This window comes from Rattus norvegicus, chromosome 8 (genome assembly GCF_021556685.1).
Source record: "Rattus norvegicus strain SHRSP/BbbUtx chromosome 8, alternate assembly SHRSP_T2T, whole genome shotgun sequence".
Lineage (NCBI taxonomy): Eukaryota > Metazoa > Chordata > Mammalia > Rodentia > Muridae > Rattus > Rattus norvegicus.
This window is the reverse complement of record NC_141541.1, coordinates 118648873-118791078: the sequence shown is the minus strand read 5'-3', so window position 1 is coordinate 118791078 and position 142206 is coordinate 118648873. Positions and strand designations below refer to the sequence as shown.

The following is a 142206-nucleotide window of genomic DNA, read 5'->3' as shown; positions in this document are numbered from 1 at the left end:
CTCCGAGAACAGTTCTCTGAGGGACCAGTCCGCCACCAGGTGGCAGGTCGATTCCACTGTGTCCCTTCCACCACGAATGTGGATTTGTTTTCTGCACCTCTGCTTTTCCTGTTCCTAGGCTCCTCGGACAACATAATCGCCATGGTGGAACGCCCTCTCCACCACCCGAGTGTGTGTCTGTTGGGCGAGTTTGTTACACAGCAAAGGAAGTGTAGTTGGGCAAGAGTTTGAGGGGAATACGGTTTATGTGGCTTATCAGAGTCAGATTTGAGGAGACTGGAACAACAACAACAACAAAGATGGAAATGAAGTGGTAAGGGGACATGCGTGAAAAAGTTAGTGCAGGGCATGCAGGTGACCAAGCTCAAGAGCTGTTAAGGCGCACACACTCCTGAGGTAATTCATTAGCTCACGAATCCGCTAATAGCAGAATAATTTTTTTTAAAGCTTAGGACGGCCTTGAAGTTGCTGTGTAGCCCAGGCTGGCCTCAAACTCATAATTTTTCACCCGCAGACTCCTAAGTGCCAGTGTTAGTTGTGTGCCACGGTGTCTGGCTTCAGTGAACCCGTTCTTGAGAGTGAAGCCCCAGTGAGCTCTTAAAGGAGCCTCCTCACCCTACCTCTGACTAGCTCATAAGGAACATCACAGTTCAGCAGGAGGCTTGGAGAAAACAAATGATAGTCCAACCATAGCAAAGCCCAGATATCAGTTCCCGGTTGGTGGCACTAAAGGGTCACGATGCCCAGGGGTGTGCTGGATGCCGCACATCAGTTTGTGTGGGGGAGGAAGAATGCCAGCTCGCGGCAGTTGCCAGTCTCTGATGTATCAATACTCCCCCGATGGCTGATTTCAGGCTACCAAGGAGCTCCCTGAAGTCAGATAAGATGTCTCTTGTCTGTTTGCAGAAGCTTGTGCTTCACCGAGGGCTCCAGAGCCTGTTCCTCATTCTCCAGTCTGGAGGGAAGCGGAGGACTTCCTGTGTTTCTGACAAGTGCGACCCGCTGGCTGGGCCGAGCAAACCGAATACCGTGTACAGGAGGGCTAGAGTGCGTCGTGGGAGGGGAAGGAAAATGAACCGTGGGGCTGGAGAGGTGGAGCATTGATTTGGAGCACTTGCGACCCTTCAGAGGATCAGGGTTGGGCTCTGTTCCTAGCTTGCACACAGAGGCTCAAAACTCCGTGACTCCACTTCCAGGGGTAAGATGCCCTCTTGTGGCCTCTACGGGTACTGCGTATATTTGGTGCATCTATGTAGAGGCTGGTAAAACATAAAAGTAAGTAAATGTTTTCTTAGAACCAATCAGTTCTATGGCTCATATCAGATGGATTTCTTTGCTTTCATCGGCCTCAGTCTCCGTGTGTCTTTGAAGAGTATGCCCTCTAGCGACGTTCTGAAGCACGACCTTGTGAGGTACCCCTCTTCCGGCCACACGATCCTTCATTGGCGTCCCCCTCCTCCGTATATTCAGAAGCGACATTTTTTTGAATCACTGTATTTTATTTCTCTTTTTGGCTTGGAATAGAAAGCTTGTGACTGCATCATGGCCTTGCAGGATAGAGCTGGACTCTCACAGCTCTCTCAGAGGTCCTAATGTCATATTTGTCAAACATGACCACTAGTCATCTGTTTGGGAGTATTGCACGAGGAAAAATGCTGTAGCAATGGCTTAAATAGTCCAGGCAAGGGTGCTGGGGATATTGAATCTTTTTCTTTCTTTCTTTCTTTCTTTTTTTTTTTTTTTTTTTTTTTTTTTGGTTCTTTTTTTCGGAGCTGGGGACCGAACCCAGGGCCTTGCGCTTCCTAGGTAAGCGCTCTACCACTGAGCTAAATCCCCAGCCCCTTGAATCTTTTTCTTAAACGACGCTTTACAAAAGACATTAAGAACCGGAAGCTCTGGGCTAGTTACCCAGTTAAGCTAAATGGACAACAGAATCCAAGTTTGATTCTCACTGTCCACGAGAACAATAAGGCTCTCAGCCCTTAGGCCACAAATTCAGGACATCTGGCCTCGTGACCATTTGATGGCTGAGCTGTGAGACAGCTACAGTCAATGCCACACATGTTCTCTCTGGCTCCTTTCTTCTCTCTCTCTCTCTCTCTCTCTCTCTCTCTCTGTGTGTGTGTGTGTGTGTGTGTGTGTGTGTGTGAGAGAGAGAGAGAGAGAGAGAGAGAGAGAGAGAGAGAGAGAGAGAGAGAGAGAGAGGATGGCCTTTGTCTTAGATTAGACTCTTAGATTTTGGCTCAGGATTATGGGTTCAAGCCCCAGGTTGGGCTCCAGATGTTGCCTGTGCCCTGGGTTGCCTGCTGCCAGACCCTACTTGTCCTTGGAGGTTGGAGATGAGGCGGCATGGAGTCAGTGGCACAGACTCCGGGAGCAGGTGAGGATGCCACAGCAAGGTCATTGAATGCCGCCGCAAGCTTGTTTGATAATCCGCTGTGGGCGTGCCCTTTCTACCCTCCACCCGCATCCCATTGGTCCCAAGTAAGTATCTCTTCCAAGCAGCAGTTCCCAATTGGCCGGCATTGTCTACGTCAGCAGTCTCTAGTCTAGATTTAGCCTCTCTTCTTCCACGCAGTATTGTTAGGGATTTGCTTCCATAGTTATCTATTCAGGAAAGACTTATTGAGAAGCTTCTGTGTCTGTGTTTGGCAGTAGCAAGCCACAAGCTCCTGTGTGCGTGTGTCCAAGTGTGCTCAGCATACACAGGGCACTGATCTGACCAAGTCAGCTTTATTTTATAGCTCAGACTCGCTCTGCCAAAACACAGCGACACGCCAGCCTCCGGGGAACAGATCTGTCTCAGAGAGACCCTGAGCCCAAGAACGATGCTTCTGAAATCTCAGGGTATTATCAACACAAACCAAACTCTGGCCCGTAAAACCCTCTCCCGGTTCTTTGCTTCAGAAAGGGAGGAGCCCCTTTATCCTCACAAGCATGTTCAACTGAACCCACGGTTTCCAACACAGCCATTCTCCACGAGGGGATGATATTAGCCCAGCAAGACATCTGGTTGTATCTGGTGATATTTTGGTTATCACAGCTGAGGGGTGGCAACTTTGTAGGTGAAGGCCAGGGGTAGAGTTCAACACGCTGCAGTATACAAGGCAATCTCTGGGACTTCGGGTCACGTTAAGAAAACACCTCAGGGGCTGGGGATTTAGCTCAGTGGTAGAGCGCTTACCTAGGAAGCGCAAGGCCCTGGGTTTGGTCCCCAGCTCCGAAAAAAAGAACAAAAAAAAAAATAAAAGAAAAAGAAAACACCTCAGCAAAACAACTTCAGTTCATGGTTTCAGAAGCCAGGGTGGGGATGTGAATAGGGTGGCTTACACCAGGGCAGCCAGAGAAAAAGCATCCCTGATTTGGTTGGTTTTCTGGTTTTTACCCTTTAATTCTATCAAGGACATGGTGCTGCCCACAGTGGGGGTGTCGCCCTCTTTGTTAACCCTCTTGAAATGCTCTCCAATGCGTGATTGGCTAATCCGCCAGGCACCTCTCTCTCTTAATCTTAATCTCTCTCTTTAATACTATACATAGTATTCAACCCAGGGTGTCTGTACAGCCATGACTGGGAACCCTGCTATAGTGACTTCAACTCACTATAGTCTCATGAAGGTGAACTGGTTCAGGTTTTTGCAGCTGACTCCAGACTCGAGGGATATTTCAGTTTCTTTATATGACCCCAGGGTACTTGAACTCCCCAAACACTATTTTCTTTTTCTTTCTTTCTTTTTTTTTTTCTTTTCTTTTTTTCGGAGCTGGGGACCGAACCCAGGGCCTTGCACTTGCTAGGCAAGCACTCTACCACTGAGCTAAATCCCCAACCCTTCTTTCTTTCTTTCTTTCCTTCTTTCTTTCTTTCTTTCTTTCTTTCTTTTTTTAAGATTTAATGTATACGTGTTCTGCCTGCATATATGCCTGCATGCCAGAAGAGGGCACCAGATCTCACAGAGATGGTTGTGAGCCACCATGTGGTTGCTGGGAATTGAACTCAGGACCTCTGGAAGAGCAGACAGTGCTCTTCACCTCTGAGCCATCTCTCCAGCCCACTATTTTCAACTATGTGTGTCAATCCTACGATATATGTCCACTGCCTCCTTCATGCCAACACGAACCCCACCAGGGGTCAGAATTTCCCTCCCTCAGGCCTTGTCAGTGGCATCAGTGGACCTGAAAGCCAAGCATCCTCTGTCCTCTAAGGGCTGACATGTCCTTACATCACTGCGGTACTAGTCCATTTCAGATTATTGTCTGAGGTGTGTGGTCTCTCCCAGGCCACAGAAATTACAGAGGATTTCATTGGGAATGGTTCATAGTGTTGATATAAAAAATTCGACTCTCAGCTCAAAGTGGATAAAAGCTAGTTTATTCTAGTGTCAAGTGTGAGTGACCGTGGCCTGGGAACACAGGCTCAGGCTCGGGTTTGTAGGACCAGAAGGTCGTGTGACTGGGAGGAGCCGTCCTGGAGCAAGAGTGAGGTTGAGACACGTCCAAATCCCTAGAACCTCATCCTGAGACAGGCAGGAGTGGAACTGCTTCCTCCCTGCTCTGGACCTGCATGTCCCAGCATACGCATAACCTTATGACTCCCACCTCTGTCCCCCTTGAGGCAGTCAGGTAGCCTGGTGGCCAGGTTACAGGTTAAGCCTCCCCTCTCTTTATAAGGACATGACCAGCAAGCACCTGGAATTCCTCTTCATGCAAATGAAGCATTCCCCAGCACCAGGGCACCAGCCAATGATATACACTCACCCCGAAAACCCCTACCCACTCCCCAAGGTTTATAGATCCCTTGTCATCTCCCCACCCCCCATCCTCCCACCTCCACCCCCTCCCACCCCCCAATAAAGAGAGCTGTTTCACTGAAAACTCTCTGGAGAAAGCTGTTTCTCCCGTATTCATGAAGACTGAGATCCTGCCTAATCCACCCACCCTGGCTAAGCGTTCTTCCCCCAGTCTAGCCTGCTGTGCCATGTGCTTAGCTACCCTGAAGGGAGAAGCAGGCCAGGAGTGGCACAGGTTAGCCCATCTAGTGGTTGGAATAGGAATGTCCCCCATAGGTTCAGGCACTTGAACACTCTGTCCCATTAGAGATGCTGTTCGGGGCGGTTTAGGAGATGCAGCCGTGCTGTGAGAAAGTCACCGGGAGCTGGCTTTGGGAGAAGACAGCCTTGACTTACTTCCACTTGCTCCTTCTGTTTCGTGTTTGTGGTTGAAGACGTGATCTCAACCTTCCTGCTCCCGATGCCACACCTGCTACGGCTCCCTGCCAATAACAGACTCATCTGCCTGGAACCATGAGCCAAAATAAACTCTTCCTTCTCGGAGCTGCCATGGACACCGTGTCTTATCATAGCAGCAGAACAGTAACTAATACGTCCCTAATTCCACATTCCACACGGGAGAGTCTCATGAAGGTTTTGGGTTTTGTTGTTGTTGTTGTTTTGGTTCAGTTTTTGGCTTTTTAAAATGTATACTGCTGTATATTATGTGTGTCATAAATGTCTGTGTGGGAGTGTTGGATACTGTGGAACCGGAGTTATAGACAGTTATGAGCTACTATGCAGAAGCTGGGACTTGAACCTGGGTCCTCTGGAAGAGCAGCCAGTGCTCTTAACCACTGAGCCACCTGTCTTAGTTAGGGTTTTACTGCTGTGAACAGACACCAATGCATGACCAAGGCAAGTCTTATAAGGACGACATTTAATTGGGGCTGGCTTACAGGTTCAGAGGCTCAGTCCATTATCATCAAGGCAGGAGCATGGCAGCACCCAGGCAGGCAGGGTGCAGGAGGAGCTGAGAGTTCCACATCTTCATCTGAAGGCTGCTAGTGGAAGACTGACATCCAGACAACTAGGATGAGGGTCTTAAAGCCCATGCCCACAGTGACACACCCACTCCAACATGGCCACACCTACTCCAACAGGGCCCCACTCCCTAATAGTGCCACTCCCTGAGCCAAGCATATACAAACCATCCCACCATCTTTCCAGTCCTCATGAAGTTTTTATAGTAACAGAACAAAAAAATCATAGATCAAGCGCTTTTAGGCATATTGGTGGATCACAGAAAGAGCAACAAAATCTTAGCTGTAGGCCTCAGGCGCTATCTGATGACTCCTAGCCTTTTGGTTGGCGAAAACAGTGGTTTTGTTAATACATTCCAAAGGCTTTTTCCTGTTGCTCACAGAATGTCAGGTTCTACCCTGAGATAGATAAAGAATGTCTATTTAGGGAGTTGGTTAGTCCAAGGTCAATTTCCATCAGGCTCTGGGCCTGCAGCGTTCTTAATTCTCCACAATTACTGAAGTTCCAACCAGTTAAATCCGTCTTACGGAATGTTTCCTTGAAGGTATAGCCCCTTTCTAGAAACTTCCATCCCCACAGGAAAACAGAGGTGTGTGAAGAAGGAAATAGTAAGTGATCTCTTTTTGTTTTTTGCCCTTCAAAGTATTGATTTGGGGGGATGGTTGTGCCCTTGCCATGGCACAAGTGTGGAGTCCGAGGACAACTTTCAGGAGTCCGTTCTCTCCTCCCGCCACCTGAGTCCTGGGATCAAACACCTTAATGGCAGACACCTGTACCCACTGGGCCTTGTCACTGGCCCTTAGCAGCCTCTTGAGAGGAAAGAGAGAAGGAAGCTGGGATTGGAGGCTGGGATGCAGAAGAGAGGTGACTTGGAGGACCTTGGGTGGGAAGAGGTCCTAACACCGTTTAGCACTGAATCTGGAGTCTGTGTTGTGACAGGCAGGGTAGAGACGGAGGTCAGGATGGAGGTGTGGGCAGTGCAGCTTCCAGAGCATAGTGGAAGTCTTGAGCCAGGGACCCTGAAGGAGAAGTTAATGGCTCTAAATGTGACGAGGGTGGAGGACGAATAACGATCAGGGCGTGGACTTAAGGAAAGCTGGGAGGCCAAGGCGGGGCTCCCAACCTCATGAAATGAAGAGCACCGATTTTAAGGTACAGGAAGAGGGCTTCAACTCTCAACACTGACTGAGTTAGGAGTCCTGAGAGACACCCAGGCGATACCAGGGAAGCCGGTGCTACAGGCAATTAATTCGACAGAGTAACTGAGTTTCGGTCTACACGTGGTAAGCGGGCACCGCGGCAGTGGAAAAAACGACGCAGACAGAACCTGGAGCCTGTAGGTAGGTAGCAAAAGAACAAGGAAAAAGTGTCTGGAGATAGAGCATAGTGGGTAAAGGGCTCGCCTTGCACACAGAAGAACCTGAGTTTGATCCCCAGAACCCAGTCGTGGTTTTGGCAATCGGTCCTGGGAAGGGAGAGATAGGCGATCCCTGGGGCTTACTGGCCGCCAGCCTAGCCCACTTGGCAAGCTCTAGGCCAATGAGAAACGGTGTCTCCAAAAGAAAATGGTGGGGGTTGGGGATTTAGCTCAGTGGCTTGCCTAGCAAGCACAAGGCCCCTGGGTTCGGTCCCCAGCTCAGAGAAAAAAAAAAGAAAAAGAAAATGATGATGGCTTGCAAAAATTGTCACCCAAGGTTGTCCTCTGGCCTCCATATGAATACTTGACGACAACACGCACGCACACACGCACGCACACACGCACGCACACATGCACGCGTACTTCATGGAGGGGAGATTCTAGGAGGAGTCAGAAGCGCCAGCAGCGTCAAGAGCTGCAGAGACGTGAAATAGGAATAAAAGTAGATGAAACAGGATGAAGTCCGAAAGGCTGAGCTCCGGCCCCTGCCTGGTTTGTCCTTCCTTGATCCTGGTGTGCAGATTTCCCTTCCTCCCCAAAAGCACTCTTTCAGTCCCCAGGTCCAGCGCTCCTCGAAAAGCCCAGGACTAGCCTTGTGGCTTAGAGGTCTTGGCTCACGGGGATGAGAGCCCTTTCCCAGCAGTCTTCCCAGAGGTTGTGTCTGAGTCATTTGAGACAAGATGGAGAACACAGGTTGTAGATTCTGGGCAGATAGGAGCTGGCTCAAATCGAGAAATCGAGTTCTTGGAGGTTGTTAGTCCTGGGACAGGAGAGGCAGTAATAGCCTCTGAGGAGCTTCAGGGCCTGACCCTGGAGGAGGCAGAAAAGAGGAATGCAAGGTCTTCACAGTGCCCAGCTTGGCTCACAAGGGCCTGAAAAGGATCCAACACAGCCAATCAGAGGAGCCCTTGTCCCTTGCCTTACATAATTAAATGGGTCACATTATATTGAAAGATCTCTCTCTCTCTCTCTCTCTCTCTCTCTCTCTCTCTCTCTCTCTCTCTGTGTGTGTGTGTGTGTGTGTGTGTGTGTGTGTGTGTGTGTGTGTTGCTGGGAATAGAATCTATGCATTCTAGACAAGTACTTTGTCACTAAACTATATTCCCAGCTCCTAAAGAAACTTTTTTGAATACTAATGCTTTTGTGTGTGCATGTCCCCTGTGGGCAGTTTTTACAGGCATGTCAGAGGAAGCTAGAGGTCAATCTTGGATGTAGTTCCTCAGGACACTTTCCACTCTACTTTTCCAGACAGGATCCCTCACTGACCCGGAACTTCTGTTTCAGCTGGCTGGACAGGGAGAACCTGGGTTCTATCAGCTTGTGCTACCAGCATGCCTGTATCTTTTTCACATGGGATCTGGGAACTGACTAAGCCATTTCCCCGACCCCTATATTGCTTTTGTTAACATCTTATTCATGCCAGATCTGGTTAATATTGGGTCTGGGCCTGGCCCACCCAACCCAACCCTGTGAAAACCAGAGAGTGACTAACTTCTGAGGGACAAAAAAGGGGAGATGGAGGAGTGGCACTGGGAGGGGCATCTCAGTTTCTCTCTGACCTTTCTCTACACACGGATGACAGCAGCCAGCCAAATGATCAGGGCCTCACAGGACATGTGACTTCCTCTTTTAATGGGCTCTCACCCTGGGTTGGGTTCCCTGGACTTACAACACACTGGGTTTGGAAATTTTCGTTTCCATTTCTTGTCACTTTGGGTAAACACAATTTTTAGAAAGTCTAGAGATCCTCAGGGTCACAGAGGATGCTGTGGTGCCTTCCCAGGTGCCCTCTTCAGGACCATTGTGCCTGCTGCCCTTAATCTGTCCTCCAGGCTGACATCTCCCAGGAGACAATGGAATTTCAGGAACCTGGACTGGTCACCAAAATCCAGGACAGCTTTCTGGAGCCACCCCAGTCCACACCTCATGTAGGACCAACTGAGGATTCAAGTGTTAGCACGTTGCAGCCACTGCTTCTTCCTGGTGCTGCCTTGTTCTATCCCCTACAGAGAGGTCTGCTGGAAGGCCTTGCGCAACAAGCTTTCTGTGCCTGCTTCTGCCCCTCAAGGCTCTGATCAGATAAGATCAAAGGAATCTGATCCAGAGGCTGACTCTTGATTTCAGTGTTCTTTTTCACGGAAAGTCAGCCCCACGTGGCAATAGACAAGAAAATGCCACAGCCCACCTCAACTTTCAATATTTTTCCTTATCTTGTCCCATCTCCAGGGCACAAAGAAATGACCCTGAAATTACAAATCATGACTATTTACTCTTCCAGTCTCCTGCTCAGTAATGGATAGATAACTAGGGAGGTAAGTGATAGTTACATAGATGGGTGATAGATAGATAGATAGATAGATAGATAGATAGATAGATAGATGATAGACAAATATGAGAAAATAGATATTTGAAAGGAGTACATTAAATTATGATATTCTTAAGAAACAAGTACCCATCTCTCATTATCAAGGCAGGCCGCTGACACCTCCAGCACTCCTCTCCCTAGCATCCTCCACCCTGTCTCAAGCTGAATACAATGTGTCAGTCAGAAAGCAGGGCAGCAACTTGAACAAGAGACATTGTATATAAAAGATTACGCTCAGAGGCTGACATGGAGCATCCAAAAAGGGGGATTGGAAGATGTCCAGGGTCCTTCTCTACGGATGGCTGTGCACTATATCCTTTGCTTTTTAAACCAAGTTAAGCCAGGAATGGTGGCACATGTCTTCAATCCCAGCACTGGCGGAGGCAGGCAGGACTGTGTGAGTTCAGGGCCAGCCTGGTTTATCTAGCAAGCAAGTTCCAGGTCAGACAGGGTTACACAGTGAGAGAACTTTATACATATGTCATATATTATATTAACTATATGTAATTATATATAAAATTAATATAGCATATAATCGTGCACATATGAGTAATATATTGTCAATTCTGTAAATAATTAATAATGAATCATTAATAAAATAACCAATATTTTATTAATTAAATCAAATAGTTAATTTTTATGGTTAGTTATTAATTATTGATTTATGTAATTAATTACATAGTTAATATTATTAATAACATATAATCAAAGTGTTTATACATAAATCTCATATTGATAAATAATTAATAAAATAAAAATAATAATACATTGATAATAATATAGGTGTATATGAGCATATAAATATATGTGTTATGTATAAATATGTAATGTATGTTATGTGTACAAACATATAATACATATTTGAATAGAAAGTGGCCTGTAAGGAGTGTCTCTGCATCTTTGGTGAGAGCACTGCTTCCTCTGAAGTAAGAACGTTGTAACAGGAAACATAATACAATGAGTGTTGTTTATGGGTCCTAGTCCTTTGCAGCTTCCCTGCCCATCCTCACCCAGGCTGTGTCTCACTGCAAATCTCCTAACACTTCTAGTCTTCCTCTCATTACTTTTCCCTGAAGACCCCCTTGGCTACCAACTTCCAATACAATGGACCTATTTTTGTTTTTATCTGTTGACTAGGAGCTCTCCGAAGATCAGGATTTTTGCCTCCTTTGTTCACTGGTTTTCTGTCCTGCATCTAGAGTGGGGATGAGCACATGCTAGGCACCATAGAAATGTTTGTTGAGTGAATGGGTGATCACATGAGAGTCAGTACATGTGATAGCATCTTAGACCGATAGCAGGGCTGAGTTACGGTGTTTAGGAGGAACTCGGACCTTCAACACTAAGGCTTGTGAGCCTCAAACCAGCTAGAGAAGGTGCTTTGCTGTCACAAGGACGAATGCTGTGGTTTCAGAAAAGGCCACCTCAAGACTCGTGTGCAAAAAAAGTCCTCAGTCTGGGTACTTTAAGAGGTAGTAGGGCCTTTAAAAGGTAGAAGTGGGGTGGCAGAAGGAAATGGGGTGGCTGGGAATTGTGCTTGAAGGAAATATTAGGATCCGAGTCCCTCCTCCCCTCCTTCCAGCTAACATTAGAGGAATAGCTTTCTCAGCCATGAGCTCCCACCACAATGCTCTGCCCTGTCACAATCCCAGAGGCAAAGGGGTGAGTGACCATGGACTGAAACTTTTGGAAGTCAAACTAAGCTTGTCCTCCTTTTTAAAGTTTATTGCCTCAAATACTGTGTCACACTGATGGAAAGTTGATAAGAGGATGCCCCTGCTCTGTGTCTTACAGATGACAAAGCTTCCCACAGGCCTTTGGGTCAGAGGTGTACTTTCTTCTTTCCCATAGCCTTAAAGAAAACAACGAACGCCGGTGACGATGTGAGAAAAGAGGAACCTTATACTCCTAGTGGGAATGTATGCTGTTATAGCCATGACAGAGTCAGTGTGACAATCGGGAGGTCACTCAGGGACAGGTCACTTGACCAATGTGCATGTGGTTCTAGGCTCAATCCCCAGTAGTGGCAAAAAGTTAAAATAAAAATGAACACCAGAGTAGAAGTTCCTCAAAAATGGACAAGCAACAACAAAACTAAAAATAGAACTACCATGTAACCCATTCCTGTGTAGATGATCAAGTGACTCTATGATGTCAGACTTCAGAGGCACTGTCGGCCATAAAGGAAAATTAAAACTATTACATTTGCAGGAAACTGAAACTGAAAATCATGATGTAAAGTGAACCAAGCCAAACCCAGAAGGACCCATTTGCATATTTTATATGTGGAATCTAGACCTAAGTGTGTACGCATGTGTGTATACTTGTCTGTATGCATGTGTGTGCATGTGTGCACGTGTGCACACACATGTGTGTGTGCCTGTGTATGCGCATGTGTATATGTGCATATGTGTGCACATGTATGAGCACATGTGTATGCATGCATATGTGCGCATGTGTGTATATGTATGTGCATGTGTGTGTCAGAGAAAGAGAGAGAAAGAGACTGAGAGGCTGATGAGATGAGAAAGGGGGCCAAGAGGGGAGGAAGAGATCTTAGGCAAAGAACAAGAGAAAAAAGTTATGATGGAAAACATGGGCCATGAAGGCAGAAGGAGAAAGAGTCTCGGAGTAGAAAGAGGACCGACAGGAAGGGACAGGGAAATAGGCAGAGCAGTGTTACTGGGGATGAATAAGAAAAGAATAGTGACACACATGCACGACTATGCCATAAAGAAACACGTTATCTTGTATGCCTATTTGAAAAAAGACATCCTATGGCCTGAATGTGGACAGGCAGAAGGTTGGGAATCAAACCAAAATAGGGCAATCCTGCGAGTGAAGGCCACACCGATAGAGAAGCTGGAGTGATCTTGAATTTACACACCAGTCCTTTCCCTGGAGAGATTTTAATTTGCCATCACTGTGTGACACAAAGCATACAGGGCACATAGGCGGCCTACTATCGCCTCCACTCCTTACCATCTAATGAGCTGCGCGAATGCTCGTGAATCTGCCCCCTGTCTAGGACTGAACTATGAGCTACTTAGCTTACTCATACATAGGCCAGGTGTCATGGTGTGGCTCCGGGATATCTAGCTGCAGAAGGTAGATCTCAGGAAGGCGACATCTCAGAGGACCCTGGACGATAGCCCTGTCCACAGGTAGACAGAGCATCCAAGGGCCTGGAGGTTCCCACTGAATCACAGATGCTCCCCACTAGGGGAGGAGAGACCTTATTGGGACGCTCCTCCGTTCTGGGTTCTCCCTGCGCCAACGTGCGTTTTCTGTCTTAGCTTCCAAGATGTTTGGAACTTAATGCTCAGTTGCTCATCTGGGCTCCTTTCTTTCTGTGCTTTTTTTTTTTTTTAATATATATTTTAATTTTTTTGGAGCTGGGGACCGAACCCAGGGCCTTGCGCTTCCTAGGCAAGCGCTCTACCACTGAGCTAAATCCCCAACCCCCCTTTCTGTGCTTTCTTACTGGTCTCCTCATTATCCATTTCTGTTTTTATATACCTATAACGTGTGTTGCTGATACTGCAAAGGACGTGCCTAAATCAGACATCGACTACTCCCCAGATTAGGTCATTCGTAGCTTCACAGAGTCGCTGACCTAAGGGCATTTCATACACGCCTTCCCCCCCAGTCCTTTGAAGTTCCTTTTCTTCTTGGGATACCCCTCTTTAAACGGCACCCTTCTCCTCCTGACCCCTCCCCACCAACCTTCCACCTGACCTTGTCCCACATATCCTCACTTAGGATTTTCCCCCTGGGGCTTCCCCTGAGCGGGGTCAGCTACATCAAGTGTCCCAGCATCAACTGCTTCCTTCCAGCTGCTTGCGACATTCTTTCCTTTCTGATGTAGGGAATGCCCACAGCAGTCTTGATTATGTTCAGCAACACTCCTTTTTCTGTCCCATTCAGTCCCCAACCTCCATCCCTACTGATACCACTTGCTTCCCCGGTCTCTGGTGAGTATGAACACTTTTGTGCTCGGGAAGCTGCTATCTACTCAGGGAACTTATGTCAGAAGCCAGGGGGTGGGGCTGTACGCCTCAGCTTCTGACATCACGCTCGTATTATCACTGGAAGCAGGCGTGAGTTAGTGTCCTTATCCGAGAAAGCCTGGAGGTCACCCGGCTAAGAGGTACAGAGAAATCAAACATGGGATACCGGGAGAGGGAGAGCCGAAAACAACTTCTCAGTTTCTCTGCGGCTGACAGAGGCTCCTGAGAGAGACTTTCAGAACTTGATTCCAGCTGGCCCTTGAAAGCTGTGCCTGGACGTGGGAGCCTCAGAGGGATAAACAGTGTCTTCTCTGGCTCCTCCGGGTCAAGACCAGGCTGTTCAGAAGGAAGTGGTGTTTTTCTGACCCCAGTGTTCCCACAGCCCCCTGGATGATAGATCATTGGGCTGCACCCTTCCCCACCCTCGGGAACCCAGTCAAATGGTTATCTTTATCTCGCCAGCTTGTCCGAGTGCTTGACCAGCGCAGTTTCACTTTTGCAAACATCTGTTTATATCCCCCGAGAGAAAAATATCAAGCCGCCTGCCTCGACCACGCTGTTTTAGGCAGTGAGCAAGGTAAGGAACCGTTTTTTTTGAATACTTGGGAAGTGGGCGGGCACCAACTTCTCTAGATTAAACCAGTGTCTGGTTGTTTTTAACTCTTTGATTTCTCAGATCCTGTCTCCCATTTAGCGTTTCATTTCAACCAAAGAACTTAAGTGATTTTAACGTCCCTGACTCCTCCTGTGCCAGGCAGCTTCTGCCACACTAGCAACTCGGTCCCTGGGTGCTCAACTAATAGCCTGAGTATAGCCGCCACTCTCGGGGTGTGGGGGCATATTTACTTTCAGTGTTTTGCTGTAGGATGGACGGGAAACATAACCTCTGGTTTCCCCACAGGGCAGCCTCCGATGGATAATTACACAGTGGCCCCAGAGGATGAGTATGATGTCCTCATAGAGGATGACCTGGACAACAGTGGGACAGACCAAGTTCCCACCCCCGAGTTCCTCTCCGCCCAGCAGGCGCTGCACTTCTGCTGCACTGTGTTTGCCGTGGGTCTCCTGGACAACACGTTGGCAGTATTTATCTTGGCGAAATACAGAGGACTCAGGAATCCGGGGAACATCTACTTTCTAAACCTCGCACTTTCAAATTTGTGTTTCCTGCTTCCCCTGCCATTCTGGGCACATACTGCCGCACATGGGGAAAGCCCGGGCAATGAGACTTGTAAAGTTCTTGTTGGACTCCACTCCATGGGCTTGTACAGCGAGACGCTTTGCAACATCCTCCTCCTTGTACAAGGATACAGGGTGTTTTCCCAAGGGCGACTGTCCTCCATCTTCACAACGGTGTCTGGTGGTATTGTTACGTGTGTCCTGGCATGGGCTGTGGCTGCCGCACTCTCTTTGCCCGAAGCTGTGTTTTACGAGCCTCGGATGGAAAGACAGAAACACAAGTGCGGCTTTGGCAAACCTCACTTCTTGACAATTGAAGCACCGATCTGGAAGTATGTTCTGACTTCAAAGATGAACATCTTGGTACTTGTTTTTCCTCTGCTGGTTTTTATATTCTGCTGCAGGCAAATGAGGACAGCGCAGAACTTCAGGGAGAGGCAGTGCGACCTCCGCAAGGCTGCTCTTGTCATAACGGGTGTGTTCCTTTTGATGTGGGCCCCCTACAATGTTGTGCTTTTCCTGTCTGCTCTCCAGGAACACTTGTCCCTGCAGGATGACAAGAGCAGCTACTACCTGGACGCAAGCACCCAGGTCACACAGCTCATTGCGACCACCCACTGCTGTGTCAACCCGCTCCTCTATTTGCTTCTCGACAAGGCCTTTAGGAGCTATCTCTGCAGCCTGTTCCCACGGTGTAATGATCTCCCATTTCAAAGTGGTAGGGACTCTCAGCAAGAGACGCCAAGGGAAGGTCACAGCAGGCCCATTGAACTGTACGGTACTTTGCCTCAAAGGCAGGATATATAAACACGGATCCTTGTCTCCTCCTCACATCGTTTTATGTAATTTTTATATGTTTGTATAAAAATAGAATATAAGAGGAAAGGGGGCTTGTTAATGAATATTTACTACTCTCTGGCGCAGGGCTGAGCTATTTATAAAGGTGAATTCCACTCTTCCTCTTTAGCGCTTGTCCACAGTGTCGTTGTGGGTGGGTCCCCTTCTGAAGCTCGGTAATTGTCCAAAGTCACAGAACTATAAAGTGGTAAAACGGATGTGCAAACCCAGAGGTCGCTGGCCCCAGAGGCCCTGAGTGCCAACCTCCCAGTAACTGTGAACCACAGTGATACAAGCCTCTAATCCCAGCACTCCAGAAGGCTGAGGCAGAAGGACTCTCACAAATGCAAGCATAACCTGGGCAACACAGCCAGACCATGTCCATTTTGTTTTGTTTTGTTTTGTTTTGTTTCTAGGCAGGGTTTCTTTGCATAGCCCTGGCTGTTCTGGAACTCTCTTTGTAGTCCACGCTGGCCTTGAACTCAGAGATGTGTCTGCCTCTGTCTCCGGAGTGCTGAGGTTAAAGTGTGCTTACTACTTAGTGATGCACATCTTAATTTCGGCGCAATTCAAGAGGTGGAAACAGAAAGATCAGAACTTCAAGGTCACCCTTGACTACATAGGGAGTTCTAGGCCAGCCTGGATTCATTAGACCCTGTCTCTAAAGGACAAGAGAGTCCCTAAACCCAATTTGACCGCATTCTAAGTTAGAAGCACACATTAGAATGGAAACAATTTCCCAGGCACATGCTCTGCAGGTCATGAGAAGAATGGGCTGTCCCGTAGCTGTGCAAACCAAAGGTGATGTGATTGGTCCTGTGGAACCCACTCGGCTCTCTTGACTGCACAACTATACTCAAGCTTTCTGGTTCTCCCAGCCCTCGAGTCCTCCAAGGTTTTAGCGTCTGTACCGTGAAGGCTCTGGTGTCTTAGGATATTTAACAAGAGCAGATGGTGAAAGTACGTTTAGAAATGTTGGAGTGAAGGAGCACTGTGACCTTTGAAACGTAACACATCCCTCAGGCCTCAAGCAAGAGCCTGTGACTACAAATAAGGTCCCACTTCCTTTTGAAGCAGAGGTACACTCGGAGGCTCCCAACCGCCAGTCAGCCGGAGGCCAGCTCTTTGCCCAGGGTTACAGGTCTCAGAGTATGGAGATCTATGCGTGTCTCCTCTTTCTGTGTTAGTGTTCAGAGCTGGACTCCACACTCTGTCGGAGCTGAGGGCTTGTGGCCACAGATCTTCTTTTGGAGCTGTAATGGGGCTACAGGCCTCAAAGTGAGTTGGAGGCAAGATGGGCAAGCAAAGAGTATAACTAGGGCATCCTTCCAGGGATCCTTCCCAGGACGAAGGATTCTCCATGGCATAGGTTAATGTCAGTCACCATCATAGCAGAAGGAAAAGAAATAAAGGCCAGGCAGCAAGGTGGCTCAGTGTGTAGAGAGGCCCTTGCTGTGTAAACCTGGTAAGCTCAGCTCAGTCCCTGGAACCCACGTGAAGGCAAGAGGAGAGAACTGGCTCTGAAAGTTGTCCTCTGTCTTCCACACATGTGCTTGTGCTTGTGTGCAAACGCACACACACAGGCACACTCATGCACATACATGCACCACTCATGTACACACACAAGCACACACGCACGCACACACATGCAAACACACATGTATGCACATTCGTGCACACACAAGCACACACATGCACACACATTCATGCACACACACAAGAACACACACACACACACACACATAGACACACATATACAATGAAAGGATGGTGGCATTTTAAATGTCTCCAAGAAAGTAAAATTGGAATTCCTGTACACTGCTGGTGGGAATATAAAAATGACACAACCAGTTTGGAAAGAGATTTATTTTCCTTTGTTTTTCGAGACAGGATTTCTCTGTGTAGCCCCGGCTGTCCTGGAACTCACTCTCTAGATCAGGGAGGCTGGCTTTGAACTCAGAGCTCCGCCTGTCTTTGCCTCCTGAGTGCTGGGATCAAAGGCATGCACAACCATCACCCTGAGATAGAAGTTTCTTAAAAAGTTAAATATATAGTCACCAGTCACCCCCTTATAAATGCTTACCCAAGAACACTGAAATTGGAAACATGGCTGTATACACTTTCCCACAGACTTTCACATGAGCTGTATCTATACATACAAGCTGTCCTCGATCCCCAGGTCCCTCAACAGATGGACGGAGAAAGAGCTGCAGACTGTGGAATCACACAGCTTCATGCATGAAGTCTTCAAAGACTGAGCAAAAGATGACTTCTGCTCAGTTATATATTTTAATTCCCAACGTGTTAATTGTTATTTTTATTTGGACAAATTTTTAGAAAGCACGATCTAATCCTTAGTGGCTGAAGCCATGGTTACTAAGGATGCTTAGCTAGGAGGCATGTGGGATTCACTGCAAAAGGCACGAGGGCAATGAGGAGTCTGGTGGATGTGTTCATTATTGGGGCATTATTGTTTTCACTAGCATTGCATTCTATCCTGCGTCAACTGTACTCCAATGTGGCTGATTTTAAAAGCCTCCGAGGCACTCCAATGTGTTAGTGCAGCCTGTCTCTGGGACAGCCTAGGGTCCTCTGCTGCTCAAGTTTCCATCACATACTCAAATAGAGTTTCCAAGCAGCACAAGGGAGGACCCCCCTGACTAAGGAGGAGAGCGGGGACAGAACTCTACAAGGAGCACAGTTGCAAGAGACAGAGACAGAGACAGAGACAGAGACAGAGAGACAAAGACTCAGGGAGAAAGTATCTTATATATATGCAAGAGCTTTGGGGAGATCAGGAATATAATCTCATCACAGATTAGGAAGTAGTTCTATATCCTCCATTCACTTCTGTTCTATGTCAGACAGAAGCTCAGAGGAAATCACATAATTCTCTCATATTTACTGATGAGGATGAACTCAAAGGAGGGTCTTGTCAAACTTCCGGGATGAAAATTCAGGAAGTGGGAGGACCCAGAAACTCTAATGGGAGCCGTAAGGAAGACGGGTGCTGAGATTCAAGAATGGGTGTGGTGTACTCAGAACTCAAGTCTACAAGGCCTTTCTTCTGCGTTGGACCAAGAGGACTGTTCCCCAAAAACACAAACAATACTTGAGGCCCAGTAAGATGGCTCAGATGATAAAGGTGACAACCACCAAGCTGGTGACCCTCCTTGAGTCCCTAGATCCAGAGTGGAAGGAGAAAGCCAACTCCAAGTTGTCCCCTGACTTCTATATTTGTGCTTCAGTACACAGAGTCATAAAAATGTAATAAAATTAAAAATAGCACTAGCTTTCCTATTTCCACAAATGCTATAATAAAAAAAAACCCTAACAAACAGAAAATGACTAGTATAGTTAAAAACATAGCGCTTCTCTTTTGCCAGTAGAAGAAACTTCTGGTTGGCTCTGTCTGTGAGGAAGGCTCGTCACTGTGGAATCCTGAGGTCGTTAAGGCAGAGACCTGGGCTAGCTGTCAGCCTTCACCCTTACCATGACAGCCATAGGAAGACAGATCTTCCTGTGTCCATCGTTCCAGCTCTCTAGGAAAGGGTGTGACCATCCCAGCAGGAATGAAGACCTGTGCCTCTATCCCTTTGGCTATCAGACTATTGAAACAATGACGGGAATTGGCATCTCCTCAGGGAGTTCTCGTGATAGAGAACTGGGAGCCGGACGGGCATCTTGTCCTCTGGGAAGAGATTTCACACAATTCCAAACACTTGTTAGACCACCTTGCAGGACAGACTGGCCTGGAGACAGCGATCCGTGTGGGACCACACCTTGGCTAGGACCTCTCGGTTAGACAGAGCCCTTACCCTCTATTTAAACCCGAACCTCATGCCAGGACCCAGTATAGACTCAGGTGGGGGTTGTCACTGTGTTACTCGATTTATGTGGATCAGAGCCTGAGCCCTGACAGACCCCTGACAAACCAGGCTTGGTCATCTGTCCTCAACAAGTCAATTAAACAAACAAGTAATGGGGGGAGGGGTGTTTAATGTGACCACATTGGTTGGAAAGAACAAAGAGAACCAATGTCCTTTGTCTTTGTGGGTTCTCATACGAGGGTTTGAGTTGAGCATGTTAAGGAGCAATCTGGGTTAGGATGTGGTTCTGCCATCACCATCGTCCTAGCTTGTCTCTACTGCGAGCCTGGATGTGGCTTGCTAGGGGTTGTCAGGACACACATTCTGAAGCTAACAACAGCTCCAGGTAACAAGGACACCTCTAAAGGCTGTGCAGCGGCCCCAGAGCCCTCTCACCTCTCTAAAAATGACACTGTGAAACATCTTATGAGTTATTTCAGCATAGCGGCATGCCTCGTGTGGGGTGAAGTAGAGAAGCGTAGGGAATGGTTTAGTAACCCAGGACTCCCCTTGGGTTTGCATGCCTACCTTTTAATAACACACATGGCAGCCTTGCTCCTTTGCCTGCACATGCTGTGCACACACGCCTCTCACTGAACAATTCACCCAACAACCTCAGACCTCACCATCATCAGGCCACACACACACCCCTCTCTGAATAATGGGGTATATTTCTCATCTCTATCAAACTCCGACAGTTTCTGTTCAAAAGTATTCCTCATACATCCTAATGTTGCTTAGATAGCTCCTGACTACCTGTCCAGGGATGGAATGGTCCACAGTGGGCTGGACCATCCTATATCAATTAGCAACCAAGAACATGCCCCTTACACCAGTCTGATGGAGACACTTCCCACTGAGCGCACCTCTTCCCAAGTACGTCTCCCTCTGCCCTTGATACTGTGTCTAAGTGGGCAAGCACTTGATTAAAATCAGATGCATTTTGGGAAGAGGCATGCACAGTAGAAAAATGATCATATGACTTAACCTGCCAGTCAAATCAGAGAACCACCCTCAAGATTCCCCTGGTCACCAAAGCCTTCCTTCTTTTAATCCAGTAAAAGGAAGTCCCAACAATAATCGGGGCCCTTGAGCACCTCCACTCGTGAGGCCCATGGATTCTTGTAGTGTATTCTGGTCTTTTCTATCCTTTTACTTTAAATGACGTTTCCTTGTGACTTTTGTAAATTTGTATCGGTTTTTAATTTCTGTTCTTTGGTTAAGAGGTCAAGAACCTGGAAACATTTTACCCTTACATTCACCATGGGTATCAGGGCATTCATAGGCACCGGGGCTTCCTACACAGCCAGCCCTGCCAGCAACGGGTCAGTTGGCTTGAAGTCTCGTTACTGTTAGTAGGCTCTTTCCTTTGAAGGAAGATGGGAAGGGCATGGCTTTCTCTCACAAAGTCTGGTTCACAACAGAGGAGATGCCTGATGGGCCACTCTTGGCTTTCTTCAGACCGCTCTGTGAACTGGAGGTAGAAGACGGGTGGGTCGTGGCGGGCTGAGAAAGGCTGGACTCTTCCAGGTTAATCTATGGAGGACAGTGATGTGTTTTCACACTGTGGCTCTGGGCTGGGTCTGCCTTGCCTTCCTTTTCCCCCTGCCTCCTGCTCCATAGAGGGTGGACGCTCACTGTATCTGGACAGCCGACTATTTTCCAATGTTGGCGTGCCACCAGGAAACAACGCCCTCGGCTCAACAAAGAGAACATGGAAGCAAAGGGGTTTCTGTTTTAGTTCTTGTTTTATTGTTTTACTGATGTGAAGATAACCTAATTAAGCTCTGAGAAATCCAACGTTTAAGATAAGGAGTGAGAGGTAAAATCGTAGACCGAGAAAACATTGTTTTGTTTAGGTTTTCTAAAGGCAAAGATCAGACATAAATGTCAAGAAGCCAGGAGAATGACTTTCCTCTTCTTTTTTTTTCCCTATCTTCCCCTGACTTAGCCAAGAGTCCCTGCATCCTATAATATTCAAGGGTCATTCCTATTTAATTGTCAAGAAATAGACCCATGGGTGCTCAGGACCTCTCTTAGGAGGACCATGATGGGGCTGGAGAGATGGCTCAGCGGTTAAGAGCACTGACTGCTCTTCCAGAGGTCCTGAGTTCAAATCCCAGCAACCATATGGTGGCTCACAACCATCTGTAATGAGATCTGGTGTGTCTGCAGACAGCTACAGTGTACTTATAATAAATAAATAAATAAATAAATAAATAAATAAATAAATAGGAGGACCATGATGCCCCCTGACTATCATCCCCACTGCCTTCCAGCTTTCCCCTCAGCTACCTTGCATTTAGGGATCCCTGTCCTCTTTCCACATACTTTCCCCCCAGGCAGACAACTTTCCTGGATCATTGTTACCAGAGGACAGGAATGCCAACCAAGGGTGGCCATCCTTACATCCTGGATACCACTATTAAGGCTCCATAGCCTGACTGGCATTATTAAAGGCAGTGGTGACTCCCCCTTTGATCACAGCACTTGGGAGGCAGAGGCAGGCAGATCTGTGAGTTTGAGGCCAGCCTGATCTACAGAGTGAGTTCCAGGACACCCAGAGCTATACAGAAAAACCCTGTCTTGAAAAATCTAAACTAAACCAAATCAAACAAACAAGTAGGAGGAAGAGGAGGGAGAGGAAAAGGAAGAGGAGGAGGAGAAGAGGAGGAAGAAAGGGAGGAAGAAAGGGAGGAAGAAGAAGAGGAGGAGGAAGAGGAGGAAGAAGAGGAGGAGGAAGAGGAGGAAGAGGAAGGAGAGGAGGAGGAAGAGGAGGAAGAAGAGGAGGAGGAAGAGGAGGAAGAGGAAGGAGAGGAGGAGGAGGAAGAAGAGGTAGAGGAGGAGGAGGAAGAGGAAGGAGAGGAGGAGGAAGAGGAGGAAGAAGAGGAGGAGGAGGAGGAAGAGGAAGGAGAGGAGGAGGAAGAGGAGGAAGAAGAGGAGGAGGAAGAGGAGGAAGAGGAAGGAGAGGAGGAGGAGGAAGAAGAGATAGAGGAGGAGGAGGAAGAGGAAGAAGAGGAGGAGGAAGAGGAGGAAGAGGAAGGAGAGGAGGAGGAGGAAGAAGAGGTAGAGGAGGAGGAGGAAGAGGAAGAAGAGGAGGAGGAAGAGGAGGAAGAGGAAGGAGAGGAGGAGGAAGAGGAAGAGGAGGGAGAGGAGGAGGAGGAGGAAGAGGAAGGAGAGGAGGAGGAAGAGGAAGAGGAGGGAGAGGAGGAGGAGGAGGAAGACTTCATAGCTGTCATGGTCAGAAACGGTCTCCACAGCTATACCTTCCTCGAGACGCTGTGCCCCTGGAGCCCATCTGTCATCTCCAAACATGTCCCTTGTCCAATTCAACAAGTCTCTCCCATACAGTCATTCACTGAGTCAGCGCTGTTTGGCTCTGAACTCTTGGCCTTACCTTTGTCAAGAAGCATGGTCTCTCAAGATGCTTTCCTAACAGACAGCAGTTCTGACAAACTTCCTGGCTCCGGATCATACAGACATGGCTTCTGGTATTTCCACCCACTGCTTCCTCTCCATTGAAACACTTTTAAGAATCTATTTCGGGGCATGGCACTCGAAGCCAGAAGTACTATCCCTTTCAGTGTAAGGAGCAGGGTGGTGTTCATGCCCGTAGCTGATGCCGTCGATTTGCTAATATCCTCTATGCAGGTGACTACTGAGATCAAGGGTATTGAATCCTCCTGGAGCTGGAGTTACATGTGGCTGTGAATTGTCCAACATAGGTACTAAGCCATGATTCCACTGTTACATTTTTAAATATATATGAGTATATACATATATAAATAAATGTGTATATACACATATATGTATATATGTACATACACATGTATGTATATATGTATATCTATATAACTATCCTATACACACATGTATACACATGCATACATATGTGTATACATGTAGTTATATAGATATACATACATGTGTGTATATATATACAAATATACATAAACATATATGTATTGGATTGGAAAGATGGCTTAGTGGTTAAGAGCACTTGAGACTCTTACAAAGGACTCAGGTTCAATTTCCAGAATCCACATGGTGCTTCATAACCATTCATAACTCCAGTTATACAGGATCTGACACAATCTTCTGGCCTCCAAGGGCATCATGGGTGTGCACGTGGTGTGCAGATATAAATTCATAAAAATACTCAGACGCATAACAATTTGTAAATAGTTTAAAATACTTAATTTTTTTCTGTATGTGTCTATTACATGTGTGTGCCTGCCTGTCTGTCTGCCTGTCTGTGGACGTGTGTAGGTGCCTGTGGAAGCCAGAGGTGTCAGATCCCCTGGAACTAAAGTTACAGATAGTGGGAGACAAATTTGGACCCTTTGGAAGAGCAGAAGACACTCTTAACAGCTGAGCCATCTCTCCAGCTCCTAGTTACTTTTCCTGTTGCTATGACCAAATACCTGAGAAAAAGCAACTTGGTGGAAGAAGGTCTTCATGTGGCTTATAGTTCCAGCCCATCATGGAGAAGTAGAAATGGCGCTGGCTGCTCCATGGTAGCAGCAGTGTGCAGCCAGGTTTCCGCCTCAACTCTTGGTAGACCAGAAACCAGAAAACAGACAGGAAGTGGAGTTGGGCTGTGTGGGACCGGGCTACAAAACCCCAGTGACCCACTTCCTCCAGCAAGATTCCACGTCCGGAAAACTCTACAACCTTCTAAAAGACTGCCGTGACCGGAACCACTTGTTTAAATATATGAACCTATCGGGGACATTTCTTATTCTAACCACAGCAGGGGCAGAGGAGAGCCTTGAAAGTCAAGTAACTGAAGGTTCCGCTACTGGTCCGGAAATGAAGGGGAAGACAGAGTCCTGCTGCACCGCTTCATTCACACTGTGGCGCGTGGCTTTATTTGGCACTGAAATAATGGGGATGAAATAGAAGCTGAGAGCTCTTGTCCGGCACCCCATTTCTCTTCCATTCCCCATGTGCTAAGTCTAGCGTGCCCCAAAGGAGGATTTCCAATTCATACCAGGTTAAGACCAGGGGGACAAATGGCAGAGCCACCACTGACCCCTGGTGGACACAGGCGCAAGAGGAACGAAGCTTTGGTTACTGGGGCTATATTATGTAGGGCTATATTATGTATATTATGTAGGAGCTATATTAAGCTCCAAAACAGCTTCTCAGGAGCAGACAGCACTCGATTCACTTCCACAAGGAAGAGCAATTTTGCTTCTGGATCATTTTTCTTCTTGTTATTTAGTTTTGTTGTTTAGTTTAGGTTTCTGGAGGGTTTTTTGGTTTGGTTTTGTTTTGTTTTGTTTTGTTTGAGACGGGGTTCTCACTATGTAGCTCTGGTTGTCCTGAAACTCACTCTGCAGACCAGGCTGGCCTTGAACTCACAGAGATCCTCCTGCCTCCGCCTCCCAAGCGCTGGGGTTAAAGGTGAATGCACCACCACACCCAGCTCGCTGATGGGTCTTCAGTTTCACTTTTAGTGCCTGGTTTTCTCAAGAAGGTCTGCGTTGTTGTTGTTGTTGTTGTTGTTTTACGTTTTACACATGCAAGCATTAAACTCTACCATCCAACGTTTCTCGTCAAACAGACTTCTCAGGTTAGCGAGAACATAGCAAATATAAATAAATAAATAAATAAATAAATAAATAAATAAATAAATAGTTTTGGTCCCAAAATTATTGGCCAGAAGATCTGCAGGTGGTCACAGAGCTGTCCATGTTTGTTAACAATGGTGACAATGGGCGAACACAGTGGAGCAGAATTACGTCATTGGAGCAAATGGATTGGGAAAAGAACTCAGTCGGGGAAGCGTCCACCTCTCGAGCATAAGGAACTGAGTTGGATCCCCAGAACTCGCATTTTAAAAGCCAGGCGCAGTGACACACACCTGCAATCCTACTCCTGGGGAAGCAGAAACAGGAGACTTGGGGCACACAGCCTAGCCAGCCTACCCAGCTTATTTGACAAGTCCCAGGCCACTGTAGAGACCCATTTCTTTTGTCAACTTGACACAAGCTAAAGTCACTTAGGAAGAGGGAACCTTAATTGAGAAAAGTGCCTCTGTCAGATGACCTGTAGGCTTGTCTGGAGGGCATTTCCTTGATTAATGATTGATCTATGAGAGGTCCCAACCCACTGTGGGCAGTGTGGCCTCTATGCAGGCAGTCCTGGGTACTATAGAAAAACAAGCTGAGTGGCTGGTGGTGGCATACACCGTTAATCCCAGCACTTGGGAAGCAGGAATTTGGGGGCTAGCCTGGTCAACAGGACAGCCAGGGCTACACAGAGAAACCTTGTCTTGAAAAGCCGAGTGGGGTGGGAGAGAAAGAGAGAGAGAGAGAGAGAGAGAGAGAGAGAGAGAGAGAGAGAGAGAGAGAGAGCGCACTGAGCAAGCTATGGGGAGCAAACTAGTTAGTAAGCTGTGCCTCTCTATGATCTCGGATTCCAGGTTTCTGACCTTTGCTTCCTTTAACAATGGGCTAGAGTAAGATGTAAATCCTTTCCTCCTCAAGTTGCCTTAGGTCATGGTGTTCATCACACAAGAATAGAAAGCAAACTAGGACACTGTCTGTTTTTAAAAATGGTGGCTATTGGAAGCAGAGGAATGGAGGGACCTGGGTGGCAAAGGGGAGGGGAAGGGAGAAAGGGGAACAGGATCAGGTATGGGCGAGGGAACAGGAGAGAAGTCCAGAGGGCCAGGAGAATGAATGGAAATGTACAGCCTCTGGGGGTGGGAGGTGGGGGGACCTGGGAGGTGAGAGACTCTCAGGACTCAATGGGGATGACCTTAGCCAAAATGCCCAACAATGGGGACAGGGAACTCGAAGAGTCCACTTCCAGTAGACAGAGTCCAAGCGGAAGAATGAGGTTACCACCCACAATCGAAATGTCTGATCCAGAATTGTTCCCATGTGAAAGAACTGCAGGGACAAAAATGGAGAAGAGACCGAAGGAAAGGCAGTCCAGTGACGGGCCCAACTTGGAATCTGTCTCATGGTGGGGCAGCCAGGCCTGACACTGTTACTGATGCTATGGTGTGCTTACAGACAGGAGCCCAGCATGGCCGGGAGCCCCCGAGAGGCCCTACCAGCAGCTGACTGAGGCAGATACAGATACTTTCAACCAACAAGCGGACTGAAGTCAGGAACCCCTATGGTTGAATTAGGGGAAAGATTGAAAGAGCTGAAGGGGAGGGAGACCCCATAGAAAGACCAGCAGTCTTTTTTTTTTTTTTTAGTTTTGTTTTGTTTTGTTTCTTTTTTTCGGAGCTGGGGACCAAACCCAGGGCCTTGCGTTTGCTAGGCAAGCGCTCTACCACTAAGCTAAATCCCCAACCCCAAGACCAGCAGTCTTAACTAACCCAGACCCCAGGGAGTTCTCAGAGAACCACCCAGTCAGCATATACTAGCTGGTCCAAACCCTCCCCCGTTCCACGCCACCCCCGCACATATATATAGCAGAGGTCAGCCTGGTGCACCTAATCCTCCAGAGACGTGAGGCCCCAAGAAGGGGTTATATGGAGGAGGAGAAGAAGGGGAGTCAAGGGGGAGGGGGAATGGGGTGAGAACTGGGGGGAGGACCAAGAGGGGGAGCAATGGCTGAAATGTAAATAAGTAAAATTAATTTTTTTAAAACAAAAAGGTAGATGGTGGCATTCCAGATATCCTCTGGCCCTCACACACATGTGCACACACACACACACACACACACACACACACACAGAAGCATTAGTGTGAGGAGTATACACAGTCTATACGCAACATGCTGAGGCATACATGTTCACCCATACACACACATGAGCCAGGACACACATATGCACTGTGATCTCTATGTGAAGAAACCAGATCCCCCAGGGAAAGAAACGTCCCTTGGTTTTCCCCAGATTCCAGGTCACTGGGCGTCACACCTGGAACTTCAGGATAAAGGAATGGCTGGACCTAGAAACTCCAGAAGAAAGTCCAAGTGTGCAAGCATGTGGTCAGACACAGGATTTCCGTGTAAACTTCAAGGAGCGATGAGTGACACTTCATGCGATGAGTGACACTTGATACGATGAGTGACACTTCATATGACATGAAAACCAACATTGCTTCATTTTATTTCTACATAAGTGACAGCAGGGAGTCCTGAGGACGGTCAGAAGGCCCCGGGACCATGGGTCCTGGCTGAGGCTTCCTGCGAAGACTCTGCTATTGCTCAGGAGTTTCGAAGGGCAAGAAAATTGTAGGCTTCCTGAGCTGTTGTGGAGCACAGAAAGCAGGTCATTCAGACACAGATTCTGTACACACACCCCCCACAAAGGAAAATCTATAAATCAAGGAGGTTTCAGAATCAGTTCCCAATCCCTAGTCCCACCATCCTAAGAGTCAGGGCTTGCCTCGTCCACCCACGAGTTTCCTACCGCCTCTTCTAGCAAACCCCTGCTCTGACCCGAGGGGCCCCTTGACTCTGCCTCTAAGTGAACAGGTTCACACCGCTCGAGTTCACAAGACGCTAGTCCTCTGGCTCCTGAAACGCCCACGAGGATAGCTAATCTATTTGCTTACCCTTCATCTGCAAATACCGGCTGAGCCCCTGCCTTGTGGGAGCCACTGTGCCATGAGCTGAGGGACATGGACAGACAGTTCTGTCCTCAGGCAAGGGCCTCTGTACCAGTACCGTCTGTCCACAGGTTCATCGATAGCCCTGGGTCACCCAGGGCGGACCACACCGGCAATAGCCTGGGAAGTCGCTCAATACAGATCATGGCTCCTCACCTTGGGTCGATGGGCCCAGGGAACCTGATAATCCTTTTGTGTAGGCTGTGGTATCCTGTAGATTGCTTGCTAACAACTCCAACCTCTATTGGCTGCTACCGGAAGCTTCTACTAAACTGTGGTCTTCAAAGATATTTCTAGGCGTTGTCCTAGGTTGAGAACGACTGACAAAGAGATTCTGGGCTTGTTCCTCCTCTACCTCTCAGAGTAGGGAATCACCAGATGTAGGGATTCAAGGGACCACAATTCATAGGCTATCAGTGCATGGGGAAGCTTGAGGATTACTTTAGAAAGCCTTTCAGATGTGTGTGTGTGTGTGTGTGTGTGTGTGTGTGTGTGTGTGTGTGTGTGTGTGTGTGTATGAATAACAGGTACTTAAATAGGGTTTCATGTACCTCAGGGTGGTTTCGATCTCCATATGTAGCCAAGGATGAATTGAACATCTGATCCTCCTCCTTCTATCCCTCAAGCTCTGGGATTACAGGTGTGCACCACTACACAGAGCTTATGCCATGCTAGAGGCTGAACCCAGGGCTTTGTGCATGTGAGGCAAATAATCCACTAACTGGGAGGCGTCGCCAGCCACTCTTCTGAGCAGTTCTCAAGAATTAAATTATTACCAACTCGATTTCCGACATTTGGACTTACTGTGTCCTGTGTGTGGACGCTTTGCCTGCGTGGATGTCTGAGGACCACATGCCGGCCTGGTGTCTACAGTGGCCAGAAGTGTCCGATCCCTTGGAGCTGGAGTTACAGACAGCTGTGAGCTGTCAGGTAGAAAGGTGCTCGGAACTGAACCAGTATTGACTGGAAGAGTAGTTGGCCTCTTACCCCCCTGTGCCATCTCTCCAGCTCTACAGTTTAAGGTTTTAAGAATTGGCGCTTCTCCATGCATTTTGGCCTCTGAACCCGGACCTTCTCCCATGTTGGTTCCTCAGTAATTACATCTAGAACCCACTCACTGATATTGGAGCACTGCCTCAGATGCGCGATCGCTACGACGTACTCCTTGCCTAGATATTCCTCCCATGTGATTTTGCTGGGGAGCTTGGCCAGACACTCAGTGTTGTCATTGAACAGAAGGTTTTTGGTTTCAGACCTGAACAGGCAAAACTCTTCTGGACACCTGCATCCATTTCTCCCAAACTGAACCTGTGCCAAGAGAGCCAACCATCTGTGAGTAGTCAGAGAAGAAGGGAGTGTGGGGACAAGAACGGTAAGGGTTTCTCCATTTTGGGTAACCAGCAGAGCTTAAAAAAAAAAAAAGCAGCAGTGTTCATTTCCCTGTCAGGGATGACCCTTCCCAGCCGTGCTCCCAGCACCGTGCTCCTCCCCAGCAGCCCACTGACTCCGGCGAGGGCCCAAGCCTCACACCACTTCTGACCTTGCCTCCTATGTCTTTCCTCCTACTAAATCTGGTACCACATCCTGTAGAACTTCTCGCTGGTGATTAGAGGTCAGTTGAGGATTTTTGAGCTCCTACCCTGAAAGTCGATCATCTAGAACATTCTAGCATTCCAGCTGTCCAGAAGGGCGATTTGAAAATTCCCGTGTTTCTATGAACTGGGCCACTGCAGGACATTCAGCCTCTCTCGGCTGCAGTCCCTTCTCCTTACTCAGGGTTGTTGGTCTCAAAAGCATACCCAGAGCCAGCATGCTACGAAAGGAAAAGAAAAACCAGAACAGGGAACACTAGCACGCAGTCATCCCTAAGTCCACGGATGTGCGGATCCCTACAAACACTATGACCAGCACAATGTTGATCCACATGAGGCAAGAAGGCAAGAAGGAAGTTTAGCTCAACACAACTCAGTTCAGTAGCCAGTGTTGGGTCAAACTTCAAAAACCTGACACTGGGAAGTCTGTTTGAGCACAGTACAATTTAGTGTGTGTGTGTGTGTGTGTGTGTGTGTGTGTGTGTGTGTGTGTGTGTGTGGTGGGGGAGGGGGAATGTTTCTTGGTGATAATTCAACCCTGTGTATACAACAAAGCTTAAGACACAATTACAAGAAAACTTGTAAAGTACAAGACATCTTCCATAAAGATGGCTCCTATAAATCCAGGGAAACAGTGAGAAGAGTCTCGGGAAGAATAATGTTATTCTGAGACAGACATATAGTCTGGGAGCCAGAGTGGCCTGGCTATTCAGATAGCACAGAAGTCACCAGGCTGTTAACCACATCAGTTCCCGACCCTCTTGGCAGAAACAGGTCATACATCTCCCCCTTGAAGAGACAGCACTGTGTGTTTAATAGTCCTGCTTCTCCTAGTGTTCGTCTGTGAACACAAGGACCTCGTGTCTCCTACTCATGGAACACCCCCTGGGTTTGCTGCTTCACAGCCTTTGTCCTGGGCATTGTTTCCCCTCACCGCTCTCTCTCTCTCTCTCTCTGTCTCTCTCTCTCTGAATTACGAGAGGGAGGAGAGATCAATCAGAATTGCCTCCCGACCACAACACAAAAGTCTGGGAGCAGAGAATCCAGGCAGAAGTCTAGCTGGTTCCAAGAAAGACTCACAGCACAGAGCAAATGCTATCCCCATCAGTCAAGCAGAGGGCTAGAGAGAAAAGTTTGAGTGGACGAAGCACCTCCTGCCACAGGAGCCAGTGCAGTGGAGAGCGGGGAAGATCACGCCGGGAGCCCCGGTGGTCCATACCTGTTGGTAAAGCAGCTCTTGCTGAACGAGTCTCGCCTTGTCCTTCCGAGCTACTACAGCATGGTTTGGGGCTACGGCTAGGTGGCAGTTCTTAGCCTCAGTCACAGGCTTCCGGGTGTCATCAAGGCACAACAGCTCGAAGTCGTCCAGCTTCAAGTTCTTAGCCCACTTGTCAGCATTCTTCCCTGGTGAAGGAAAGGTGCCATTAACCATAGCTAATCTGCCAGGTCAAGGTAGGACTGTTTTCAAAAAGCACATACGGGCTAGGATGATATCCAGGAGACAAAATGAAGCTTTATCCTTCACAAGTTATCCAGGCAACGAATATGCTGAGCATAGCCATAAAGGAGATTCTTATTCAATAAGAAGTTCATGCACGTGGCTGATTCTGACAATTATGATGCTACAATAAAGAAGCCAGCTACAAAGGGCCACAGGTGACGGTTTCGTTTGTGAGAACAGACAAAGCCGTGGAGACAGGAAGCACATGTTGAAGGAGCAAAGACAGTGGGCTGCCAGCAGATGTGAGGGCTTCTTTGCGTTATTCAAATGAGTGTTGTGGAGTCGGATTGCACCATTGGTGGCCGCACCATTCTCGATGCTAGAACCCACTCAACTGTGCACAGACAATGGGTGGATTCTGAAATAACCAAGTCGTGTCCCAGTCAAGCTGTTAAATGTTCTTTGAAGGGCTAAAGAGATGGCTCAGAGGTTAAGAGCTCTGACTGCTCTTCCAGAGGTCCTGAGTTCAATTCCCAGCAACCACATGGTGGCTCACAACCATCTGTAATGAGATTCGGCCTTCTTCTAGTCTATGGGTATACATGTGAGCATACATGCAGGCAGAACACTGCATGCCTACTAAATAAATAAATCTAAAATAAGTTCTTCTAAGTGTGTAGTGTGTGTGCATATGGTTGTAGTGTGTGTGTGTGTGCGGTGTATAGTGTGTGTTGTAGTGTGTGTAGTGTATAGTGTGTGTGTGTAGCATGTAAGTGTGTGTTGTATGTGTACATGCACGTATGTGCAGGCATGCTTGCCTGTGCAGTTATGTATGGAGGTCAGAGGTTGACACCTGAGTATATTCCCCAATCACTTCTTTGCTCATGTTTGAGACACAGTCTTCCATGGGTCTCAGAGGCCACTGACTAGAAGGCTCAGGATCCACCTGTCTCCATTCCTATCCTCCCTGGAGTTGGCGTTACAGACTCATGACTCTTCATCTGCCTTCTTAAATGGGTGCCGGGATCCAAGCTCATGTCTCAGTGCTTGTATAACACGTCCAACCAACTGATGTATCTTCCCACCCCTCCTCTATACAAAACAACCTCATCTATGCAATATATTTTCTAATAGTTTCAAAAAGAAAAAGAAGAAGCACATTGCGTATCCTTTATTCAAAATTTTTGGGACTAGGAATACTTCTGCTCTGGCCGTTGTTCAGATTGTTGAATGTTTGTATGTGGGGATGGCAATGCAAAAATAAAATATTCCGCTATGTTTCATACGCAAATTACAGATGTGGCCTGAAGGTCATATTGCCTAGTGTTTCCAAAGTGACTGCAGCCTGGCTCTGACTCATCAGGTGAGGTCAAGTGTGCAGGATTTCCTCACGTGTTACATACTATGTGGTGTTGAAAAACTTTCTAATCCGAGAGCATTTCCAAGCTCAGACTTTCACAATCTTTTCTGTCTCATTTCAGGACAACATGGAAAAAATGGGCAACTCCATGGGCTTATCAATATGTCTAGTTAATTCCAATACATGTAGGTATTAAAGTTAAATTTGACATCAGTCGACCCGACCCCTGAATATCACACAGGCTGCCGTAAGTTCCAAGTGTAAATGGGGCACACCTGAGTGTGCACACACAGGCTCCTCAGGCAAGCTTCTGCTTGACTCTCCTTCCTTGGGAAACACCTCACCACCCTCCTGGGTTTCCTCTACTTAATACAGAGCAGTTTGGCCTCAGAGGTCTCCTAACACACGCATGACCACCGAAGGACAACAGGCAGGCAGAAGGGAAAGGAGGAAGGGGCTGGAATGAAGTTTACTGAACAAAGCAGTAGGTTGCCTTCAGAGGCAGAGGCTTGGAGGCTGAGGAGACCTAATGGAGGAAGAGCAGCTTGAGCAGTAGCAAATGGCTGGGTTGGGCGCCTCATTTGTTTTCCCAATCTAGAGACCAGAAGAGGGAGGTTCTTATTCAAGTGTTGGCTGCCACATTACCTTCATAATCTACATGTTCCTGTGGAGTTTTACTCATTGACTCTCAAGGAGTTTCTGGAGCAAGGCTTCATATGGAGATGAAGAAAGGCCTCCATTTCCATCTTTCCAGAGGGGATCTTATCTGCATGCATTCAGTTATTATTACCGTCTGTTCTCGTTTCATCTGGTACAGACAGACAGTGAATTTCTTCATTCATGCACCTGCTACCAACTACGATGGGTGTGTGTGTGTGCGTGCGTGCCTGTGTGAATGTGCGTATGTATATGTGCATGCCTGTGTGAATGCATATGTGTGTATGTGGATGTATGTATCACATACATACTCATGTATATACTCATGTGCAGCAGCTCAGTGCTTGTGTGTATGTATGTTCATGGAAACGTGTATATATGGCTTGTGTGTATATGTGTGTATGTGTGTGTGTGTGTGTATATATATATACATGTGTGTGTGTGTGTGTGTGTGTGTGTGTGTGTATGAATTGCTTCAAAATCCCTGTGACACTACACATGTCCTTACACTGCCTGCAACAGCAGAGACTTGAGACTTTGCCAGCTGGAGTGGTTCACGCCTATAATTCCCAGAACTCCATTTCCCAAGGCAAGAAGACTTCCATGAGCTCTGGGCCCATGTGAGGTACATAGTGAGTTCAAGTTACAAAATGAGATTCTATCTCGATAGACAGGTAGATAGATAGACCGATGGACAGACAGACAGGTGGACAGACAGATAGACCTAAAAGACTTTGGAATTCTTTTAGTCAAAAGTTTGAAATAGTTATACTCTCTCTCCAAATATGAACCCAAAGACGAGGGAACGTTAAGGGTGCCAAACCCTGCTCTGAAGGAGGAAGGACTGTGTCCACATACCGTCTGTATTCTGCAAGACAGTGGCGTCCTTCAAAAACGCGACATTTCCTGCCTTCTCAGCCAGACACCTAAAATATTTACCAAAATAAATATGCCACAAGGGGAAAAACCATTAGAACTCTCATAAATATTTGTGACATGCATTCCAAAAACTAAAACTTAAAAGTAAACACACGAAAGTTGAAACCATTTCCAGGGATTTAAGATTGAACACGGCAGACTGCAAGCATCTGGGGTTTCCTCTCTCTCCTTCCAAAACCCCAGTGAGACGACACCATGAGATTTCCCTTGTTTAACCCATAAAGAGAAGATGATAAAGACCCCTCGGAATCCAGGAAGGCAATGGCCAAGCAGTAGGGGCCTAACTGAAGGAAGAAAATGTGACTTGAGGTGGGGGTGGGGGGTCGGGTAGCAGCTCAGACTGGAGTTGATGTGCAACCTCAGGACTTGAGAAAAACTCAGCAACTGGAAATATAAGGCATCACTGAGAGTGGCTGAAAACAGAGCTTACTCGAGTTGCCTCCAATCCCAGGCAGTAGCTCTCTCACCCCAACCATTTGGGAGATTGAACCCTAACATAGTACAGCATAGGGAAACAACCCCAGTAGAAGGCAGAAACACAACCCAGAAAACAGAAGGGGAGCTGGGTACAGCGGCCTATGCCAATGAGCCCAGTACTCTGGAAGCTAGGACAAGAGCATTGCTATGAGCATGAAGCAAGTCTGGGCTATAGAGTTAGACCTATGGCTACACTCCCCGCCCACCCCGCCCCCCATCCACAGAGAAGTAAACGGAAGTCTGTGATCTGGAAGATGAAGTCAATCCTTGTGCACCGCCCAGGCTGTCCACCCCCAAGAAGCGGGCAGTGAGACTCTTCATCAAGGGAATCTGATGACTCCAAGAAAATATCCAAAGACCCCGATGTTAGGTTGCACAGCCCCTAAGCCCTACAGCCCGGCCCAGCCCCTCAGTCTGGAAAACTGATGGAGAACTAAGAGTCAGCTGGGGCACCCACCCACCTCACTGTCAAATGGGCAAAGGCCATCGGGTACCGGAAGGGAGAGAACATGAAGTGATACCGAAAGAAATCGTGCTCCCAAGATTCAGAGACAATATAAGGGAGAGGATTTTTTTTCTTTTACAAGCTACACTTATTATCATTAAAGATGTGAAAGAAATGAGAAGCATTCATGAAGCAAGTAAAAGAAGGCCCCCAAAAGGAATAATCATAATACAAAGAAATGTTAGGAAATGTCAAGAGGAAAAAAGAATAGAGGCTAGAGAGGAGGCTTGATGGTTAGAGCACCGCTGCTCATCCAGAGCAGCCAGGTTCTAGCACTGCCATGGAGGCTCTCAACAATCCATCACTCCGGTTCCAGAGGATCTGACTCCCTCTTCTTGGCTCTGAGGGCACCAGGCATGTAGGTGTCATGCAAGCAAAACACATATAAAATAAATAAATACATTTTTTTAAAAAAAAGAAAATAAAAATGGTCCTCACCATAAAAATGCTTTAAAAACGACACAGGATTAAAAGATTGAACCAATTGAACCAAGCAAATGTTACAGAAACTAGAAGTGAAAATGTGACTAATGGGTTCTAGGAACTCAGATCGTGACCCGCAAGAGTCTGGGGTTTAAAAGACGAGAGCATAGAAAGTGTCAACAAAATAGTATGAGTAGTTTCCTTAATGTGTGCACGCCTGGTGCCTGCTGAGGCCAGAAGAATGCTTGTGAGCCACCATGTGGATGCTGAGAACCAAGCCCGGGTCCTCTGTAAGAGTTGCCAGGGCTCTTCGCTGCGGGGCCGTCTCTCCATTCCTGGAAGGGAGAGCTCTCAATGAGTCTGGGAACTAAGGAGAGCAGAGGAACGCATGGAATAAGATGAGCTGTGGAGGAAAGAAACAAGTGACAGAGTGCAGGAGAGCATAGTGTCACGTGTCCATTTGGAGACACCATGGTGGAAGCCAGCATATCGTATTCGAGCCTGAATAGGTTTTAGATAAAAATGTAAGAGAAAAGCAAGACTCCTGGCTCCAGCTGGCGACCATTTTGTTATATAGACCCCAGTCTGGATTCTAGACATAACCGAGCAGAAGACAAAGCTTTTAGTGACTATGAAAACAAAGATGCAGATATCTCCAGGGAGAGAATAACGTGCCGCAAGTCTGGGGAAAACAGATCCCAGGATTCCCCTGGGTTCTTATCAAACTTACCTAGTTAAAGATTAAATCTTACCCATTAAAGAGTAAAGGTTTTCTATTTGTGAATCCTTAAGGACATGTTTTGTACACTTAAAAAAAATCAATGTTTACAAACCATTCAGAAATAGAGCAAAAAAAAAAAATTCATTGTTTCACAGGAGCAAAATTACTGAGTTTGTATCTAAAAGTCCAAAGTCCCGTTTGATTATTGTCATCTGAGGATCTGTGGCAACATCTGGTGTTAAAGGAAGAATGGAGGAAGGAGCCTCCGAGTCGGCCTCACACCCTACATAGTGCCAGGAGAAACGGTACCCAAATGTGAGCTGCACAGCCATCGTGACCCAGGCAGCGCTGAAAAGGGGCGGAATCTGAAAGCTAACTTTTTGTTGGTCTTGTCCATGTTACTGTTGGGAAATAACACTGTAATATAGCTTTCTCTTTGTCACTTCTTTTTTTTTTTAAGACCTATGTGTCTCTCTCTCTCTGTGTGTGTGTGTGTGTGTGTGTGTGTGTGTGTGTGTGTGTGTGTGTGTGTGTACATATGTGCACATGTGGGTACTCTGGATGAAAAAGGAAGACACAGGAGCCCTGGAGCAGGGATCCTGAAAGCTGAACTCAGTTCTGTTTGAAATGGCAAGCACTCCGCTGCTGAACCATCTCTCCAGCCCCTTTAAGGCCAAAATCAAGGAGAAAACTAAAAAAACGTGAGATATAATGGTGATCTGAGTGAGGAAGAAGGAAGGGTGGTGCTCACTAGAATTCTCTGAAAGTCACTGAAACACTCTCTCTCTACCTGTTGGCTTTGAGGGTGATAAGTCCCGTGACCCCGAGGCCCTGCCCTCCAACCTACACTCTCTGGGGTGTTGGGAATACAGGATGCTCTTGTCTCTGCTGCCCCTTTGATTCTTGACTCTTCTATGACACCACCCCACCCCAACCACAGTGCCACTTGTTGAGAATAAGGGCTGAGGCCCTGTGCTGGTGGCACTGTGCTCCAGACTCACCTGAAAGCCCCGACGTAGCCTTGGTACCTCTCTTGGCTGTTGGGGTTACACTTATCCTTACCGTTCTCGTCACCAATACACAGGGCACAGAGATTGGAATAGAGGAAAGACCCAGGGGCGCAGCTTTTGTTAAAGAATTCCTCTGGACAGAGGAAGAAGGTAAGTTAGTGCTTAGGAACACAGTCAACACAAAGTCTTTACCCAGTAGATGGCATAGAGTGATGTCAGCTCAGTATGTAGACATCACAGGTAGGACACTTGTCACCCCAGAATGGCATTCCACCACCAACCAAAGACCCACCAGAAATCAGAAAGGCCTTGGACCCTAGGGATGGACAGGATATCCGGCTAGTACCCAGGAGGGCTGCACCTGTGTAGGTGGGCCTCTTGCTCCTCAATCTGACTTCTTTCTATTTTTTTTAAAATCAGAAATAGAAACCCAGGCTTCCCAATAGGAAGAAGGTGCCTGATGGCTGTTATGTCCCTGTAGCTGGTACATGCATGGTACTAGGTACGTATACTGATAATGTCCAGGAGTGCGGAGTGCCTACTCTCTGGAAACATTCTTAAAGAGGTTTGTTTGTTGTTTTTTTTTTTTCTCTTTTTTCTTTTTTTCGGAGCTGGGGACCGAACCGAGGGCCTTGCGCTCGCTAGGCAAGCGCTCTACCACTGAGCTAAATCCCTAACCCCGGTTTTTTTTTTTTTAAGATTTAATTCATGTATGTGAGTACACTGTCACTGTCTTCAGACACCCCAGAAGAGGGCATCAGATCCCATTACAGATGGTTGCGAGCCACCATGTGGTTGCTGGGAATTGAGCTCAGGACCTCTGGAAGAGTAGTCAGTGTTCTTAACTGATGAGCCATCTCTCCAGCCCAGGTATCAGTTTTTTATACACATGAAAACATTTGAAAAATGCCTGTTTTATTGCACTCTTGCCTGTATTAGAAACCCAAGCTATCTTATCAGATTTACGATTACAAAAAAAAAAATTACATCTGATTGTTAATGATTCCGCTAGCTGCTAGCTCATAAGGTTGAGCGGATGATTTAATTAAATGATGTTGCGATCTGGGTTTCCATGGGGTGGGGTGGAATTGGGGACGTGTAGGAAGTGTTCTGTACGAAACATCCTGTGCAGTCATGGCTCCAGAAAGCCTAATTATTCTAAAATAGACCTACAAGCTACAACCAGTCAGCAAATCTCTTATCCCTCCCTTCCCTAAGGTTCTCAAGCACTCACTCCCAGAACCAGGATGGCCATCCCATGAGACCACCCCATCCATATGCTTACTAAATTGGCAGGAGTTGGTCTGGTTGACAAGCAGGCCCATGGGAATGTTCCAGCCCGCGGTCCTGTCCACAGCGGTGTGGCAGGATTTCTTCCCTCTCACAGTGCTCCAGGTGAAGCCAGTATCTTCTTTTCTGACTGCGGCTACAGCAAGGTACCCTTGTGCAACAGATGACAGAGAGACAACCTTAGCTTCCAGGTGCACATGGATTCTAGTACAATGTCTCCAACCCAGGCCAAAAAGACAACAGGGTTACATTATCGTGGATCATATTGTTAGGAAAAAGAAAGAAAGAAGGGAAGCAAGGAAGAAAAGAAGGAAGAAAGGGAGGAAGGGAGGGAGGAAGGAAGGGAGGAAAGAAGAGAAAGAGAAACCAACAAGTTGCTCTGTGTCAAGGGAAGACCAATCTGAATAGTTAAATAAAATAATATGAAAAATTAATCCTCCAAGCAGTTACAGGCCACTGTCCTCACAGCCACATAGTGATGCTGAGTTGGAAAGCTTTACCCAGGGGCAACAGACCCTGAACAATGAGATCAGCCTCAGCAATGCATAAATCACACACATGGGCAAGCGCTGTGATGGTCACTGCATAAGCTACATGGCTGCTGAGGTCATGCACCCAAGGAGCACCCAGAGCTGGGTGCCACCAGCCCTGCACAGTGCTGGAGTTAACATGGTTGCTGTCCTCTTGAAGTTATCTGGCACTCCAACTAAGGGCAAGTATCAAGGTTTCCAATGCCAGCTCCGACTCCAGAGAGCAGCTGAGGCTAGTGCAGAGCCCTGGGCTTGATGAAGCGAGAAGCCCTGGTTCAAAGCCAGGATCTGCACCAGGGTTGTACTAGTACGAGTGAGGTCTGAGGCACTGGGGCACTCTCTGGGCCACTGTTTCCTCGAATGTACAGAATGGGGAAAGCAACGTTTCTCTTTCCACATAACCCTGTGCCAAGAGAGACCATATGAAAGTCCCCGCCCAGCGTGAGGATCCATTCAAACACTAAATGCAATTATTTCTCCGTCAACCATTTGGATCTGTAACTGACAGTTTCCGGTCTCAACCTCTGTGTGGTTGGTGAGGTTTCTACTGCTTCTTTTTGAGGAGTGACTTATTTTTGCCCCTGACTTACCTTCTGCTGGTCTGTCCACACAATCAGAGCCATTGCTATTGGGGGATTCTGAAGGGATGAAGAGAAGCAAAACATCACAGACAACACGGATTTCCCGAGAGGCCACAAACTTTCAAACGCCCACGATAAGAGATCAAAGACTTGATCACCTCGGTCTAACAACACTGCAGAATTAAATAGACGTTTTCATTATAGACATGGACATGGATGGCCATAGCAGTGTTAGCCACAGTAACCACCAGGTGGAAATCGCCCAACTGCCCATCCACGCATGAGGGAGATGGTGAAGAACTGTGGCGGGGGCACACGATAGAATATTATGCAACCACCAGTCTGGGTAATCAAGAGCCACACATTTGCGTGAGTGACTATCACAAAGAGGATGCTGGGCAAGGCACACGAGACAGCAAATGCTCGACTCTTTTTCCATTAGCTTAAAAGAGAGACGAGGAGATCTGTGTCTCTGGAAGCCAAGAGAGTCACTGTCATTTGGGAGTATGGCGACAGCAAGGTACAGGGTGACTTCTGGGTGTCAGCACCTGCATGCTATCAGTGCATTCATGCTAGCAGCATATGCATGCTGTCAGTACATACCTGCTCTCGGCACATACATGCTATCAGTAGACACCTGCTCTCAGCACATACGTGTTAGCAGCACATGTGTGCTATTTGTAAAGTGTCACTGAGTTGTTTACTTACATGCTTTTCTGTGTTTTTTAATTATGTATGCATGTATGTATGTGTGTCTGTATGTATGATGTGGTAGGTGTACATAACCTGTTGTGTGCATTCAGGGAGGGCCTCACACAATTTGTGGGAGTTGTTTCTTTCCACCATGTGGGTCCTAGGCACCCGACTTAGGTCATCAGGCTTGGCCGCTGATGTCACCCGTACCAGCTGAGTCATCTCACCATCCCCAAACTGATTTTATTTTTGCTTTAATCGAGAAGTAAACTGCCGTGATTTGTCGATCTGGGGGATGGGATGAAGTGGGTGTCATGGCCCCCTTCATTTGTCCCTTCATCTGATTCTCTCTCCATCTTCTCCAGGATCTAGTGAGTGGCATGACACCTCCCCACTCCCAAGTGAACCTCGTTTGACATAACCTAGGAAGGACATCAACTCCACTTACTCTGGATCTCTGCCAAAACTGGAACTAAACCACACTTGCCCGCAGAGTAGATATAGCCTCCATCCAAGTTCATGGCATCAGCATCTCCCATCTGCAAAGAAAGAGTCAGTGGTTACCCACACCGTAGAAAGCGGCTGTCCTCAGAGCTCTCAGGGATGGCCTCAAGACACATGCCATTTAAACGTGACACCCCCCAAGGAAATATGGTGTGGACTCTCAGTCCTCCACCAGTCTCCTTGTCTTTGTCATCCACACACCTGAGACACTAACTCTGTCTTCAGAAGAGAGCTCTCCCTGTACCAAGCACTCCCGACGCTCCTTTCTGGACCGGCCTCATCCACGGAAGACATGGTGAGAAAAACTGCTCTCTGCTTGCTTCTGCTTCTTAGCAGGACACTCGAAGTGGTACCCAGAGGTTGGATGTCAGATTGACCCATGAGAATGAACAAGCCACACCCCAGTACAGAAACATGAATTTATCGGGACCGCGGGCTCTTTTTGCCCAGTCAGCATTGTTTTACAACGGTGTTAAAAATGACTAGAGAGGACTAGAGACTTGATTCAGCAGCTTCGAGCTCCCAGTGCTCTTCCAGAGAACCTGGGTCTAGTTCTAGCACTAACATGGCAGCCCCAACTGTCTCTAATTCTACTTCCAGGGGAATCCGACATCCTCTTTTGGCATCTACATGCATGTGGCTCCCATACGCACTCAGACAGTCACACATACACATAAAATAAAATAAGCATTTAAAACTGTTTCCCAAGAGTAAGCAAGCATCGATGTGGGGAAACAGCCATGATATACTACGTATTTGAACAAGGGATCAAAAGTATCTAGCCCGTACAATCCGGAATTGCTCTGGGCTGCACGGACCGAGAAACCTGGTATGGGGAATTTCAAAACTCTCATTGTAAATATTTCTATGTGAAGTTTCATGCAGGGGTGTGTGTGTGTGTGAGAGAGGGGGGGGAGGGAAAGAGACAACTGTTCCATATTTTCCAAATTAACCTAATAACCCTAAATTGTTCTTTTACTGAAAGGGGCAGAATTTCCACAACAGATTGTTTTTCAAACCTAGAAGGCTGCCCCTTCATGCAACACATGCACATGAGTGGTCCCAAGCCCTTTTGGGTGTGTTCATTCTTTGCAGCGGTCTCTTGGGTGACCAACCCCACTGTAAGCCGATGCCCTCTAAGAAGCCCACTGCCCACGGCATGTGTGATGCTGGCTCCCTACCGTGATAGAGAAGATGCACTGCTCCGTGGTGGTGCATGAGATGCAGGTAATCTTGCCAACACTCACTCTGCTCCACTGGTCACACTTGAGCTTCTCCTCACTGCCCACGGCACACCACGTGATCCGGGCCCTTAAGGCCATCACATTCTCCTTGCCTGTGTGGGAGGACAATGGTGAGGAACACTCAGGCGCTGCCTCATTTCCACCTCTGCCCTCCTTGGGGATCAAGTTCCTGTCCAGATCTTCTGAGACAGAAGAATCTGTGTGAGACCTTCCTTTCCTCACATCACAGCCTCCAAACCGACTTGGGCTGGAGTGAAGAGTTTCTGTTTCTTCTTCTGTTCTTTCAGAGGGCTTCCCTGGCTTCCAGTCCATCCATCAGTCCTCAGTGTAGCGACGTGCCTAATGTTCTGTCCCTCAGAATAAAAGCTCCACGGTATGGAAACTGGTGTATACCCCAAAGGCTGGCTTAGAGGACCTTAACTCAGCCCTGACCATCCACCCATAAGGCCCACAGTCACCAGCAGGTACCACAGTACAGCCTCCTGGTTCACTCAGACTTCCTCTCTAAGTCCTCACTGGATAAACATAGCCAAGTGTATTCAGTCCATTATAATCTCTCCAGACAAGTTCGAATCCCAGCACAGAAGGGGTGCTTCACCTAGCCTCAGGAGTAATGTCCCCAGAGTCTGCTTTTCTTGGTGCAGGATTCTTTTTCTCACTTAATAAGAGGCCTTGGGATCCTGACAGACACAGAGGAATACGGAAGCGCATTAATCCAGTATCTGGGACTTTGGGACTTTCCTTTTTTTTTTTGGAGACATTTTTCATAAAGGTCCTGACTTGATTGACAGAGACACTTGTATGTGTGTCAGTCCTACTAGTGTTGGAGAGACCATCCCAGAATGGAGCTTACCCACAGTTTACTGCCTGCTCAGTAACCTTAGGCTCCTGCCTGGAGTTCACTTACTTTCCTTCAAGCTCTTCAGGGCCATGATATAACTGAAGGTCAGGTAAAGCCAAACATTCACTGTAAAGGGAACCCTCACAAAGCCAATGACAGAGTCCTTGAACAGCAGGTCCTTCTGTCCCAGATAGGAGCCAAAGAGCTCGAATTTTGATGTTTTGTTTTTTCCAAACATTTCCTGTTTGAGGAAAAAAAAATAGAATTATGGTCACCAGCAGTAGGCAGAAAGGAACTGAAACCCAGTGTAGGAGCTGGGTACTTGGGATGTGGGGATAATTCAAATTAACAGTAGCCTCTGGTGATATCCAAGCTCCCAGGGATTCTGCTCATTTCAGAGACACAAGATCAACCATAACTTACTCATCAGAACTGTTTTGTCCCAAGGTCTTTGGGGAACCTAAGAATAACATCTTGTACCCTACCTCTGCTTCTGCTGGAGCCCAGGAGAGCCTGCTAAGGGCTGACACTTGAAGGTGGTTCCTATGTCTCTGCTATCCCAGGGAGAGTCAGGGCCCACAGTCCTTAAACTGTCAAACTCTCTCTACTGCTGAAGTTTGGGAAAGAGAGGCCCTGCCCACCCCTAAACCTAAGAAGGTGAGGGGGACTGTATGTGGGTATACCTGTGACAGGTGGAGAAGCTCCCAGATGGCACTGTCTTTTTCACTTCTGACATGGGCTACGACAGCACGTGAAGGGATTTGAGCCAGGTGGCACTCCTTGTACTCTGTCACCGGCTTCCAGGTGTTATCTGGGCAAAGCAGCTTGTACTGGTCCCATTCAGCTTCATTGGGTAACTCCTCTGGGAGGAAGGGGACCATGTAAAGGTGAGCTGACAAGATGAGCTGACCCTTGGTCCCAACTTTGAGCTGTGGCTCCCCTTCTCCCCAAGAGAATTCTGATCAACAGAACTGTTAAACTGAATCAAAAAGACTGAGTCGTTCCTAAGCACTCGGAAGAGTAAACACATGTATGTGGCAGAAAGGAGGGCAGCCATTCCTGGGTGTCCGTCATCAGACTGACAGAGAAGTTAAGTGTGGTAGACCTATTTCACAGACCATTCTGCTGTCAGAACCACAGAGTTGCCCGTGTATTAAAACCATGGATCACTCTCAGACCCTCAACGCTGAGTGAAAAACCTTGAGCTCGCACCTGCTTCTAGTGCTTAGTAAAAACCTGTGTGAACGTAGAATCCAGAGACACAAGCCGGCAAAGTCTATGTTTCGAAGGCGTGTGCACCTTGGCGAGCACAGGACAAGCTCCTGGGCGAGAGTGTCTACAAGGGGGAAGAGAAGGGATTGGGAGTGGGAGGTTTCAGAGTGTGAGGTCGGGGGACGGAGAAGTTGCTCAGTGGTTAGGAGCACTGGATTCTCTCCCAGATAAACCTGGGTTCAATTCCCAGTGCCCACATAGCAGCTCACAACCATCTGTAACTCCAGTCCTAAGGGATCTTGCCTCCTTGGGTACCAGGCATGCATGTGGTTCGAAGACATACAAAATACCCACGCACATAAAATCAAAATTAATCTTAGAGCAGTTTTGGTGTTTTGTTTTGTTTGTTTGTTTTGTTTTGTTTTTAAGAAAAACCTAAGAGAAGAGTTAGACCAAGTAGGCAACTTGATCAGGATGTAGCTGAAAACTGAGGAACCTGATGACCTGCACATCACAATTAGGATGACAGCCAATACAGACTGCCATGCCCATAGCTTCTCCCTTTCCCTTACCAAATATCGTGCTTTCTCTGATAAAAGCCACATCTCCAGCGTTGTCTCTCAGACACCTGCGAAATGAGAGGAACGCCATTAAAGGTGAGGCGTCCCCAGCCGCGTGGCTCTTTCTCTCCAGACGGAGTGTGCAAATGTTCCAGGGCCAGCGAAGAGGTAAGGGAAGTCACTCCACAGACGTGCCTGAGCTCCAGGAAAGGACTGGAGAGGAGGTGCTGAGCCTGGAGGAGGAAGTCACCCCCTCCTACTCTAGAGAGGCCTGAGTTGGACTAAATATCAAAGCCACAATGACTGCCCCACCCAGATGGGATGGAGACAGGGAGGAAGTTATCTGGATAACCCAAGAGACTAGGACAGCAAGGTCAGGTGTGAGGTGATCTGAAGGGGCTATAACCAGGTTAGCGTCCATCCAAGGCATATAGCGTTTGGGGCCTTGTTGGGCCTCTAGGGGCTGGAGAGGAGTATGCAGTAGAGAGGCCAACCACTTCTTAGGACTTGGATTCTCCATCTGCACATCAGTAGAACCAAATCTCCATCCCACACCCTGGCCTGAGGCTGGGCAACCTGCAACCATGGGCCACTGTGGTTAAGAGAATGGTATCACTCACCTGAAGGCACCTGCGTAGCCAGCGTATGGTTCCTGGGGGGAAAAGTCACATATGTGTTCTCCTTTCCCTGCACACAAGCTACACAACCTGGGAAATCTAGACTTGCTGATACCAGGAACACAGCTCTGTGAGAAGAACTTGGATACCGCTGTCAAACACAGAGAAGTAGGCCACAGGGTATGAGCCAGTCCCAGCCACTGAAGCCCTGTCTCCCAGCAGCAGCCCCTCCTACCCCGCCCCTCCCCCCCAGACCGAGAGCCCCTTCCTCCACCAGGGACAGAGATGAGTGGGCTTTGGAACTCAGATGTGCATCTTTGTCCAGAGAACGACTACTGGCGTCTCCCAGAGCTGTGGGTGTGATTTGATTAGCCTCCCTCTGCTCAACTTGGAATCCCATCCCAGAGTGGCTACAGCGAGACTAGAAACTCCCAACTGAGACCACTCAGGATACCCCCCCCGCCCCAAGTCATTTTTACCTTCCTCAAGGGATACAGATTTCTCATCCCAATTCAGGTATGGACGAAGTGCCCCTAAAGGGGCTATCCACCCTGCACTAGTGTCAAAGCCTGCATGGCAGGACTTCAAGCCTTGGAGTTGGTTCAGACGAATGTCACTGCTGTTCTTCACGACGGCCACCGCATAATAGTGAATCCGGGGCTCTGCGAAGGAACAGAGGGACTAGATAGGGCTTAACCAGGAGGAGAGGCAGAGGAAGAATCCGTTCTACCCAAACTGCTGTAGGAAGGAGGCCCAAGCACCAGGCGGATCTGTCTTCTTCCAGAGTCCAGAGACTCCGTTCCCCAGCGTGTGACACTGACAAAGATCTCCCCCCCCCCTTTTTTTTTTGGTTCATCTACTCCCACTTCACAGAACTCACTCCACAGCCACAACACAGTCTTGAGGTTTCAGAGTCCCCAGGGAGAACTCACTCTCTTTGGTTCCATAGACTTCGGCAGCTATCGGCTGCAGTTTGTAGGGAAAATAGAAATCGAATATGGCGCTGCCAGAAAGAGTCATGGCGTCGGCTCTCCTCATCTGAAAGAAAATGGGTCGGGCAGGGCTCAGGAGAAGAGATTTTGGGGCTTCAGGCTGAGCTAGCCCTTTCTATGTCCGTATATCCTACCTAGAAGATGACGGGCACAGGGTCAGGGGTCATTTGCTGTAAGCAGTAAACGCCCCACCCCCACCCTGCCAGGGCTTTAACTCCTGAAGTTGTGTGTAGCCCCTTCACATGCCTGTCCACTTCAATGACCTTTGGTCACACTGTCACCATCTTTTGTATTTAAAGCTGTTTGTCCCACATTCATTAGCCCCCACCTTGCCTCCACATATATTTTTAGTCCTGGAGATGTATGCGGTGTGTGTGCTCACACCCTGGGGGAGATGGATGTGTAGAAGCCTAGCATCTTTTTTTTTAATATTTATTTATTATGTATATGAGTACACTGTAGCTGTCTTCAGACACACCAGAAGAGGGCATCAGATTTCATTACAGATGGTTGTGAGCCACCATGTGGTTGCTGGGATTTGAACTCAGGACCTCTAGAAGAGCAGTCAGTGCTCTTAACCCCTGAGCCATCTCTCCCACCCCAGCCTAGCGTCCTCTTCCATCTCTCTTTAGCTTACATTTTGAGACAAAATTTTTTGCCAACCTGGAGCCTGTCCGTTTGTGTAGACCTCCAGTCTCTGCTTCCTAGACCCGAGGACACATGGGAAAACCACTGTCTCTAGCTTTTACATGGCTGCTGGAGGGCAAATAAGTATCCCTTTAACGTCTCGAGTCCCGTCCATCCCTATCAACAGTTGGGATACAGCATTCCCAGCTGTGCCAGGCTCATCCCCAGCTGTGCCAGGCTCACCCCCAGCTGTGCCAGGCTCACCCCCAGCTGTGCCAGGCTCACCCCCCAGCTGTGCCAGGCTCATCCCCAGCTGTGCCAGGCTCACCCCCAGCTGTGCCAGGCTCATCCCCAGCTGTGCCAGGCTCATCCCCAGCTGTGCCAGGCTCATCCCCAGCTGTGCCAGGCTCATTTCTCAAGGGTCTAGAGACATTACACGTCCATCAAATATGGCCTCGTAGGCTTTTAAAAAAAAATAGTTCCTATGAACAATTTGAAATAAGACCCCAGTTACCCACTAAGAGACCTCTCATTCGTCTTTCTTTCGATATCAAGAAACACCAGTTCCTGTGAGCTTTCCTTCCTTCAGGTTGGAGCACAGCTTACCATAATCTCCTGGATACAGTGAGGCATGAAGTACTTCCTGGCACATCTAAGCTTCGGGACACCCGCTTTGTTCAGCATCTCTTGCCACATGAAACATTTTTGTGCCTCATTTCTTGATATGGTGCACCATCGAACAACTGTATCTATCCTAGCTAGAAAGGGTCCTGGGAGAAAGAGAGAGCAGAGTCCAGCAGTGTCGGTGGGAAAGACCTCCTTGATGTCTGATGGCATTCTGTAAACTGCCCACAGTCACTGCCTTCCATCCCTCCATGTTACATGGTCATGTTCAGTTGCTGTGCTCTGGTTAGGCTAAGCTGCTGGACCACAGGGAACTCTCCTGGCCAAAGGGATGAGATTCAGACAAGTTAGAGGTGAAGGAGCCTCTAGGTTATTTTCCTTCTTATGACTAACAAGTTCCCTACCCACTCCACCCCTCAAAGACAATCCACTCCAAAGAGCATTTGTTGACCTCCATCAGCCTTGCCCTAGATGAACCTGGCAGGGAAGGAGGAAAGGGGCATGTGGCTCGTGTTTTATTTATATGCACGCCGGACCTCACTGCTGCAAACATGAAAAACTTCCTACATCGCTGAGACTGTAAAACGATGTAGCCGCTGTGGGAAACAGGTTGGCAATTGCACATAGAAATAAAAGCATAGATCTACATAAAGGTTTACTGCTAATATTCAGACCAGCATTGTTTAGATAGGAAAAAACTCAAAATGACAACAGCAACAAACCTAAGAAACCACTTAAACCATGAATAGGAAAGACTGAACAAAGTACAGTACATCCACACCATAGAATATTCTTCAACTATAAGATGTATCACGCATACACGTAACATAATTAGACAAGGAAAGCCAAGTCCAAGACAAAATAATTCCACTTTTTTTTTTTTTTGTCTCTATTTAGCCTTGGCTGTCCTGGAACTCACTATATAGACCAGGCTGACCTTGAACTCACAGAGATCTGCCTGCCTCCTCTGCCTCTGCCTCTGCCTCTGCCTCTGCCTCTGCCTCTGCCTCTGCCTCTGCCTCTGCCTCTGCCTCTGCCTCTGCCTCTGCCTCTGCCTCTGCCTCTGCCTCTGCCTCTGCCTCTGCCTCAGTGCTGGAATCAAAGTGTGAACTACAACACTTGACCAGAAAAGATAAATGTACAGATAGAAAGTCGGTGGTTCCATTGTGTGAGTTCTGGGACTAGACCTGGGGTCTTCAGTCTTGGTGGCAAGCACCTTTACTCACTGAGTTACCTCATCTGCCCTTCGGTGTGATTTTTGTCAACACCTCCCCAACCCCCCCCCACTCCCACCTCCCCGGCCATACGCTCCAGGTGCCCTGTAGCTTTATCAAATCAGGTGACTTTCCAGCTGAGTAGTCGTTGGCTTTAGAATTTGAACCTAGGCAGTTGGGCACCAGCACCACTGACCACTGAGCTAGCCTGCCTGTATAAGATGCCCAGGTTAGACGTGGGGTGCAGCAGCAGCAGTACTAAGAGAGGGTGTAGAGTCAGACTATGGAGGGTCCCCAGCTCTGATACAAAGAAGCCTTCTTTGGAGGCTGTGAAGCTGGAACTCACGGGAGAATGGTGGCAATGGGAGCACTGCCTAAAGAAGGAGCAGAATGGGCTGACAGCTAGTGACTAAGCAAAGGGGATGTGGCCGGAGACGAAATGAAGGAAAGGACGGTCTGTATGCAAGAGGGGATATGTGCTGGGAATGGGGAGGGGCAGAAAAAGAGTAAGCTCTGGAGGTGAAAGGAGCCCACAAAGAGGGGGCCCACATCTCAAGGCAAGGAATACACAAGCAAGGCAAGAGGCCAAGCTGGAAGGCTCCTTCCTACTCCTGGGTGGTGTGTAACCAGGGTGACCAAAAGACCAAGTGCTATGCCAAGATCTTCAATTCCCACCCTGCAAAAGGAGTGGTGAGTACAGAATGCACTCCCTCCTCAGTCCCTGTAGCACCTCCCTCCCTTCTCCGCTGGTGCTAAGGTGCTAAAGCCCTCAGCAGCCAGCAGTCCCTAAAAGGGGCAGGCATTCCCTCAGTAGCCTGGTGTTTCCCTGCGACTAGGACTGGGTACCACTGCAGCAGACAAGTACTCCCTGAAGCAGGTCTGTGTCTGCCATTTTTAAAACAAGGAAATCAAGGGTCAGAAGGGTAATGCAGGCACACAACCCTGGCAAAAGCTCGCATCTAAACTCAGGTGCACTGTGTGTCTTAAACAAACATCTCACCCTCTCTGGGCCCAAATCTTCCCTAAATAACAGAAGAACACATTTAGTGCCCAACTTCCCAGCAGGTGACATCCCCAGGCACTTGCACTCACCAAGGACCCCAAGAAACATCAAGACAGTGATGAACGGCCTCATGTCTGTGGTCGGTCTTCGGAGACCTAGGAGGCAAACCTGGCTTCTGCACCCTCCCTGGGGCCCTTTATGTGTGCTGGATGACCTCACGCGTCTGGCCCCACCCTGTTGCCCAGTAGGCCTGCCTTTCAACCCCATGGAGTCAGGTGTGCTAGTTCTTAGAGGCCAGGCTCCAGAAGCCAGGAAGGAAGAGACAGGGACTCCAGTACCTACCACCCAGGCTCTGGTGCTATAGGAGACCTAGTGATTTCCTTACTCTCCACCCAGCTTCTGCAGGATTGTTGACACAGTCCCCAGGTCTTGTCCTTTCTCTGTTTCCACTGCCTTCTAGAGGTGGGACATGGGGTAGGAGTCTTAATGTGTGGATTACCTTGACCTGTGACACTTAAGCCACACGCAGCCGGCAAACCCCCTTCCTCCTTGGCTAGACAGAGTGGTAGATTCAAGGGAAGAGGCAGCCGCTCTGTCCTGGCCACAGAGGAGACAGCTGCAGGGAGGGCAGAGTCAGTCTAGATTGCACACAGGATTCCTGTGGGGTCCACGCTCCCTTGGGATCCACAATACATACAGTCCCTGAAAATAATCTAGGGCTTCAGAAAGGAATGCCACACCGCGTTGGCCTGTGTCCCCCTCACTTGCTAATGAGGAAGAGGCCCTGACATTTGGTTTCTTTTCTTTCTTTTCTTCGTTCCCTCCTCCATCCTTTTCTCCCTCTGTGTGTCTATCTGTCTGTCTGTGTCTGTCTCTGACTGTGTCTGTATTTGTGTCTGTGTGTATGTGAGAGAGAGAGACAGACAGACAGAAAGATTTGCGTATGTCTGCCTGTTTGTGTCTGTGTTTGTCTCTGTGTGTGTGTGTGTGTGTGTGTGTGTGTGTGTGTGTGTGTGAGAGAGAGAGAGAGAGAGAGAGAGAGAGAGAGAGAGAGAGAGAGAAAGTGTGTGTTCATGTGTGGTATAGAGAGGAGAACTTTTTTAATGTGTGTCTTAAATGTCATATTATGCAGAAGCCATCTTTAATGATATATTTGTTTAAAATTATTTATATGTGTATGTTGAGGGGTGATGTCGGGGTATGTGCACATGAATGCAGGAACCCATGGAGGCCAGAGGTTCGGACACCCCATCACTGGAGCTGGAGTTGCAGGCAGTTATGAGCTTTGCAACACAGTGCAGGGAACTGAACTCTAGTCCTCTGCAGGAGCCGTGTGCACCCTTAACCACTGAGCCACCTCTCCAGCTCCCACAATGATGCCGTTCTTTATAATTCAAAAGCTAGACTACCGCTTCTGAGAACATAGCTCATAAATGTGTTCCCATGATGTGCAAGGGCTCAGAATCAAGGCGCTTCAGGCACAGCAGCATGTCGTACACCCACAAAAGCTATAAATGTGCCATTTGGGGTTTATGACCTCAAGTGTGTTGCCCATACTGACAGTGGGGCAGTTTGGGCCTTCAGAGAGAATATGATAACCCTATCAGCACAGACGTGAACTTAGCTCAAGAGTTCACACATGAAGCAGTGAGGTATTAGCCTGAAGGAACCCATGGCCACTGGAACCTTCTCTTGTGATTGCAGGCATGAATAATGCTTAAATCACTGGCAATAAGGAATATTTTTCTGGACCAGAAGGTACCCTAATAAGTCAGCACTGCCAAAGGACACTCAGCCCTAAGGAGCAGGCCCAGCCTGAGCCTGAGGGCTTTCATGCCTGGGGCTGAGTCTTAATGAGATCCAATCATGAGGTCAAATCAGGTTTCCTGCTTGCCTGCACAAAAGTGGTTTTGGTGACCAATTCGGGGTCTCTCATTTGGAAACAATGTATCACAACATCAAAAGCTGCTTTCATCCGTAATGGCAGGGAGTCATTTCAAAAGATTGTGAAGAGGTGTCTTTGTATCTGAACTGGCCTTGCCTTATTGTGATTATAAAAGAATTGAAAAGTATCGCAGCCCACATCTCCAAGAGCCAATTAGAGAAGGGGCGGCTTTAGAGGTGCACTGGTTGGTTTGTCAATCTGACACAAACCTAGACATCTCTGGGTAGAGAGAATATTAACTGAGAAAATGCCTTAGTGAGATTGGCCTGCAGGCAAGTCTATGGGGGCATTTCATTGGTTAATGATTAATGTGAATGGGTTTGTATTTAACACAACGCTTCTCAGGAGACAGTACTCGGTTAACATAAAAATGTCTCCTTTAACATTAGATCTCTTCTCTAGTTCACATATTAGGTACATTGAGTACATTTTTATTAAACTTCTGCTCCTCGGACACAAAAGTTTCAGTCTGGGGCTATTTAATGTGTAACTGCACTATTAACTTGGAAGATAAGACAGAAACCCAAGAAAAATATTGGGAGGTGCGTGCCCTCCCGGATTCCCTCGGTATGGCCGATAATCTGATGGTATTTCTGGGCTTGAGTACTTCTTCCTTCCTGTTGGAATTCTAATGGTGTGAAAGGTTACTTAGGCAAATTCAAGCCATCTTATTAACTCTTCTTCCTAAGCAGCAGATACAAATTATAAACTGCACTTTTCGATGCTCTATTTGTGGCAAGGGAAACATTTGTTCTCTCATTTAATAATGATCTCTTCCCGCTGTATGGGAGATAACTGGGGATGTAAATCCACTGTTGTACCTCTTTGCTGGCATGGGAGAGCCCAGGCCTCCCTTTAGCCTCAATAGGACAGTGGTAGTCAGGGTGTCCGGGTAAGGTCCGATCCAGACGGGACCTTCAAAGTTGATTTTATGCACACACCCCCAAGCAAGTTCAAATGCCTGTGTTGCCCAGAGACAGACATGAACAGTCGTGTCTCCAGTTTCTACTGATTCAAAAGGCACCACAAATACATTGAAGTCAGAACTGAGGCTGGGTTGAAACTGAAGACGCGCTGTCACCTTTTTTTAAGATTCCTTTATTTTTACTTTATGCATCTGGATGTTCACGCAGTTCACATGGAGGCCAGAGAGGGCGTCAGGTCCCTTGGACCTGGAGTTACAGTTGGTTGTGAGCCACTGTGTGGGTACTGGGAATCGAATTTAGGTCCTCTGGAAAAGCAGCCAGTTCTCTTCACCATTGAGCCTTCTCTTCGGTCCCTAATGCTGGGGCCTTGAGGCTGAGCTTTCTGAAGCAAAAGGTCTATGTTGAAGTCTACCTGATTGAGTCTTCCTTTCTGGAGCTCCAGGTGCTGAGGCAAAGAGATCACATGTGACACAGCCTGCTGAAAAGCAGCTTCTACAGGAAGTGTGATGTTCTCCCTCATTCTTCTCCCTGCTGCCTCCCTTGTCACCCCATCCCCTGTCTGTGCCTTCCCTCCTCCCCCATCCCCTGTCTGTGCCTTCCCTCCTCCCCTGCATCCCCTGTCTGTGCCTCCCTCCTCCCCTCTATCCCCTGTCTGTGCCTTCCCTCCTCCCCTCTATCCCCTGTCTGTGCCCTCCCTCCTCCCCTGCATCCCCTGTCTGTGCCTTCCCTCCTCCCCTGCATCCCCTGTCAGTGCCTCCCTCCTCCCCTCTATCCCCTGTCAGTGCCTCCCTCCTCCCCTCTATCCCCTGTCTGTGCCTTCCCTCCTCCCCTGCATCCCCTGTCAGTGCCTCCCTCCTTCACACAGCTCCTCTCCCTGCTTTCATGTCATGTGTTTATCTCTCTTTTGCTCTCCCTTAGGAGTTTTTCTTCCCTCTCACAGCTCCCTCTCTAGTTTCCTCTCTCTCTCTCTCTCTCTCTCTCTCTCTCTCTCTCTCTCTCACACACACACACACACACACACACAAACACAGGTTTGCACATGTGCACACACCACTACATGCATACATACCATACACACACATACCACACACACACCATTCATACACACATCACACATATACTCACATGTACATGCACATACCATACATGCACACAGAGACAAACCAGACACACATAGAGAGACACACGTGCACACCCAATGCATATATACCCCCCACATGTATATACATGCATCACACACACACACACATTACACATGTATACATGCATGCACAGAGAGACACATACACCACACACACACATACACATACACACAGAGACGCTGTTGTAAAAATATAAAAAATAAAAAATGCTGTCTTTTATCCCACTAGGTCCGGCACCGCAGTGCCCCAAGATATCTGCTGGATATTTTAATTCTCAGTCAGCAAAGCCTCTCACCTGCTTTGCTCCATCCCATATCACACTACTGAAGGCCTCTCTCTGAGCCTGGTAGCAATCTCTCTACCTATCTAGTACCCAAGGCAGGCTTCCATGCCAGAAACACACACCCCAACTCTGTGGTGGCCCAGACCAGCCACCCCACACTCTGTTACACTTAAATCTGCACAAGAAAGAACATACAACACAATACCTCTGATCCAATTGATAAGATATAATTACCCACCTAAACATACAGAGCCCTGTACACATCCATCCCTTAAAAACATTTGTTTTTTTTTTTAGACAGCCAAATCTTTTTTTATTGGGGGAATGGGTTTCTAGGGGGTAGGCCTGGGGCCCTCACTGCACGGCTTGTTCATTGCCACTGCCTCCAGAATCCTGTGGCTTCATCACATCTGGAAGCTCCAGAGGGCTGGAGAAGGGTTCCATACGCAGCGCTTCAAAGGTGTCATCTGCTCGAAAGGCCAGGCCCACTGTGGCTGGGGCCTGTGGCCTTGCTGTCTGACTGGTGATGCCACATTCGCCCAGAGTTTTTCCACCATCGAGGAGCTGGTCGTCCTTGTACAGCCGCTGCTCCTCTGGCGGCCGCTTGAGGATGCCCTTGACGATGTGCTTCAGTTCGAACACGGTGTTCGACTCCTTGGGGTCCGTAAAGATAGTGGTCTTGTGGCGCCGGATCATGAGAAACATGATCTGAGGACGGCAAGCCCGCGTCAGCGTTAGCCCGTGGCCCCCGGCGTGGCCCCGGAGCCCCCGCCACCCCCGGCCTCCCCTTAAAAACATTTGTAACAACCTGTAAATGCACAGAGCAGAATCTTAACATCAACTTCCATGGGGTACTGAGGTGCAGGACCTAGTGGGGGATAAAAGACAGCTTTTTTGTTTTTTATATTTTTACAACTCAGAGAGACATACACACATATACACAGACACCACACACTACACATGCAAACAGACCTACACCACATACACTTACATACAAACCTAAACACACACACACACACACACACACACACACACACACACACACACAGCATATACACAGCCATACAAACATCTACATACACCAGACACACAGAGAGACAGGCAGATACACACTGACACACACAGAGGGACAGACATAAACACCACAAATACAGACATATATACACAGAGAGACACATCCACACCACACACATGCACATACACACACATACAAGTGTATAAATTTAAACTTAGATATAGCACTAGAGAGGCTGATTAGTTTTGCTTAGCATAATGATTCCCGGTTCCATCCAGTTTCCTGCAAATGCTGTGGTCTCATTTTCCTTACAGCTGAGTAAAATCCCCGTGTGTGGACTGTATTTTCCTTTCTCTATTCACTTCTTGATGGAATCCCGGCCAATTTCATTTCCTGGCTATTATGAATGGTGCTGACAATTTTTAATTTTTTCTCAGGCAGAAGATATATTAGTAGAAGCAAAATGTGGGGAGGGGTAAGGTAAGCACAAAAGAATGGGCCTGGCTCGACCAGGATATTGGCTGGGTAAATCGGCCACACAGGGGGAACAGCAGGGTGGGTTGCTTAGTGACCTGACCACCAGTGCCTGACCACCGGCACTCAGTGATCTGACTAGATTTATGCTGTCTACTGAATTCAAGCAGAGCTGTAGGTACAGGCTACTTTGAACTAACCTAAGGCTATAACTTTTGTTCTAACATAAGGCTAGAATACAATTACTTTTTAGCCTGAAGGCTGCTTCCGCCATCTCGAGGATGCTCCCAACACCACGTGAGCACCTTTGTCATGTCTACTTAAATGATGGATGGGCAGTAGACTAGGCCCAAGGGAGAGCCTTTTGGGAAGGAAGGCGTCAGCTAGGTAGAGCTTGGAGGGTGGCCACAGCTGGCCCAGGGAAATGAGCCTGGAGCAGGGAAAATCCCAAAGCAGGAAAACACCAGAGCCCAAGACTCCTGCTTCTGCCGACCCCTAGGCACTGTCTGTGGCCAGGAGTGGAGTGGAAACGTTATGTTTAGAGACTGGGGGACTCTGGACCTCTTTCTGGACTCTACCAGGACAAGGTTAGGTGGGCTCCTAACTGAGGAACCCAGAGTGGGCCAAGAAAAGCAAAGGGGCAAGGATTTCGTCCATGTGAAGACAAGGCTTCCCCAGTTCCTGACCTCTAGGCTGAGGATGGCTGGCTGTCGCTCTCACTAGTCTTCAGGCTGCTGCTCCCTCAAAGTTCCTAATCCCCTTCTACTTCTGCACCGAAGAGTCAGGAAGCCCTAGGGAAAAAATAACTAGAAAACCAGGGGTGAGGCTCAACGGCTGGATCTGAACCAAATGCACCCTTATCAACACCCTAGACCTGGGCCAGTCCCACTACTTGTCTAATCCTCAGGCACCCTATCATCGTGAGCTTTAACTGTCAGCTTGAGAAAAGAAGACATCTCAGTGAGGATTTACTTAGTGGGTTGGCCTGTGGCCAGGCAGGCCTGTGATACTTTTTACTTGACATGGGAAAGCCCCAGCTCACCATGGGTGGCACCATGCACTAAGCAGAAACCCTGGATGTGTACGAAGTAAACAAGCAAGGCTTCCTGACTTGCACCAAGGGGTGAGGGCATTCTTCAGCTAAGGACACCTTAGTCTGATAAGATGGCCAAGTCAGTAAAGTGCTTGCCTCGGAAGGGTGGAGACCTGAGTACAACCTCCAACTTCATGTGGAAAGAAGAAATAAATCTGGGCGTGGTGGCATGTTTATAGTCACAGCACTGGGGAGATGGGACAGGAAGGCTCACTGGCTGGCCAGCCTAGCCTACTTGGCAAGCTCCAGGCCAGTGAAAGATAAAGACGCTATCTCCAGAAATAAAGTGGAAGTGCCTGAGAAGCCACACCTGAGGCCGAGCTCTACCGTCCATGAGCACGTTTACATACATGAACCTGCACACACATGAACACACACTTGCATTAGATGTGAGGAAGTCACTACCATGAGTCAGACCCTGTACCTGCCTTCAAGGGCAGCAGACAAGAAAGCATAAACTTTCTACCATAGGGTAGCAAGGTTATACTCTCACCACAGCCACAAAAGAGCCATGAGAGATGGCATCTCTAAGAAGAGCAATGAGGGAGTGTCTGCCTCCTACCCTCAGCTCTGACACCAGGGAGGAAACCTCCTATATTGTCCCACCAGGCATCTTCCAGCAACTTCACATTGGAACCAAGGGACTGAAAGGAAGATTATAGGTTTCAGGACACATGGGACCTTGTATGTAGATGGAATAACTTCTGTTTTTATTCTGAGGAACATGAGGACTGTTACAGGACTGAAGAATGGACAGGGGTGGGGTGGGGGTAGGGGATCCAAAGACAAAGGGAAACAGAGAGACAACTGTGGAAACATAGGCGATAATACAGGGAAAAAATGAAGCATCTTAAACTAGGACATGTCAGTGGAAAGCTGGAGAGACAAGCTGTACGCTAGACAGGTGTCTAATGCTGGACATTAGAAGGGAATGTGGGGCACAAAGGAATCAAGGATGACACCCAGGGTTTGGTTTGAGAAACGGAAAGGATGGAGTTGCACCAACTTAGATGAAGACTAGATTCCATAAGGCAGATTGAAGAAGAGGTCTACCAGAAGTCCCATTCCAGACACAGGCCGATAGACCTTGACACTATGGAAGCCAATGAGAAAAGGGGCTGGAGAGAAAACTCGGACAATACAATGCTTGCCATGTGAACACAGGCTAGATCCCCAGCACCAAGCATGCTGTAATCCCAACTCTGGGGAGAAATAGATAAAAGGATCCTCAAGGCTTAATGGAGGACAGAGCTAACCTTAGGTTCCATTGAGAGACTCTGCCTCAAAGAACAAGGTGGACAGTACCTGAGGAGTGACATTTGAGGTAGACTTTTGACCTCTATGTGTACACCACACACACACACACACACACACACACACACACACACACACACACACACACACAAATGTGTCTGTATAGGATGGATGGTCACAGACAGTCTGCATCATGTCCGTGGATTGTTCTCACATCAATTCTGACCTTTCTGACAACATCCACCATGCCTGTGGGAATAGCATGTGTGGCTGACTTCCCAATTAAGCCTTAAGCCCCACCTACTATAGCTCACCCCCTCTTCTGTGCATGGCCTCTTCCTTGCGTGCGGACTCAGAGCTGGGCTGGGGCTCTTCTCTCTGTAGGCCATATCTGGTGAAGAGCTTGCCTCTGGGGATTTCACAACCCAAGCTTGCAAGTGATTGTTTACATGAGAGGACATGGAGGAAACAGGACAATGGACACATTTATAAACATTAAAAGGATTTGTGCACCGGCTTTCTGTCACTGCTCTCGGGCCACTCTGCACCATCTATGGTGTCTACAGTGAACAAGGGACTAGGTGTGAACAACAAAGCCTGAAGCTGAGTTTTGACTGCCACTCTACCAAAAGTCCAGAGGCAGACATGGGTGAGGAAATTGATTTGTGCATGACAAGAAATGAGAAGAGAAAGAGAGGCTTCACGTCTATCCCTGCCTTGCCTAGGGCAGTGTTATAATTTATAGAAGAGAACATTGAAACAGAAGCCAGAATGTTAGCATCCTGGTAAAAATAAAGTATATCTAAAGGAGGCTTGTACTTCTTCCTTTGGCTGTCAGAGCACTGGAGAAACGAACTCCCAGAGTGTAGAATGGCCCCAATGATCCCATACTGGAAGAAGTTAGGCTGAAACCTGGTACCATCCAGAGAGAGACTTGCCTCTCAGCAGGAGGTTTTATGTAGTTCTGACAGCCTTTCAAACCGTCTTGTGTGAGAGGTCGGAACTGAGACAATGTTGGTGGGCCAGACCACACCTCAGCCAGGACGGCTCAGCAATGCATGCCTCTTGCCTTCTAACTGAATGGAATCAGGACTCTGAAGATGGATTTGAGAAGTGCAGTTCTCAACCTGACATAACCTAGAATCACCCGGGAAGAGTCTGGATGAGGGACTGTCTACAGTCCCTATATTGGATTGGCTTGTAGGCATGTCTCTGGATGGTCCTTGTCTCAATTAAGATAACTCATATGAGAATCCCAAGCCCACTATGGGGACATCATTCCCTAGGTAGTGAGTTCCAAACAGCAGAAGAGTACATTCATTGATCTGGGCATAAGCAAGCAAAAGAACTGGCGTGTTTCTGTTTCCTTCTACTTTTGACTATGAATTACAACGATTTCCTCCACAACATTGGACGATGACCTGGAATTGTAAACCAAAGCAAACCCTTAAACTGCCTTTCACTGGAGTATTTTATCACAAAGACAAAACTGAAACTGCCACAGGGAATCGCTGGACTGTCTCTGCTCCTCGTTCTGATGTGGCCACACTAAATAAATCTCTATTTCCTGCTTTTCACCATTACAGTCTCGTTGGCGCATTGAGGAAGAGTGATTCAGACTTACTTCTCAGGGCTTCTCTGGTGGCCTTGGTTACAACTCTAGTAAAAAGGATGTGCATGTGTGTAGATGATCTGTGAGCCCACATTATCAGGACTGGGAAATAAGTCATCGGGCACACAGCCCAAGGGTTTCCTAGTTTCGCCAGGTTTGCTAATTCTTAGGATCTAAATACAGGCTGGGGTGGCTGATGGTCTGAGCAACGGGACTCATTTGCCAATGGCAGTGCCCATCTGTTGTTGGCTGGCTTCACCGTGCAGTCGTACGTACCCTGACAATACTACAGCTGTCCCTACCTCAGTATCTGATGCTCCTTTTCCCCGACACTGACCTTCAGGGTCATCTTAGTTCAGCACCATCCTGGAGATGGATAAAGGGTTCTCTATGACCTCTGTCTTCCTGGGACCTGCTAACGCGCTAGGGCTACATTGTAGCTCTGCAAGGATCGTGCTTATAGAATGTTTCGCTGATAACTGCCACCCTGTTGCCCAACTCTGCTGATTGTGAGATGGGATACAAAGTACAACTGAAGTGTTTTAAAATGTCACCGATGGCACACTGTGTTGATAACTCCTCAGTTGGCCCCATAAAAAGCTGAGCATATGGAACATGAGGAGACAAGGACAGACAGATCCCTAGGTCTTGTTTGCCTAACCAAGTAAGCCACAGGTCCGAGTGAGAAAAACAAGGTAGACACTCCTGAGGGACCACATTGAAGGTTGACTTCTGGCCTTCACACTTCACTGGTGCAGATATACACACATGAGCACGCATCAGAAATAAGATAAAACTTACCACTGGGGCTACTGATGTGGCCTCGTTGGTACAGTGCTTGCCTCCCATGTACAAAGCCCTGGTTTGATCCCCAGTGCTACACAAACTGGGTGTGTGCACGTGCCTGGAATCTCAGTACTCAAGAGGTAGAGGCAGGGGGATCATAAGTTCAAGGTTATCCTTAGTTATACAGTGAGTTTGAGACCTTTCAAGCTATATGAATCCTATCTCAGGGCTGGAAAGGTGGCTCCACGGTTAAGAGCACTGACTGCTCTCCCAGAAGTCCTGAGTTCAGTTCCCAGAAACCACATGGTGGCTCACAACCATCTGTAATGGGATCTGATGCCCTCTTCCGGTGTGTCTGAAGACAACAACAGTGTACTCCAATAAATTAAATAAATAAATCTTGAGAAAGAAAGAAAGAAAGAAAGAAAGGAACTTACCTCAAAAAAAAATAATAATGAAACAGACAGCCCTGTGTCATCAGTGAATTAGTAGGTTATCTGACCAGTGCTGAATCTTGAGATGCTGACAGAGCTGTGGCTCAAACTCCCAAAGTCTGAGGTGTTGTGATCCACTATTCCAGCCAGGGTTCCTTTGGAAATATGTGTCTGAGTGGTTGTATGTTTTCACTAAGAAAAACCTGCAGATCTTGACAGCGGGGAGTGATCGTAAACCTGAAGTGGCTTGCCTTGGGCCCTGCTGTGGCTGTCTCTGCCTCTCTCATCAGCTCTGCTCACGTCTAAAGGTCATCTTGCTGAGAACTTTCCGAACTGCCTTTGGTGGTTGAAGACGGAGGTCACAGAAGACCAAAGGGGTTGTGCTGCTGATTAAGATGACATCAAGAAGGCTCTGCCTCTCATTGAATGAGATCTGGCAAGGACAGAATGCGAATCTGCCATCCCGTCCGGGCCCTGCACCGTGTGTAACAGACAGTGCTATTGCCGATGTGCTCCCTGGTAATTCTCTGCTTTATGTAAGCAGACAGAGCATTTGAAACTCACTCCTCGGGTATACGGCCCAAGGCGGCTTCCCTCAAGGGTAGCTCTAGTCCTCCCACACACACACCATGATGAATGAGGCCTTAGCAGAACCATGAAAATCCCAGAGCCGCAAAGAGGCCTCTGAGCACCTGCTGAGAATAAGAACCCGCTGAGCTGCCTGGGAATTCTGTTGAAGCTCAGTGCACAGGCGAAGACTGGTCAAGGGACGCCTCGCTACACCAAGCGGGGAGCCACAAACCGTGGGTGGAGAACTTGAAGGCGCCCGACCAAATCAGATAAGGGGGCTGCACACAAGGGAGCTACAAGCAGGAAGCCTACTGAGAATTAGAGATGTCAAGAAAAGAGCTGCAGATACCAAGAAACCTGAAACAATAAGGAAATTTTTTTCTTTTTTTCTTTTTTTCAGAGCTGGGGACCGAACCCAAGGCCTTGCGCTTGCTAGGCAAGCGCTCTACCACTGAGCTAAATCCCCAACCCCACAATAAGGGAATTTATGGCAGCAGACAAGCCCCCTGCTGCCTGGACTATTGAAGTCTCTTCCATCCCATTGATAAACTAGGGACAGCCTGTTTGCATGAAAACCTCCAAAAAACACCGGGAGGGGGGGAAGGGTCAGGTACGATGTGATCAGTGGTAGGATCTTAATAAGACACTCATAATTTGATTTGATGTGACAGTTTTACTAGGATCGTTTTAGCTGACTGTGGTGGTATTTGCTTATAATGCAGCCGAGGCTGGGGCGGGACTTAGGGGTTCTAGGCTAGCCTGGGCTACATAGTGAGATCCTGTCTCAAAAATCAACAGCTGGGGGCTGGAGAGATGGCTCAGTGGTTAAGAGCACCGACTGCTCTTCCAGAGGTCCTGAGTTCAATTCCCAGCAACCACATGGTGGCTCACAACCATCCGTAATGGGATCTGATGTCCCCTTCTGGTGTGTCTGAAGACAGCTACAGTGTACTCATATACAAAATAAATAAATCTTTAAAAAAAAAATCAACAGCTGGGCATTTTGGCTGGGCAGTTTTAATCCCAGCACTTGGGAGGCAGATGCAGGCAGAGACATGTGAGTTCCAAACCAGCTTGGTCTTCAAAAGGAGTTCCAGGACAGCCAGGGCTGAAAAATCCTGTCTCAAACAAACAAACAAACAAACAAACAAAAAACCCAAACCAACCAACCAAGCAAACGAACTAATGAATGAAATAAAATAAAATACAACAAAAGTATTGATTAAATGTATTTTAAAATTCTTTTTGCTTTGTTTTGTTCTTTTCTTAGAGACAGGGTTTCTCTGAAGACCTCAAACTCAGAGATCCTCCTGCCTCTGGCTCTGGAGTGCTGGGATTAAAAGCACCACAACTAACTAAGCTAAAAAAAGTCGTATTTATGTTAGAGTAAGAGAAGAGAAATGAGGGCAGGGACGAACATCAGAGCACCACTCATCAGACACGTGAGATTTCCTGAGCGCCTTTTCTTCATTTCAGAATGTTACCGCTAAAGAAAAGACACACTTATAAAGCTAATCTCCGTTAATAAACCTAATCTCTGTTGTGGGTATTTGCTCGGTTGCTTTCTGAAATCTCACACTAGACAGTCAATGAAAAAAATTAAACCCACTCAACTTGTAGCACTTGCCAATTCCTGTGGTGTGAAAATTGCTAACCACCGACACAGGTGGCCACTGACCTGGAAACAGATAAACAACCGACCGCTGCCATTTTCCTACCCCACAGATACAATAGACTCAGGCAGCCTCAAGAGCCACAGGAACGCAAGCACAGGAAGGTCAAACTGGCCACAGGGCCTTTATCACCACCTCCCTGGGAAGGAGGGCAGGAAAATGATTGACGGAGGTGGGCGGAGTCGAGGGGGCGGGTAATGACGTTTTGTTTTGTTTAGGTCGGTGTTCCTTGACTTGGGGTATTATTACACGGCTATTGATCATTTTGTGGGAATTCATCTATCTGTAGGCATTTTAACTGTGTTGGTTTCAGGTGTGTATTACAGGTGGATATAAAACTCTGCTTGTAAAAGCCGGCAGAGGGAGGACTTAAGCGTTACGAACTGGCCTCCCCTTGTCCTCTGTAACCCATAAGGCTTTCGCTGTAGTGGGAACCAACTTCAATGCCAACCTTGCCAGTGGCTAAAGAGGGAAGGAATTCCAAGTAAAGGAATGGCGGGAGGGACCCAAGGGGTTGGTATTCAATGTCTGCGGTCCATCCATTGACCACAGGATACGAATCCCAGCTAGAGCTGAAAAGAGAGGAGGAAGCAAAGGAGGACCTAGGATGTTTGTGGGAAGCACCCTCTGAGCCTTGCCTATGAAGAACGCCGTTCTGAATACTCACTGGGCTAGACCCATTCTCTCTCAGCCTCTCCAGGAAGTCCTGTGACTATCCTCCAAATCTCACAGCTCATGAGGACAAGCCTGGAAGCAAAGTAAAACACCACCATCCCAACCTCTCCTCTCTCCACACCCCACCCTGAAGACCTGTATGTCTCTGCCAGGTAGGCAGTGCCAGGAAGAGCCCAGAATGTTCCACCACCCTCCCACCCTAGAACTCAGCCTTAGGATCTGGGGCCCCGAAATATTATCAGTGCAGTCAGTGGTCAAAATTAGCTGTGCTTGAAGAAACAAGAACATTGAAGTTCCCCAGCAGAGGGACACAGAAATGAAGAGAGCCAATCAAACACTCCTGGTGCCTGCTGAGGCCACCCACTCAGACATCACAGACTGCCTTCTCCACCACTGCCCTGGGCCTTTCCCTCAGGGGCTGACAACAGGTCACAGGATTCAGAAGCCCAGCCCCTGAGCGATGCCCTCTGCTTAGCGATCATTTCTCTTGGGTCTCTGGAGCCAGCAGCTCAGTGGCAAAGCCAGTCCCTCCGTGTTGACAGAAGAGTCTTCCTCCTTCCCAGAAGGAAGATTGATTGAGGTCTGGAACAGTCCAGAGTCCAAGCTGGAGTTCTGAGAATCAGGAAAGTTAGTAGTCAGAGCTCAGGGGACAGCCTGGCTACAAGGCTCTGAGGCATGTAGTTAGAATCAGGTCTCCTCGTTGGGGGCTGCTGAGATGTCTCCGTAAACGCGCGTGCCATGGAAGCACAAGAACCAGTGGAATCCCCTAGAACCCACTTTAAAAGCCAGATATGTAGCAAGCAAAAACCAAAGTGTCTGGCTCCTGAGGAATGACTCTCAGGATAGACTTCTAACTACCCTCAAGTACCCACACTTGTATGCACACACACGCACACATATGTGTGTGTGAGCACACACAAACCCCAGATACATACACTCTTACACACACACACACACACATACACCACACATACCACAAACACAGTACACACCCAATGAATGCACACAGTACACACACCATACACACATACACCACACATACATCACACACACACATACACACACCACCATACCACACACACACCACACACACATACCACACACACACACCACACCAAACATACATCACACACCACACACACACACACCACACACAATACCACACATCATACACACATACACACACCACACACACTACACACACACACACCACACCACACACACACACACACTCACCACATATACACACTGCGCACACACAGCACACACCACACATACACACCACACACACACAGCACACACTCACCACACATACACACAGCACACACCACATACCACATACACACCACACACATACCACACACACACACCAGACACCACACACACACAACCTGTTGACTGGACTCCAAGCCTTGTCCTCCTCAAGCTCAATATGCTTGTAGCTTAAGCCAACTGTGTGAGGTGTGAGTCACTGCTTAAAGAGTTTCCCGTAAAGGCCCTGGGTTCGGTCCCCAGCTCCGAAAAAAAACAAAAAAAACAAAAAAAAAAACCAAAAGAGTTCCCCGTAATGAAGGGGAGGGGGTGGGGCGGGTCAGGAGGCTCCCTGACCAGTGACAGAGAGCAAGGCCCATAGCAGGAGTGTAAAACCACATGACCCATCAAGGAAGATAGGCCATCCCTTAATACCACTGACAGGGCCACTGAAGTCACATGTCAAGGCTGGGGAGGAAATGGCAGGCAGAGGGTCTGGCATGGCCCCTAGGGAAAAAGACAGTTCTTCACACAGATAGGTAGTAGCAGCCCTAGAGGCTTCAAACCAACTCTCCCCTTGTCAAGATCCTGGAAAGAACACAGGAGAACCCAAAAGAGCCAGTGTCCCTGAGAACTTGCCTCAGACTCTTCTCAGGCCATCTTAAGAGGAGAAACCAGAGAGGGGAGACAAGGAACTCTGAACGAGCTCTGAAAGGAAAGGAGTGTCAGAATTTGGCTGCCCGCAGTGAGCTCACCCTGCCCCAGACCTAGAATCACAAATATCTGGGCTGAAAGACCCTGAGAAGACTTGATTATGTGGGTAACTTCTAAGTCAATAACCACAACTCCTTCAAAATCTGCCAGGAGTCCAGGAAGTCCAGCTCAGCCCCATGAGCAGGACCAAGGCGCCCTCTAGAGGCGTGAGCTTGTAACCTCCTTGTTCCCTGTTGTTCTTCCCACTGACAGCAACAAGTCTGGCTGTGTATCTACTAACTTCATTATGTCAGACCCAGCCGAGACTATTTCTCTCGGTTTAGCTTTCAGGAAAGCCAATTTCTCAGCCCTCAAACACCCGGTTTTGTTTTTGATTTTGTTTTTGTTACCGCCCCTGGACCCTGCCTCTTGAGGGCTGGAATTAAAAGTGTGTGCCATCACGCCCAGCCCCAAACACTCATGTTTAAAAAAAAAACTGTTTTTGGGGCTGGGGATTTAGCTCAGTGGTAGAGCGCTTACCTAGGAAGCACAAGGCCCTGGGTTCGGTCCCCAGCTCTGAAAAAAAGAACCAAAAAAAAAAAAAACTGTTTTGTTTAGTTTTGTTTTGGCATAGTTTTACAGATGTATGGTTCCCCCCACCCATCCCCCTCATCCAGGAACTCTAGGAATGACCATCCTGTTAGCAAGGTCTATTGGTTAAAACGGAACCAACCGAGGGCTGGACAGATGTCTCCGTGGTGGAGAAGTGCCATACGTTTAAGGTCCTATCAGAGTGTGCCTCCTACATAAGAGGTGTAACCTCTGTCACCGGGATGGCTTTTGTTTGCTTGTTTGCTTGTTTCATTATGAAGTTACTGTTTTTCCTTTTTTCTGTTCTTTATTCTTTTGTTTCTTTGTTTCTTTGCTTGCTTTCTTGCTTGCTTGTTTTGAGACAGAGTCTCTTTACACAGTCCTGGCTGTTGTGGAACTCACTAGGAAGTGAGTCTAGCCCACACAGAAGGAAAGAGATAGGGGCTAAACCAAGCCTTGCCTCCTAGAAGGGATACCAGATATGATCAGATGTGATATTTGAAATGCTGTTTTCTTTGTTTCCTCTCTCTCTGTCTCTCTCTCTGTCTCTGTGTGTGTGTGTGTGTGTGTGTGTGTGTGTGTCTGTGTGTGTGTGTGTGTGTGTGTGTGTGAGAGAGAGAGAGAGAGAGAGAGAGAGAGAGAGAGAGATGTATATACAAATGCATGCAGGTGCATGTGCAATGTGCGTACACAGAAGTTGACTTCTGGCTGCAGAGATGGCTCAGAGGTTAACAGCACTGTCTGCTCTTCCAGAGGTACTGAGTTCAATTCCCAGCAACCACATGGTGGCTCACACCATCTGTAATCAGATCTGATGCCCTCTTCTGGCCTGCAGGAATACATGCAGGCAGAAAGCTGTACGATGTATACATAATAAATAAATATTAAATAAAAAATTTTTAAAAAAAGAAGTTGACGTCCATCATCTTAATCTCTCCCTGTCTTATATTTTGAAACAGTCGGTCACTTTCTGAGCCTGGAGCTCATCCAGATTAAACTGACCAGCCAATTCGCTTCAGAAATCTGCCTGCTGGGTTTCCCCTGCCTTGGTGTTACAGATGGGTCCTACTTCATTTGGCTTTTTAAATTTTGTTTCAATTATTCATTTATTTTTATGTGTATAGGTGTTTTGCTGGCATGCATGTCTGTGTACCACACATGTGTCTAGTGCCCAGGAAGAGGGTGTCAGATCCCCTGGGACGAGAGTCACGGTCAGCTGTGAGCTACCACATGGGTGTTGGGAACTGAATCCAGGTTCCTCTGGAAGAGTAGCCTCTTAATCTCTGAGTCATCGCTCCAACCCCAGTTTTGCAAGAATGCTGGGAGCTGATCCCAAGTCTATATCTGAGCAGCTACCTCCCAGCTCCACCCCTCTACTCATTTATTCATTCTTTTGTATCTGTATGGGTTGGTGTATTTCTTTTATTCTTTAAGTTATAATCTAATAGTGTCTTCCTTAGGGTTTCTATTGCTGTGATGAAGCACCATGACCAAGAAACAAGTTGGAAAAAGTTTATTATCCTCACACCTCCACATCACTGTACAGCATTGAAGGAAATCGGGACAGGAACTCAAAACAGGACAGGAACCAGGAGGCAGGAGCTGATGCAGAGGCCATGGAGGGTCCTGCTCACTGGCTTGCTCCTCATGGCTTGTTCAGCCTCTTATAGAACCCAGGACCACCAGTCCAGGGATGCCCCACACACACACAATGGGCTGGGCCGTCCGCCATCAATCACTAATTAAGAGAATGCCCTACCGCTGGATCTTATGGAGGGCGGCATTTTCTGAATGGAGGTTCCCTCCTTTGAGATGACTCTAGCTTGTGTCAAGTTGACATAAGACTGTGATGTTATTTAATTGTACAGATCATTCCAGCTTCATTCAATAGAACTCCAGCAAGTTAGATCCTGGTCCCTTTGAGCTGTCTTATACTTTTGTATGGGTCTTGAACGCTTTTCTATTTTTTTGTTGTTGAAAACAGGGTTTCATTAATATAGCCCAGGCTGGCCTCAAACTTACAGCAAACTTGTAGCCTCTGCTCCCTGAGTGCTGGGATTACCTATGTACACACTATATCCAGAAGGTGGAGCTTCCCAAGGCTCCAAGCTCTTCTCTCCCCTAACCCAGCCCTAGAATCAGATACTTCTCAAAGGTGTCGTTCCTTTTGTAAGAGAACAGTGTTTAGAAACAAAGAAGCAACACTAAGTGCTTTTGTTGCTGAGGTGCTGTTATTTCTAGGACGCAACAGCAGGCAGAGAGAAGAAATGTGTGTGTGTATGTGTGTATGTATATGTGTGTATACATATACATATATATTACATTATAAATATATGCTGGGGGCTGGAGAGATGACTCAGCAGTTAAGAGTACTAACTGCTCTTCCAGAGGTCCTGAGTTCAATTCCTGGCAACCACATGGTGGCTCACAGCCATCTGTAATAGGATCTGATGCCCTCTTCTGGTGCGTCTGATGACAGCTACTGTGTACTCATCTATAAAATAAATAAATAAACCATATATCAATATTCTGTGCAATGGTAAGCCACATATGCTAAGTACAGTGTTCTCATGAGCTTATAATGAAAGACCCTCAGACAGAGGAGACTCTCGCTCCAGTCCTGAGGACACCCACCACCCCACGAACACACGGGACTCAGTCTTGATGTAAGAACAAGAGATTTACTTTGGGATACCAATGCACTGGGGCTCGACACGGTTCTCACGCAGGAGGGATGTGAAGAGCTTCGAACAACAGAAACGTACAGCTTAAATAGTCATTTAAGATTATACAGTTTCGGTTGGGGATTTGGCTCAGTGGTAGAGCGCTTGCCTAGCAAGCACAAGGCCCTGGGTTCGGTCCCCAGCTCCGAAAAAAAAGAAAAGAAAAACAAAACAAAACAAAACAAAAAAAGATTACACAGTTTCATTAGCTCAGCTATTTCGGTGCCAAGGATAACTAGGCAGATGTTTCTCGTCCTGGAATTCCTGGGACAGGGCGGTAACCATATCAACGCAGCTATTTCAGTACCAAGGACGTCTGACTTGATATATGTTTTCCCATCCTGGGGTTCCCAGGACAAGGACCAAGGATATCTGACTTGGCAGATGTTTCTCTCCTGGAGTTCCCAGGACAAGGCTATAGCTATGTCAGCACAGCTATGTCAGTACCAAGGACATCTAACTTGATATAGGTTTTTTTTTTTTTATCCTGGGGCACAATCTATAGTGGTCAGTCAGCTTCCCAGAGATGTTTCCTGTCTTGTAACTGCCCCGCAGTAAATATGTTCCATACCCTCTGTTCTTATGGTCCGGCAGCTTCCTAGAGAGTGGGTGGGATGTGCTTTCTGTACTTTCTGGTCTATTGTCTAACGTCTAGGGGCTAAGCAAGGGTCAGCTTAAAAGATTCTCATTCTTAAGAAATTGCTACACTGGTTGGGGATTTAGCTCAGTGGTAGAGCGCTTGCCTAGCAAACGCAAGGCCCTGGGTTTGGTCCCCAGCTCCGATAAAAAGAAAAAGAAAAAAAAAAGAAAAAAAGAAATGGCTACACTAATATCAAACGGGGATCTTTTAATAATGTTTCCTTTTTGTTTGATACTGTAGTTGGTATGATGTCATAGTATCACCGAGTACCTGTATCTATAACTCCATCACCTAGTTTCTTTATTTTTTTTTTTTTTTTTTGGTTCTTTTTTTCGGAGCTGGGGACCGAACCCAGGGCCTTGAGCTTCCTAGGTAAGCGCTCTACCACTGAGCTAAATCCCCAGCCCCTAGTTTCTTTATTTATGTGCATTTTGGTTGGTTTACTTTTGTTTTTTTTTTGTTTTTTTTTTTTTTTGGTTCTTTTTTTTCCGGAGCTGGGGTACTTTTGTTTTTTAAGGCAGGGTTTATCTGTGTAGCCCTGGCTGTCCTAGAACTAGTTCTGTAGAACAGGCTGGCCCCAAACTCACAGAGACCCACCTGTCTTTGTCTCCTAAGTGCTGGGATTAAGGGCATGAGCCACCACCACCAGGCAGTTTCCTTATATTTTAAAAGAAATTGGGAAACGGAGTCTGATAAGAGAAAACAGCTTTGCCTATAGATTAGACAAACTAGGAGAAAAGAAACTTCTAATTTTTCTCCACCTCTCCTAAACCAGTGTTAAATTCCACAGAAAAGATGAACCAAAAGCTAAGAACCTTGAGTACGTAGCTTGGCTGCTCAATAAGCATCAGAGAAACCAGCCTTTCTCTGAGCGGTCTGGTGGCACCAGGCTTTCTTAATCTTCCTGGCTGGGATTTCAGGGGGGATTTTTTTGTTCTGTGGAGTTTATTGTTTTAGTATACCTGTTCTAACAGCCTGATAGCCAATGGGATGGAGACACACATCTCCTGACAAGTTCTTCAGGTATCCATTGGTGAGGTGCACATGCTCCAAGCTCCCACCTACGCTTCTGTGAACAAGACTAATGCCATCAGGACACACACACACACACACACACACACACACACACACACAGACACACACACACGGGATGAAACTATACTAAATGTTCTTTGGGAACAGGATGGAATCTAATAAGAGTGGGACAAGGCCAAGAGAGGATAATCAAGGGTTGAATATGGTTGCAATGCATTATGTAAATATATGAAACTGTCACAAGAATATCCATTATGATGTTTAATTACAGACGCTATTAAAGACTTTTGAAATATTTGTTATTTACAATTTTATATATGTACACTCGGCATCATACTGACCACTCACAGCAGCGAGTTCACAGCTGAGGAGAGTGAAACAGTAACATCCCCCATGTATGAAAATACAGCGATATAAATACATTATTATGGATAATTAGCGGATAATAATTAAAGCATTCTTAAGGTTTTATTTTTATGTGTGTGAGTGTTTGCCTTGATGTATATCTGTACACCACATACATCCCTAGTGTCATTAGAGGTGAAATACAGCATACAACTTGTTAGGGTCCTAAAGAAACACTGGGAGAGGAACAGGAGCTCCTGCAGTTACCACCAATAAGAACCAGGAGAGGGCAGTGTTGGTGGTGGCCCTGGAGTTCCCTGGTTATCTTTTCAGCCTGCAGACTAGTGCTTCTTCCTAATGCCGCAATGCTGCGACCCTTTAATACAGGTCTTCATGATGTGGTGAGCCCCAACCATACATTTTTTTTCCTGTTGCTCGTTCATAATTGCGATTCTGCTAGTGTTCTGAATCATAACGTAAATATCTGTGTTTTCCAATGGTCTTGGAAGACCCGCTATGAAACAGTTGTTTGGTGCCCCCCCAAGGGGTTGTGATCCACAAGTTGAGAACCACTGCTGTAGATGGTGGAGCTGGTTTCCTGCTGCCCTCTCAACAAGGACTCAGAGACCTAAGCAGCTGTGGATTCTGCACTCTTTGATGACTTCCGGTGAGGTCCTCTTCTAAGCTTGACCAGCCCCTAAAGATTGTATACTGAGCTGTCCCATCTACTCTACACTTCCACGCGGCTCAGAGCTCCCCTGCATCTCAGGGCTACTGCCCGCCCAGCAACTCCACAGGCCATCAGAATGTCTGAACCAGTCTGCCTCTATACTTGCTGGTGGTCTAAACTCTTTCCAGGTTTGTCTGTCCTTGGGACCGTCAGCCTTACCAGCAAGCTGAGGCACACCCAACCTGAGAACAAAGATGATGATGATGACGGTCATAAATTACTGTGTTACTAGGTGATAAGTCTAGACACCTGAAGTCAGTGCTTTTTCAAGCACCAGCTAAGGGCCCTGGGTTTTTATAGATTAAAGCAAAAATAGGTCCGGGGAGATAGCTCAGTCAGTAACGTGTCTGCCTTGCAAGAAAGGCCGGGTATGACAATGCACTTATATCCCAGCAATGCAGAGGAAGAAACCGGAATTTCTGGGGCTTGGGTTGACTTCTGGCCTCTACTTATTTGTATACACCACACACACACACCACACAAGCACGCACACACACGCCCCAGGAGAACAAGGCGGGTTATCAGCAAACTGTTACGTTTTATAAAGCGGTATAATGCTTAGGAGGGAGTACCTTGGCGAGCCCCTCCCAAGGGGTCCCCCTGAGGAATCAGGCTATGCCACTGACCTAGTATAAAAGGATGGGGAAAAGAGGGGGTCAGGGACCTGGAAAGGAATAGAGATGCGGGGAGGGGGACGAAGAAGAACAGGAATAGAAAAAGAGAGGAAGAAAGGAAAAGAAGAGACCGGCCAGGAACACGTAGGGACAGAGGGAGAAGGAAAGAGAGAGAGACAGAAGAGAAGAGGAGGGGGACAGGAGATAAGGGGAGGGGAGGGGAGAAAAGAAAAGGAAAAGGAAAGGGAAAAGGAAAGGGAAAAGGGAAATGACTAGGGTTGCTCCTTTTACATGCCTGGCTCGCATTTGGCAAGTGGCTCTGCAAGCTGTTGCTAGGTAGCTGTCGGGCGGAGCCTAGTGGGATAGTCTGAAAGCCAACACAAACCAATTAAATTGGCCCTCCCTATCCTCCCTGCTCTCTTCCGGTCTCCCCACAACACTTCCGGCGGGCCGCCTCCCATGTTCTCATGGGATTTGTAGTTCAGCCCACTTCCTAGCCTATTGGCTGTGGTTGCTAGGCCTTACAGAAAAGTCACATTTAGTAAAGAAAACAAAGTCTGAACTAGTTAAATTCTCATTTCAAATAAGCAGCTGTTAGAATATGATACTTTTAATTCAAATAAAATGTAAATAAAACTGTTATCTCGCAATTCTACCCCAGACAGAGCCATGAAACTGACCCCTAGATCCCTTGCCCCACTACGGGTATCCCCTCTGTGAGCCAGCTTTACCAACACTCACTGTAAGATACACGATGTTTCCTGACCAGGGGTAGAAAAGGTTGTATTAGACCAAGAACTTTTAAAAAGTTTTTAATTATTTGTTTTTACGCATTTATAGCGGAATTGTGAAAAACAACCCAAAGGGTCTCCGGTAGGGCTAACACTCAGAGCATTAAAGGTCGCTGTTCATTTCCTACGGGTTTTCCAGTTTGGGGACTGTAGTAGTCGCGGGGGTCGGCAGCCTCTGAGCCGCTCCTGTGAAACCTTCTCGGGTACCTCTTCTGCTTCTGCCTCCAGTTAGCAGATGCTGTTCCACCTTGTCGGAAGAGCTAAGAATGTCCAGGCTCGGTCTGCCAGAACTGAAGTCTGGCAGTTTCACACTGGTTCGCGATTGTTGGTTACATAAGCCCTGACCCTGACTGCGAATTTTATCTGAGGCACATGGTGACCCATCAGCACAGTGAGCAGAGGCTGGGATTCACTCTTCAGGCTCTGCTTCATTCAGAGAGCTGGCAATCTGAGACAGGAAGGGGTCAGCATTCTCTGGACCTGCCGTCCCCGCGTCTCCAGCTAATAGACTTTATAGGGAATGGCAAACAAAAGCAGTTCTACAGTGTAGTCTTTATCCTCTGGTCATGGGGTCAACTGGCTCTGAGCTCTGAGGCTCTGATCTCATCTACTTGTGGTCCCCGCATGTCTCCCTGTGTGTCCAGCGGGGTTTACATACTCTCAAGGCCACTGAGCTTGGCCTTCCTCTTGAAGTGCTAAGTCAAAGGTTAACTTAGAACAAACAAATCGTTGGCAGACGTCCCTGCTGAGCCATCAGCGATGTTTATGGGCACATTCCTTTACGGTATGAAATACACATGTGTCCTTAAAGAATAGTATAGAAGAGGCCATTCCACTGCCCCTGTTACAACGAGACCACAAACTGAATGATGTAAGGCAATAAAAATGTATTCTCACAGTTCTGCAAGCCAGGCATCCAAAATTAAGCGGTCTGCAGTCTTTCTGTCCGTTCGGAGGCCCTAGGGAGAAACTTCTCTCGCTCTTCAGGTTCCAGGCATTCCTTTGCTTGTGACAATTTAACTCACTGCTTCTGTCTCTAAATGGCCTCCTCCTATGTTTCTGTGGCACACCCCCCTCCGCCTCCCTTTGTAAAGAAGCCTGCGGTTGAACTTTGGCCTAAAATAGGTCAAGAATCATCGCATAACACAGTTTTGCTTAGTATGCCTCTTCCCAGCTTTGAGTTGCTAGCTGAGGGCCTGCTCAACACCCAGTCGCGTCTATAGGTTCATCACACTGTGAACCACTGTGTATCTGCCCCTAACAGCCTCAAGCCTCAACACAAGACAATGAAGGGCAAATGAAATATATCTCCAATGTTCCACAACCCTCGAAAAATTTTCAATGAGCCTATCCGTGGGAAGTCTAGTGCTAAAAAGTCTAGTGCTGTAGAAACTCCAGTTTCCAAGGGGGTAACATCCATTGCTGTTAATTGGAGCAACTGTGGCTGACACTCATACTAGGAAAGGGTCCTTAGGCCCTCCAGTGAGGTTCTAGCCACTCCTTCCTCTGTTCCCTCTCAGATGTCCATAGTTCTTCCCCAACTATATGATCGAACCCTGAGCTGATAAGAGAGAACTTTGGACGTTGGTCTTGGGGGACACTGGTTAAGGCTTTAATAACATTCTAAACAAAAATGGGAGAGATTTTGTTCCACCACCAACTTAGCTCTACTGTATAGTGTAAGAGAGGAGGAGGCAAGCCACGAGGTGGGCAAAGGAAGGCCTCGTTGATTCTCTGGAGGCCCTAAATGTTGTCTTGAGCACAGAGTCGTTGTTCCTAAGGGGACTACCACGAGTGTCTAGCAATCCTCTGCTCGTGTTTCAGTCACCTGATCTATGATCTCTGGGTCATCCTTGTAACTAGACATCCACCCGTTTTCCCAGGAGAAGCTCATGCAAGCCTCGCTTTAAACCTTTCTTTAAAGCTGCCTTAGTTTACATCCAGTTGTTGACTTATCAACAGTGAGGCCACAGGCCACACTATAACTGGGAATGAAGCTCCCCTAACATTTGTACTTTCTAGATTAGAAACACAGTGGACGCCTTTCTCTTGGGAACACGTCAGCCATCAGTTCTAGGGACTGTGTTACACAGTGAGACCTCTAAGAAAGACCCCAAACATGGGAAGAGAATAGCACCATTGACCACAAATAGAAAACGCCTATTTGGGGTTGGGGATTTAGCTCAGTGGTAGAGCGCTTGCCTAGGAAGCGCAAGGCCCTGGGTTCGGTCCCCAGCTCCGAAAAAAAGAACCAAAAAAAAAAAAAAAAGAAAGAAAGAAAGAAAGAAAGAAAACGCCTATTTATCAAAAGGTAGAATAAGCAAGCAAAGGGGTTGTGTGGGACGGAGGGGGGGCGGGGAGACATCCTATAGTGAAAGGCTGAAAGGGAGGAGGGTCAAAAAGGAGAAACTGAACTACCTCCCCAAATGTAGTTAATTTATAACTGAGCAAATAACATTGAGAAACGAGGGCGGGAAGAAAAGACCATGGTCTGAGGCTGGCCATAATGCTGTTGTGGTAAGGGGGAGGAGGAGGTGAAGTCTGGGGAAACTTAGTTTCCAAACGTCACAGGAAGCCCCTCCCCTTGTTTCCTTCTTTTCTTCCAGGAGGAGCTTCCAGCTTGGGAAACAACCAGGGCAGTAGGCCAATGGCCATCTGGGTGATAGGAAGACCCACCCCATCTGTGGACGGAGTCTTGGGGTATATAGACTCTCAGAATCGTGTCTGCCTTTCATAGGACACTGCCCGTTCCAACTCTGCTCCTCTCTGCCTAGTTCCCCTTCCCCTTCCTCAGTTTGGGGTGATGGTGTGAACCAACCTTCTTGTGGAGGAAGGCAATGGGTCCCTGTCGGTCCTGAGCTAGCAGATTTCCACCCATTTAAGGAGACATCACCTAATCTCCCAGGCAAACACTGACTGCACCAACTTTGATTTCTGGTAAGTGGAGAATTTGGGCCTGAGACCTCTGTGACCAGGCTACAGTTGGTAGGCAGAGTGGAGGAGCTGGATCTACGGATCACCATCCTCCTGAGATACAAGGTGTGGCCGAGGGGCTTCCCAGAGTGTGGGGATCCCAGGGAAGCCCCTTTTGCCTCTAGCAGGAGCTCAGCAGCACGATAGATGGAGATTTCCAAATGTTAGAAGCAGGAAAGGCAAGTGTGCCTTCCAACCATTGCAGGGACTCTGCCAGAGGCAGCTCATCCCTGATTTGGATTCCAACACTTTCTCCCTCTCTAGTACATTGAGATATTAAAAACCAAAGCTTGGAGCTTTGTGATTTCTTGTGGCTGTCCACTGCTGCCCTCTGAACTTGGGAACAGACTCAATTGACCTTTGTCCCTCGTACAAAAGGATTTGAACTACATTCCCAATTCGTGTTTGGGATTGCTAGCCCAAAGACCATGGTCTGAGGCTGGCCATAACACTGTTGTGGTGAGGGAGAGGAGGAGGTGAAGTCTGGGGAAACTTTGTTTCCAAACGTCACAGGAAGCCCCTCCCCTTGCTTCCTTCTTTTCTGCCTTGCTGTCTGAGTGGACAATTCACCTCTTGCCACAGGTCTGTCTGGATCCAGAAGACCCTGCCCCAGCCTGGGCACAGCCCTGTAGCCATGACAGAAGACGACGTAGGACAATGGCAACATGTGTTCCAGGAGCTGATTCAAGAGGTGAAACCGTGGCACAAATGGACCTTCACACCAGACAAGGAGCTTCTTCCCGATGTTCTAAAGCCAGGATGGACGCAATACCAGCAAAAGGCCTTTGCCAGGTGAGGGAGGTATGATGGTACGCATGCCAGAATAGTCTTGCTTATTGCCAACTGGTCCCTCAGCTGTCCGGGCTTGCACGCTGAAGAGCTAGGGAAGAAATTCCAGCTTCACTAGGGACTGGGATTTTCCTAAGACAGCATCAGGGAGAGATTCTAGGAGCCCAGGTTGGAATGTGGAAAAGGGAGGAAAGAATGGGGCGGAGGGAGCTCATTTATTCAAGGGGACTTTCAGAGGCCACCCAACGTTTTACACTTTCTTTTCCAAAAGAGAAAGAGGGTGCCCCAAGTCCCAGGGGTAATGGGAGGAGGTCATAGAGGATAGAGTCTTGGGATCTGTCGTCCCCGATGCCATCTGTGAGGGGACTGGACCTTTCCCAGCCAAGAAATGTCTTGGGAGGCTCCAGAACAAAGCTTTAGTTGGCTTAGTTGAGAGCCTGGGACTCAGTTCTGCCACACAGCGAAGCTGGAGTGCTGGGACCAGGCCCTATCTGTGGGTGGCTGCTAGGGACTGCTCAGTCCCGTGTGCAAAGCCAAAACTGAGTGAGTGAGATGCACTCCCAGTCAGTGCACTCCATGGGGCTCAGAGCTTCTCATCATCTCTTCTCAGTTTATTCCCACATTTGCCCTAAGAGGGCAATCTAGAATAAAACACAGCAAAGAAGGCTAGGACTGGAGCTCAATGGTACCTTTACTTAGCATGCACAAGGTCCCAGGTTCTGTGCCTAGATCCAGCCTGGGAGCTAACTTATTCTGCCCAACTTCCCCCAACTTCTCATCTCAGACTGCAGATACCCCTGTCTCAAGCAAAGTTAGGATCGATTGCTAAGAAAAAAATAATCCCACGATTTTAGCTGAGCTAAAGGCTCACAAGGTCACTTAGGTAGAGGAAGAGAAATCTCATAGCCTTGGGAAGAGCTCACTGCTGCTCAAGTCTCATTGGCCAGCAGATCCCACAGCCCCAACATCACTGAATCGAGAGGGGGTTTGTGAATTACTTGATGAGCAATAAATGTCTACGCCACACTGCAGTGTTCTGGCTTTGCAGGATTCCTGTTCTAGATGGCACGGGCTTCTTCTAGCCTGTCTTCACTGTTTCCAACAGGTGTTTGTGCAAGTACCTTAGAAAAAGTGCTCCCTTTCCTGAGACAGGGTGTCATTCTGCACCTTGTCAGAGGCAAGCACTCAGAAGTAATGTAAAATTCCCTGGTGCATGTAAGAAAAAGGATGAATTGGGGGAGGGGGGACCCACAAAAGAAGAGAGAGCTGGAGGCCATGATCTCTGGGGATCCTGCAATCATGGAAGCCCCACCCCCCACACACACACCATCACCACACACATGCACATGCAAACAAAAGCAGGCAAGCTGTCTCTATAAGCTGGAGATTGAAACCCTCTCCTGTTCTGTTTGGTGACTTACCCAGCACCCGTTTATATCCACTTGTTGATTTTAGTACAGGGTCCTTGGGGGCTGTTGCATGTATAGCCTTGAATACATTTACCTCAATATCTGAAGAAACGATGGCTTTGGGCCCAGTGACCAGAATCCGAATCCGAATCCTAACTCTTTTTTTTTGGGGGGGGGTTCTTTTTTTCGGAGCTGGGGACTGAACCCAGGGCCTTGCGCTTCCTAGGCAAGCGCTCTACCACTGAGCTAAATCCCCAACCCCCCCCCCAATCCTAACTCTTAAGCTCCAAGTCCTGGGCATGGTGCATTTCAAGTGTGTGTTAATGTGCACACCAAGACTTAGAAAATGCCCTGGGTTCCTTCTGAGCCAGATGGTTTGTGATGTACTGTTTGCTCAGTAGGTTCCTGATGATGGTCCCAGGGCCTGTTGGTGGTACAGTGGAGATGAGAAAGAGGGGTTCGTTCACTTCTCTCACCACCCTTCTCCCTCTGGCACCTGCCCACAGCCCGGCTGACACTCTGGCCCTCTCCTCCGCAGGTTCCACTGTTCTTCCTGCTCTCGAAGTTGGGCCTCTGGCAGAGTCTTGATTATCTTCCACATGCGCTGGTGTGAGAAGAAGGCCAAGGGGCAGGTGAAGATGAGGGTGTTTGCTCAGAGATGTAATCAGTGCCCCGAGGCTCCATTTGCGGCTCCAGAGTTCACATGGGACAACATCTCGAGGATTTTGAACAACTTGCTCTTCCGAATTCTGAAGAAGTGTTATAAAGAAGGGTTTAAGCAGATGGGCGAGATCCCTTTGCTTGGGGACACCAGTCTCGAAGGACCACATGACAGTGGCAACTGTGAGGCCTGTCTGCTGGGCTTTTGTGCTCAGAATGACTTAGGCCAAGCCTCAAAACCACCAGCACCCCCATTATCTCCTACCTCCTCCAAATCCGCCAGGGAGCCTAAGGTCACTGCCGCCTGTCCCGACCTTCCCTGCTCACAGTCCTCCTCTAAAGTGGAGAAGCCCCAAGCATCGGACGTGAGCCCCCAAGCCAGTAACCCCTCCAAAGAGGACCCTAAGGTTAGCCGCACCTCAAAACCATCAACTAATCCAAGACTGACTATCAAACAGCTGTCAGAAGTAAGCTCGTCCGCCCTCGAATGTGTTATTCAAATGCCTTCTCCCATCAGCAGCAACAGAGCAGCAGATACAGCAAAGAACACCAGATCCAAGGCCCCAAAGGCATCCCTCTCATCCTCCTCCTATGTCCCACCCACTTCCTCATATGTCCCACCCACTTCCTCCACTTCCTCCTTGTATGTCCCACCTACTTCCTCATATGTCCCACTCACTTCCTCATATGTCCCACTCACTTCCTCCTCAAATGTCCCACCCTCTTCCTTTTTATATGCCCCACCCACTCCCTCATATGTCCCATCCACTTCCTCCTCACGGAGACCACCAGCAAACACCGCTTGCCAAGTAGAGAGAAGCGCCCCAATCCACCCAGAAAGCCAGTCTTCCTGCTGCAAAGCTTGCTGCGGGGGCTGCGGGGGCTGCTGTGGGGGCTGCGGGGGCTGCTGCGGGGCCTGCTGCGCAGGCTGTGGGGGCTGCTGCGAGTGCTTCTGTGAGGTGTTAGAAGGCTGCTGCGGGTGCTTCGGTAAAGTCTTCTTGGGCTGCGGCGAGTGCTTCTGTAAGGTCTTCTTGGGCTGCTGTAAATTCGGGTCAGAGAGTCCACAGTGTTGCCTGTTCTTTCTAATCTTGTTTTTGTTGCTGTGGTACTTATTATAAAATGCAATATACGAGCCTTGAAAAAAAAAGAACCCTGAGTGGGAAAACAAAAAGAATTGCAACATCCCAAAAGAGCCACACGTTGAGTAATCCCCTTTATGCGAAATGTCGATAAAATCAGTAGAATCCAGAGGTAGCTACCGGGGACTGGAGAAGGGGGAAAGTACAAAGCCACGGTTTAAGCAATGCGGCCTTTGTGGAGAGGTGATGGACATTTTTAGGAATTTGGTGGGAACAGTAGCAGCTTCTTAGCACTGTCAGTGCACTAAGCCGCTGAGCTTTCCCTCCTAAGATGGTGAGTTTCCCTAGGCTGGAGAGATGGCTCAGTGGTTAAGAGCACTGGGTGCTCCTCCAGAGGACCTGAGTTCAAGTCCCAGCAACTACACGGTGGCTCAGAGCACAATCTATCATGGCACCTGATGCCCTCTGCTGTCATCAGGCACATGAGCAAATAGAACGTTCAAATACACATCAATAAACAGTAAGCTTTTGAAAAAATAATTCGTTTTCTTTTCTTTGCTTTTTTCCCATAGGGCGGATTAGGCTAGGTTTGGGGTCTCACAATGTAAAGTTGGTCTGGAGGTCACTAGGTGATCTAGGCTAGCCCCATGCTCGCAGCAATCCTTCTGCCTTGGCCTCTCACGTGCTTGAATCTCAGATCTAAGCCACAATGTTCAGCACATAGTTAATTTTCTGATGCGACTTTTACCTAAATACATTTTTAAAAAAATGGTTTTAGGGGTTGGGGATTTAGCTCAGTGGTAGAGCGTTTGCCTAGGAAGCGCAAGGCCCTGGGTTCGGTCCCCAGCTCCGAAAAAAAAAGAACCAAAAAAAAAAAAAAAAGGTTTTGACCTATCAAAACAGAACGGAGTCTGAAGTGTGGAGAGGAGCCTTGAACCTGGGATCTCCTCAGCATGTTCTGCACAGACTTTCTGCTATCAGTCTGGTAAGGTTTGAGACAGGAATAGTAAACTGAACACCTAGGGTCTCAATGGTCCCCATGCAGCCACTGCGTGACGGGGACAAGAGAGGAGAGAGAGAGAGAGAGAGAGAGAGAGAGAGAGAGAGAGAGAGAGAGAGAGAGAGAGAGAGAGAGAGAGAGAGAGAGAGAAATTGATTTAAAAGTCCAGTTAGGGAGCTGGGGAGGTCTCAGCTGAAAATGCCACTCAGGTACAAGGACCGGAGTTGAGTAAAAAGGAAGGCGTGGTCATGTAGTCCCTCCTGCGCATGCGCACATGGAGGTGGAGTGGGGATTGAGGTTGGGTGGGGTGGGGTGGGGGGCTGAGACGGACAGATTACGGCAGTCACTGGCCAGTCAGTGTGGCCAGAACAATAATCTACAAGCTCAATGAGAGACACCGTGTCAATAGTAAGAATAGTAACAAACAAGGCGGTGAAGTAAGAAAGACACCCGGTGTCAACCATTGGAGCACACACACACACACACACACACACACACACACACACACACACACACACACGCACACAGCCAAGCACACATGGAACAAGGCTTTTACGCAAAGGCTGGTTTTATTAAAATAAAACTTACATAAATTATGAACAGTCCATTTGTGTGAAATTCTACACTTTCATCTTTTCATATTTAGTTTTCATATCTTGATATGAGGCATGTCCTTGAGTATGGAATAAAATCCAGCAGTCGGGGTTGGGGATTTAGCTCAGTGGTAGAGCGCTTGCCTAGGAAGCGCAAGGCCCTGGGTTCGATCCCCAGCTCCGAAAAAAAGAACCAAAAAAAAAAAAAAAAAAAAAAATCCAGCAGTCACTCAAGTAGGACTAGTCATCAATTTGAAACAGCGTTAAGTGTCGGGACAAAAGACGTTTCGCCCTTTAGCCTGCCTCTGGACACTTTGCTTTCCGTTGAAGTGACGCTCTGCTGAGACAATGATAAAAACGCTCGGGCCTCATTCGAACCGCGGCAGGCGAAAGGCGAAAATACCGAAACACCATTACTAATCTTTCCTCTTCCCACTTTCCGTGAGTGTGCGCGTGTGTGGTATTTTCGCATGTGTGTGGGGTGCACCTGGGTGTGTGTGTCCATGGAGAGGCCAGAGTTTGAATCATCCTCTGGCACCTTTCCACTTCAGTTACTGGGGAGGCATCTCCTATTCAAAACAAGAGCTTCCGGTAGGCTTGGCCAGCTAACCAGTTTGCACTGGGTTCTTAGATTTAAGTAGTAACACTTTTAACCTCTGAGCCATCTCCTAGCCTTGTTTTTTTTTGTTTTTTTTTTAATTATGTGTATGTGATAACCTTTTTAAATTATATGATTCTGAGAGCAAATCAGTTCTTCAGGTTAAAAAGAGTAAAAATTACCCCCTTATTTACTTACTTATTTACTTATTCATTTTTATTTATTTATTTATTTGGTTCTTTTTTTTCGGAGCTGGGGACCGAACCCAGGGCCTTGCGCTTCCTAGGCAAGCGCTCTGCCACTGAGCCAAATCCCCAACCCCATTCATTTATTTTATAACCACAGACATCGCCCTCCCACCCCAACCTGGCAGGTTAGGCCTTACTGTACAGTTCGGTAGCCACAAGTGACTCTTTAAGGAAGTTGCATTTAAAACTTAGTTTTCGGGGTTGGGGATTTAGCTCAGTGGTAGAGCGCTTGCCTAGCAAGCGCAAGGCCCTGGGTTCAGTCCCCAGCTCCGAAAAAAAGAAAAGAAAAATAAATAAAACTTAGTTTTCAAAGCTTGTCAGACACTACGTGTTCCATCTCTGGACATTATGGCACCTAACAACACAGGCACAGAACGTTTTCCCCATGTGAAGGCTGCGGCGGGCTGCACTGGACTACACCCAGAAGGAGTCCACTCACGTACAAACAGTCGATACATGTGTCTTTCCTTCTTCTCTTCAGAGCAACCAGCCACTTCCTGCTTGCTTTAGCCTGAGGCACTGGTATAAAAATAGAAGCTTTATAGAGTTCTTCCAGTGGTGTAAACGTGCTTCAAGAACACGGAGTCCCTGCCTTGGCCCGCGCAAATTAACATCCCAGGGGCTCCTGCCAACGCACAGGTGCGCTCCAGTGGGCAGAGCCCTCCTGTGATCCCCATGTGGAAGCCATCGGTGAGGTCTCCACACTGTCCCCAACACCTACAGGAACGAGTCCTGAAGGCACTCCTTGGCTCTTTGTTCTGAGGACCAGCAGGTGACTAGCCAGGACACTACAGAGCACAGTATTCGGATCCTCCCAGGCTCCCACTGTCTGAGCGGCTAGCGCCGGACGCCCTACGTATACCAACCTTTCTCTCCACCTTCAAGACCCAAGTTATACCTTCAGGTTCTCCTGGGAGTCAAAGTACAACTTAAAACATACTTGAACTCGGAGTGGGGAAGTAGCAACTTGTTTAGACTCAGGGAGCGCTTTTCTCAATAAAGACGAACAGTGTGCCGAACCCCTTTCAAGGGGGTAAATTCTCTATTTCATTCACAGCCCTCTAGCCCTGGACTCCTGAACACAGTGCATCCAATTTCAAAACCCGTTCCGTATGTCGTCACTTTTTAAGTAATGTGTTTCCTAAAATATTAAATACGCAGTATTTAAGACAAGTATGTGCATTAGCCTGTTAACATTGGTATAGAAGCAAATTTATCAATAAATTGAATGTTATTCTTCTTAACAGTGATGATGGTGGTTTCTATAGACTTTGCCCTCAAGCATGAGACGCAATTCCAATAAGAGGTAACGCATATGCAAAGATTCAGAGCTCGGGGCAGTAAGGCATTGTGGTCTTCCGGTGGAGCGAATCAAAGTTGAAGGCTAAATGACACTTTGGCGGTATAACTGGGAACAGCTTCTGTAACAAAGAAAAACATAAATATATACTTAAGATATTTATTTATTTACATTTTTCGTTTGTTTTTCAAAACAGGGTTTCTCTGTGTGGAGCTGGGCCAGGCTAGCCTCGAACTCACTGAAATCCACCTGCCTTTGCCTCCTGAGTGCTGGGATCAAAGGCGTGTGTGCTATCGTTTTTGGTTCACGGATAGCTACAAATTATTATTTTTTTTTTTGTCAGTTTGATTTATGTCATTTCGGATGGTTTTACCGAGTCCCCAACTCACCTCTTTCTTTAAGGTCTTCGATGTATGCTTTCATAAATTCCTTATCGAAGTGCTGGCGGTCCTGTTCGCTTTCTACTGTGTCGTCAGTGTCCTGACATCGGGTCTTGTCAATGGGATTGTCCAAAAGGCTTACAAATCTGTAGGAAAAGTACAGAAAGCACACGTGTTCACTGTGAACGTTCGACTGCGAAACCCCTCTTCTGTGTGCTGGAGAGACGCCTCCGCAGTCAAGAGCACTGGCTGCTCTGCCAGAGGACCTGGGTTTGAGTCCCAGCACCCACATGGTGGCTCACAACCACCATCTGGAACTCAGGTTTCCTGAGATCCAGTGCCCTCTTCTGATCAATGAGGGCACTAGGTATGCATGTAGTTATGCATGCAAGCATGCAGGAAAGCAAGACACACACATAAAATTAATACATCTTTTTCTTTTTTTAAATAGATGCATTTATTTAATGTATATGAGTACACTGTCGCTGTCTTCACACACTCCAGAAGAGGGCATTGGATACTATTACAGATGGTTGTGAGCCACCATGGAATTGCTGGGAATTGAACTCAGGTCTCTGGAAGAGCAGTCAGTGCTCTTAACCGCTGAGCCATCTCTCCAGCCCAATACATCTTCTTATAGAGTAAAATTACAGGAGGGAGAGACAGGTGGATCTCTGTGAGTTCAAGGCCAGCTTGGTCTACATGAGTTCCAGGATAGCAAGGCTAGGTAAAGAGCTGCCCCCTTTCACTCTATAGATGGATAGATAAATTACTTTCTTTCTTTTTTTTTGGTTCTTTTTTTCCGGAGCTGGGGACCGAACCCAGGGCCTTGCGCTTCCTAGGTAAGCACTCTACCACTGAGCTAAATCCCCAGCCCCGATAAATTACTTTCTTATGAGCATTTAAAGAGTATGAAGGTATTTTCCTTCCAAACAGTAGTTTCTTCAACTCATCCATTTATTCATCCTTCCTTTTCTCCACTGAGCAACACACAGCTCATCATTCTTTTTCTTTATAACCCATGCTCAGGGGTCGGGCATGTGGCTCAGTGGGCAGACTGCCTCCCTGGCGCGCGCACAGCCCTGGTTTTGATCGCTAGCATCCTATAAACTGCGCATGCCTGGACTCCCAATACTCGGGTGGTGGAAACAGGAGGGTGAGGAGTTCAAGGTCATGCTCCACTGCGTAGTGAGTCTGTGGCTGAGCCGCAGGAGAGACCCTGTCTAATAGAAATTAAGAGTCACGAGTCAGCCAATCGTAACTCCGTTTTTCCCCCTCCTCGTTTATAATGCACCATCCAAGAATTTTGGAGACGTATGGGAAGGTTCCCCAGGGCACGGTTTCCTGCCTTGTCGTCTTCGAGCCACTCTGGAGGGAGCAAGACTTCACCCCGAATTAGAGCCTGTATCACCTTTGCATGGATGGTTGTCTTTGTTTTGGGGTTCACTGAGGAAGTCAGAAAGATGAAGCAAACAGAAAGGATTCCTCTATCCAGGGCAACAGGGACACGACAAATGAGAGGTCTAGCCTTTGCTAGACACACATTATGTTGCCCAATGGCAAGTAGTATTTGTAGCTCCGTATATTTAATAATCGTATTCCTTGGGGCATTAGAAAAACGAACCCCTTCGAATTCCCATAGAAACTGGGGTAGGGTCAGACTCTGGGGGATTTGAGAATCATCTCTCCAGGCTGTAATCTAATCTACCGCCCTGGATGGAGCCAGAGACGATTGGCTCTTGCGCCTGTGGAGGGGTGCTGGCCCCGGGAGCCCTTCGGTTCTGTGTACTCACTTCAAAGGCGTGGAGGCATCGCAGAGGGCGGTCGGGAGCTCCACCAGGTCATCCCCACTGACAACCAGCAGGGTGAGCTTTTTGAGGTTGAGCATGGCTTGAGGAAGGTAGGTCAGCTTGTTTTTATACAGGAGGAAACCTTGTAGCTCTTCCAGCCTGTGGAGAAGCGAACGAAGGCTCAGGACGGACCCCACCTCCCCACTCCCTCCACCCCCGGAAACCTCAGCGCATTCCGCAGGGAACAGACGTGTGCAACCTGGACCTTACGCTTCACATTTACAGTTAGAACTATTTTTTTAATTATGCATGAAACTATGTAGATTTTACTTTTACCGACTTAATCGCCCACTGAAGACGGGGATTTAGCAAGTTACAGGAGAAGCCACACGGGGCCTAAAAATCAACATACACCTAAGTGTCTCCTACATTTCCCAGGGTTCCTGTGAGAATAAACAGAGCAGTCTGTTTCCTTTCATACAGTCTACTCTTTTTTAACGTTAAAGAAGAAAAAAGCCACAGAACAAAAGGGGATGAAAAAATAAGGTGATTTAAGTTTGTTTTCTTTTTTTTTTTATATATTTATTTATTATGTATACAGTGTTGTGCCTGCATGTCTGCCTGCAGGCCAGAAGAGGGCACCAGATCCCATTACAGATGGTTGTGAGCCACTATGTGGTTGCTGGGAATTGAACTCAGGACCTCTGGAAGAGCAGTCAGTGCTCTTAACCTCTGAGCCATCTCTCCAACCTTTAGGCTTGTTTTCTTTGCTTTCTAGTTCATTCTAGTCTGGAGATCCTACCTCCAGATTCTGTTTTGTTTTTATGTTTTTATTGTTTTTTTTTTTCATTTATTTACCCTGTCTTGTGTAATGCCAGAAATATCTCAAAGACTCCTCTGTCATTTCAAACACAAACAACTGCCACTTGGCCTCCCTAGCCCAGCAAGTGCCAGCATTCATTCCTCAGAGGGACCAAGAGTAGAGAGATGCTATCTGGAATGACAACAGGTCTAAGCCACCACCAGTCTGTAAGCCCTAACAGTCTATTTACACTTCCATAGCAAGAGTGTAAGCTCCAAGAGAACATGAGTTTTTTCTCATCCACTAGGCCCAGTCCTCTTTCCAGGCCTGAGATAAGAAGCCCTAAAAATATCAGTGGCACAAATGAATGAGTGAATGAGTGAATGAATGAATGAATCTATCTATCTTACATGTTTCAGTGCAATAATTACTATTTAAAGAACAGGTTATGGGCTGGAGAGGTGGCTCAGTGGTTAAGAGCACTGACTGCTCTTCCAGAGGTCCTGAGTTCAAATCCCAGCAACCACATGGTGGCTCACAACCATCTGTAACAGGATCCGATGCCCTCTTCTGGTTTGTCTGGTAAGCTACAGTGTACTTACATACATAAAATAAATAAATCTTTAAAAAAAAAAAACAGGTTACATTTTACGTTTTATTTCTATTTGTGTGTCGGCACAGGCTTAATAGTATCAGTGGCAGGAAAGAATGAATCAATCAATCAACCTTATATGTTTTTTAATTATGTGTTCACGAGTGTAGCTGCCCACGGAGGCCAGTGTGTTAGGTCCCTGGAACTGGAGGTGCAGGCAGTTGTGAACTTCCCAGTGTGGTGGGTGGGTGGGTGCGGGGAGCTGAATTCAGGTCCTCCAGCATAACAGTTAAATATTCTTTTTTTCTTGCCCTTTGTTTTATCATTGTTTTTTTTTAAGACCCGGTCTTTCTATGTAGTCCTGGCTGTCCTGGAACTTGAAATGTAGACCAGTGTGGTCTTGGACTCACAGAAATCCACCTGCCTCTGTCTCCAGAGCACTGGAACTGGCTCACTGGCTTCCTTAAAAGCCACACTGCCTCTCCAGCTCCTTCACTTTATCTCGCTTGTTTTCCCTCTAACTTGCACACACTTATGTGTATCCGACCGTGAGGTGGCCATCGGAGTGCAGCTGCCGGGGAAGGCAGATCCCTCAGAGCTGGAGTGGCAGGCAGGTGTGAGCCTCCGATGTGGATTCTGGAACTTGGGTTCTCTGCAAGGGTGCTCGGTCTTAACCACTGAGCCATCTGGCCAACCCTCTTACATTCTGAGGCAGGCAGGGCCTCTCACCGAATCTGGTGATAACCAATAGGCTAGACTGGTTGCCACAAGCTCCCAGGAGTTCCCTGTCTCTGCCCACAAGAGCACGAGGGTTACACTTGGGAGTAGCCACACACGACCTTCCTAGGACTGTTAGGGACCCAGTTTACAGAGCAAGCACTTTACCCGCGGAGCCATCTCTCCAGCACATAATTGTTTTTAAAAAGAAATGGCTGCATGGATATAATTCAACAACATAGCTACCATGTCCGTTCTGTTTAAAGTTATGTGCCTTGAATTAATAAGTGAAAAGTAATAAAAAATTTTCTCACTGATGTTCTTCTAAGCAGAATAATGTGTTTATACATAATAATGTTTCTGTACACAATACATCTTTTCAATTCCCATGAAGTAAAATTAACAATATTATTCTATGAAAGATGGCTCGGCGGTTAAGAGCACTGACTGCTCTCCCAGAGGTCCTGAGTTCAGTTCCCAGTAACCGCATGGTGGCTCACAGCCATCTGTAATGAGATCTGATGCCCTCTTCTGTCACGCAAGCATACATGCAAATAGAATGCTCATATTTATAAATAAATAAATATTTTTTTTAAAAAAGAGGCTCTTATCAATAATCTTAGCACCCAGGAAGCTGAGTCAGGAACACTGTGAGTTCTGAGCCCTTCCAGGCTACAGAGTAAGTCCCTATCTCAAAAATCAAAAAAAGAAAAAAGAAGAAAAAAGAAACCAAGAATCTCTCCGAAGCTGTTTGTGGTGGCATAAGTTTATGGATCCAGGACTTGGGAGGTTGAAGCAGGAAGATCATGAGTTTGAGGCTAACCTGGGCTACTCTGCAAGACTCTGTCTCAAAGGAAGGGAGAAAAGGAAGGTGCAGTGAGATAGCTCAGCAGATAAGGGCACCTGCCACCAAGCCTGACAACCCGAATCTGGTCTCCTGGACTCACAAGGTGGATGGAGAGAATCAATTCCCACAAGCCAATCTCTGACTTCTATTCCCAAGCATGCACAAACACGCACATGTGCACACACACACACACACACACACACACACACACACACACACACACACACCACACTCAGTTTTTAAAAAACCAAGTGTGGTGTTGTATACCTCTAATCCCAGCACTTGGGAGGCAGAGGCAGGCAGACCTTTGCAAGTTCAAGGCCAACCAGATCTGTATAGTGAGTTCCAGGCCAGCCTGGGCTGAAAGGGGAGAACCAGTTATTACATAGGCACAGACGGACAGACAGATGACTAAAACAAATCAAATTTGCCAAGACAATGAAGAGGTGTTCAAATGCATACATGACATATGTGTGATACACAATGAAAACTGTCTTGTTCTATCATCTCCTAGAGACAAACCCTGGAAAAGTAGTTGGTTTCAGAGGATATTTATGTGCTAGCATATCTAAGTGCCAACCGGTCTCAGTGTGTTAGCAATCAATTCATGTACCTCACCTTAGGATGCAAGTAGCTACCTGTCTATATCTTGTGGCAGGTCAGTCAGATCATTGCTGCTGATATCCAGCCACTGCAGACGACACATCCGCAGGACACAGATCGGGACGCTGGAGAACTTGTTTGCTGAGATATCCACAAAGGTAACCTGTTTCAGATTACTCAACTGGAAAGGAATAAGAGAACATTCTAATTACCCTGTGTCACAGTCAACCCTGATTGGTAACTTGACAGGATTTAGAATCGCCGTGGAAACCAGCCTCTGAGCACCTCTGGGACGGAGGGACTGTGTAGAGTGAGTTAACAGTGTTTGGAAGACCCCACCTTAACTGTGGCTGTGCTGACACGGTCCCTGGGCTGGGGTCCTGGGCTGCACAGAAAGAAAGAGCAAGTCGAGCAGCCAGTGGCATCCGTCACTCTTAGCTTGACTACGCAGTAGGAGTGACCACCCCAAGCTCCCACTACCACGGCTACCGGCCATGATGGATGGTACCCTCGAAGTGTGAGCCAACGTGAGGCCCTCCTTCCGAGAGCTGCTTTTGTCGGATATTTTATAAATGGCATCAAGACATGTCACTAATACACCTCGTGAAATCGGGAACTAAGTTCAACTAACGATGTTTAGAGTAATGTCTCATTCTTGAAAGCATCCATGAGTCTATGCCCCAAAGACCACAGCCGCTATGTGCTTTTGGGCACCCACTGTATAGCATTTGCTATACTTCCTGCTGGGTATACTACTGTAAGCAGCACACGATGGCTGCCCTCGGGAGGTGACGTTTTCACAAAGCGGCCAACTCATGTAGAAGAACTGACAAGCATCGACTCTCAGGAAATGAAGAGTGAATTTGCCCAGCAGCATGATGGAGTGGTGGCCAGGGGTCCGAAAGAATTTCTCGGGGGACAGAAGACTGGAATTGAGTCTTCCAGGCAGGGAAGTAGCTTGTGCAAAGTCTTAACAGACAGAGTTCAAGTCTCTTCTTGCTGCTGCTGCTGTTGTTGCTTTGTCTGTTTGAGACAGGGTCTCACTAAAAATACCTCGGCTGTTCTGGAACTCAATATGTAGACCAGGCTAGCTTCTAACTCACAGAGATCAGTGTCCCTCTGCTGGGATTAAAGGTGCGTGCCACTATGACTAACTGGAAAGTTCAAGTCTTAGAGAGTATGATGGTGTGTGGAGAACTACATCGGGCTCTGACAAGTCCTGAGGAAACCCACATTGGCGAGGGTCACGTGATATGATAAAGACCCCCTTGATCTTGTCTGGCCTCGGTAGCTGGGCAGATTGGATTTTTCTTTCTTTTTTTCTTTCTTTCTTTTTTTTTTTTTTTTTTTCTTTTTTTTTTTTTTTGGAGCTGGGGACCGAACCCAGGGCCTTGCGCTCTACCACTGAGCTAAATCCCCAACCCCTGGATTTTTCTTTTGTGGTTTTTATATCCACAGTTCTTGTTTGCAAGGTGCCAACTCAAACACATGGACAGATATATTTTACCTCAGTGCAAATCTACGACTCTTGAATAAAGTTGAACAGATGCTGCATGTTGTTATGGATGTTTGGTAGCTGCTATGAAACAGAAGAGCTTTTTTTAAAAGCTTGCTTACTTGGAGAGTCCATGAATAAAATTAGGTAATCTCTCAAAGCACATTTGCAGGCCACCAAGATGGCTCAGGGGATAAGAGTGTTTGCAGCCAAGCCTCACAATATGAGTTCGATCCCCAGGGCCTACACTACAGAAAGAAAATCAACTCCCAAGAGCCGTCCTCTGATTTCCACATGCACCACACATAGGTGCACACAAGACAAGTAATGCCATAAAGAAATCCAAAGCACAGCGTTCAACATTACTAGAAACGCAGAGTGAGGTGGACCACAGTAGAAGGGAAAAGCACTGGGCTCGTGCCCATAGATAGCTTAACATGAATCCCATCTCCGTGGCGTATTTGAATACGCTCTACTGAAGATACATGTTCCAACTGTGTTCTTGTCTGGAATTCTGAAAAATGAATCTGAAGGGGGCACATGACAGTGAATGATCAGAGAGCTACACTGGGTGCCGGTCCAAGGCTCTGCCCAGGGTGACAACAGTCAGACAGACAGAAAAACAAATAAAGAAAAAAAAAATCCAATCACCATCTGTCTATTTTTTCTTCTGTTTAGTCTGTACGGTGCTCTGAATGAACGTGGCCCTCCATGGCTTACAGGGAGTAGCATTATTTGAAAGAATTAGGATGTCTGTGCCTGTTGGGAGGTGTGGCCATATTGGAGAAGTACTTATCACTAGAGGTGGGTGTTGAAAGTTCAGAAACTCCAACCAATGAGTACGCAGGGATGAACCGATGGCTCCAGCCGCATATATAGCAGAGGATGGCCTTGTCTGGCATCAACAGGAGGAGAAGCCCTTGGTCCTGTGAAGGCTCGTTTCCCCAGTGTAGGGGAATGGCAGGGTGTTGAGGTGGGAGTGCATGGGTTGGAGTGGGAGCATCCTCATAGAAGCAGATGGGGGTGGGAGGAGCTATGGGAGGGGGGGGAAGGGGATAACATTTGAAATGTAAATACATAAGATATGCAAGAAAAATAAAATTAAAAAAAAAGAGAGATTTCAGAAACTCCAGTCAGGCCCAGTGGCTCACTTTCTCTTCCTACTGCCTGCCATCCAGTGTAGAACTCTTGGCTCCTTCAGCACATGGCTGCCTGCATGCTGCCTTACTTCCCACCACGGCGACAACGGACTAAACCTCTGAACCCGAGAGCCAGACCCAGTGAAATGTTTTCTTTCATAAGAGTTGCTCTGGCCATGATGTCCCATCACAGAAACAGAAACCACAACTAAGAGGGGCTGTCAATATATCAGAAGAAAATGACATGTTTGATTTATGAGTGGGGTGGGGTCAGCGCGCGCACACACACAGACACACACACACACACACACACACACACAAACATGTCTGCTGAGACCAGAAGAGGGCATCTGATTCCCGGGAGCTGGAGTTACAGGTATTATGAGCTGTACAGACACATGGAGGCAGGGAAACGAGCTCAGATTATCTGCATGAGCAACAAGCATTATTAACTGCTGTTCTTTTTTTTTTTCGGAACTGGGGACCGAACCTAGGGCCTTGCACTTCCTAGGCAAGCGCTCTACTGCTGAGCTAAATCCCCAACCCTTAACTGCTGTTCTTTTTTTTTTTATAATTTAAATATTTTATTTATTTATTATATATATGAGTACACTGTAGCTGTCTTCAGACACACCAGAAGAGGGCATCAGATCTCATTACAGATGGTTGTGAGCCACCATGTGGTTGCTGGGATTTGAACTCAGGACCTCGGGAAGAGCAGTCGGTGCCCTTAACCACTGAGCCATCTCTCCAGTCCTTAACTGCTGTTCTTAACTGCTGATCCCTCTCCTGACAGCATTAACCAACCGAGAAGGAAATTCCATGAATATAAGAGGTATTTTCTGGCTAGAGATGGCTCAGAGGTTAAGAGCACTGGCTGTTCTTCCATAGGTCCTGAGTTCAAATCCCAAGCAACCACATGGTGGCTCACAACCATCTGTAAGTGAGATCTGATGCCCTCTTCTGGTGTGTCTGAAGAGAATGACAGTGTACTCACATACATATAATAAATAAATCTTTAAAGGGAGAGAGAGAGAGAGAGAGAGAGAGAGAGAGAGAGAGAGAGAGAGAGATTTTCCCAACAGTTACTTTCATCAGTGGCAAAACAAAACACTCATTAAACACACTGAAACTGAAAGTTCTATTTGCCTAACAATCCCAGGGTCTATTATATGAAAGGAGAGAACTTTAATTGAGAAAATGCTTCCATAAGCCTATAGGACATTTTCTTATTGGTGATTGATGGGGGAGGGCCCAGACGATTGTGGAAGTTATGAATAAACAAATAAATCCTAGCGTTAGAAACTAAAACAACTGACCTAAAAATCCAGTATCGGGAAGCTAAGGCAAAAAGGATTGTTTGAGGCCAGGCAGAGGTGAACAGGAAGACCTTGTCTTTGAGAGAGACAGAAGGGGGCGGTGGTGGGGGACAGAAACAGAGAAACCGAGAGACACACAAAGACAGACAGAGCACCAGTATAAGAGTTTAATATCGGCTGGGGATTTAGCTCAGTGGTAGAGCGCTTACCTAGGAAGCGCAAGGCCCTGGGTTCGGTCCCCAGCTCCGAAAAAAAGAACCAAAAAAAAAAAAAAAAAAAGAGTTTAATATCGGAGAGACCTCACCGCCTGATCAGGTGGGCACTCCTGAGGCTGCAGAGCGGAGGAGACCACCAACACTGCCCACCCCTGCCCACATCCCTGGCCCAAGAGGCAACTGTATAAGGCCTCTGGGTTCCCGTAGGGGAGGGCCCAGGAGCGGCAGGACCCCTGCGCCTGAGACACCGCCAGAACCTGAAGGAAACAGACTGGATAAACAGTTCTCTGCACCCAAATCCCGTGGGAGGGAGAGCTAAACCTTCAGAGAGGCGGACACGCCTGGGAGGCCAGAAGAGACTGCACTCTGTGCACATCCAGACGCCAGAGGAAAACACCAAACGCCATCTGGAACCCTGGTGCACTGAGGCTCCCGGAAAGAGCGGCGCAGATCTTCCCGGTTGCTGCCGCCGCGGAGAGGACTTAGGCAGTACCCCACGAGCAAACTTGAGCCTTGGAACCACAGGTAGGACCAACTTTTCCCCTGCAAGAAACCTGCCTGGTGAACTCAAGACACAGGCCCACAGGAACAGCTGAAGACCTGTAGAGAGGAAAAACTACACGCCCGAAAGCAGAACACTCTGTCCCCATAACTGGCTGAAAGAAAACAGGAAAACAGGTCTACAGCACTCCTGACACACAGGCTTATAGGACAGTCTAGCCACGGTCAGAAATAGCAGAACAAAGTAACACTAGAGATAATCTGATGGCGAGAGGCAAGCGCAGGAACCCAAGCAACAGAAACCAAGACTACATGGCATCATCGGAGCCCAATTCTCCCACCAAAGCAAACACGGAATATCCAAACACACCAGAAAAGCAAGATCTAGTTTCAAAATCATATTTGATCATGATGCTGGAGGACTTCAAGAAAGACATAAAGAACTCCCTTAGAGAACAAGTAGAAGCCTACAGAGTGGAATCGCAAAAATCCCTGAAAGAATTCCAGGAAAACACAATCAAACAGTTGAAGGAATTAAAAATGGAAATAGAAGCAATCAAGAAAGAACACATGGAAACAACCCTGGACATAGAAAATCAAAAGAAAAGACAAGGAGCTGTAGATACAAGCTTCACCAACAGAATACAAGAGATGGAAGAGAGAATCTCAGGAGCAGAAGATTCCATAGAAATCATTGACTCAACTGTCAAAGATAATGTAAAGCAGAAAAAGCTACTGGTCCAAAACATACAGGAAATTCAGGACTCAATGAGAAGATCAAACCTAAGGATAATAGGTATAGAAGAGAGTGAAGACTCCCAGCTCAAAGGACCAGTAAATATCTTCAACAAAATCATAGAAGAAAACTTCCCTAACCTAAAAAAAGAGATACCCATAGGCATACAAGAAGCCTACAGAACTCCAAATAGATTGGACCAGAAAAGAAACACCTCCCGTCACATAATAGTCAAAACACCAAACGCACAAAATAAAGAAAGAATATTAAAAGCAGTAAGGGAAAAAGGTCAAGTAACATATAAAGGCAGACCTATCAGAATCACACCAGACTTTTCGCCAGAAACTATGAAGGCCAGAAGATCCTGGACAGATGTCATACAGACCCTAAGAGAACACAAATGCCAGCCCAGGTTACTGTATCCTGCAAAACTCTCAATTAACATAGATGGAGAAACCAAGATATTCCATGACAAAACCAAATTTACACAATATCTTTCTACAAATCCAGCACTACAAAGGATAATAAAGGGTAAAGCCCAACATAAGGAGGCAAGCTAAACCCTAGAAGAAGCAAGAAACTAATCATCTTGGCAACAAAACAAAGAGAAGAAAAGCACACAAACATAACCTCACATCCAAATATGAATATAACAGGAAGCAATAATCACTATTCCTTAATATCCCTCAACATCAATGGCCTCAACTCCCCAATAAAAAGACATAGATTAACAAACTGGATACGCAATGAGGACCCTGCATTCTGCTGCCTACAGGAAACACACCTCAGAGACAAAGACAGACACTACCTCAGAGTGAAAGGCTGGAAAACAACTTTCCAAGCAAATGGTCAGAAGTAGCAAGCTGGAGTAGCCATTCTAATATCAAATAAAATCAATTTTCAATTAAAAGTCATCAAAAAATATAAGGAAGGACACTTCATATTCATCAAAGGAAAAATCCACCAAGATGAACTCTCAATCCTCATCTTCGGTTGGTTTATATACAAGTGTGCAATTTCTAGGCTTGAAAGTAAAATGATGCTATCTGGTGCTGGATAGAGGAGCCTTATTTTTTATTATGGCAGCTTGCTATTTTTGTAACATGGTGATTTGGTTGAACACAATAAAGTACAGTAGTAACTGATAAAAAAAAAAGAGTTTAATATCAGGTTCAAAATAGCAGAAGAAAAAATCAGAGAACTGAAAGACAGGCCAAAGAAATTATCCAACCTGAGGAGGTTTTAAAGGATGAACTCTGGGGATAGATAGATGGCTCAGTGGTTTAAAGCATGCAGAAGACTGGGGTTCCATTGCCCACAACCACATGTATAGCTCACAACTATCTGTAAATCCAGTTCCAGGGGACCCAGGGGACCCATTGCTCTCTTTTGACCTCTGAGAGCACCAGGCATGCATGTGGTACACGTATATACATACAGACAAAAATATTACCATACATACATACATACATACATACATACATACATACATACATACATACGTGGGCAGGTAGATGGGTAGATAGCCCAGGTCTCGGCAGCTAAGAGCACCTGCTGTTTTGTAGAACACCTGGACTCAGGTCCCACTGACCACGTGATGTCTAGAACCATCTCAAACACCAGTTCCAAGGGGTTCTGATGCCCTCTTCTGGTGACTACGGGTACTGCACCCATATGATACACATGTATGAGTACAAAACATTCATAGACATAAAATAAAAGTATATAAATTCTTTTTTTAAAAAAAATCCATAATATCTTCTGGACACTTCAATCACCTTGTTCCCATTGTCATAAGGCTATAGAAACATTAATACACTAGACAAAGACCATACTCTAAGGATAGAAATTATATAATATATATAGTTTGGTTTTTTTGAGACAGGGTCTTGTGTGGCCCTGGCAAGCCTCCAACTTTCTACGTGGCTTAGGATATCCTTGAACTTCCTGATTCTCCTGCCACCACCTTCAGGCTCTGTTCATGCCACCAAACCCAGTTTATCAAGTCTACCCAAGGCTTTGCACATCCTAGACAGAGACTCAAACAACTGATCACCAACCCTAGCCCTAGAAACACTATTAGAAGAAGATGAAGCAAAAGATTTCAATTTCCAACAAGATATTTTTATGCCTGTTTAATAGATGATATCTGTAATCTAGAACGGAGAACTTGATTAACTATTCACTGAGACGAAGCTGGAAATAAAGGAGTAAATCTTTTCTCATACGGTCCTAACTGGCTGACGTGATCCTACAGATAGTACTTCAGAGATGTACTAATTTTGAAAATAGTCATTAGATCTAGTCTGTATTCATGTTAAAATGATTTTAAATGATCGTCAGAAAGTAGAACAGAGGAAAAAAATGAACAATTTTTATCACTGAATAAAACTCAAGGGATTTCTTGTGCTAAGAGAAAAAGGACCACAATATCCTGCTAGGCAAGGTTGTTGCTTGCAAAGCTGTCACAAAACGCGGGCTTTCCAGAACGCTGCTAAGTGGGAGACAGTGTCTGGTACCTCAGCTCACCCTGAATGAGCTTGGCAACGGTACAGTCAAGACGCACATTCGCTGCTCAGATCTGCGCATGCGCCAATGCTCAGTTCTGGACTCCAACTCCACTCAGACATTCAGAGTGGCGGTGGGTTAGGTCGTCTTTCTCTGTCTTGCTTCCATGTCCCTTATAAAATCCTTAGACAAATCTTTAGAGAATACTCTGTATCTGTCTCTGTGTCTGACCTCCGTTCATCGCCCCGTTACCCTCCAGTTCAAGACGGTACAGTCAGTCATTTGCACTTGGGCAATCCTTTCTTTTAATTCTTTAGACTGTAACGAGGTAGCGTTTGCATGCCATAAAACACACCCATCACAGATGTCCAGTGGATCATAAGTCAACTTCAGGATATCTCTATCACGTATGCTCAGATTTTCTTCTCCCTACGTTATTCTGTGCTCTCAATTTTATCATGAGGAAACCGTGAATCTACATCGTATCTCTACAAGGTTTTCTTTCTGGAAAGTTCATGTAACATGCTTTTAAGTCTGGTATTCTTCAAATTTCCTTTTAAAAAAAAAAGATTTACGGGGCTGGGGATTTAGCTCAGTGGTAGAGCGCTTACCTAGGAAGCGCAAGGCCCTGGGTTCGGTCCCCAGCTCCGAAAAAAAGAACCAAAAAAAAAATTTTTTTACTTATTGCAGACTGTCGCTGTCTTTAGACACACAAGAAGAAGGTATCAGATCCCATTACAGATGATTATGAACTACCATGTGGTTACTGGGAATTGAACTCAGGACCTCTGGAGGAGAAGTCAGTGCTCTTAACCACTGAGCCATCTCTCCAGCCCCTTTAAATCCTTCATTAATGTCATAATATATAGTTGGTCGAGGGGTTTAATTTTCCCAAGACTTTATTAAATTGGTTGTCCTTTCTCTACTGAATTATCTGGATGATTCTGTTGAAAATTCAATTGATTGTAAATATAATATAGTTATATAGTTGGTCATGGTGATGCACACCTTTAATCCCAATATATACAGCAAGTTTCAGGTCAGCCAGGACTACAAAATAATACTCTATCTAAATAAAATTATAATATATATGCAAATATATTATAGAGGTTTATCTTTGCAACCTCAATCTGCTTCACTTTCTCTGTTTTTATTTTAATTCTTTGCTGGGACAAAGAATTCTTTGTAAGTTTTGAAACCGCAGCGTATGAGTTCTCTGATTTTGTCCTACTTCAAAGTTGCTCGACAACTCATATTTCCATGTAAAGCTTAAGAACAATCTAGCGGGGTTGGGGATTTAGCTCAGTGGTAGAGCGCTTGCCTAGCAAGCGCAAGGCCCTGGGTTCAGTCCCCAGCTCCGAAAAAAAGAAAAAAGAAAAAAAAAAGAACAATCTAATAATAAAACAACTAACAACAACAACAAAACTAGAGGGTTTTTTTGGTATTCTGTCTAAGCTCCACCCCCACAGCTACCTGGCAACAACCAGATATGCTCTGCCCCACAGTTGCCTGACAACAGCCAGGTATGCTCCGCCCTACAGTTGCCTGGCAACAGCCAGGTATGCTCCGCCCCACAGTTGCCTGGCAACAGCCAGGTATGCCTGCCTATAAAGGGGGCTGCTTGCCCTCTCCTCTCCCTCTTACTCCTCTTGCTCTCTCTTTCTTTGTCCTTTCTCTCTCCTCACTCCCCTCCTCCCACTTCCCTCCCGGTGCCCATGCCCGGTCTCCTTTACTTATCTCCCCTTCTCTTCTTCTCTCATTAAACCTCTCCTCGTGGAACCATGGTGTGTTCTGTCTGGACGAGGGCTGAGATTTAAACCCCAACAGTTTTAGTAAAGGTTTCTCCCAGTACAGAGCACTCTTTGTCATAAGTTACATAAAGCAAGTCGTAGGACAGATGTGCTTGTTTCTTACTTCAAAGGGGAGCTCCATCAGGTCCAGATTCCCAGAACAGTCTAGTCTCTCTAAATTCTCACAGTCTCCTAGCTCCGGGGGAATACTCTTCAAATGGTTGAAACTCACATTGAGTTCTTTCAGGTTCTTCAAGCGACCTGGCAACACAAAATGTAAACCTCCATTGAGTAGGTCCTTCAGAGTCTTTTAAGAACAGAAACAAGCTTGATAAGGTGGCGGCACAGGCCTTTAAGCTCAGTGCTCAGAAGACAGAGAAAGACAGTTCTTGTGAATTCCAGCCCAGCCAGATCTACACAGTAACATTCTCAAAAACAAATAGAACAGAAACAAATCTCAGGGGTGAAACCTTCCCCTAATGACAGGGAGTCCAGACATATCAGTGAGCGCCCCTATTTCTACTACTGGAACTACGAAAGCAGAAAAGATCACAGTTGTATTTAACGAGCCCGACTCAAAAAAGAAATTCGAAACAAGAAAAGAAGAAAAAAAAACAAACCCGAAAGCAAAAGAGGTGTGCAGACATAAAGCAATTCTGTTTGTATTTTAAGCGCTCTTTATTAGCTGTCTGCTCATCTTAGGCACTTCCGGCTTTAGTCGGAGCGTAGGCGCTGGGTTAACGATCGGTTTCATTTCCCTAGTTCTTTCATCCCTGCTGACACTAAAGTTAAGGTGTGCATTAGTTACTTTTCTGTTGCTGTAATAAAATATCATGACCAAAAGCAACTTGGAGAAGATAGTTTGAGGTTGCAGGGACGGCTCGGCTCTGCGATCTAAGAGCACTGTCTGCTCTTGCAGAGGTCCCGGGTTCATCTCCCAGCATGCTTGTGGCAGTTAATAAGTCACTTTAACTCCTTTTCTGGCCTCTTCGGGCACTGCATGTATGTGGCGCACAGTCACATACAGGCAAAACACCGATTACATAAATAGAATGTTTAAAAATTGAAAGAGGAAAAACAAAAGGCTTATTTTGGTTTATGCTTCCAAGGGGAGAATTCATAATGGCAGAAAGGGCATGACACGGATACAGAAGCAGGAAACTAGCTGATCACATGTCCTCCCACTACAGGAAGTAGAATACAGAGCCTCAAAGCCCGCCCCCACCGACGTACTCCCTCCCGCGCGGGTCCTCGTCCAAAAGGTTCAGTTTCCCCCAAGCAGGGCCACCAACAGAGACCAACATTTCTCGCTCAAACTACCTCAAGGTGTGAAGGGGATTTGTCCTCTGTATGGCCTGCGTCCAACCAAGCACCCTCGGTGTGCTAACCCCATGAGAGCTGAATCAGGCCCTGGTTGTGAAGATCGCTGCAGCTCTTAGGATAGCAGAAACCGCAGTGCCTGCTGGTAGATTCTAATAGGGCATGAGGCAGATACAGAAATATGCACGAAGTTCTGCCTGCGTGGTAAGTGACTAAAAGGAACACGTAGTTTACAGGTCGAGTGTGATGCACCATTCATCTTTCACATCTGCACTCTTTCTCTTCTGATATGTCATGCTTTCCGAAGAATATCCTAGTCAAGCGGGGTAAGAGTACATCCAAGAGAACAGGACATTTTCAGAATGATCGAAAAAATGCCGTCTTCTAGTTCTGATTCTGTTTTCTTATTAATTTTATTTTAATTGTATGTGTATATGTGTGCACATATATGCAGGAGTCTTTGGTATTAAAAGAGGGCATCAGATCATCCCTGAAACTGGAGTTACAGGCAATTATGAATTGCCACGTGTGCGCTGGGAATCAAACCTAGGTCCTCTTAGCTGCTGAGTCATCTCTCCAGCCCCCCAATTCTGATTCTTGTTGGAAAATATAGGCAGCTAGCTCCAATCTAGAAACTAGCATAAGAATAAATACATAACAATACTCCGACAATCACAAGGACCTTGAATAGAGGACCAGAATGAGGTGCCCGATTCTTCAGTGTTCATGAATTTGCCCAGCCTGTACAGCATGATCTCCCTGCTACAGTTAAGGAAACACAAGACTTGGTTGGCTGAGTGATTGCCCAACTCACACACTGGGCTCCCGTGATGACCTCGCTTGCTGTCCTCCCCCCAACCCCCACTCCAGCGCCCATCAGTGCTGGTGGCACCTGAGAGTTTTGTAGGGAATTTTTAAAACACCAGTGCCTAACTCGGGTATGGTGATGCGGTGTCTGCTAGCTCAGGCAAGCTAGGCAGCTGAGGCAGGAGGATCAGCATATGGGAGTCAGAGGACAATTGCAGAGGTCAGTGCTCTCTCCTACCATGTGGGTACTGAGGATTGAAGTCACTTGTCGGGCTTGGCAGTAAATATCTTTATCTATTGAACCAGGGCACCTTGTAATCTTCCTACACTGCATATAAGAAAGTAACAAGGCCTCTGATAAACTGTCCAATGACTCCCCCTCTAGTGTCCTAGGACTTGTGGGAGTGGGACCAGTGCCAGGAATGTTCAGCATTTGACACTGGGACATGGCAATGTCATCTGCAAAGTTCAAGAATCAAGCAGTGAAGTTTAAAAAAAAATCTCATAGTGTTTTAAGTAAGGTTTTGATTTTGTCTTGGACTACATTCATGACTTTCCTGGGCCCGGCATAGCCCAGAGCTGGACTCATGCATGCTAGTTCCTCAGACCCAAGAGAAAGACAGCAATAATAATTGTAATCTTCATTTTAAGAAGATTCAACCAGACAATGGAGCATTCAAAAATTATTAAATGTTGGCCAGGCGTGGTGGTACATGCATGCCTTTAATCCTAGCACTTGGGAAGCAGAGGCAGGCAGATCTTTGTAAATTCAAGGACAGCCTGGTCTACAAAGTGAGTCCAGGACAGCCAGGGCTCTGTTACACAAAGAAAACAAAAGCAAAAACAAACAAACCATTATTAGATGTTGGTCAATCAAAACGACGTAAGCTAAACTAATCATATCAATGGATGGCCATATAGACAGGATATATTTTACCCTACCTTTACAATAGTCTTGTTATTAATGTGTCTCTACTACTCTGCCTCCCAAGTGCTGGGATTAAACATATGCATCACCACCCAACACCAAAAAATTCTTTTTTTTTTTTTTTTTTTCCGGAGCTGAGGACCGAACCCAGGGCCTTGCACTTGCTAGGCAAGCGCTCTACCACTGAGCTAAATCCCCAACCCCAAAAAATTCTTAAAGTGTTGCCCACTCACAAGGCTTCAGGTTTCTAAGCAACTGCCAAACATCTATCAATACCGAGTCATGCAGGCAGGTAGATTGTGATACTCCACATCCTAAAGGGGACAAAGCCGGGGTGAACCGGCAGCTTGGAGAACAGGGAAACTGCTGAGGGACACCCAGGAGCAGGAGGAGAAGGAAATGGGGACCTGCCTGCTCACTGCCAACAAGGACCAGAGATACCCTGGTAACCTACCGATTTCAGGGGGAAGACACGTGATTTGGTTCTTTGGCAAATCCAAAATTTTCATCGAGTGAAACAGCTCGATGTACGTTGGAATGATCTGAATGAGGGTGTTGTGAATGTGCCATTCTTTGAGGTGTGTCTGTTCCTTCAGCGAATCAGGCAGCTCCTGAAACAGAAGGAACAGCATCAGTCAGAGGCAGCTCCTCAGTACGCACCAAGCCTGACAGGCCAAGGATTTATTCAAAATACACAAGGCATGTGAGAACATCAGAGCTGAACTGCAGCCATTTCTACAGAAGCCAAGGGCGATTGTCATTAATAATATTACAATAGCAGATCAGCCCTTTTTCAATATTAAAATCAAGTTCTAGTCAGGTCTAGTGGTGCAGGCTTGGAAGTCCAACTGTTTGGGAGGTCGAGGCAGGAGTATCATAAGTTCAAGGCCAGCTTGGACAGTTTAGTGAGAGCCTGTACTCCAGATATCGCTAACTTTACAAACTATTTAATGTCTGTAGTCATCAGAATAATGGAAGAGGACCTGAGTTCAGTTCCCAGCACCCACACGCTGTCTCACTACCATCTGTAACCCCAGTCCCAGAGTAACTCGACATTTTCTTCAGGTCTCTGTGGACATGGACACCAGACACACGTATGGATACATTTACATATGTGTAGGCAGATTACACATACGCATAAAATAAAAATTAAATCTCAGAACAATTTTTATGAAAAGGTAACCTTCCAATTCAGTAAGAAGTCTTGTCTCAAAAAAATTAAGTGAGCTGGGGTTGGGGATTTAGCTCAGTGGTAGAGCGCTTGCCTAGCAAGTGCAAGGCCCTGGGTTCGGTCCCCAGCTCTGAAAAAAAGAAAAGAAAAGAAAAAAACAAAACAAAACAAAAATTAAGTGAGCTGGACATGTTGGTAGCGCACATCTTGACTACCAGCACTCAGGAGGCAGAGGCAGGTGTATTTCTCTGAGTTTGAGGCCAGCCATCCTGGCCCCCATAACCAATTCCAAAACAACAACAACAACAACAACAATAATAATAATGATGATGTCAGCTGGGTGTGGTGGCACACGCCTTTAATCCCAGCATTCAGAGGCATCATAGCAAAACCCCGTATGGGGTGGGGACGTGGGGTAAGGGTGAGGTGGGAAGGCGTCCCAAAACAAATAAAATGGAGGACCAATGGAATGGCTTACCAAGCAAAGGTGCTTGCCACAGCCTGACAACCACAGTCCAATCCCTGGAACCAACAATGTGGGGGACAGAGAGAACCAACCCCCTCAAAGTTGCCCTCTGACCTCCATGTCACGCACACAGGCACACCCCATTCTGGTCCAGCAAGATGGCTCACTGGGTACATAACCAAGCCGGATGACGTGAGTTCGGTAGTCAGGCACCATCTCCCTCCCTACCGATCTAAATGATGGAAACGCAGAAGGGAAGTAGCAAGGAGGCTGCATAGGATAATCTCAGCCTGAGAGAATCGTAGCTCACAGAACGGTCACTGAGGTAATCCTCGCCACAGTCCCATGTGCACAAGAGGGGCTGGGGGGTGTGGCTCAGGCCTGAAGCCAGGAATCAACCCCCAGCACTGAAAAAGGGATAGACTTCTTTCAACGCATACAAATGGAGAGTTCATTTGGCCAAGGCTGAAAGTACATAGCCACGGATAGCCAGCATAGCCACGGGAGCCTGTTTATTACAGACAGATGGACGGGCGGGCGGGCAGGTAGGCAGGCAGACAGGCAGACACCTCGACTCACCTTCCACTGTGTCCCTGAAAGTTCAAACACGAATGGACTGCTCCGTTTGCCTCTGTCCTTGACTCGTGCACTCTGCCTGGCCTCTGAGTTCCTCTCTATCCTTTCCAGGAGCCTTGTGCTGGTGTCTACGAAGCCATTCTTGCAGTACTCAGCCTGGGGCACGCCCTTCCTCCTGCACTCGGCCACAAATTCCCACTCCTCCTTTATCCTAAGACAGGAAGCAGAACACTAGTTATTTCCCGGGGAAATAAGCAGCCTCGGTCCTCTACTTCCCCGGAACCTGGTTTCCCGCTGTGGGGTACCTAGGCTTTGTCCTGGCCTCTCCTTCCTGCCGCCAGGGATGCTGGGGAATCTGAGAGCCTTCTGTACATCACTGGCTGCTGTGACTAAGAAATGAGCTGAGTTTGATGGACTCTTTGGCTAACCTCCTACCAATGTTACCTATGCCTTTCCTTACCTGTGGTTTCTTCCAAACTACCCCGGTGTCTTGTCTGCCTTTGACTCCTCAGCTCCACACCTCTGTGGATGGTTCCTACATCTGTCTGCAATTGTCAGCTTCTTGTTTGTTTTGTTGAGTCAGATGCTCCTACAGCCCAGTCTGGCTTTGAACTCACTGTGCATGACCACAGACTCCTCCTGATCCTCCTGTCTCTACCTCCCAGAGGCTGGGATCACAGGCATATGCTGCCTTGCTCTGTAAACATTTCTTTCCTAGTGCCAGTAAGAAGCCACCTTAGATATCATGAAGGTTCCGTGCCTAGCATTAAGCTAAGGGATCGGGAACACTTTAAATAATTAACACAGCTCCAAGGTTTCTATCACGGGAAGAAGCACTTTGAGGATCATGAGTTCAATGCCACCCTCGGAAACACAGTTGGCCAGAGGACAACTCAAAGATGTCATTTCTCTCCCTCCATCATGCAGGTCCCTGGGATCAAACTCAGATCCACAAATACAGGAGATGGCCTCGTCCTGCAGAGACATCCCCCTGCCTCAGCTTTTCTTGCTTCTGAAACCGAATCTGAAGGCCGATCCAAGCAACGTAGTGAGAGGTAGCACCTGTGTTGTTTCTATATCAGACCCGGACACCCTGGGCTACTCAGACCAGGAAATGGAGCAGGTGAGATGGTTCAGCAGTGAAGACACTGCCTAATGACCCAAGTTTGACACCCCAGAGCCCACATGGTACAAGAGAATTGACTCTTGCAACTTGCCTTCTGACCTCCATGGGTCAGTAGCAGAGGGCACATGAGCACACACACTAAATAAATTTAAAAAAATAGATTTTACAGTGATGATTGGTTGACTGATTCACACCTTTACACCTTTTGTTGCTAACTTAAAGCTAACAAATGCTCACACGCACACACATACACACTCACATACACATACAGACTCATAAACACACACATACACATACATACACACTCACAAACACAAACACACACATACACACACGCATACACACTTACAAACATACACACACACTCACACACACATAAACACTCACACACACTCAGAAACACACACATACACACTCACAAACGCACACACACACAAAGCTGGTGGTTTTGCACACCTTTAATCCCAGCACTCAGGAGGCAGAGCCAGGTGGATTTCTGTAAGTTCAAGCCCAGCCTGTTCTACAGAGCAAGTCCCATGGTAGTCAGGGATAAACAGAGAAATCCTGTCTCAAAAAAAAAAAAAAGAAAGGAAGGAAGGAAGGAAGGAAGGAAGGAAGGAAGGAAGGAAGGAAAAGAAGAGGAAAGCAAGGCAAGGCAAAGCTAACAGATTCTCCACCATGTGCCACCTAGAACGGCCTTTGAGGTGAGTTAGCCAATCAGAATGCCATTTTCCCTTTAACTATAAGCACCGCTCAAGAATTCTGGTTTTGGTTTCTTCTCAGAGAATGAAAGTTATAGATGTATGCAAAGCCTTCTGAGTGCCCAGCCTTAGCACGTCACCATCTACCATGCCAGAGAGTTGATGGGACTGTGTGCTCGCACTGACCATACAGAGAGTTTTGGAAGCATTAACTCCTCAACTTAGTGGGGTTTGTTACACTTTATTTTTATTTATTTATTTTTAAAGATTTATTTATTTATTTTATGTATATGAGTACACTGTAGCCATCTTCAGACACACCAGAAGAGGGCATCGGATCCCATTACAGATGGTTGTGAGCCACCCTGTGGTTGCTGGGAATTGAACTCAGGACCTCTGGAAGAGCAGACAATGAGCCATCTCCCCAGCCCCTACATTTTATTCTTATTGCACGTATATGCACGTGTGCATACGTAGGTCATATTTGTATATGAGCTCTTGTTTGTTTTTGTTTTTCAAGACAGGGATTCTCTGTAGCCCTGGCTGTTGCAGAACTTGCTCTGTAGACCAGGCTATCCTTGAACTCAAGAGATCTACCTGCCTCTGCCGCCTGAGTGTGGGGATAAAAGATGTGCTCCATCTACCACCTTGTGGCTCCATGTTATATAAATGACTATCCAAGGATGAAGGCTCTGGATTCCCTGGAGCTGGGTTACAGAAGGTTACAAACAGGCCAACCTGGGTGCTGGGACCTGAATTCGGGTCCTCTTGAGAAAGCAGCAAACATCTCTTCAGCTCCTTAACATAGTGGGGTGTGTGTGTGTGTGTGTGTGTGTGTGTGTGTGTGTGTGTGTGTGTGTGTGTGTGTTCTGCTTGTCTGTGTGTGCACGGAGTGAATGTAGTGCCCACAAAGGCCAGAGGACAGCATCAGGCACCCTGAGAGGCTGAAACTACAGGTGGTTGTGAGTTGAGCCCTGGCATGCTTCGCAAGAGAAGTGAGTGCTCTTAACACTGGGCCATCTCTCCAGCTGCTCAACGTACTTTTTGTACAGAACTTTTACTCATACTTCACGAGTTTCTGGCGGTCAGATTACATCATTTCAACTCAAGTGCACGAGCACAATGAATCTTACCTAGAATTCAGCGCAGCAGGCAAAGCTGAAATGTGTGAAGAAAGTGCTTAGCAGGGGGACTGGGTGGGCAAGTGAGCGAGGTCAGCGAGGACAGCTAAGTGGCCTCTACACCGTTTACCACAGAGGGATTCCTGTACCATCTCTGTCCTCCTCGTGCCCAGCACGGTGTGGGACACTGTGTAATGCCTGACAGCTTTGGGTGTCTCTGTTGAAGTGCTACTGGCTAAGCAGCACACGGGTCATGAAGTCTGTGGAGGAAAGTAGCCCTGAGCGTTCGGGATCCCAGTGAAAGAGCCCGCGCCATGACACACAGCCACCTGCCCGAGTGCCCACTCCCACCAAGCTCAAATAACAGGCACCAAAATGTACTTCTCCAGGGCGCTTTTCTCCAGCCTCTCCGCCTCCTTCTTCTGCCATGCTTTGTGCTTCTTGACACGAGTTTCCCATAAGGCTCTGACAACAGAGATATCAAACACGACCACTTTGTGTCCCATTTGGGGAGCAGCATAAAGTTACCTATAAAAAAATACATGTGTCAGCTCCATATGCACATAGACTGGGTTTTTCAAGCATATATTTTAAAGTGTGGGTGGGTGGGGGAGGGGTGTGTTGTGTATGTGTGTATGTTGTATATGTGTGTTGTGTATGTGTGTGATGTGTGTTTGTGTGTCTGGTGTATGTGTATGTGTGTGTATATGTGTGATGTATATGTATGGTGTTTGTGTATGGGTGTGTGATATATGTGTTTGTATGTCTGGTGTATGTGTATGTATGTGTGTGTGTGTGTGTGGTGTGTGTGATGTGTGTGTTGTGTGTGTGATGTGTGTATGTCTGGTGTATGTGTATGTGTGTGTGATGTGTGTATGTCTGGTGTATGTGTATGTATGTGTGTGGTGTGTGTGATATGTATGGTGTATGTGTATGATGTATATGTTTATGTGTGTGTGATGTGTGTAGTGGGTGTGGTTTGTGTGTGTGTATGTGGTGGATGTGGTTGGTGTATGTGTGTGCATATGTGTGTGGTAATGTGTGTGTGTGTGTGTGTGTTGTGTGTGTGTGTAGGTATCTATGTTGTGTATGTATTGTTGTAAAGTGTAAACCGTGCGGCTGGAATATGTTTCCGCCAAGATATCTAGCAGATATCTTGGGGCAGTGGAATTAGCATCAAAATACAGATAACTTCAGGGCAAACCACAACATGTATGTATGCATATTGTTGTGTATTGTATGTGGTGGATGTGATATGTATGGTGTATGTATGTGCGATTTGTGGTGTGTGTGTGTGTGTGTGTGTGTGTGTGTGTGTGTGTGCATGGAGTGAGTACAGGTGCCCTAGGAGGCTTCAGCCTCTGATTCCTACGGAGCCAGAGTTACAGACGCCTGTGAGCCACTGGTAAGGGACTGGGAACCAAACTCAGATCCTCTAGAGAGGTGCAGTTTCTCCATGGATATTGAATTATTGATTGGCTGGGGTAAGAGTGGGCATCTCAGTGTCCTCTGTTTCTTGTTGTGGACAGACACAATGAGACGCAACAAAGACAAGGAGAAACAACCTACATTTCAAGAGTCTTACTGCTGGGGTAAAAAGCCATTAAAAACAAGAACAACATAAAACTCTCACTGCGTTGTTCTTCCACCATGAAGGGTCCATGGCTCAGTACCGACTCCCAAAAACTTGTCCTCTGACCTTCAAACTTATGGCATGGCGCATGTGTGACCTACACACACACACACACACACACACACACACACACACACACACACGCACACGCACCAGCAGCAGCAACAACAACAAAAATAATAAATACATTTTAAATTAAAATAAAGCTTCTAAAGAGGCAACTAAAATGTTAGTAAAGCTAACGGCGCCTAAGCAAGGGGAGAGGCTGGGAGGAGCCTCCTGGGGTGTGGGCGGAGAGTGGGTGAGGACTAACACAGGGCGATATTAGCAGATCAGATTGTTTTTTAATTTATTTATGTACATGAGCGCTCTATCTTCAGACGCACCAGAAGAGGGCATCAGATCCCATTACAGATGGTTGTGAGCCACCATGTGGTTGCTGGGAATTGAACTCAGGACCTCTGGAAGAACAGTCAGTGCTCTTAACCACTGAGCCATCTCTCCAGCCCAACAGATCAGACTTTAAACTTTCTTTTTTTTTTTTTTCCGGAGCTGGGGACCGAACCCAGGGCTTTGTGCTTCCTAGGTAAGCGCTCTACCACTGAGCTAAATCCCCAGCCCTAAACTTTCTTTATTACTTTTACGTGTATATGTGTTCTGCCTGTATCCATGTCCGGGTGCCATGTGCATGTAGTGCCCATGAAAGTCAGAAAGCAAAAGGATGAATGAGATTTCCCCACGCTTCCCACATGACCAGGCTATAGGGGAGAATACCGGAACATCTGCACACAGGGATATAGTTCAGCTCAGCATGTGAATCAGACATCTGAGCGGAACAAACCACCAAGGAGCCACAAGAGGAAAGAAGCCAGGTAGACAGTGTGGAGAACCAGCAAGGGGGTGGGGCTGGTGTTAGGAGCGAACGAACGGGGACACAACCTTAGGTTTAGTTGACAAACTTTCCATGCCTTCACCACCAACAATCAGAATAAATTCTGATTATGTCAGAATCACTTTACAAAGGCGTTGGCTCCTCGAAGCCAGAGGGCGTGAATGGAAAAATATGTCCCCTGGCACCAGGGCTCTGGTCTGCGCTCAGAAGTCATATGCCAGGGGAGAGGAAGGGAACACTCAGGTCACCTAGTCCTCCACCCTGTCAAACGATAAATTGGTCTGTCAAGGGCTTAAGGGACTGGAAGTGTGGAGTGGGTACCTCAGAGCATCACGGGAAAGATCTGGAGGAGTTAGCAGGAAGCCCAACATGTCTCCCATAGGATGCCAAGCCATTTTGATACTCCCTTTGAGGGATTCAGAGAGAGGGAACAGCAAAAGAAAGAGAGGGAATGGAATGGAGTTGAGAGAAGCAGAGAGCATGTGTCAAGAAACACCTGAACACTCAGAGGGACAGACTGACTTCTTGTGACCATCGGGCAGGAATGAAGATATCCTAAACTGAGAGATCCTTGTGCCTCTTACCCTTGACTAGCAGGCTACGAGACAGCTGACCCTCTCCCTAAAATTGAAGTTTCTCCCAGTAATGCCATGCTGGGGGAAAGAATGACTGAAATCTGGCCCCAGCTAACAGAGGAACTTTTATCTCAGAAGATTTCGCACAGTTCTGACAACTGGCCAAATCCTGTTGCAGCAGAGATTGGAGCCCAGACAATGGCCATGGGCAGGATCACACGACCAGGACAGTTTAGCAGTCTACACCGTCTTACCTTCCATTTAAACCTCAACCTCGGGCTGGAGAGATGGCTCAGTGGTTAAGAGCGCTGACTGCCCTTCCAGAGGACCTGAGTTCAAATCCCAGCAGCCACATGGTGGCTCACAACCATCTGTAATGTGATCTGATGCCCTCTTCTGGTGTGTCTGACTGTGTACTTACATATAATAAATAAATGTCTTTAAATATCAACCTCATGTTGACTCAAAATGAACTTGGACTTGGGAGCAGAGTCCCTTGGAACCTCTTGCTCTATTTCCAATGTAGCCACTCTGGAGCCCCTTCCTCTGCCCTGTACTGGTGTCTGTTTAACTGGCCCATCAAGGACAGCAGTTGACCCCATTTTGTTGCAGCTGGGATCCAGGTTCTGTCCCTAACAACTCTGATGACATCCCACCTGCCTCCCTGAAACTTCCACAGGCTCCTTCTAGGTGTGTCCTCTGTGGGAAGAATGGCTTGCTCCAATAGAAACTGGGGCAAGGGGGTTAGGGAAGTGGGGCGTTTGCTGTACTCCACATCAGGAAGGCAGACCGAGTTTTCCAATAGAACAATGGGGTAGCCAGAGGCTAAGGTTTAAAGTAAGATCAGAACAGCCGCCACTACATTTCAGATGAATTATAAACTGAATCGTATTTTTATGCTGTCAGATCTGTTTCCCTTGGGATTTTTGATTATTGTTATGTTAATTCGTTAAACTAGAAGCTCTAGGGACAGAGGGCACAGAAAGGACTAAGAGGACAGGGGCTGAGTCAGATGGCCCAGGCTGGAATCCTGCCCCCTGCTTTACTGGCCACATGTCCCTAAGGGCAGAGCGACTGGATTTTCATGTGGGCAAAATACAACCACGGCACCCAGTTCCCTTGCTTAGTGAGGAGGCACCCTGTGATCCTTGGGTCAAACGCTGCTTAAATGGGACCTGCTACACAGTAAGGCTTGGGGAGGGAGAGCCAATGACTTAAAGAAATTAAGACAGACCATTGGTCATCAATTAAATGTAAGATCTAAACAAGAGGTGAGCGCTGGGGTGTGGCTCAGCTGGTAGAGTTCTTGAGGGAGGGAGGCAGGCAGGAAACCCTAGGTTCCTTCCCCACCCTGGGCTACCTGAGACAACAAGCAACCAACCAAACTGACACACCAGAGGTCCGTGGGCATTAAGGGGTTCCCCCCATTCGACTAGGTTAGCAGGTTCTACTCCCCCAGGCCCTGTCCAGCCAAGAAGCCACTGCACTTGGGGCTGTTTACAGAGCTGGACAATTCTCCTTGGGTCTCCAATCACTTTGCCACCCTTGTCCCAACTACACCAGGGGGCGCGCGAAGCTTTACGAAAGGAAAGACCACTTCCCCAACCCTCCCTCCCTCTTAGCTGTCAAGTATATTTTCCAAGGACCAGAAGAGGGCACAAACAAAGTTGATTTATAGTCCCTTGGACAGCACGTTAGAGCTCATTCTTGGGCACGGAGGAAACTGGGGGGGGGGGTCCTCTCGAAGGAACTCAAAGGATTCCTGAGGACATTGCCCCGCCCGCAGACTGAGCGCCCCACGTGCTCTCTGTCTCCCCACTCAATTATGGTTCTTAGAGCTAAGCACCGGTCAAAGCCTGGTCCTCTCCGAGTGCTTAGATGGTGGCTGGCTGGAGTTCACCGCACACCTGGTGACGTAAACCGCCAAAGCGCACAACGCGGGCTCAGCAACCGGCCCCCTAAGCAGCCGCGACGTCTCCCTACTCAGCTTCTGCGCAGTCGCAAGACCGGCGCTCCCACCCCTCGGCCGCTGGGGCAGAGACCACCCCCCCCCCACTCACCTTCCCTGTGCTAGTGGGCGCTGACAGTCCCTGGTCGCAAGCCGCCACTCTGTAGTCCGTTTTCTATGCTGTTTACAGCCGCACGAAGAACACCCCCCTGCGGAAGGGCTACCGTGCCTGTGCGCTAACAGGCTATATTTGTAAGCGGATAACATGATCTGGAGGACATGTGCTGATAAACTATCTATCTATTCTATGTGACTCAGCCTAGTAGGAGACAAAACAGATCTGGTCGGGGAGGGCTTGGCACCCGGGCACAGCAAGATTATTAAGCGAGCTGGGCTGCGCGTTTCCACAGAAGGCTGTCTCTTCCCAGCAAGAAAAGCCTCGGGAGAACGGAACAAAACAGGGGAAAGCTTTTGAGGTTTCAGGACTAGGAGCCAAACAAGAGACAGGATTAGAAAGGGATCAAGGATATTTAACGTTTTCTGCAATGTTTGGAGCAATAATACACTGGAAGTCTAGATTTCATACTCATATGCTTCTTGTCTGTTTGCTTGCTTGTTCCTTGTATCCTTCCTTACAAGCGATAGTTTAGTTTTTAGAGAGTTTGCGACCTGGGGAAATAGTCTTGCTGGTTGATGGCAGACACAGGAATGACACCCAATAAATAATGGAACTCCAAGCTACTCCCAGGAATCCAACTGGTTATAACAGCAAGGGCTCCTCACACACCTTGCTTTGAATCTGGAGTCCTGGAGCGGACCTGTTATACCTGAACTTGGGTGGCAGAGTCAGGAGATCAAGGTCATCCTCATCAGAGAATGGGCCAAGGCCAACCTAGGCCAACTAACCACCTGTCCTACATCTCCACCCCACTCCCCTCAAATAACAACCAAGGTGACCCACATTTATAATCCCAGCATTCCTGAGGTGGGTACAGGAAGATCAGAAATTTAGGTTCAGCTACATATGAAGTTCAAAGCCAGTCTGGGCTACTTGAGACACGGTTTTCAAAATTCAAACAAAAAATGTAAGGAATTGTTGTCAGTGCACTAAACTCACATGTACAGATTACCACATCACTGGGTTAGGCATGCCTGAAAAGACCTTCCAAGTTGAGGACAAGCAGTGCACACCTGTGATCCTAACTCTCAGGACATAATGGCAGCAGAGTCAGAGGTTCAGGGCCATCCTAAGCTCCTTAGCCTGAGCTATAAGACCCTGTCAAGGTGCATGCACACACACACACACACACACACACACACACACACACACACACACACACCTTGCAGCTTCCAAGCTCCTAGGATGCACCAGGTAGGCCTATGCCCTGTGGTATTCACTTCCCCCTGTGTCCTCAAAACCACAGAACTCCGAAAATATACACCGATAACACGGTTTCCTCATGACTATCCCCAGCTGGGGTCCAAGAGAATCATACCTTTTAAGGCAGTGTTTCTCAACCTGTGGGTCTGACCCCAGAAATAGTACAATCTTTTCATGGGGGTTGTCTAAGACCATCAGGAATATACAGAGACTTGCATTAGAGTTCATACATATAGCAAAATTACAGCCACAAGGTAGCAACAAGATAATTGTGTGGTTGGGGGGTGGTCACCACACCGTGAGGGTTGTAGCATTAGGAAGGTTGAGAACCACTATTTTTAGGCATACGGCTCGGCTCACGGTCTCTACTGAAACGTCGCCCACAGATGAAGGTTCTGGCTCTCTGTGAGGATATAGCCACACTTAGCTCCCTTCCAAAGGGGTTCTACCCACGATCTATGCCTGGATAACCCTGCTGTACTCAGGTCATCTGAGACTGCACCTCTTACTGGAGCATGAGTCACACACACCAGCAAAGCTTTCTTCCAGGAAAACCCCCAATGTCCCTCACCTGACCTCCCTCCCTTTATGACGTCTGTGCAGAAGAATGAAAAATGCTACGAACACTGCCTTCCATTTCAATGACCATTATTAAATGATTCTCACTGGTGTGGGAGCAAGTGGCAAGGGCTCCTGGCACACATCTGCAGGCTAGAACTCCAGACACCCTGGGCTGATGATGGCCCTCATAGGTCACTGGCTGCACACCTGAACAGTGTGCAAAAGTACCACGCAGCCTCAGCTACGGAACTCCGAAGGGTTCATCTTCACGGTCAACTCGATTGGGCTTAGAATCTCCTAGTAAACAAACACTCTTCTTGTTGGTGTCAGGAACTGCTTTTGCCTCCAGCAGTGATGTCACCTGGTCAACTGTGCAACTGTTGCCATGGCAACAGCCATACATTCCCAGCATGCCTTTGGTTCAGCTCCTATCTTCACCTGGGAGCAGTTAAGTCACATTTCAAATAAAAGGCAGACATTCCCTGCCCCACACCCCCCTTCTCTCTTGTTCCTCTCCAATTCCCCCTTGTCTCCACCATTAAACCTTCTCCCTGTGAGACTGTGTTAGCCTGGTGTGGTTTGTCCGAACTCGAGCCACGATTTCCATCCCAACATTTGTGGGTTGTCTGTGGGTGTGATTAACTGAGTAGTAAGCCCCTGTCCTGAGTGTGAGTGGCACCACCCCACACACTAAGTAACAAGGAATGAGCAAACACTAGCCTTCTCTCTGCTTCCTGATGGTGCATACCACATGACCGCCCACAAAGTGTACTGGCTGGTTCTGTGGGTCAACTTGACACAAGGAGTTATCACAAAGGAGCCTATCACAAAGGAGCCTTAGTTGTGGAAATGCCTCCATGAGACCCAGCTATAAGGCATTTTTTTAACTACTCATCAAGGGGGGAGGACCCAGCCCATTGTGGGTGGTGCCATCCCTGGGCTGGTAGTCTAGGTTTCTATAAGACAGCAAGCTGAGCAAGGCAGGGGAAGCAAGCCAGTAAGTAACATCCCTCCGCAGCCTCTGCATCAGCTCCTGCCTCCAGGTTCCTGCCCTGCTTGAGTTCCAGTCCTGACTTCCTTTGGTGATGAACAGCCATGTGGAAGTGTAAGCTGAATAAATCCTCTCCTCCCCAGCTTGCTTCTTTGTCATGTTTTGTGCAGGAATAGAAACCCTGACTAATTAACACAAAGTTAATTAAGGGCTAGTCAGATGGCTCACGGGCACCAGAGTGGAATCTGACTGCTAAGTTTGATCCCTGGGACCCACATGATGGAAAGAGAAGAGCCACTCTCTCGAGCTGCCTTCTGACCTCACACATTCACTGTGGCACACACATGTCCTCACACTTACACTCACACACACAGTAAATACACAAATCAATAAAATACAATAAAAAGATTGCTGAAAGTGACCAATACACTAGGCTGACCTGAGATAAACTGTGGTAAAATACATGCATCAAAAACTTAATCTTAGGGGCTGGAGAGATGGCTTAGTGGTAAAGAGGACTGGCCGCTTTTCCAGAGGACCTGGGTTCAATTCCCTGCACCCATGTAGCAGCTCTCAACTGTGTATAACTCCAGTTCCAGAGAATCTTATACCCTCAGAGCAATGCCCATAACATGAAATTTTTAAAGACTTAACTTGTTTAAAAGGTAACCACACCTCACTATTAGTTCACTGTTTTACTGTTTATAATATTAGAGATATATTGGGCTAAACAAAATATAATATCAATGTAAATCTCCCCTGTTTTATGTTGAGTGACTTCTAGAGATTTTGAACCTCAACAAGGCAGGCGTAGTCTTGCTCCCGTATCCTCAGTTCTAGGGGAACAGAGGCAGAGATCCCTGAAGCTTCTCGGCTTTCCAGGCCTAGCAAATCAGTGAGCTCCAGGTTAAGTAGGAGGCCCCGCCTCAAAAAGCAAGGTGGGGGTGGAGGGCTCAGCAGTTAAGAAAGACGCGTTTGCTTTTGCAAAGGACCTGAGTTTGATCCCCAGAGCTTACATGGTAGCTTACAACCCCCTGCGAATCAAGCTTCAGGGATGCAATGCCCTCTTCTGTCCTCTCTGGGCAGACGTACAGGCAAAAAACACCCGCCCATGGAACACCAATACATTAACTAAATCTACAGAGTTTGCAAAGGCTAGAGTTGAATCTCAGTAACAGAGCACGTGCCTAGCATGCCCACAGTCCAGGGTTCAATCTCCAGCATCACACTAATAGCAACAACAACGGCACCAGTAATAATAATCTTTAAAACTACATGCTTCCATTAGTTCTACATGGCTAAGTTCTTACAGATTCAATATCCAAGCTGGGCCTTTATTTCCAGCACTTCTGAGGCAGAGGCCAGCCTGGCCTACAGAGTGAGCTGCAGGACAGCCAGTGCTACATTGAAACCCTGTCTGGAAAAAAACAAAACCAACCAAACACACACACACACACACACACTTCATGTCTGTAAGCCAGAAGTCTGACTCGACTGACTTTTCACAGGGGAAGACACGCGTTAACATGCCTGGGACATCTGCACATAAAGCATCTGCTGGCCTTGCAGGACAAACTTTTAAATGTTTCTGGTGACAGCTTCCGCCTGTACCCAGGCCCCCACCTTGCTTTAGCATTACACCCATTTCAAAATCCCTGAGAGCTGCGAAGAGTGCCTGTGAACACTCAAATACAAATCCACTTAAGGCTCACTCTGAAACAACAGCCTCCCTAGATCCTCTGAAGATCTCCCCAGTTGTCTCCTGGGGGCCTGCCTGCCCGCCTGTCTGCTGAGGCAATTAACGTCTGGGAGCAGTCAGAACTGTCCCTCTCCCTCACCAGGAGTTTGAGGATGCTACTAAAATAGTATTTGGCTTGTCTTATCTAGGGTGGGAAAAGGAAGCCAGCGCCTGTCCCACCGGGCAATTTCTGGCTCCCCAGCTGTGCCCTGCCCAAAATGGCTGGTCCGTAAATAGGTAATCAGTTTGATTGGCAAAAGAAAGATTTGTGCAAAAGAGGAGATAAAGTTGGGGGAGTGAGGTGGCTCTCTGTGCAGAGGTGCTTGTTAACATAACTGGCCTTAGGTCCTGAACTCTATATGGGGGACCTACATAATAGGAGGAGAGAACCAATTCCTGGGGTTGGGGATTTAGCTCAGTGGTAGAGCGCTTGCCTAGGAAGCGCAAGGCCCTGGGTTCGGTCCCCAGCTCCGAAAAAAAAAAAAAAAAAAAAAAAAAAAAGAAAAGAGAACCAATTCCTGCAAGGTGTCCTCTGAGCCCCCCCACCCCACATGCTAGGCATGGCAAACGCATGTAAATGCATACACAATAAAGAAACAAATAGAACTGTAAAAATCACACGTGCACACATGCACACACATCTGTCCAAAGTGCAAATCAAACTATCCTCCTTTGACACGATTCCCAGGAACTGGGCCAAATCATCTTGTGTTTTGCAAACTTTTTAAAATAAGGAACCCAGCATATCAATAATGTCTGCAACTTTGGTGTTTCTTTCCTTCCTTTTTGGTGGAAAGCAATGTTCTTTGTTAATTTTCTAGACTAGGTTGTGGGGGAGTGTTCTCTTCCTGGCTCTTGTCTCAGATGTCTTACTTTAGCCCCTATTTTAGGAATTAGGGCAGTGTCTAAATGCTTCAGTCGGCCACGGGATGGCCCACAGGTGAAGATTTCCCCAGGTTGGTTGGCTCGGGGAGGAGGGGAGTGTTGACACTGAGAAGAAGAGAGTTCTGGAAGGCCTCCTAGTGGGAACCAGGGGAGATGGGGTGAGACTAGAAAATAAGCAGTTTACAATCCAGTGTTAGCAAAGATAAACTGTGGGGTGGGGCAGCAGAACCTCCAACCGCCGCCCTTCAATTCAAGGCCACAGCTGGAAGCCGGCTTAGAGCAAAAGGTGTCGGGAAGGACTTCCTAGAGCAAAGGACATTCGGGCTGAGCCCAAAGAAGCCAGTTGAAGGGCACAGTCAGGCCCACCAGCCAGGTCCTAGGAAACAGAATACAGATACCAGTAACACAGTGAAACCTGCAAATTCAAACAATAAAGTACGAATTTTCCACATCTGGAATCATCAGAAGCGAAGCCTCAGATGCTGGCAGCTGTAGGTGTGGACGAGTCCAGAGAGTGGAGCTCTACACGAGAAAAGAGAGGGGGTGGGATCCTGGGAAAACGTTTTGGAAACACAGATCAGGCAAGCAATTTCAGGGCTCAATATTGACCGGGACACACCCTCAAGTATCCCCAAGTTCAATTCAAGGGAAGACACTGTAGAAACAATTCCTTTAGTCCTCATAGGTAGAAAACAAAGCCCCGCCGAAACAAACTGAGTCCCCCTCCTAATCCATTCGCCATTCCTCCCATCTGTATGCAGGAATCTGGTCTTCCAGACCCCAGCAGGGAACTAGTGTATTCAGACCAGGTTCTGTTTGTCAAGGTCTCAGTGAAAACAGCCATTAGCTTGTCAATGAAGGATTGGCAGCCTTCCAGGAAATAACAGATTCTCCCTTCACTCCCCGCCCCATTCCCCAGTGTTTCAGGAAATGGAAAAATGGCTGGAAGCTCAGTATGACTGGGAATGGGAGGGGATGGGGGCTAGGGTAGAGAGACTGGGCGTGTGCCGAATTCCCGGGCCCGTCTGGGTCTTCTCTGAGGACCAAAACGGAAGTGAATCACCTTAGAAGCCTATGGCGAAGGTGGGGGCGGAATGTTGCTTTTGTGTTTTGTTACTTTGAGGTTGGGTCTTAGTGATACATGCTTTAAAGCTCAGAATTCCGGAAAAGGTAGCTGCGGAAAGGTCCCGGAGTTTCAAGCCAGCTAGATCTTGATTGAGACCCTCTCTCTAAAGAAAGGTAGGGAGAAACGAAAAGTATAGAATGTTTCCCTTTTGCAAGGGCTGGCCTTAAACTCACTCTGGAGGCCAGGCTGGCCTCTAACTCACTTCAACCCTCCTGCCTCCTCCTTCCAAGTCCTAGAATTACCGGCCTGTACCGCCATTTCCAGCTTCTGTGATCTATACAACAATGTGAGGTATATATGAATGTTTCACTCTGCGGGTTGTGCCATAGACCAGCACTAGAAACAGACACAATCCACTTGCAAGTCAAGGCCCTTCCCATTGGCCCATCAAAAAGTAAACTAGTAAGTTACAGCTCATCTTCTTAGCACATTGGGTTGGTCTGGGGACCTGGAAGAACCAATGGTGCTTGTGAAGCCACTGACTTAAGCTTCCCGCAGCCGCTCAACCCCTTGCCCACCCGCAGACTCCGGGCTGGTGGGGCCCATGCTTGCATTTCAGGGTCGCGGGCAAAGCCTGAGTTCAAACAGACTCAAGCCTCCCCACCCCACCCTGAACTTGACCTTGCTCCACACCCAAACAAGTCCTTACCAGCCCTCAGCGCATCTTCCTTAGCTACCCAAGCTTTCACAGCTTGCAGCACCCCGCCTCACTGCGAGTTCAGCGAAAAGATGAACGCCAATGCAGAGTTAAAATTAGCGGTAATGGAGCGCGCCTTTAATCCTCGCATTCAGGAGGCAGGGGCAGGCAGATCTCTTGGGTTCGAGCCCAATCTGGTCTACAGAGAGGAACTTGGTCTCGAAAAACAAACACAACAACGAATTTTGACAATGCCGGTATATTTATACATGGTGTTTAGACTTTCCTAATTCGTTACTTTTGTGTTTGAACACCTTGGTAGAATAGCTACACTCTCTTCAACCCCCCTTTTCAAGAGGAGAGAGAATCTGCATATAACCAGAGAATGCTAGTTAAATTCACCTCTGGGCCTTGCAATTTTAGGGCCTAGTATAGTAGTGGGTGTGGGGCTCCCATCTCCCCGCCCACCTGAGGGTCCTCCCCAACACCTCGAGTACCTTGAAGTCCTTCTCTATCACAAACCTTTAATAGGAAGGAGAAGCCCCATCCCCCAGTAGTCTGCACGGAGATCTTGGCTGTTAACTTCCTACAGACTCTCCCGGGCAGGCGCCTTTCATATCTGGGATATCTTTCTTTTTAATCTGCTATTTTCATTGTGTGAAATTAGCCTTTGGGTGTTTTGGGAATGGCTTTATGAACTAACGCCATTTGCTAACATTGCCTTTCTGGTATTTCCTTCCAACATTTTTTACGGGCCGTGGAAGATGGACTTCTTAACCAGGTATGAGCTTTTGAATTGCTGGAGTTAGCCACTTCAGAAAAATCTACGCCTCTCTGATTTTGTCTTGCTTGAACCTTAAAACGTTGCCAGTAACATTGTTGCTTTTCCTGAAGAACCTGGAACATTGCAGTTAGATACATACTACTTTGCCATCCACTTCTTAAAAGTATCAATTTTTATGTGTGTGTGTGTGTGTGTGTGTGCGCCACTTCTTAAAAGTATCAATTTGTGTGTGTGTGTGTGTGTGTGTGTGTGTGTGTGTGTGTGTACGTGAACGAAGGTTAGACGGTGACTTTGTGGGATCAGACGCTTTGAGTCCTAGGCGTCTAACTCCGGTCGTAAGGCACTTTCTAGGTTCATCACATCAATCATGCTGATGACTCTGCCAGAAAAACAATGCTTTACTTCTCCTGCATAAATATTAATATGACGGCCCAATTAGGAATGCCTCTAAAAGTTAATGGTAGAGACAGATCCAATACTTAAAAAAACATTAAGAATAACAAACAGATTTGAACTTGGAACCATTTCAAATGACAGAATAAGTTTTTCCCGGTGGTGCTGGGCATTGAACCAGCACTTGGACACGGTAGGCAAATCTTCCACTCCGACCCCAGTCCGTACAGCCATTTAAAAATTTATATACTCAAACAATGCGCTGTGAAAAATGTGCAGCTTATGCAAAGTAGTTTTTCTGCTATTTAATTTTATAACTATTTAAGGTTGTGTGTGTGTGTATCAGGGTGGTGCCTACGTGATAAAATATTGGATGTAGGGGACTTGTTTTAAATAGTTAATGCAGAACACAGCCTGTGTTCCGAAGAGTAAGTTTATTCTGAGCCTTGTAGGGATTTGTGTTGTCCTAAATGAACATGGGAGAGGTTACATGAGCTCCCCGGTAGTCACAGGAGAAAAGAAAATATGGATTTGATTTGTAAACATTAACTGTATACGTGCAAATAACGTAAGCATTAACTGTAGCAGTGAAGGAAGGTATCAGGTAGGGTTCCAGCCTTAGTCTTTTCTGGAGCTAGTGATCTGCTTACACCGTGTGTCTCTGCAGTTTCTATGTGGCCGCCAAAAGGGTATTAAATTACATACAGAGGTTTGTGAGGTCGTTAAACACAGCCCAGGATACTTTTGGCTGCTCATGTGCCACATTCCAGCTGTACAATCACACATATCAGTCTATGCGGCTTTTTTTTTTTTTTTTAAGATTTATTATGTATACAGCGCTCTGCCTGCATATATGCCTGTAGCCCAGAAGAGGGCACCAGATCTCATTTTTAGATGGGTATAAGCACCATGTCCTTGCTGGGAATTGAACTCAGGACCTCTGGAAGAACCTCTGAGCTAGAACTTCTGCCTAGTTTTCTTACCTGGGGCAGCACTGAAAGAAGTGAGGTGGGGCTGTTCAAGTTCTCCTTCGTGGCCTGTGCCCCCACGCTGAAGCCTCCAGTTTTTGATTTGTTTGGCTAACTGATGTCCAATTTCCTTCTCCTAGTGTGGTTTTACTTGTGGCCATTTCCAATGCATTTGAATTTGGACTTGTTGCTGGTGAGTTTTCTTTTGTTTTGGAGTTTAGCGTTTTTGGGGGTTTCTTTTTTTTCTGAGTCCGGGCTTCAAGACAGGGTTTCTGTATAACCTTTGTTTGCTTGGAACTCACTATGTAGACCAGGCTGGCTTTGTACTCAGAGATCTACGTGTCTCCAGATCCGGAGCTCTGGGATTAAATGTGTGCACCACCACTGTATGGTTGGGGTTCAGGTACTTGAAACTGGATGTCACTGAACCCAGTCTGTCCTGGGACCCCTGCTCTTCCTCCCTCCTCCAATCCCAGTTCACGCACACACACATGCACATGTGCACTTTCTTTTGGTAAAGACCTTATACCCTGGGAACTCATGATACAACCAAGGTTGCTTGAACTCCTGATTCTCCTGCCTCTGCCTCTGCCTCTGTGCCCCTAAGTTCACTACCAAATCTAGCTGAGGTTTTGTTCAATTTTTTTTTTTCTTTTTCTTTTTTCTTTTTTTCCGGAGCTGGGGACCGAACCCAGGGCCTTGCACTTGCTAGGCAAGTGCTCTACCACTGAGCTAAATCCCCAACCCCCAATTTTTTTTCTTTAGACCACCCAGCTTTTGTCCCCATTGTCGCTCAGGTGGTACTGTCTGTGGATTTAACCCAGGCTTTACACCTATTGGACTTACTCCCAGATGACATCCACCCCCACCTCCTCTGTACCCCAAGAGACTTGGGATTAAGCACTGTGCTTTCTTAGTACACTGCCAGTGAGCTACATCCTTAACCCTTAGTGTTTGGGGACAGGGCCGCTCAGTCTCACTTCTAACTGTATCCTTCCTCCTCAGTGCTGAGATCATAGATAGGCACGCACCACCGTACCTGTTGGTGGATGTGGACGGGGGGGGGGGGTGTTTTCCTTATGAACACCAACAATATTTTATGTGGCCTACAATACATAATAACAGGGATAGGCCGCCGTGAGCTGGCTGTTCCGTCTCCGAGAGACCTCGACGTCAGAGATAACGACATTCGGGACCAGGAAGAACCTGCACTACGCCCTCGCTCTCTCCAGCTTGTGCCTTCCGTGGGGATACAGAGCAGTAAGACTTTTGCCTTAATCCATCTCTGTCATGGCCTTTGACGCATCTCTGAAGTAACGCGGTAGCACGTACCCCAAGAGACATGATGTGTGTGTTAGCAGTTGGGTGGGTTGTACTAGCTTGACATATAAAGAAAGGTAAGTGAGGCGTGTGTGTGTGTGTGTGTGTGTGTGTGTGTGTGTGTGTGTGTGAGAGAGAGAGAGAGATAGAGAGAGAGAGAGAGAGAGAGAGAGAGAGAGAGAGAGAGAGAGAGATCCCTGATATTCAGTTTCTCTCCTGATGCCACTTCATGCTGGGACCTGGTAACCATCTGACCATCAGACTGGGTAACCGACCTGGTCTGAAAGGAAAGCTATTTCCCTGAAAGGTAGAGTGGTTTCAGAGTACCCTGGGGAGTGAATGCCTTAGGGCTAGTTGAGCCTTTGCTTTTGGGCTTTTCAGTGATCCTCCTACCCCATGACTTCCCTCACATTTCAGATAAGTTGCTTAATAAAACTTGCTGTCTGAATGGAGGGACCTGCATCCTGGGGTCCTTCTGTGCCTGTCCTCCTTCCTTCTACGGACGCAACTGTGAGCACGATGTACGCAAAGAGTAAGTCCATTTGCAGGGAGCAGGACCGGGAAGGGCGATGGGGAGTGGAGGAGAGGAAAAGAACTTCCTGACAGTGGGTGATGTTTCTTCTCAGGCACTGTGGGTCTGTCCTCCATGGCGCCTGGCTGCCCAAGAAGTGCTCCCTGTGCAGGTGCTGGCACGGCCAGCTCCACTGTTTTCCTCAGACCTTTCTACCTGGCTGTGGTAAGCAAATGTCCGTAAGCAAATGTCTGTCTTTCTTTAATCAGGTCCTTCAGATGCCCAAGGGACTCCCTTTCTACCTCTTCTTCTGCCAGAACTCTTCATGTCCTGACAGAGCCAGCCAGCCAGCCAGCCAGCCAGACAGACAGACCTCATGAGGACTCCAGGGGCATACAGCCCAGGGATCCTTGTCAGGTGCTCTCTCAGATGCTCGCTCCTTAGGGAATACTCCCATAGCTAGAAACCCTGTGAAAGGATTCTTTAGATGTGCATCATGGTGACCCAGGGACATAGTGGATGATACCTTAAGTATATGAGGTCCCAACACAATCCTTGGAGGTGCTCCCTCAAGCACAGGTCATTCAGAGTTGGGGTTCTTAGTAGGCGTGCCCTCAGGTACAAGGCTGTTGAATGTTCCTAAAGCATAGGCTTGGGGGAGGAAATGATCCCTCAGGTGTGGAGCTCTTGGTGTGAGTTCCCTGACCAACGCATCTGTAGGAGATGTGGGGTCCTGGCTGAAGGACACTCCCTCAGCCCCAACTGTCTTGCTACCTACAGAGTTCCCTCAAGCCTACTTGAGACTGAGAGTCAGCCGGTGAACAGGAGAAAACCTAGCTGTTTAGACATGAACTGCCTTCTGCTGTCTCTTCCTTTGGTCAGAAGATTCCCAATAGACTGGAGGGTGGCCATTTAATTAGAACCCAGCCCTACAATTAATCCCTCCTGTACTTGGGTGTGGTTTTTGTTGTTTTTGATAAGATATCCTGTTCTGTATCCAAGGCTGGCCTGGAATTCCCTTCAAGCTGGCCTCAAACTCCCATCAATCCTCCTGCCTCAGCCTCCATAGTGCAGATCCAGGAATGTACCACTAGCCTAGGATCTACCAGTTGTACTACCAGAAAAGGTCTTATCATACTGACTGGCCCAGAGCTCAGATCCATGCTTCTGCTCCATCCCATCCCTAAAGCTGTGGTTTAAAATTAGGAGCCACCATGACTGGTTCTTCCTGCATCGGGACATAGAAGAGAGCAAGGCAACCAGTGAGGTCCCCACCCCACGTGGCTGGGGCTTTTTTGAGCCACTCACATCTGGACTCTTTTTTTTTTTTTAAGATCTATTTATTTATTTTATGTATGTGAGTACACTGTAGCTGTCTTCAGACACACCAGAAGAGGGCATCAGATCTCATTACAGATGGTTGTGAGCCACCATGTGGTTGCTGGGATTTGAACTCAGGACCTCAGGAAGAGCAGTCAGTGCTCTTAACCGCTGAGCCATCTCTCCAGCCCCACATCTGGACTCTTATAATTGACTGTGAAAGTCCATTAAACAAATGAAAGCGTTGTGTCATCTGGTACAAGATGGAGCCCTATGGAGTATCTTTACCGTTGTTGCATCCTGGGTATTGTGCATAGATTAGCAACTGGGAGTAGAGTGATTAGATGAATGGGGGTCATTTTTTCTTCCTGGAGTCTAGGGCCTGGGATGTGTTGTCCCCTTACCAGAGCCTAACCAACGTCTGCACCAACATTGGAATAGAACGCATCCAGGGGCGAGTTAACAGTAGGTCTGTGGTTCTGATCTTCAAGGTGTCTTGTAGCTACTGCTGATCTTGTAGGTTAAGCAAGTACACTGTCCTCATCAAGTTAGGCCCCAGCACAGTCCTGGATCTTGGAGGCAGGTATAAGTTCAGGCGGTGAAGGCAGCGGGGTAAACCGCTGGAGGGAGGGACTTCCTTTAATGACTGAACATCTCAACCTTTCAGATGGTTACGTGATGGACCAAGACCTCAAGGTATCCAGGACTCCACGCCAAACACCGTCTGTGCCAACCACTGTTATGCTAGCTGGCATCTGCCTTTTCCTAGAAATGAAAGTATAGGTTGACACGTGAATTCGACACCCACGTCATAGCAGAGATGTCATTCGTCTTAAATAATGCTCACAGTGAATCCCTAACATCACCCCTCCAAACGCTAACTAGGCCTTACCTCTGCGTGGCCCCTCTTTCTGGATGTGCTGGCTATAAACGCCACGGTGTGTGTGACAAGTGCTGTAACTCCATAGCCTAAAAACTACTCTAAAGGGCGGAGTGAAAAAAAAAAAACTACTCTAAAAATGTGCTGTCTGCCACATCCTGTTTTTTGTTTTTGTTTTTTTCCTTGTTTCAAGTTTATTTGTAAAAACAGCATAGAACACTGGTCATCTGCAGATAGTGTGTAGGTGGGTGTGTCACTGCCGTCCGTCTGTCTTCACACTGGCAGGAGCCTTTTCTATGGGGCCTTCACAGGGGCCTGGGCACCCTTAGGAGCCTGGGCTGGAGCTTTGGCCTGGGCCTTAGCTGGAGCTTTGGCCTCTGCCTTGGTTTGAACCTTGGGCTTTGGTTGGCAGAATCTACGACCCTTGGCCATGTAGCTTCGAATCTTCTTCCCAAGTTTGGGGTGAGCGATGAAAGCCAGAAGGCTGAGTTTGCGGCTGGAGCCCTTTGGCATCTTGGGCTTGACAGCCTGAGGCTTCACGAGGGCCTTGATGGCCTCTGCGCGTGCACTCACTGCCTTGGCATTGTTGGCCTGCATCTTCTTCAGGCCTTTCTTGTTGTGCTTCTTGGCAAAGCGCATGATCCTCAGAAACTTGGGGTCGACCCCCTTGAGAGATTCGTATCTTTGTGACCGGGGTTTCTTGATGCCATTTCTGTGCCATTTGCGGGACTGGTTGTGTGTGGTGTGTGGTTCTTGGACTGGGCCCACAGCACCTGGGACCGGAAGAGCACATCCTGTGTTTCTTAATAAAAGTAATTCTTACTTTCCTTCCTAATATTAAATTCTGGAGATGATTAAATCCCACTGTGCAACTGGAAGTAAACTCAGAATAGCTGAAAACAGCTAAGAAATTATCTTCAGTCACGGAGGTGATGGAGCCTACCTCAAATCAGGCAGAGGCAGGTATATTTCTGAGTTCCAGGACAGCCGGGCCTACACAGAGAAATCCTGTCTCGGGGCAAAAATAAGGAAAACTATTACTTTAAAATGAATGAGGGCTGGAGAGATGGCTCAGTGGTTTAGAGGACTGACTGACTGCTCTTCCAGAGGTCCTGAGTTCAAATCCCAGCAACCACATGGTGGCTCACAACCATCTGTAACGGGATCTGATGCCCTCTTCTGGTGTGTCTGAGACAGCTACAGTGTGCTCATATACATAAAATAAATAAATAAGTCTTTAAAAACATAAATAAAATGAATGAGGCAGATGGCTTTAATCCAAGCGCTCAGAAGGTAGGGGTAGGAGGATCTCCGAGTTCAAGGCCAGCCTGGTCCACTTAGTGAACCCCTGTCTTCAAAAAGGAAAAAGCATCTTACAAGGGAGTTGTAGAAGTAAGAGGGTCTGTGCAGAGGGAGCAGCAGATGGGGGGGAGACTGGGGGGAACTGGATTGATGGATGGATTGATGCTTCCATGGGTGCTGAGAAGAAAATTTAAGAGCTAAGTTGTTGAGCCAAGCGCGGTGGTGCACACTTGTAAGGGCAACACCCAGGAGAACTACTGAGCTCATGGCCAACTTGGGCTGTGTGCTGAGCAAAGACTGAATGGCAAGACCCTCTCACAGAACACAGCTGAGTCTCCTGCAAAATCCTGAAAGCGTTCTCCAAGCTGTGCAGTTAGTCATATCACCTGCTGTGGAGGGAAGAAAATGTTTACTGTAGTAAACCAGATTCTAAAACCGCTCATTGTCAAGTCAGTTTTTATAATACATTGTTCATGAGTATGCACGGTAAAATGGGATCTCTGCTGATCAGGACGTGAGTAGTGTATTTCTAGGTGGTAAGATAAATAGTTTGGGTGGCTGGCCTCCCCCCCCCCCCCATACTTAAAATTTTTTCAAATTCTCCACGATGAGAACATGTTTAATGTGTTTTCTTAAGGAACACAGCAACCATATCACAAATCAGAATCTGGTGGATATTCAAATTGTATTTTCTTTCCTTATTATTTACTATGTATACAGCATTCTGTGGGTAGGCCAGAAGAGGGCACCAGATCTTATTTGATTATGAGTCACCGTGAGGTTGCTGGGAATTGAACTCAGGACCTCAGGAAGCACAGCCAGTGCTCTTAACCTCTGAGCCATTTCTCCAGCTCCCCTTTTCCTTATTTTTTGAAACATGTCTCTCTTTGAACGTAGCCCAGGCTGGCCTCGAATTTTGGATCTTTCAGCTTCCTGAGCGAAAGGCCTCAAGGCACGCACCAACAGTTTGCTTTATGTAGTGCTGAAGACCGAATCCAGGCCTTCCTTGGTGTGCACTGTGCAGCCGTTCAGCCCGCTGAGCTACATTCTCAGAGCACCCCCAAAGAAGCATCATCACGTCAGTGATCTCAGCACTGGCGATTCTGTGACAGGAGCCTTGGATACATAGTGGCACTGTGGCCAGGGGAGGGGAGGTGATGTGTGGGTTAGGGATTTAGAAGATGCCTAAGTGGTTAAACTTTCACTGATTTGACTCCCAGCACCCGCATGGCAGCTCACGGCCACCTATAACTCCAGTTCCAAGGGGTGCACAGTCCTCTTTGGTCTCAGGCACATACACACATAATATTAAAAAGTAACATCAAGGGCTGGAGAGATGGCTCAGTGGTTAAGAGCACCGACTGCTCTTCCAGAGGTCCTGAGTTCAATTCCCAGCAACCACATGGTGGCTCACAACCATCTGTAAAGAGATCCGATGCCCTCTTCTGGTGTATCTGATGACAGCTACAGTGTACTTATATATAATAAATGAATAAATCTTTAAAAAAAAAAAAGTAACATCAAGAACAAATTGTAACAAATCTTGGGGCTGTAGAGATGGGCCAGCGGATAATAGCCCTTGCTGTTCTGACGGAGGACCTGAGTTTCAGATTCTGGCATCCATGTGGTAACTTACACAGCTTTCATAACTCCCATCCCAGGGGATCAGGCACCCTTTTCTGCCCCCCCCCCAGAGGGACCAGGTACACATGCAGTGCACTTACACGCAGGCAAAACCACTTGTATACATGAGGTTAATAACTTAGAAACGATGCCCCCAGTGGCACGGGTGCAGTTCATGGCTGTGTGTTAGTGAGGACTGGGGCTTGTCTTGTGCCCTGTAGTTAGTGTCTGCGCTGTTTTTCCCATTGTGTCAACCTGTTCCCGTTACACAGTCTTCAGCCTCAGATGAATTTTGATCCCAGATCCCTGTGATTTGTGGTCTGGAAATGGAGTCATGCAGTGTTTTATCACTGTGCGTGTCAGCAAGCTCTAATCACAGAGCACGTGCAACGTGCACATACGCCAGGCTGGCACGCGCAGATCTTTTGAAAGAAGGTACAGAACAATCGAGAGACACTTTACCCTGACATTCACACGTGCGCGCTCACACACACACACACACACACACACACACACACACACACACACACAAAATAGATAAATATGAAAATAATTTATACGACCCACCCAAGAACCTGGGACCATCGTAATGAGGGGCACAAGCAGTTTCCTCTCTGAGTGGATCCCCTACATGCGAAAAAGAAAAAAAATAGTTTAAAAACAAAGCTGGGTGTGGTGGAGCACACCTTCGGTCCCGGAGCTGTAAGCATGGTTTTTTTTGTTTGTGAGATTCCTTTGCAAGCTTCTTGATCAGCTGTGTTGGAATTCTTGACTCTCGGCCAGTGAGATGTTAACCAGAGCTGGGAAATGTCAGGCTTCTGACCTTTCTCATGTCCCTTTAACCTTTACTTGTGATCACATCAGGAAAGACAGATAAAGGGGTTTGGTCATGCAAGCAAGCAAGCGCGCGTGCGCGCACACACACACACGCACACACACACACACACACCCTAATCTTCAAGGGGCTAACAGGAACTTCCAGTTTTTGTAGAAGAGTTGGGTTTGCCTAGATGACAACAGGCAATCCAGTGGTCCAATCTGTCAACTCTGATGTCGCAGAGTTCTAGAGAAGTCATCACTGGAGGGGAACACTGGTTCCCATGAAGGATCCCTGTTCACTCCTGCGGCAGGGTCTGTTCCCATCATGGGGTGCCATTGAGTGATCTCATCCCAGAGACCCAGCGGTTGCTTGGGAGTGTGGTAGGGGCACAGGGGTAGTGATAGCTCCCCCCACCCCCACCGCAAACCAGTCCTAGCTTCCCTGGAATCCAAGGTAACTGCAGAAGAGTGTGAGTTGTGGGGAAAGGGAAGTCAGAAAACACAGAGCAGATGTCCAGCCAAACAGTAGCAGGTCCTGAATAAGGAAGGAGGCTAAGGTTGACAGAATAGGGGTCGTATAGTTTCTTTGAAAGACCCACCCCATGAGTCTTTTTTTTTTTTTTTTTTTTGGTTCTTTTTTTCGGAGCTGGGGACCGAACCCAGGGCCTTGCGCTTCCTAGGTAAGCGCTCTACCACTGAGCTAAATCCCCAGCCCCCCACCCCATGAGTCTTAACTCAGAGCTGCAACAGGCTTGAACGAGCCCAGGCACGCCCAGATACCTAGGGCCGAGTCACCGTTAAACTAACAGACCATAAAAGGAAAGGAATACAGAACAGACTAGGAGTACCGGATCTGGCAGGAAGGGATAAGTCCCTAGCGCCCCCCCCCACCCCCGACATTCAGGACGTCCCAGCTGGCACGTACTCTTACCATGTTACAACCTCATTCGAATATGATTCAAACCTGCCAATGTGTGTAGCTATACCTTATTACCTCATCTTGTGAAATAACCAATCATATGTGAACATGTCTATATGCCTCGTTTAAATCCAACAATCCGTAACTGTGCATCTGCTTCTGTACGCCCGCTTCTGCTTCCCCAATCCCTATAAAAGCCCCATGCTGGAGCTGCTGGGCTCGAAAGTCCTCCGAAGAGACTGTGTGCCCGCAGGTACCTGTGTTTTCCAATAAACCCTCTTGCTGATTGCATCCGAGTGGCCTCGGCTCGGTCATTGGGCGCTTGGGGGTCTCCTCCTGAGGGAAAGGTCCTCTCCGGAGGTCTTTTCATTTTTCTTTTTACCTTTATTTAGTATTATTTTATTTTGGGGAGCTGGTTCCCTGTCTGTTCTGGAACTTGCTCTGTAGACCAGGTTTTAAACTCAAGAGATCCGTCTGCCTCCACCTCCTAAGTGCTGGGATTAAGGGCGCGTGCCAACACTGTTCTCTTGATTTTGTGTTTGTGAATGTATGCAGCGCCCAAGGAGGCCAGAAGAATGCATCAGTCCCCTATAACTGGAGTTATGTATGCAGAGGGGAAGTGCATGTGTTTGTGCCCACCACAATGACTCAATGGTTAAGAATATGTACTACTCTACCCGAGGACCTGGGTTCAAATCCCAGCAACCACATGACAGCTCACAACCACCTGAATCTACAATTCCAGGGGATCGGCTGGCTTTTGGCTTCCATGGGCACTGGCTCACAAACATACGAACAGACAAAACAACAACACACATGAAATGCAGCAAATCTTAAAAGGTTGTGATACTTTTCTTCAGGGTCTCTAACCCTGTATAGCTTTTAAGGTCTACTATTCTATCATACAACTGAGACTGTCAATCAGTTCAAAGTTAGCGGGATAAAGGCTGACCTCAGAACAGAGGCCAGGATCACTGGGAAGGCCAGGGTGGGTTCCCTTCTGTCTCTGACCTGGGAACGTCAGCTCTACACTGTGAAAGTGAGGAAGCAGCTGGTGCTTCTCAGACAAGGCCACTCTGGCCACACCTGAAGACAGCCCATCCCCCAAAAGTCCATCTGATCTGGGTGTCGTATGGAGGAATCTCTTAGCTACTATGGTGTCTGGGCAATGTCTTTTCCCCAAAAGGTTAAGCTGAGGGCTTAGAGTCTTTGATGAGGTCCACCTAGAGCTAAAACGGTCTTTTTACAGCCCCACCCAGAAGAGCTGGCACTCCATACAGAGAGTGGGGGGAGACCTGAATGAGTCAAAGTACAGTTGACGTGAGCCACGCCATGTCTCAGCTCCATGAGGGTGGCAAAAACCTTCCTCATGGGTCTGAGTGTGCGTCATGAAAAGACCAACTGCAGCTCCTCCTCCAAGCTAGCCGGTCCCTCCCATGACCGCGTATAATAAACGCGCTGAGGTTCCAGGTTGCATAGTAAGTAGCAGGTTCGTCTCCGTCAGAGCACACGCAGCCCACCCGACCCCTGCTTTTCTGTGTGTGTGGCTGTACATCTGTCATTTCTTCATTCCCTCGCCACACCTCGTCAGGATACAGCAATACCAGTACGTATATTAATAAAGACTCTCTAACCCAAACGCCATCTCCCATTAGGACAATGGGGGCCTCGCTCCCTCTCAGGCTATGGCCCACCAGCTGAAGCCTTCTTCCCTGGACTACAGCAGTGGTCGCACCTCATTCTATTGAAGCTCAGATATGTTCTTACCACAGCCTAATTAGTTCTCTCTCAGCAAGTCTCAACCCCCAAACTGTTGCTCCTTGCACCGAAAGGTCCCTTCTTTTGTCCCTTCTCAAGTGACCTTCTCTTTAAAGCTTTCTGTCAACACATTACTGGAGTTGAAGACTCCAACCTCACCGTCCCTCTGCTCCACCCCCTTCTTAAAAAGCCAGCATCGGGCTGGCTGCAGGGCAGCTTGATGGGCAAGCTGTGTCTTTTGGAGCCCATAAATACATACGCCTGAGCTCACATGACTGGCCTCAGAGGCTTCATCTGGAATGTCTGGAAAGACCTCAAAGTTCTCTTGCCCAAAATAATCCTCCCCAAAGTACTGCCAAAGAATCTTCCCTGTTCTCAGTTTTCTTCAGGGAATGACCTGGAAGACTCCAGACGACAGGCTAGCGTAATCCAGACAGCTTACTAGCTGCGTGTACCTCAGTAGCCAGGCAGGGGCTGCTTATCCAAAGGTAATCGAATATGGATCAGATTTATAGAGGGCTTGAAAAAGGTCAGGACAAGAGTTGTACAAGTCCAGCCCCATGGGATTTGCAACTCCTGTCATGTGTCACCTTCAATGGGGTCCTTCAAGACAAGTCACCAGGAGCCCGGGCTTCCAATTCCCTACGGTATCATACACCATGCAGAAGCCCTCATCTCAGACCACTTGGAGGCAGTGGTCAGAGGAAGGTCATTATCAAGTCACCTTACAGAAGCCCCAGGTCCCACAGCTGTGTGGTGGGGTCTTGAGTATACAGGAAATGGAGCACATAGGTCAATCCTGCTGTCTCGGCTCTCTGTCAAGCTCTGGCTGGCCCCTGCTGGAGAGGCCTGGCTCTCTTGGGCCTGTTCCCCTCTACTCTCCTCACCCTCTCTACAGTTGCAGTACAAAAGTTGCCTCCATAGAGCTCTGATCAAATCATCTGACACAGACTAAAGAGATTCATTTGGGCCTATGGGTTTTTTTGACACTTGTTTGTTTACCCAATTATTCATTTATTTTACTGCATGTGGAGCAAACGTGCCTCAGGTCTGAGGACAACTCTTGTAAATTGGGTCTCTCCCCCAGCAGGGATTGAAGTGGGTCCCCAAGTTATGTTGCATGTACTTTTCGCCACTGAGCTGTCAGCCGCCACTGGCCGTGGCTTGTGACTTGAAAGGGTTTTGGTCCACCATGGCAGGGAGGGCATAGCAGAATTTATGGCAGTGGCCCCTAGTAACTGATTTCTGCCAGTTAGGCCCCACCTCCTGAAGTTGCCACACCCTCCCCAAACCTCGAAGTAGCAGAACTGTAAGTGTGCAGAACATGAGTCTGAGGGAATCACTTCACAGCCAGAACACCCTGACCCCCCCAACCCCCTACCCCCCCAGGCTTCCATCAAAACACACCATCTTCCCCTTGCTTTCCACAGATTTCACAGACGCCATCCTACATCTTTCACTGACTACATATTTCTCTCTGACTATGAAGAAACAAATGGCTGTCGAGTCCTATGTAGAACATCCTGGGGGCCTGCAGGAATGGCTCCCACCCCGTGGGACAGGGAAAAGGACTGTTGTCAATCACTAGGAAGAAGGCCTGTGTGCCCCGCCCTGGGAAAGCTTTTTCTGCTGTGGTCAGCTTTTCCCAAAAAAAGCTGCCAAGTAGAGGCTGGCGGTGTCACGAAAGTGACATTACCAGGACTGGGAGGTAGCTCAGTTGGTAGCGTACTCACTTGGCGTGCAGAAAACCTGGTGTTCCTAGTGACACATGCCCATAATCCCAGCACTCAAGAGGCAGGGGCAGGTGGCTCAGAGGTTCAAGGGCATTCTTGGCCACAATGCCAAATCCAAAGCCAGTCCCTGCCCAAGAAAACAACAACATTGCTAAGCAGCTAAGATCCCCTGAAGAGATGCGTTGCCCCCTTTCTGCCTGATTTATGCCTGGTGGATTTTGAATTTGTCTAGGAAGGATCTAAGCACGGCTAAGAGTGAGTTCTTGCATCTCGGGAGTGAAAGGAGATATTCCTCGGATGAGGAGCTTTTCCCAGTCCCACTACAAAAGCCAGAGATAGCCCTTCCTGGATTCTGCTGCATCTGCAGACTGGGCTGGACCTCTGTGGCCAGTACCACATGACCTTAGCTTGCATTCAGTCTTTCCTTACGAATGGCTGGTTGAGCCAGGTTGCCACTTTCCCAGAATCCACCCTTGATGGTTAGCATTCCGGGTGCAGGCCTGTTTCGTTGGCTGTTTTGCTTGGCCCCTTTGGTGGAGAGTTTTTTGAGCCTCGTCATCTCCCATGGGGCAGTCCTCTGTCCCTACTATTTATTTCTCTTTCCCTGTTGCCTTCACATCCAAAAATTGTTCCTGTAGCCAAGAGTGTCTGCTGTGCTGAATACAAATGTTTCAACTCCAACCGGCCCCTGGCAGCCTCTTGAATTTTTCCTCCATCATTTTGGGACAACCCATGGTAACGAACTGGAACTGAGTACACCCTCTGTTTCTAAGAAGGAAGGACAACTGCAGGGATATGTCCGTAATAACGTCACCATCTGCCAGGGTCCCCTCTGAGACACAGGCTCCGCTGGCAGCCAAAGTAGCTTTTCCAAATGGCCTTCCTGGTGGGCGTCTCAAAAAAAGACGGTGGCATCTGCTTCCACCCCGTCTCCAAGGACTGAGTCAGCCACCTCGCCTCTTGCAGCCAGGCAGAGTCCAAGAAGAGAGCCCTTGGAATCTGAGGTCAGAAATGTCTCACGTCCACAGAGCTGAGTACAAGTGAGGAGGAACTTACTTGGCCTCACAAAACTGCATTGCTTCCATGGCTGTCATCTGGAAGCTGCAGGACACAGAGGACACAGAAGCCGGACACTGTGACACGCACCTCTACTGAAGCCGGCAGGTCAAGCACCAGGATGGATTCAACAACACCCTCTCTCCTTGGAGAAATGGCTGATGGCAGGGTTGGTCTAGGGCATGAAAGAGGGAACTGGAGCACTTCCTGCTGAAATAAGGAAGTGCTCAAAGGACAATGGAAACACGTCAAAGGAGGGAAATCAGTGTGACTGACTCTTACAGGCCACGTCTGGGACAAGTTGAACATAAGAAATAAAAGTTAGGGGTTTGGGGATTTAGCTCAGTGGTAGAGCGCTTGCCTAGCAAGCTCAAGGCCCTGGGTTCGGTCCTCAGCTCCGGAAAAAAAAAGAAAAAAAGAAATAAAAGTTGACAGTAATTATAGTAACCCACTCAGTAGTGCTCATGATAGCTAGGTAGCTATTCAGAGAGATACATAGCACTAGAAGAAATGCATTTGTACTGTGCATTATCACCCAATAGGAGCTGGCAAGATAGTTCGGTCCCATGTAGACATAAGTACATGAATGTGGATCCCACGTACAAAAGCTGGCCTTGCTGACACACACCTGTAATCCTAGTGCTTCAGAGGCAGAGACGGGAGGATCCTGATGTGTGCCAGCCAGCTAGTCTTGACCAATCAATGAGCTCCAGGTTCAATGAGAGACTCTGCCTCAAACATAGAGTAGAGAGCAGGATATGGTGGCACACGCTTTTAATCCCAGCACTCGAGAGGCAGAGGCTAAAGGATCTCTGTGAGTTCGAGGTTAGCCTGGTCTGCAGATCAAGTTTCAGCACATTCAAGGCCACACAGAGAAACACTGTCTCAAAACAAACAAACAAACAAACAAACAAAAAAACAAAAACACTACCCAAACAAGCAAAAACCAGAGGCGGCAAGTTTAATGAGGCCCAATTGAAATGCTTCCTTAATCTCTCAAGATCTCCCCTACCAAGTACTTACTAATTAGAGGCAGAAGGGGCAACTTTTCCATAGAAACTGTCAGGTGCTAATGTGTCACTAGGTCAGAACCAGAACAATGGTTGTCTCACACTCTGATGTGCTGCTTAACTTCTGTCAACTTGACTGGAGTCACCTTCATCAGACTGGCCTGTGAGAATCTGGGGGACATTCTACTGCTTAATGTCTGATGTGGGAAGGCACAGCCCACAGTGGGTGGTGCCATCTCCTGCAGGTGGCCGGGATCTTTTAAGAAGTCAACCTTGAAAGCTGTGGAGCGTAGGCCAGTAAGGAGCACCCTTCTGGGGTTTCTGCTTCAGTTCCAGTCTCCATGTTCCTGCTTTGAGGTCCTGCCCTGACTTCCCTCGGAGATGGGCGGTTGTCTGAAAGCACAAGATGAAATAAACCTTTTTCTTCCCCAAGTTGCTTTTGCAACAGACAACAAACCAGAAGCCCTGTGCTAAGATACGGACGCCAGAACAATGTCACCTCCATGGTACTGATAGCCGAAGTCCCTCCCTAAGCTGATTCTGACGGTGAGGATGCATCTAGCTTAAGCAGTTTGAAAAGCACTCTAAAAAAACACGGGCCTGAAGCCTTTACAATGTCATGAGTGAAAAAGGAAGTAAGGAGACAGGAGAGGAGGGGAGAAAGGGAAGGAAGGGAAGGGGACTTCTAAGTGTGAAATTATTTCAAATCAAAAAAGATTTTCAAATGCTTGCCTAGGAGGCATGATGGGTCCAATGATGCAATCGTGGCACACGGTGACCAACATTTTGGTTTGGGTTTGAGGCCTGCTCCACAGGAGGAAAATTCATGCCTGATACTGCAGACCTGATCGAAGTCCATGACTCAAGCGGTCATTAGCCCTGGGATGGACTGGTTGGGAAGACATCCAATGCTCTGTCTTGCTAGATGGACCTGCTGCCAAACCGTCTTTTTTTTTTTTTTCTTTTCTTTTTTTCGGAGCTGGGGACCGAACCCAGGGCCTTGCGCTTGCTAGACAAGCGCTCTACCACTGAGCTAAATCCCCAACCCCGCCAAACCGTCTTTTTAACATTTATTCATACCCACAGTGCTCAGTACTGCCCTCAACCTTGGCCAGAGGAACTTCTCTCTGCAGTTGCCAGCAGTTAATGCAAAGTCTCAAAACTGGTTAAAATGAGACCCTGTCCCCAAAATTTCTTCTTTATGAAAAAAAGAAATACACGAAACAGGTTCAGCATAGGCCCTCTGGAGGAAAGTTTGTGGCTTCCTAAAACCTTCAGCGTGTGCTTACCATGTAACCCAGCAACCAGCTCTTGGCAGTTCGTCTTCAGGGGATGAACACTCACGCTCACAGAGATCTGAACTCGAATGTTCCCTGCAGCTTTGTTGGTAATAGTGCTGAACCGGAAACACGAGTGGATGGTTAAACTGTGGCGGAGCTCACCCTGCGGTACAGCATTGAGAAAGCCCGGGAAATGATGCCCAGTGCCAACCTCAGAAGATCCCACGCTGCGTGGCTCTAGGTATGCAGCGTTCTTGAAATGGCAAAAGTACAGACGCGGGAGAAAGGAGTGGTCAGACGTGGTGGGAAGAGGGAGGGAGAGAGGTGGCTGCCGCTGTGAAAGGGAAACTCGAGAGAACCTTGGAGGGAGGTGCACAAACCTGCACATGTGATAGCGTGCGAGCCTGCTGAGTGCACGCACATACGTGTGCATGGCACACGGAACCAGTAAGGCCTGAAGAAGAAACACTTCTTTTTTTTTTTTTTTCTTTTTTTCGGAGCTGGGGACCGAACCCAAGGCCTTGTGCTTGCTAGGCAAGCGCTCTACCACTGAGCTAAATCCCCAACCCCCGACACTTCTATACAATCAATCAATCAATAAATAAATAAATATTCCTAAAAACCAGTCTGTTACTTACTATTGATAAAGTCTCAGGAAAGATTCTTATGTGTCTCCATTTCTTTGTCAGTATGATGGGTTTGGTGATAGGACTCAGATCAAAAGAGCTGCACCTAGAGTTAATAAATATTCGTTATTACCTACAGTAATAAGAAGCCCTGAACTACTATTATGAAAGCTGTCTGATCTCTGTACAGATTTTCTGTGCCAATTTTAAGATGTCACTACTTTTTAAGTAACATTCTTTCTATTTGTATTTATTTATTGTATATAAGTACACTGTAGCTGTCTTCAGACACACCAGAAGAGGGCACCGGATCTCATTACAGATGGTTGTGAGCCACCATGTGGTTGCTGGGATTTGAACTCAGGACCTCTGGAAGAGCAGTCAGTGCTCTTAACCACTGAGCCACCTCTCCATCCCCAGAGAGGTCTCTTTTAAGAGTGGAAATCTCACCAGAAAAAGGAGAGAGTCGTGGGGTGGGGAGGAATCCACACAGAAAGCAGGATTAAGGAACAGATGAATAGATTATGTCCCCAGAAAACAGTGTGTCAAAGAACACCTTGACTGCATTAAACCATGGAGGAAATTAATTTTCACACTGCATAGGAATTTCTAAGTCTAGGGCCTCTGGGGTTTGTCTTTCTGAAGCTTAGCGATGGGTTTAACCACATGGTGGTTTAAAAAAATCTGCCAGTTTTCGTAATGTGTTAGCTCTCGCTGTGGCCTCTAGGCAAGGCTTCCCATTCCAGAAGGCGTGTGCCAGCACAGCAAAATAACAGGGAGAGAAGACATCTCCAAGCATGTGTTTGTAGTTTTTTGTTTCGAATGTTAGATTTTTTTTTTTATGGCATTCATGTTAATTTCAAGAGTCTCTAGCCCTGTTAAGGAAGATGACCTTGAACTCCTGATCCTCCTGCCTCCACTTCCCAGTTCCCGAGGTCACAGGGATGTGCCTTCCACAAACTTCCTGGGTGGTAGGCAAGGACTTTATCTATTACATCATCATCCCTGGTGTTCCTTTGTATCAGTGTCTCACTCTGTAGTCCAGGCTTGACCTCAAAAATCTCAGCAATCCTCCTGCCTCAGTCACTGGAGAGCTGGAATTACAGACATAATCCCCTCCCCGCCCCCCAAGCCTGGCTCTATTTTTTGGAAAGGGGGGGGTCTCAATCCCTATCCAAAAATCTCCACATCAGCCAGATACTCTGAGCTCAAGGCAGTGGGAAGAATTGGCAAAGAAAATCCACCCCAGCTCCTAAGGGCTCCAGGTCGGAAATCTCCTGCATCGCCTCCTGTCTAGGTCTTTGCTAGAAAGAATCCCACGACCAGGAAAGTTGACTATGTTTTTCTGTCCAGGACACTGCCAGGGAGGGGCTCCTGTTCCAGAGGGGTCCAGGCACGGCCAGGTCTAGGCTGCAGCACAGAGCACACTCCCTCTCTCCGTAGGTCTCCTTGCTACTCGGGAGGAACTAGCTTTACCACTAGCGAAGAACTGAGCCAACTGGACCAATTTGAAATGAAGTCGAAAGAGTGACAAATACAAGTCTTTGCCAGACAAAAGGCACAGACGTGGGCGGAGGCATGCTAAACCTCTCAAACAGTCTGCCCTGTCAATACCCGGGCCCCTCCTGGGCTGTGAGATTTGGAAATATCCTTTCAAGTTCCCAGCCCATAACATGAACAGAACTCTGTGAGAGCAGAACGCGCCTTACCCGAAGCATCTCTTACTTCTCCCTGTGCAACTGAAAGCCCCAAAGCACCGAGAATAAACAGGTTCAGGCAAGCAACTCTGGGTAGACAGACAGACAGACAGACAGACAGACAGACAGACAGACAGACACACACACACACACACACACACACACACACACACACCATACCTTCTTTTTTTTTAATTTTAAAGTAAACTGTACTGTGCTTCACTCTGATGGCGAAGACCCTTGTAGAAATTTCTAACTGTGAAAGAAACTGAATATAAAATGAAGATTGGGAAATTGAGAAAATACTGATCTAAAATGCAAATTGAATCTGAAGTAGTTATAAATGAGTACTCCTTAACATACACCCAGAATGGAGGTTATGGATGCCCCACATTGGTGGGTCAAGTGGGTTTCTTCCAATGTCTTTTTTTTTTAATATTTTTTTATGCATATGAGTACACTGTAGCTATCTTCAGATACACCACAAGAGGGCATCAGATCTCATTACAGATGGTTGTGAGCCACCACGTGGTTGCTGGGAATTGAACTCAGGACCTCTGGAAGAGCAGCCAGTGCCCTTAACCGCTGAACCATCTCTCTAGGCCCCACATTTAGCTTTATAAACATGTTTTCTAGACAGCTTCTAAAGGCTTTGTTGGATGTGAAGTACCTGATACCCAAACGACAGCCAACAAGAACCTTTCCCAGGAATCACCCAACGTAAAACTTTTTGCTATTTATATTTCGTATGTAAAGATGTTTTGCTTGCATGTATTATGTGCGTCATATGCATACCCAGTACCTCTAGAAGTCAGAAGTGGGCTTTGGTCCCCACAATCTTAAGTTATTGATGGTTCTGAGCCACCCTGTGGTGTGACCCAGGTCCTCTGCCAGAACAACTACTGCTTTTAACCAACCAGCCACCTCTCCAGTCCCAATTTTCCGACTTATAACTGTTCAGTTTCATGGTGGATTTTCAAAAAGGACGGGTGTCCCAAATCCTAGCTGGGCACAGAGGAACTCCCTGAAGTGCCATCTGTGCAGGAGGCTGAGACAGGAGACTGCTTGTACCTGGGAGTGACAGGCTAGCCTGAGCACCATAGCAACACAGTTTCAAAAAGGAAACAAACAGAAAAGCCAGGATTAGCAGTTTATACTTAGGAGGCTGAGGCAGAAAGGTTGGTTTGAGACCAGCTCAGCCTATGAAGTGAGTTCCAGGTGAGCCTGGCCTACAGAGTGAGACCCTCTTTCAAAAAAAGACCCAAGGGTGGTGATTGGAATGAGTGGTTATGGCTCTCATAAGCTCATAGATCTGAATGCTCCACTGAATGCTCTGTGGCCAGGGAGTGAAACTGTTTGGGAAGGATCAGGAGGTGTGGCCTTATTGAAGGAAGTGTGTCACTGGGTATCATTGATTTTGAGGTTTCAAAAGCTCATGCTAGGGGGCTGGAGAGATGGCTCAGTGGTTAAGAGCATGGACTGCTCTTCCAGAGGCCCTGAGTTCAATTCCCAGCGACCACATGGTGGCTCAGAACCATCTATAATGGGATCTGATGCCCTCTTCTAGTGTGTGAAGACAGCTACAGTGTACTCATATTCATGAAATAAATAAATTAGTTTAAAAAAAAAGAGCTCATGCTAGTCTCAGTCAATCAGTGTCTGTCTGTCTGTGACTCTTTCTCTGTCTGCAGATCAGGATGATAGCTTTCAGCTACTTTCAGTACCAGGCCTGTGTGCTTCCTGCTATGATGATCATGGACTCAACCTCTGAAGCTGTAAGCAAGCCCCCAGTCAAATGCTGTCTTTCATGAGCGTTGCCTTGGTCGTGGCGTCTCTTCACAGCAATAGAACAACAGCTAAGACAGCAAGGGCCCACACTGAGATCCTGACTCAAAACAAAACAAGCAAAAACCTCAAAATCACACACCACAAACATTTCACTACCTTTTTACCCTTTCATTTGCGTGTGATGTTTATCATCAGAAGAACAATAAATGGCTGGAGAGATGGGTCAGTGGCTAAGAGCACTGGCTACTCTTCCAGAGGACCCAAGTTCAATCTCCAGCACCTACATGGCAGCCCACAACTGTCTGTAACCCCTCTTCCAGGGGATCTGACATCAGTGCACATGAAATTAAAAAATTAAATTATTTTCAAAATCTTGCTTTAGAAAATACAATAAAACTTACCTGGAGTGAATGAGCGAGCCGATTTATCTACTTAGTATTTATTTAATAGTATTTATTTATTTATTTAAAAACAGTGTGTATCATATACCCCACGCAAGCCGGCATCCCCAGCGTTTTGTCCTGATTCCGTGATCACTGGCGCCATTGCTCTCACACCCTCATAAGCATGTTCAGAAACACAGTCGCGGTTTGATGATAGCCCAAGCTGTGTTTATCCTCAGACAAGAATACCCAAGACGTTCAACTCAAAAATACAACAATGAAGAGGGGCTGGGGTGGGATGGCTCAGGGGTTACCTGTGCTAGCTGCCTCTGTGCAGGACCTGAGTTCAGGC

The 142206-nt window shown here is 47.3% G+C and overlaps 6 protein-coding genes, 1 long non-coding RNA gene and 1 pseudogene across 24 annotated transcripts; 3 read left to right on the top strand and 5 right to left on the bottom strand.

The window, feature by feature from the left end:
• The first annotated feature begins 6878 nt into the window (after positions 1-6878).
• Positions 6879-15975, top strand: Ccrl2 (C-C motif chemokine receptor like 2). Of its 4 annotated transcripts, none has more exons than XM_087562443.1 (3): positions 6879-7147; positions 14062-14176; positions 14501-15744. In XM_087562443.1, exon 3 carries the CDS (start codon positions 14512-14514, stop codon positions 15583-15585), a length of 1074 nt encoding a protein of 357 aa, XP_087418569.1. In that variant the 5' UTR covers positions 6879-7147; positions 14062-14176; positions 14501-14511; the 3' UTR covers positions 15586-15744. The 4 variants fall into 4 exon arrangements, with proteins under 4 accessions (XP_087418569.1, XP_087418568.1, NP_001101661.1 ...); XM_087562442.1 differs by lacking the exon at positions 6879-7147 and adding an exon at positions 13441-13563; XM_087562441.1 differs by lacking the exon at positions 6879-7147 and adding an exon at positions 13700-13739.
• Positions 15976-20663: 4688 nt separating this feature from the next.
• On the bottom strand, positions 20664-24062 carry LOC120094267 (uncharacterized). Its single transcript, XR_015628076.1, has 3 exons — positions 23909-24062; positions 22882-23189; positions 20664-21020 (listed from the first exon to the last, which is right to left on the bottom strand). It is a non-coding gene; the product is annotated as an uncharacterized LOC120094267 (long non-coding RNA).
• A 1966-nt stretch (positions 24063-26028) lies between these two features.
• On the bottom strand, positions 26029-49909 carry Ltf (lactotransferrin). 4 transcript variants are annotated; one of them, XR_015626551.1, is made up of 18 exons: positions 49813-49909; positions 47489-47652; positions 46196-46301; positions 45743-45925; positions 45267-45414; positions 44659-44714; positions 43558-43736; positions 42941-43115; positions 41971-42125; positions 40734-40824; positions 39602-39649; positions 38477-38632; positions 37183-37324; positions 33975-34042; positions 30878-31062; positions 29607-29879; positions 29185-29374; positions 27536-27703 (listed from the first exon to the last, which is right to left on the bottom strand). XR_015626551.1 is itself a non-coding variant. In NM_001106864.1 (17 exon segments), coding segments are annotated over 17 exon segments (2130 nt in total). In that variant the 5' UTR covers positions 49856-49893; the 3' UTR covers positions 27066-27662.
• Positions 49910-54299: 4390 nt separating this feature from the next.
• On the bottom strand, positions 54300-59955 carry Elobl7 (elongin B like 7). Of its 3 annotated transcripts, none has more exon segments than NM_001446930.1 (4): positions 54300-54727; positions 54828-54887; positions 58170-58285; positions 59805-59955. In NM_001446930.1, coding segments are annotated over 3 exon segments (489 nt in total). In that variant the 5' UTR covers positions 58245-58285; positions 59805-59955; the 3' UTR covers positions 54300-54373.
• A 15522-nt stretch (positions 59956-75477) lies between these two features.
• Rtp3 (receptor (chemosensory) transporter protein 3) lies at positions 75478-80468 on the top strand. 2 transcript variants are annotated; one of them, XM_087562440.1, is made up of 4 exons: positions 75478-75535; positions 75625-75955; positions 76574-76783; positions 78728-80466. In XM_087562440.1, exons 3-4 carry the CDS (start codon positions 76626-76628, stop codon positions 79965-79967), a joined length of 1398 nt encoding a protein of 465 aa, XP_087418566.1. In that variant the 5' UTR covers positions 75478-75535; positions 75625-75955; positions 76574-76625; the 3' UTR covers positions 79968-80466.
• Positions 80469-81478: 1010 nt separating this feature from the next.
• Lrrc2 (leucine rich repeat containing 2) lies at positions 81479-114651 on the bottom strand. Of its 9 annotated transcripts, none has more exons than XR_015626549.1 (10): positions 112478-112587; positions 107689-107845; positions 104373-104580; positions 102611-102767; positions 99226-99362; positions 89434-89579; positions 85841-85996; positions 84057-84193; positions 82601-83788; positions 81479-81665 (listed from the first exon to the last, which is right to left on the bottom strand). XR_015626549.1 is itself a non-coding variant. In XM_087561474.1 (10 exons), the coding sequence occupies exons 2-9, from the start codon at positions 107821-107823 to the stop codon at positions 83739-83741; spliced, it is 1116 nt and encodes a 371-aa protein (XP_087417600.1). In that variant the 5' UTR covers positions 107824-107845; positions 112478-112587; the 3' UTR covers positions 81479-81645; positions 83736-83738.
• A 5676-nt stretch (positions 114652-120327) lies between these two features.
• On the top strand, positions 120328-126012 carry Cripto (cripto, EGF-CFC family member). The gene is given in 6 exon segments (NM_001430391.1): positions 120328-120465; positions 121970-122022; positions 122955-123089; positions 123567-123681; positions 123776-123885; positions 125648-126012. Coding segments are annotated over 6 exon segments (546 nt in total). The 5' UTR covers positions 120328-120448; the 3' UTR covers positions 125764-126012.
• Positions 126013-126154: 142 nt separating this feature from the next.
• Rpl29l4 (ribosomal protein L29 like 4) lies at positions 126155-126607 on the bottom strand (annotated as a pseudogene).
• Between the last annotated feature and the right edge of the window lie 15599 nt (positions 126608-142206).

Coding starts and splice junctions, on each gene's coding strand:
- Lrrc2 (XM_087561471.1), bottom strand. CDS start 112,632: ATGTTATCCGCTTACAAATATAGCCTGTTAGCGCACAGGCACGGTAGC. Junction 102,768..104,372: donor TTTCAGGGACACAGTGGAAG/GTGAGTCGAGGT, acceptor CTTCTGTTTCAG/GAGCTGCCTGATTCGCTGAA. Junction 84,194..85,840: donor GATGCCTCCACGCCTTTGAA/GTGAGTACACAG, acceptor CTTTTCCTACAG/ATTTGTAAGCCTTTTGGACA.
- Rtp3 (XM_087562440.1), top strand. CDS start 76,626: ATGACAGAAGACGACGTAGGACAATGGCAACATGTGTTCCAGGAGCTG. Junction 76,784..78,727: donor CAGCAAAAGGCCTTTGCCAG/GTGAGGGAGGTA, acceptor TCTCCTCCGCAG/GTTCCACTGTTCTTCCTGCT.
- Ltf (XM_087561476.1), bottom strand. CDS start 49,855: ATGAGGCCGTTCATCACTGTCTTGATGTTTCTTGGGGTCCTTG. Junction 44,715..45,266: donor GGCTACGCAGGTGCCTTCAG/GTGAGTGATACC, acceptor CTCATTTCGCAG/GTGTCTGAGAGACAACGCTG. Junction 38,633..39,601: donor TGTGGACAGACCAGCAGAAG/GTAAGTCAGGGG, acceptor CTGTTGCACAAG/GGTACCTTGCTGTAGCCGCA.
- Ccrl2 (NM_001108191.1), top strand. CDS start 13,990: ATGATAGATCATTGGGCTGCACCCTTCCCCACCCTCGGGAACCCAGTC. Junction 14,177..14,500: donor TGTTTTAGGCAGTGAGCAAG/GTAAGGAACCGT, acceptor GTTTCCCCACAG/GGCAGCCTCCGATGGATAAT.